This window comes from Pseudorca crassidens, chromosome 16 (assembly GCF_039906515.1).
Source record: "Pseudorca crassidens isolate mPseCra1 chromosome 16, mPseCra1.hap1, whole genome shotgun sequence".
Classification (NCBI taxonomy): Eukaryota; Metazoa; Chordata; class Mammalia; order Artiodactyla; family Delphinidae; genus Pseudorca; species Pseudorca crassidens.
In genome coordinates, this window is record NC_090311.1 from 10,067,990 (window position 1) to 10,210,601 (window position 142,612).

Here is a 142,612-nt window from a genome sequence, read left to right on the forward strand (position 1 = left end):
GCTGACACTGGTGGGGTCATGAGAAAGTACTGGGAATTCAGCAGGCTTGAGCAGAAAAATTGGCTCTGAGAAATGGAGTCAGGTAGAGTAGCAAGGGCTGCCACTGGAAAAATGGCCCAGGTGGGTGGGGACATATTTGTAGCAGAGGTCCTGTCTGCTGCCATCTTGGACCAAAGTTGTGTTTTGCCCATCAACTAACTCCCCGTAGGATGGCAGAGATCAGGTGAGGAAGCACGGTAGCCGAGAGGCCCGTCATCACAGGCCTTGTGACCTGTGGCGAGCTGCAGTGCCCAGGGACTGTCACACACACTTGATGGCAAAACATCATGTCTTCTCCAATAGTGCAGTCAATACCGTAGTTACTACTTCATTCAAGAGGAAGCATGGTTTTATGATAGATTATTATCTTTATCTCCAAATAGCACTCTCAATGCATAAATTAATCAGGTCCAGGATGGGAGGGGAGGCAGTTCCCAATGACCTCTGGAAAGAATGCCCAACTCTCTTGGACTTGCCCCAGTCAGTCAACTTGTGGGAGTGCCTTCTACCCAGTATAGGGTTGCCATATAAAATATAGAACATTCACCACAATCGGAATTTCAGATAAACAATGAATACTTTTTTAATAGAAGTACGTTCCATGCCATATTTGTTCATGCAATATTAGGGAATACTTATACAAAAAAAGTATTCATTGTTTATCTGAAATCCCAATTTAACTGAGTGTCCTGTATTTTTATAAATAGCTAAATTTGGCACCGCTAACCCAGTGGTGTTCTGAAGTGGTGTCTTGTCTTATTTGGAGGCTAACAAATGTCTTGATTCCTGTTTTGAAGCACACAGAGGATTTTTACAAAGAAGTGAATGGGTTCTTTCCTTGTTCCCAGAGGCTGGGACTAAATGATGCCTCAGTTGGATAAAACCAAGAATCGGCTGTTGGTCATGATGAGCCAACACTGGAATGAATTTCTATGTGATACTGAGAAGCCCCTTAGAAGAAAGTGAGCAATAATTTGCCCTAGACAGCTTGAGCTGCTTCTGGAATCAAGGCTATTCGGGGTGAAACTTGAACATGGTGACATCCAATGCTCACCACCTATAAATAAGGACACAGGAGGCTCAGAAAGCCCAAGTAACTTGCCCATGGTAACACAGCAAAGAGAAGTAGCAGGAAACAAAGCCAGGGTTAGGACAGAGCTACAGAGAAGGAGGTCTGAATGCCTCTTCATTCAGACTGGAGATAATAACACCAGCTAACATGTATTGATCATGGTATTAGTGTTACTTCATTTTACAGAGGAGGATGTGGAAAGAAGGTGCAGATGTGAGGCCCACAGCAGGCAGAGCTAGACTGCAGGACCCACGATCCCAGCCACTCCAGGACAGCAGAGGGTGGGTGCAACCTGCAGGCCCACAGGCCAACTGAAAGAGGGGTCAGTCCAAAAATTGACACAACTGTTATAATCTGAATGGGATGGCCAAGCTCTCTGGAAGGATCAGAAGAATCGGCCCCATTGGCCTCCATTTCCATCCACCAGCTGAGGCTGCTGCCCCACCCTGGACCTGATGTGGCCCCCACCGCCTGCTCAGGGAATCCTGGCAGCATAAGGGACAAGCATCTGCCCCAAAGCCAGGCTCCCTACCTCATGACTGTATGACTTCGGCACACTCTCCATGTTTCCACTGCTTGATTTGTAAAACGGGGGTCAGAGTGGTGCCTACCTCACAGGATCCTTGTAAGCAATAGGGGGTCACCCATAAGGCCATGATCACATTTGCTTGGACCAGAGCAAGTGCCTATTAAATGCCAGCCACCAGGCACCCGCTCTGTGATGACAGAGCAGAGGGTCGTGGTTCTAGCAGATGCATGAGCCGCCAGGGCTCTGAGTGGTGAAGGAGCAGGGAGGTGGTCGCCACCTCCGGGTAGAGTGGGTGGCGGAGAGCAGAGGCTGGAGGGAGACGCGGGCCCAGAATCCTAAGGGACTGGGGATCCAGGGCAGCTGCAGTGATGCTAGGAAAACAACAAACCCGAAAGGGGGTCGGGCTGTGCGTGGTTTTCAAAAGACAGCCCAGATCTGGGCACGGACGGGCTTTGGTGGGAGGGGAGCTGGAAATCCCCACCCTGGAGGGTGGCAGTCCGGGTGGGCCCTGGGGCCGGAAGCCCAAACCGGGGGCGGGAGGTAGGAGCTGGTGTAGGGATGAGTGTGCAGACATGGTTCTCAGGCTTGATCCATGTGGAGAGATGTGGCCACACACTGGAAGTGTGGGGGAGAGGCCACGCTGTGGACAGAGGAAGCCGGAGGTAAGGACACGCCAGGCCAGGCCAGGCCCGGTGGAGGCCGGGCCGCCCGCTCCCCTTGCCGCATCCCGAACCCCAGACATCGGGGCAAGACATCCGTCCCAGCAGGATTCCTGCTGCAGACACGCCTCGACGTTAATCGCTCATCACCTGCCCGAACGACTTCCGGGAGAGGCCGGGCGCAGGCGGGATCGTCCCTGCTCCGGGCCGGGCTGCACCCCTCGTTCACCCGGCCCCGCGGAGCCGGGGCGCCACCGGCCCACCCAGCCACCCTCTGCGCGCACGGGACGCGCGCGGCCACACGGGGGCGCTGGCGCCCGCCTCCTGCCTCAGCGCAGAGTCCGGAGAACAAAGGGAGCTCTGGGGACCTCGGCCTCAGTCACCTGGAGCCACCTGCTCCCGGGGCCGCGGGCCGAGCGCCACGCCGGCATCCGGCTCCCGCGAAGGAGTTAATTTTGGTTCAGCGCCGCTCTTAGAAATCTGTGAAAGAAATCGCTCCCCCCTTGATGGTCTTTCTCCCCAGCCTGGGGACAAAATACAAGAGCTCTGGGACTCTAAAAGTGTTACTGGGCTTGTGGTTTACGATTTCTGCTCTGTATTCTCCGTCTCCTTCCCCAATTTTACCAGGATCCTGGCCGCATCATTTTTCTCCCCTTCGGTTTATTAAAGTGAACTTCTTTTCTCGTTTGGACGAAGTAGACACGCACCCTCAGGGAAATAGCAAACCAAACCAAACGCAGACATCAAGAGCAAAGGGGGAGGAAGGCGCTGTGGAAATCGCGTCTTGCGAAGAAGGGAACTTCCACTGCACAGCTAGGTGGGCCTTGCCGTAAAACGGCTTTTATTTTCTAACTTCTAAATATACTTCATGGACTAGCTGCAAAACCCTATGTAAATGTTCCCAGACGCCTTAATTAGGAAGCCCCCAAAGAGGCTAAGTTCAGTCACCATCAATCACCAAGTACCTGCTGAGGGCCCGTAGGCACAAAGGCAGCGCATGAACTGCCCACAACCAGCCAGGCAGTGTGCCAGGCCCTGGACCGCGAGATGGGAGAGGCAGGCTGGGCTTTTTATGCATGTTATGATCTAGTGGTCCCCAATTAACCCTTTTATCCCCAAATTGTTGTCCAAGGTCAAATTCGGCCGGGCTTTCTCCCAGGGCATTGCCATTTTGGTTCAGCCGGCCTTTCTCCCTCTGATTCACGGCCCTGGAATCAGAAGGTGATGCTACAGGCACCTCATCACTTTTATTCAGCCAACGGTAATATTGTATTTGTCCATCAAAGAGTATCCCGGGTCTCTCTGGCACTCTTCCCATTCCGAAGGGTAGAATTCCTATCCCTAAACCCTGCTGGTAGGGACTTCCCTGGTGGTCCACTGGTTAAGAATCCACCTTCCAGTGCAGGGGACGCGGGTTCGATTCCTGGTCCGGGAACTAAGATCCCACATGCCGTGGGGCAACTAAGCCCACGCGCGGCAACTACTGAGCCCGCCACCACAACTAGAGAGAAGCCCGTGCGCCACAATGAAAGATCCCACTTCCTGCAACTAAGACCTGATGCAGCCAAAAATAAAATAAATAGAAATTATAAATAAATAAAAATAAACCCTGCTGGTAGCACAAGACGATGGAGAGCGAGTGGGAGTTGGGGGGAGAAAGTCAGGAGCAGGTCCTGGGGACTCCCCTGGCTAAGGAGGTCCTCTTGGAAGGCAGGGAGCCTCTCCAGGGAAGTCCATCTGATACAGCATTCTGCCATGATGACAATTTCCTCTAACATCTTCACTGTCCAATGTGGTGGCCCTAGCCACATGTGGCTTTCGAGTACTTGAAATGGGCTTAGTGTTAACAAAGACCTGAACTTGAAGTCTTATTTAATTTTAATTAAGTTAACTTAATCACATTGGCTGGTGGCTGCCGTATTGGACAGCACAGCTCCAAGCAGCGACAGTGGGCGCGGATGGGAGGGGGCAGAAGGTGGCAATAGGACACCATGGTTGATCTCGTTCTAATTTGTCCTGCACCAGCTAAAACCACCTGCATGTTTTCTCTCCAGTCCGCTTGGAGGCGTTGTGGTAGAGGTGGTGGTTGAGGGCGGGGTGGGAGTGGAAGGAGAGCACGAGTCTTGCAGCCAAGCAATGACATGCCGTAAATTGCTCTTAAGCAGCAATGGGCCGGGGATTAGAGGACTTTTCCGGCAGATACCGTTACTAGCAGACAGGGGTCAACAGCAGGGTTCCTGGACTATGGTTTCAAAATACTTTAAAGTGGACGTTGACTTCCTGTAACCAGTTCGCTCTTCAGTGATGGGTAAATGACAACCTCTCTGTTTCTCTAGAGGCAAGGAATGCTCTGAGCTGGGAGGGGCTGGAGATCATAGACAAATTTGTCTTTGCAGCTAGAAGGGGGAGACCTCAATTATGCAAAAGTGGGTGATGCCAAGGGTGGTGGGGCGGGCACATTCAATGACTTTGCTGTTAGTCCCTGACAACGTTGGGATGAAAACCCAGGTCTTGGGTGCCCTGGCCTCGTGCTGTTTCTGCTGCACAAGGTTGCCTGTCAAGTGCCCTGTGACTTTGGGCTTCATAGATATCACATCTGGCTGGTTTGGCCAACCGTTGAATCGATCAATCAAATTTCCTTCACGTGTTCAGACTGGCAGACGCCAGGGAGGAACTTGCAGCTTATGGGGGTGACACTAGGGGACAGTGTTGAGACCAGAGTAAAATTTCCCCAGTTATGCCCTCTCCCACTATCTTTTACAGCGATTTTTGCTTTTCTTGAACCAGAACACAGTCAAGGTTCCTGAATTGCCCCTCAATTGCATTTTGAGTAACAGACCCAGTTACCCAGATGCAAATAGCAAATGTGGGGTGGATTTGTAAGCCTTCGTTTTTCAAACGCAAGCCTCAGCGATTCTTCAGAATCTTCCATTTCCATTTGTTTTTATAATATCACTGATAAGAATCATTTTACGAACCAAAAATGTTGGCCTTTAATTCTTCCCGTTTTGAAGACTGTGCAAATTCAGCTAATGAAATTTTAAGTGTGCAAAAGAGATGTCAGACGATCTCATGCACCTGAACTTGAAGGTTCTTTGAAACATAACATAACAGCAACGATAACCCTTACACAGATTCTTCTTGGAACACTTGAAGAAGGAGAAATGGGCTGGACCCATGGGGAGTGGGTAATTTCTCTGGAAATATTAACATTTTGGGAGGCAGTGAATTCTACTCAAAATATCTCAGTTCTATACTGAGCGGAATCGCCTGGCGTAAACAGATGAAAGTGGCTGACTTGCTGTCGTGGCCACTGAAAAGAATCCCAGCCTGACTGGGAGAACAGATTTCTGGGTTTCCCTGCCATCAGCCAGCGTGGTGGCCTAGAGCCCGTCACTTCCCCTTTCTGCACCCTGATTTCCTCCCCTGTAAAATTCGGGAGTCAACAGGATGGTTTAATACACACTTCCTCACCTTGGGCCCAGTCTCCCTAGGAAGACCTACCAATGTCATTCAAGCCATTTGGAAATCTAGCAAACCATCAGAGCAGGGCAGAGTGGCAATTTTTATTCAGATGCTCCTCACGTTTTCAAAGAAGCTCTTTCTTAAGCTGTTCACTGGTGTTAAAAGTGTCTTCTGCCCAGCACCACCCCCTCTATCTTCCTTGCCATTCCCTGGGACTGCTTCTGGGCAGTGGGTACCAATGAGCGTTGTAATGCTTTCCAGTTGGATGGCCATTTGTATGACTTGGCTGCCTTCCAGCCATTTCATCTTAGGGGGGTCTTGGGTAGGCACCTCCAGGCCTTTCAGCTGGGGCAGAGGAGGATTGGGGAATCCAGCAGTGTTGGCTCCAGACTCGCTTTAATTTTTCCAGTAGTCCCAGGAGGTGGGAAAAATACTAACAGCTAATAATAATCATAGCAAACACATTGCATTTCCCATGTGCCCAAGAGTTGCTCTAGAACCATGGGGTATCTGGATAAAAAGGTCTAAATGCTTGTCACACCTTAATTCATTTAATTCTTTGAGTGACTGTATTAAATTACAGCAAACCCCCTACATACGAACGAGTTCCATTCCGAGAGTGCGTTCGTTAAGCCCTATTTGTTCGTAAGTCCAACAAAGTTAGCCTAGGTACCCAACTAACACAATCAGCTATATAGCACTGTGCTGTAATAGGTTCATAAGACGTTTGCATCGTCGAAACTTTGCAACTTGAAGGTTCGGATGTAGGGGACTTACTGTACTACAAGATAGGTACCATTGTTTTCCTAATTTTATAGCTGAGAACATGGAAGACTCAGATAACTTAAGTTTTTCTCCAGGGAAGTCTTGGCTCAGAGATTCAGGCCCTGTTCTAAGTGTAGAATCATTGGTGATGATCAGTGCTGGGATTCATGATGTTGCTTCAGCTAAAATGTCATAAGCTCCCCGAAGATGGGTCCAAGCTCTCCGACCCCCTGCCTCCACTAGCCCATCCTAGGATTAAGGACTGTCACCATAGTCCTTGGACTATTGTAGATTTCTCCTTTCGAAAGCTTCTTTTATGCTACAGACATTCTTGAGATGTAGCTTAAAGAATAAAATTCATAGTTTTGCAGGGCGCTCAGAACCACGTTAAAATGGCTCATTAGCACTTAAATGTCAGTAGCCTTTTTATTCCTCTAACTTTTCTATCGGGTGAACAGCCACCCATTAAAAAACAAATTATTAAAAGAGAAATTCTAAATCTTTAAAGGAGAGAGGCCCATGGCAGCTAGGGTTCCCACCCCCTCCCCTTTTCTCTTCGCAGAACCAATGGGCGAGCAGCAGTTTGTCCCTTGAAGCTTATGGGGCATTGGAGTTCTGGTGTCCTCATTTTCCTTCCTTCCATTGATGTATCATTACTGGAGTGAAAAAAAGAAGGGCGTCTCGAGGGCTTTTGAAAAAAAATGGGTGACTACTCAAGACATTTTGTAAAGGGGGGGGAAATTGTGAGGAAAAGGGGCCTCAGTGGGGGGCGGAGGGGCTGTGAATGGGGCCTTGTCTGGCGGTTCTTCCAGCTGAAACCTGGTGCTGGCGTTCGTGGTTCAGTTCAAACTGTCACCTTTAGTTCTTTCTGGCTTCTCTGCCCTCGGCCCTGAACCTCAACAGATTGGGGCTTATTTACCTATTCACACTCGGCTGTGGAAGCTCATTAATAGGCTTATTAGCTACACCATTCACGGGAGGCCATTGACAAAAGGGGTTCCAGCCACTTGAAGAGGGAAGAGAAAAAAACTGTAAAGAGATTATTTTCTCATTCAGAAGCCTCGCTGGTGTGAAAGCTTTCCTAGACCCTCTGAGGTCACTCGAAGCCTAAATATGATGACAGGATTGGTTTTTTTTTTTTTTAAATTCCAAACATGCTTTTGCTTTTCAAAAAACCAGTTTGCTGTTGTGGGCTTGCGGGCTTCACTCACTTAAAAACGGACACTCTTAAGGGAATAAGGGGCTTTTGATGGATGGGTGTCTTTTCATCCCTTTAAAGAATAAATTCTGCAAACTGCATCTGGACGTTGAAGTAGGTGTTCTTATCTGTCATTTTCAGCGGAAGGCTTCCTTTTTATTTGACGTACATAGAACCATTGATGAATGGGGGATAGGGACGGCAGCTTCCTGCACCACTAATTTATGTGAGAATGTGTTAACAGCATTTTCAATGGCTGATGGATTCCTTGCAGGATGGGAAAGGAATCTGTACTGAGACGCTTGAGTTCCCCATTGGCAGGGAATATAAAGATGTAAGTGCCAGTCTCTGAGCAGGCAGACGCTCAGCCACGTCTCTTTCCGTGACCCCTGATCTGAGATGCTGAAAAGGTACTGATGTGGTCATAACAACTCAGGTGTGGTGGATGGCTGAGGGTCACCTGGCTGAGGTGTCCATGAATTAAAAGGTTCTGGGACTGATCCAGGTTTGAAGACTTGACCAAAACACATAGCCCTCCCCCAATCATATACATGAACTAATTGTTTTACTTGAGAGTCAGACTATTACTTTTGCTGTCACGTTTCCAAAATAGAATTTCATAGCCATTTGCCTGAAGCATTTCAATGGATCTGTTACTCCTGGCTTCTAGGGAATTTTACATAAAAGTTCTCTGAGATGTATTGTGAAGAAAAATGATTTTCTAATGATGTGGCACCTTGAAAAAATATTTCCGTAAATGTTATGAAGTGTGCAGTGTCAATGACCCATGAGCAACTGCATTTCTAAATTCAGGAAAAGTCGATTTCCCAGGTCACTTTGGTACTGCTGCTTCATCCATCTTCAGGACTCAAAAGCACTTCTGGGTTTAATGACCTTTTTCTAAGGAAAAATAATTAAGGTTTTTATCTATATTGTCTTGGACTTAAGGCACCACTGCTTAGAGCTGGATGAGTGAAGAAGAGAAAGTATATTAAAGAATAAATTATCCGGTAGATACAGCCTAGTGGAAAAGGTAAATGGAAAATATGAACTTTAACCAGTTACAGCTTGGCATTTGGTTGAAGAATCTTAAGATTGAGAGAGAGGAATTGATTTGCTCAAGGTCGTACAGCTATTTACAGTGGAGTTGAGTCTTTAGAATCTTCCGAATTTATTGATCCAAATATATATTACCAAACAACACTTTTTTTCCTCCAGTTTTGAACTTTTTCTAAGAGATCCAGATTCAGAGCCAGGCTCAGCTGCTGCCTACTCAGTAACCAGTTGTTTAACCCTGGACAAATAACCTCTCTCATCCTCAGTTTCCTTACCAGGAACTGGGACTATTACTCTGCAGGGTGGCTGTGTCAATTAAAAAGAAGACTATTCCGTGTGTCCCACGCATAGCAGGGCCTCCATAAATATTCGTTTCTTTTCTCATTGCTCTCGTTTTGAAGGACAGAGCAGTGTAGCGTCCAGCAACCATTCCCAAGTTGCTTCTTCTCCTCTCAAAGTTTCAGTTGCATTACGTTTCTCCCCCCAATACCACGCAGACGCATATTAAAGTCTCTTTCGGGGGTAGAGCAGGCATTCTGTCATTTGTTTTGACTTGAAATAAGACAACGTAACGCAACCGCCCGGCAAACCGTCGGTCAGGCCAACTCCCGAAGAAAGGGGGCGGGGGCGGGGGCGCGGGACCCGGCCTGATTCACCGAGGATGCTGATACCCCTCTCCGTCCCGGCGCTGGCCGGGCCCCTCGCCTTCCCGGCCGGGGTCTTCGGGCCGCTCGCAGGCGTCGGGAGCCGCGCGGAGCAGGGGCGGTCGGGGCGCGCGGCGCTGATTGGCAGAGCGGGCGCCGCCGTCCAGGAAACGGCTCGGGTTTCAGCGGGGGCGTGACCCGCCGGGAGGGGGCGGCGGCGGCGGCGGCGGCGCGGGCGGCGGCGGCGGCAGTGGAGAGCGCCGCGGAGAGCTGAGCGGGCGGGCGGCGGGTGAGGAGCGGGCGGGCGAGCGAGCGAGCGAGCGCGGCCGCCACAAAGCTCGGGCGCCGCGGGGTCTGCGCGCGGCGTAGCTGGCCCCGCGCGGCGACTCCTTTCCATGCTGGCTGGGCCCGGCCGCGAGCCCCGGGCGCCCCGAGGCCGCGGCTTTCCTGCGCGCTCCGAGCGTTCGCAAGTTGCGAGCAAAGTTTGCTGGAGGAAACGCCAAGCCTGAGTCCTTTCTTCCTCTCGCTCCCCAAATCCAAGCGCAGCCTGCGGGCGTCATGCCCGCGCGCCTCCGCAACCTGGGGTGCGCTTGAAGCCTTGGCGCCGGCGAGGACCCAAGGACCACTTTTTGGGGGGAGCTCGTCGTTTGCTCCGTCCCGACCCACGCCGGGCGCGGGGACAGAGCCGGTCGCCGGGGATCGTTGCCATTCAAGGTAACCTCCGTGGTGGGCCCCTCGGGGAGCCTCGCGGGACTGGAGAGTGGGCCCACGGGAGAGTGGGCGCCGTGAAAGCCCGGGACGCCGGGTGCACGGTCCCCCGAGCGGAGGGCTGGCACTGTGGAGGCTGCTCCTTGTTCTCCCTCTTTGGCTGCATAGGTGATGGGGGAGCTGGGTGCATGCTGACGGCTGGCGTTAGGGAAGTTCTGCCTCAACCACCCCCATCCAGATGCTGACATCTGCCTCTGGCGCTCACACCCGCCCCCCTGTCAAACTCCGGCCGGCGAGATCCTCCGACCCCAGAGCTGGCGGGCGAGCGGCGGGGCTGCCTCGCTGGTGGCACAGCCGCGCAGGTCCGGAGCTCGGAGGGGCATCTTCGGGGTGCCTCGTTCCGGGGCCCGGGGAGCACCCGTCCCGTTCCATCCAGGCCCCGACGGGGGTGCCCTTCCCCGGGAGGGAGCCGCTGGGGTGGGGCCGGCGACACCTCCGTAGGGTAGGAGGTGCTCGGGGGTGGCACATTTGGGGAGGGGGCTGCTCCGGTTCCCCGATTGTAGTGCCGGGCGCCCCTGGCCCGCAGCCGCCGTCGGCGCTGGAGGGAGCCCGGCGCGCCTGGGGCTAGGGGGCGAACTGGACCGACTTTTTCTAGTTCGCTGCCTGCTCCGCCGGCAGCAGCTCGGAGATGTCGAAAGCGCAGGCGAGTTCTAACTTGCGCGCTCATTCTTTCGGCTGCCGGACCGCGCCGGGGAATCAGCTGGGGGCCGGGCCAGGAGCTGGCTCCGACCCTCGCGGCCAGAGGGCCAGGCGCAGAGGTCCGGCCCGGGGGCGATGAGTCTCCGCCGCTCCCCTCGCCGTCCGCTCCCTTGCAGACTCTTCTCGCGACCTTCCTTCCTCTCGCCCAATTCAATAAAACCTACCCTTAAAGGCAAACCTGCTTTCACCCATTATGTGTTTGGTGTGAAACGCTATCAACATTTAAAACCCCATTGTCCCCGTGGTCCCAAATCCCTGTAAATCTTCCACTGGCCTCGACTCATTTTCATCTGAAAAGACTGTTTAGTTTGAATAGAAAAGAAATCGGGAGTCTCTCTCTCTCTCCCTCCCTCTCTCTCTCTCTCTCTCTCTCTCTCTCTCTCTCTCTCCCCTTGGAATGTCAATTAAAATGCAGATTTCTCTGAGCTCTTTAGCGCCCAGAGAAGGGGGAGAAAATCAGATATTCCAAGCAAACAAATGAAAGAAGTGCTACAATGAAGCCGGGTTGGTGGTGTTCAGTTCTCCCGAAGCGGCGGCAAGTCCTCATTGGCTTGCCAGCGTTAACAGGGAAGAGAAGGTGGTCCCAGGTCAGCCTGTATTTTGCATTTTTTGAGAATTTCAGTATGTTGAGTAATCCCCACACCCACCGCATTTGACCCCTTGAGAGGCCCCTGCCCTGTTAGCTGTGGGGAGAAGGGGAGCTAGGGAGGCTCTGAGCCAGGAGGTGGGTCTGCCCCCGGGGGACCTGGGCGCCCCCGCACCTTGCCTGGCTCTCTTGACTGATGTGAAATATACTGGGAACAAAACACCCAAGTGCTCGTCATGGGCGGGCAGGCAGGCAGACAACCTCTTAGGGGTAGAAACTCAGGTAAGGCGGGCGCTGCATGGGCTGTCTTCTTGGAGCGTGGTGGTGGTGGGGTTGGGAATGTTCTGGTAAACCGAGGAGCCCAGCATCGACCTGCATAGGGACCACTCCCCAGCCAAGCCCACTCGCTTGTCACTTTGCCTGTCTTTGGGGGCGGGCTTGTGCCGAGGTGAAAATGGACCAGGGGGACGGGTGGCCGTGAAGAGCCATCCATCACTGGGAGGGTGACAACTTCTCCCGCGCCCAGGCGGAGAAGAGAGTTCCCTTTCAAGGGGAAAAATAAACACGCTGGGGCTTTCACTGAGGCTCAGACTCCAGGAGGGATTATGGTATTGAAGGCAGGAAGCTGGGATTGTGGCCGCCAGTGGCATGCTGGGCCTGTGTTCCCAACACCGAGCCTGGGGACCTCATTATCCTGCCTAGGAGGTCCCTCCATACTTTTGTCCAGTCCGGTGAGGAGTTGTGCAGACCTGCCGCCCTAGGCCTCCACCTTCCAGAGATTTGGGAAGGGGGTGGCCGCGGGACCTGGACCTGGAAATGGCTAAAAGTCAGTTTCTGATGCAAGCTGTTGGGATGAATGAATGGTTTGGGATTTAGCTGAGGTCACTTACTGTCCACCTTTCCCTGCCTAGAGCAAAGGAAGCTCCTCTAGGCTGGGACAGGTGGGCGAGGCGGCTGGGGAAGCAGCCTGGGGCCCACTCTCCTGCTAGGATTTAAGATTGTTCCTGTGAGGCAGAAAATTCCCATGCATTCTGGAAATGCTTAGTAAGTCAATGAGAATGTTTGTGTGTTTCCCTCCCACGTGTATGTAGAAATAGATATGGAATTATCTTTTGAGGCTCTTAACTTGAAGAGGAAAGAAAAGTTGGCCAAAAAATCCTTCAAGCAGACTGAAAACAGGGTGGGCACACATGCTTTTCTTGCTTGTGCCGTGAATCACACCACTTCACGTGTGCTTTCTTTGAAGCAGAGATTTTCTTTATTCCTCCTCTGGAAGTGGTGCAGCATCCTCTTTTCCCTTACCCACTTTAATCCTTAGTTAAAGCTAAAAGTTTTTTCTGATGTAGCTTTGGGGAGGCTCCAGCAGTATTGAAATCGTAGTCATAATTCGAAATATCAAGTCATGCAGAGAGCGTGGGGTTTAGAAAGTTCTCACCCCTACCCTCAATCCTATAAAATGTGGTTCATGCATGTATAGTTCACAGAATCTGACTGTGTCGATTAAATTCTCTAAAGTTTGTGCATTTCGGTTCTATACTTAATAATTGATACCGAACAAATTTAAAGTTATTTGGAATATCTTAAGTGCGGAAAATTTTCTTTGCCTTTGGATCAAATGAGTGAACAGAATAGCAGGTTGGGCACCCCCTTGTAATTTCTGCTCTGAAATTTTAGCCAGTAGGTTAGCATACTGAAAGTTATTGGCCCAATCACATACCTTGATAATAATTTACATATCAGCAGAAGCAGCATCATTAATAAATGCCTGTGATATTCATCAGAATTTGCATTTGCTCCACTTCTTAACCCACTCTGTCTGAAGACATTCACTAGGCCTGGGTTGCCATTAGTCATAGTGGAACGGGATTCAGCCTTCGAATCTCTTTTTGGATCAGCTGCTTTGAATGTATTGCAGTTCCGTTCATTCTTTGTAAGTGGCTGCTTGGCGAAAGATTGAAATACATTTCTGCATTTGAAAATGAATCTCGACAAGTGTAAACTGGTGGGAATTTTTGGTCGCCTTCCTGGGGTTCTTTTTACTTTGCTTGTCTCCCTTCTTCCTGAGGGCTCCAGCCCCCAGAAGCAGATGCCTCTGAAGCGCAGTTGGCCTGAGAGAAGTTAACGAGAGGCTGGATATGCCAGCCCAAGCATCATTAACTTGCTTTTGTAGTTGCCCTTGAAGCTAAGGTCACGCTGCTTCTGCTTCTTGAGGGCGGTAGAGGTGACAGTGGGTAGGAGAAGAGAGTACACTTTGCCTAACTGAAGTGGCCGCACGTATCTGTGTCCTGTAGCTCCTCTTTTTTTTATCTCTGTTTCTTAAAAGTAGGCTTTCTAAACGATCAGCCTAACACCTTTTGTGGACGGGTCTGGTGGAAACCCCTGGGACTCACGTGCGGATGGAAGGCATTTGCAGATAATGAAAAAGAACTGGGTTGAAATGAATTGGAGTTGGGGAGGATTTCACTGACTTGCCGACTCTCTCCTCTAGAAGCTACAGCAGCAGCAGAAGTGGCTGCAGGGCCAGCAGAGGCTGTCACAGCACCTCGGTTCCCGAGCCCACCGCCGGCTGAAGGCGTTGCTGCAGGCAGTCCATGCTCATAGAGGAAGTGTGCAGATGGGATTAACGTCCACATGGAGATATGGAAGAGGACGGGGGATCGGCACTGTAACCATGGTCAGCTGGGGGCGCCTCGTCGGCCTGGTTGTGGTCACCATGGCAACCTTGTCCCTGGCCCGGCCCTCCTTCAATTTAGTTGAGGATACCACGGTGGAGCCGGAAGGTAAGTTGTTTAATTTCACTTTCAGGGTACCAAGTTTGTTTTGGGATCTGTCCGGGGAAGTGGCACTTAGGTCGAGGCCTGTCTGAGAATCAGCTGCCCCTTACGTTGTAAATGAGTCTTCCAAGAGCAAGGGAGAGTGGGCTGTCTGCTCCCCGCACGCCAGAGATTACGAGAGCAGGTTCCCAGCTGGGACACTGCAGGCAGAGTGGTGTAGTTTGGTGGTTTTTTGGCATGTGCGTTTCTCTGACCTGGCTGAGGGAGACAGCGGGCAGTTTGTCCAGTGCCCAGGAGAGCCGTGGAAGGGGAGCTTGTAGCTGAATGCGATCTAGGGCTTTCTGCAGGAGCATGCTTACCGGAGAAAGTTTTGCTCACAGTGTAAAGAACTGCTGTTTTCTGACAAAAGGAGTCACTAAGGGAGATTGCCGACATCTGAAATGCTTACATTTTATTTTCATTGTCTAAGGAGAAAAAGCAGCCTCTGAAGTTCAGCACGGAGATGCTTGACACATTACATTCTTTTGAGCCATTGTAATTCATAATACTTAAGCAGTACGTCACAAAGCGGTAGATTCTATTTTAAGTCAATTTGAAGTGTACCTGGGCCTTTCCTGAATTTCTGAGAACTTCCAGATCTAACAGGGCGTGCGTTGGTGTTTCAGCTTTGGAAATTGCATGAAGGCAACACATTATGCATTTTGGAAGGTACAGAAAGGCGTGAGGCCAGTTGTGAGCACCGAACAGGGCTGAATTATCCCGCCGGGCAGATTTGGAAACTCTTCCCAGGTCCTTCCAGAGATGTCGGTAGCCAAGCCCTGACTCGGTGCAGCACTGAAATCTGTCATCAGGAGGGAATATCGGTAGCTGAGCTATTTTTCAAGTGGTAATCTGAGAATAAAACGGCAGATCCTAGCACTCATCACCACTTAATGAACCTGTTTGCTGAGAGCCCACCTGGTGCCTGCTGAGCTCGGGGGCCTGAGTGGGCTGGGGTCAGCTCAGCTGTTCTGGAAAGGCACCCAGCACAGAAGAGGACCGCAAGCCCGTCTAGGACCACGCGGGAGGGAGGGCTGTGTCCCCATCCGAGGGGGGCTCCCGCTGAGACCCCGAGTCAGGAAGCATAAAGGCATATCTTTTTCTAAGACGGAGGGACTTCTTACCGGAAGCAGTCCAGCAGTCGTGAGATGAGGCTCATGCGCTTTTTCTTACACAGAGGTACGGAGGCTTTATAATGAACAGGTGCGGTGACATCGCCGAGGTTTCCAGATCTCCGGGAAGGAAATCTTGTAGGAGCTTGTGTCTGTGACTACCTCCTTGTGACATAAGCATGGCTGTAATGTGCAGTGGTGATGATTTTTTTTTTTTTGCGGTACGCGGGCCTCTCACTGCTGTGGCCTCTCCCGTTGCGGAGCACAGGCTCCGGACGCGCAGGCTCAGCGGCCATGGCTCACGGGCCCAGCCGCTCCACGGCATGTGGGATCCTCCCGGACCGGGGCACGAACCTGCGTCCCCTGCATCGGCAGGCGGACTCTCAACCACGGCGCCACCAGGGAAGCCCAGGTGATGCATTTTTAAAGGGTTTAACTTGAGGGAAAAGGGTCCTGGTTTCTGAAAGTCATGCCTGTACTTCTTTAATTTTGCTAATAATTAAAATGGATGTTTCTCTAATTGCCAGTTTTCCGCCGAGTGCGTGGCTCAGCCCACACGGAGGCAGCTGAGCTGGGATTTCCCAGGAATGGCCCAGGTTAGGAGGAAAATGTCATTTTTCATTTAGACTTCCAGGGCAGCATTATTGGGAGTTTATTTCAACATAAAGTGTAAAATGGTCCTGGAGGACTTCTTTTTATCATATTTAATTATTGAAGAGAGTTTAAAATATGTGTGCACATACTGGAAGAAAGAGGTGAGGCAGAGAGGGGGAAAAGCAGTGGACAGGGATGGAGTCCGCACGGTGGTTCTTGGTTAAAAGTGTGCATCCAACAATGTGAGTATTGTTGGAAGCAAGTCTTCCCAACTTGGCATCTGTGCGCTTGCAGGTTGAGGGGAGGTGCCTGAATTCCCTGAAATGGTAGGTCATATTTTGCAGATGTCCTTCTGTGCATATTTCGGGGTTCATAGCTTCTATGAGGTTTGTGTCCAGAGTTGTGAGAGGTTAAAAAAAAAAAAAAGATTTAGTGGACCCCGCAAAAGCCTGCAAAGAGGTGACTTGGGAAAAGCTCACAAACCCCTGGACCTCAGTTTCCTTCCCTTTCTGTCGTCTGAGGGTTGGCTAAGACAGTCTTCAGGGTCTCTTCATTCGTGCTAAATGAATATTTATATCCTCAGAAGCCTTCTGATGACCTGCCTCAAAAGCTTGCTGGGAGATTTAGGTGGGCCTGGACGTGAAGTGCGGTTAGCACAGGGCCTGGCGTCTAATGAGCACCTGGGATGTGTTGTCATCATTGTTCCCAGTGAGCTGGGCACATGCATCTTCCTGGTCCCGTGGGCTGGCTGGGTCAGTTGCCACAGTGTCAGGAAACATCTAGGCTTTTGGAGACAGTTGAGTAGAAAGTTGCTCTCTAATGGAGGAGGCCCTTCGTGTTTCCAGGCAGCTATGTTTGTTTGCTTTCTGTAGGGTCTGTACTTCCCCTTCCAACTGATTTGAGCCCTAAGATGAGTTCTTCCAATGCCGGAGTTTTGCTTTGGTGTCAGAGGTTGTTAGGAAGGTAATCTAATTGTAGATGAGGAAGAGGAGATTTTAGCAACTGGAAGCAGACTAAGTAGGGCAGCTCCAGTTTAGGCTGTGGTACCAACGAATTGGAGAGAGACAGAGAGTCCCCCATCCATGTGTGTCCATCAGTCCCCGTCTGTCCTCCATGGTGAGTTTAACTGTAGCTTTGGTTAAAATAAGTTCAACCTTGACCTTCTAGTGCACAAGGCCTTATCTTATTTTTGTTTTGCTAATTGGGAAGCTCAGTTTAGATAATGTGTATCGGGCTGGACCAGAGGAAAATTTGTGCGGAGAAAAAGGTAACTAAGTTCCAGGAAGGAGCCCTAATGCTAGAGGGTCCTTTTCCAATTGTCCCAGCTTTGTACAGTATCATGTCATCTATCATCACCCTATCCCATCCATCATCATATCATGTATCACATCATCTCATCTACCATGTACCATCATATCATATATCCCATCATCTGTCATATATCATTTGTCTCTGGACACATTCTGAAGTGGTGGCAGTAGGTTTGGGTCTACTCAACTGACCTAAGAAGAAAATAATCTCTAGAAGATTTTAGTTAATATTCCAGACTAAAAATGAATATTTTCAACTGGTCATTCATTTTTGTAGGTGACCAGCTGCGAAGGGTTTAAACTCAGTTGACTCGAAGGGGCCAGTAGTCCTCAATGCCAAGTACTGCTCTGTTGATTAAGATTGTAATTATTTAAAGTATAGTCAAGCTTGATTACCTTGGGGTGGAGGCGACTCTTACTTTCAAGTTCTTCCTGGCATTGTCACCTACTCTGGTTAATTAAGTCATTGTTGACATTAACCACATCTTTGTTTACATCAGCCCAGTAGGAGCTAAAATAAAAGGGCTTTTCCAACCCAAAACCCTTTATTACTTTTCCACCCTCCACAAAGTGTCATTCTGAAAAGCAACAACCTGGGAAGAAAGTAGTATGCCTTTTTTTTTTTTTTAATCAGTTTTTGGGCAAGGTGATCCTGACTGATGTGAGTTGGTCCAAAGTTCAGTAGCAGAGAGATTGAGCATGGGGTCCACACGGAGACCTCCTTACCTCAGATTTTTCCAGTATGGTTTAAGTCGTTTGTTAGAAGTATTGTAAATGCCATGATATCAGCCATACGCATTTAATTGCAAGTTAAAAGAAAAGAAAAAAAGAATATATCCGCATACCAAGAATGAATGATTTAAAATAATCTTCTGTTTTGTATTATCTGCATCTTTGTTCCTCAGTATGTGTTAATATTTAAGAGTTGACTGTAACTTGATAGCTTAGGAACAAGGACTTATTCTTGGTAAATTAAACCAAACGTAGGCTTATGCAGTTCAATACACAACGAAGTACACATTCTTTATTAGTATATAAAGTATTTCACAATTCATAGACAAAGAGCTGTGTTTAATATTACTTCTAGAGCAAAAATTTGGCAAGCCCAGAGAATTGGTATTTGTATACTTTCTGTACTGGCTCGCTCTCATCCAGATTCCGTGTGTGTGTGTGTGTGTGTGTATTTTGCCTTTTTATTTTAACCAGTTAAAACACTGAGTACCTACTAGGTGACTAGTCCTTGCTAGGCCATAACTGAAGACTTGTTGCTCAGCTGAGGGTGAGAATTCAAATAACTAGAGCAATCCAATATGAGATGTTTCCAATATCAGACTTAATGAATAATTACATGGTTATGAAATAACTGGGGTCGTGTTTAAACAGGAAGAGTTTTGTTTAATGTTTGTGTTCTCAGTAAAATGTGTCCAGGAGCCGTCCCATTTGTAGTCTCTTGTTTGGGTATTTACTTATCCAGGGTAATTGTTAAAAGGCTGCCCCCCTCTTTCATCAGAGTCTGGCTTACTTTTACGTTTCCATTAAAAATGCTGTCTAATCTTAGTCTTTAAAGGAAAATGTGGGAAATTGATTTTTGGGTGCCGGCATCTTAGGCTCGGTAGGAAATACAGCTAGTGTGCTCCTTTCCGCTGTGTCGGTTTGACTCTTAGCAGGGTGCTTGCCTTGGTAAGCAGTTCAGAAGTGATTGTTTGGAAGTTTTTCAGGCTGTCCCACAAATGATTCTGATCCAGTGGGGTTTATGAGGCTGTGCAGAAAGGCCCATGGTCTTTATTATTATTTGGTTTTCCTGGAGGGATGACTTTAGCTTTAGGTTTTACATCCTTCTTGTGCTTTTGCTGCATCCAGGTGGGATTTAGAGATGGCTCTGCTTTTCCGGCTTCCCTGGCATTGCAGTGCCTGATACCACACCCTCACCCCACGTCCTTCTCTCTGCCTTACCATCTTAGCAGTAATTTCTTTTAACTGATGGTGACAGTGCTGAAGGCCATATGTGGCTGAATCGTGAACCTAATGTAAGGGCTGAACGTTTGGCCTTAAGCCAAAGAGGTGGGTTTCTGATCATTATATCCAAGATGAACAAACCCCGAAGAATTCAGCTTTGACTCCTTAGAGGCTTAGAGGCTCTTGAACTGGAGTTTTTAAAGCTACGCACAACTCGTGTTCCATTTTGCGGACAGTGTTTATCTTCATGGGAAGCCTTAAGGCTTTCTGGCAGCCCGAGAGTCTGCACAAACTGGCCACTTCCTCCTGCTTACCCAGATAGACCTGGAGTGACCCAGCCAGGTTCAGCTCTGGCTTTCCTGGATCAGGGAATGGGAGGAGGTGGGGAAGGGAGCTGAGGCCGAGTTCTGTGAAGAAGTCTGGTTGAACAAGCTGCTGGCCTTTTCACTATGATGGGCCCCCATGTCTTGGAGATGTCTCCTTTTGAAATTAACAAACGTCACACTTTTCCCAAGTTCTTTTTCCCCCGTGCTCTGATTGTTACTACCCCGGTTTTGGGCATGACAGGAAACCCAAAATGGTAGCCACGTCAGTGGTAGATGGTGGTTGCAGGCTTTCACTGGCCTCTGTTTGTGTAACTTCAAGCTTTTACCGTTTATATAATCATGTAAAAGGATATTTTAAATTATTAGGCTAGACCACTGTTGTCCATGAAGAGTGCAAATCAAGTAGAATAGGCATGCTTTAGAGTTTCAGTAATTTTGGTTTTAGGAAACTTGTACCATGATGGAGTTTTAAGATGTTGGGTGTGAGCTGTTGTCATTTATTCCACTTTGGAATCCCATAAGTAGTTACGTCCCATTCTGGACTTTTGCCATTTCATGTGAATATTAAAAATTTCAACTTCTTTTTGACTGTACTGAGTCAGGGAGCTAAGGTGTGGCCTACTCTTTGCTCTAACCCCTGTCCAACTAAAGCATGGTAAATTCCGAGTCGTGTCTGAATGGAATGCACATATATAGAATGTCGGGTCGTGGTGAACGTGTTTTATGGGGAGGTCAAAAAAATAGCTTATAAGGAAAAGACTGACAGATTCAGATTGAGGTCAAGGGACATATATATTTTATGATTTATATACAGCACTTGACTTGAAAGAAAGAACCCAGTTCTGAGCTCTGACATTGATACGGTAAACTCTGTATATATTGTCATGATTATTTTCTAACACTAGAACTTCTTCTGAGTTACTATGTGTGACCTCTTTTTAAAGGCCAGTTTACTGTTAAGTTTTGCCATACATAACCAGCTGTAATGTTTTAAGAATATCAGGACATCAAAAAGTCCAACTTTGTGTGTTGCAGGGGGCAGGGGGGGTAGGAGGTGGGGGGGGGTGCTATAAAATGTATGGAAAGATCTTTGCAGTGGTGAGTTTAGGGTTTAAACTCTTTGAAAACCCTTACACTTCAGATTGTGAGTAGACAGTGAGTTTGCCCCAAAGGAGTGTGGCTGCCTTCAAGGCACCTCCTTCCTTTGGGAATTCCATGGCGGTCCAGTGGTTAGGACTCTGCGCTTTCACTGCTGAGGGCCCGTGTTCAGTCCTTGGTCGGGGAACTAAGATCCCGAAAGCTGGCTGCACAGGTGGCGGCCACCCCTAACCTCCGCCCAAAAAAAGGCACCTCCTTCCCATCCCACTAAGCCTCCTGGATCTTGACCAAAACTTGTTGCCTTTTTAGCTGACCCAGGCAGGCGCACAATTAACTATACATCCTAGGGTTCAAACAGAAAATCACTCAGATCTCTAAAAGACCAGGAATACTCTATGTTATTATCGTAAATTCTGCATCTGACTTTTTTTTTTTCCGTAGAAATGAATAAAATCATTTAAAATGGTATGTGATGTGCTTTCTGGGGACCGAAACTCACAGAAGGAACTTGGCCTTGGGAGCTAAACAAAGCAGATTTGAATCTTTCCGTTATCTACTGGTGCTGTGACCTTGGATAAGTTAGATAACCTCTCTGAGCCTCTCTTTCTTTATCTAAAAGTGGGTCTGATAACATCTATCTTGAAAGGGGGACCATGAGGATCAAATGCAAGTAAAGCCCGTACAGTAGTTCCTGGCAGATAGTAGGTGCTCAGTAAGTGCTAGTTTCCTCCCTGCCCCACCCCACTTCCTTGTAGAGGTAAAAACCTGAGATAGGATGTCAAACCAATATTTCTGGGATGTTTACCCTACGATATACAATGACAGATATTCTGATGAGAGGCATTTACTTTAATTAAAGTAGAAAGGGAGCCTGTCCAACCCTTTGTATTATCCTGGGCATTTACAAGTGTGGACCCTAGAAATGGGGTCCTCTTGCTGCTTGCAGTCCAAATGGTTCAGGGTTGACATTTTTTTTCCCTGTCGAAAAAAGTCAGTTGCGGCTGTGTAATAACGGCTGGATATGTGCTTCATAAGGAGCAATATATTTTGGCAAGGAGTTCTGTGCTTGGGGCTTCCAAACAAAGGATTGTCAAGAGGCCCTGTGAAGAAGGATGGAGAGGGACTTGCCTGGAGTCCAATGGTTAGGACACTGCACTTCCACTGCAGGGGGCACGGGTTCGATCCCTGGTCAGGGAACTAAGATCCTGCATGCCACGCAGCACAGCCAAAAAAAAAAAAAAAAAAAGAGAAGGATCGAGAGAGGTTTATGGGATTGGTTGGCGGGGAAGGGGGGTGTCACATGCTCTGCTTTTGTCCTGGCCCGTGAGGGGAGCTCCATAGCATGTTATGATAGGCTCTGCCAGGTTGGCCTGTGGTGACTTCCCCCGGGCAGTCTGCTGGGCCTTCCTTAGGTGAACAGGTGGCTGGGCTTCCAGTCTTCGTGGAAGGGAGCTCAAGGAGATTGTTATGGTACCCATGGTACTGGGGGTGTGAGTGGGGGTGGGCAGTGTGGATGGGGTCATATTCTATTAGCCCATTCCTTGAGAGGCTGAGGATGCAGGTGGTGGTAACAGTAATTCTTATTACCATCTATTAAGTGCCTGCTGTGTGTTGGACATTGTGCTAGGTGCCTTGACATGTTATCTCTAATCTCTTTCCCCAGTTTTATTGAGATATAATAGGCAGCACTGTTTAAGATGTATGGCATAACCATTTGAGTTACATATATTGTGAAATGATTACCACAATAAGTTTAGCTAACATCCATCATCTCATACAGACACTAAAAAGAAAAAGAAAAAAATATTTTGGGATTAACTCTCTTAATGACAGTCACATATACCAGCCACAGAGCCGTGTTAGCTCTAGTCATCACGCTGTACATTATACCCCTGGTACTTATTTCCCTTCTAACTGGAATTTCGTACCTTCTGAACCACCTTCCTCCAATACCTCCTCCCGCCGCCACCTCTCAGCTTAGTAATGCAGCTGACCCCAGCTATCCACATTCGCATTTTATGGCTGAGACTCTCGGAGATGAAACGATTCCTCCAAGGCCCCGTAGGTAGTGAGTGCGTGTCCAGGCCTTGGGGTACATTGATTGGTGCAACAAAGATTTCCCAGTGGCCTCCTCTTTCCTGAGCAGGTGGCTCTTCTGTGGAATACTGTGGGGAGCTGCTCATTCTTAAATCTGTCATTTGACTCTTAAACATGTAAGGACAGTGCTGGTTGATGCAGTTTCTTCTCATCTGTCCACATCTATTCCCCTAAAGCTATTTGAGGAAAAGTCGTAGACGATAAAACCATTCCAATAATTACCACTTCGTGATTCTTCTGGAATGGCCTCTGGTGGTATGTCGCTTATTGGTAAGAAGCTAACCCTCTCTGCTGCGCAGGAGACCAGAGGGAGACTGCGTGGAGTCCCAGATAGTGTCATGCGGCAGGAGTCACAGCAGGAAGGGCCGGTCCGCAAGGCAGCAGCACGAGGCCATCCCGTTGTCCTCGTCCCAGGTGCTTCAGGCGGTCTGCCCTGGGACCTACTCAGTGTTCAGTTTTGGTCGTCAGTTTGACATTGCGTCAAGCTTTTCTTCAGCATTTCTGGTTTAAGGTTGGGTCAAGGCCTACCTCTGCAGACTGGTATACCTGGGGCTCCTGCAACCTGTGGTCATGGACAGATACTGAGCCCTCTAATGTCAGAAGCTAGGAAAGCAAAAATAAATAAATAAATAAAAGGTGGGGGAAGGGAAAAATTCCCAGAACGAAAGGGCAGAAGCAGCAACACCTATATACTTCCTGTAGCCTTGGCCAGGAAGGGTGTCCCGAGGGAAAAAAGAGGCCGGGGTGCAGAGCCTGTTTTTAAAGCAAACGAAGTTCAGTTTGGTGGTTTTAAAAAAAAAAAAGAAAGTGAACTCTGAGCGGTTCCAGCCCGACGGGGAGGTGAATCAAGCCTGGTTCAGCCAGTTGCACTCCGCGCCGGCCACCTGCTCGGTGACGCAGAAGACGCAGGCATCCAGAAGGGGGGCTCCGTGTGGGTGAGAGGTTGTAGGATGCTTGGCTGGAAGGTGACACTGCGCGGTTCCCTCTGAGCCTCTCAGCCCTGGTGCGGCCGCAGCTTCCAGAGCCAAGGTCATTACCACGGCACACCTTTCAGATTGCAGCATCGTTGCTGTGACTCCTTTGAGTTTGTCCCCCAATTATGTTGAGACCCTGCTATGTCCTACTGTGTGCTGGGCTCTGTGGGGATAGAATGACAAGCAGAGAAGTCTCAAGTCCTGTTGAATTGGGGGGGACGGGGGGCGGGGAAGGGGACTGGCATTTGTCAAATACTTGCAAAGAACGAAGGGGCACCTTCCAATCTGAGGTGAAGGTAATCCGAAGTAAAAGCATGGTGTGTCTCAGAGGGATTCGGGGAACCCCGAGGAGGCCAGTGTGCTAGAGATGGGGCTGCGGAAGCAGGCCAGGCCGGGCGGGGCTGGAGGCAGCCTACGTGCCACGTTAAGGGTTTTTCTGGGTCTTCCAACCGTGCGCCTTCCTGAGGCTGGTCTTGCAGGCAGTGGGTGCCGCCTTGATTTGCTGGTAAGTTCACCGCGTTGGCCCTAGTCAGCCCCGGCCAGGTGTGCCAGCTAGGTTGCTCTGTGCCCACTTTGGGAATCCTCCTGACCTCTCTGCTGTCCGGTAAGAGGTATCTACCCTTAAAGGTATGGCGAGTCAGGAGGTCACGGGCAGCCCTCAGCCGCCACTTGAGTGGGGCATCTCCTCGCTCCTTGACGGTCTGGAGCTGCAGTTCCTTACCAGACCCGCGTGGATGCGGGTAGACGGCCCCGGGGAGCCAGGGAGACGTAGTGAACACGATTCTGGTCCCCTCTCGGGGGCCTCACCTGGGCACTCAGAGATTCAAACAAGGCCTCCTCCTCTTTCTATGGAGAGGGGTGCACAATCTCAGCTTAAGAAAGGACCTGGTGCGCCCTGTCCACGTCTTGGGAAGCCAAGACGCCGGGGAGCCGTGCACAGCGTTTCCAAGAGCAAATGCTCCCAAGCGCTTTGAAAGGGGCTCTATTAGGAGGTAGGGGCTCTTCAAAGTTTGTTTCCTTGAAGTTTTTACCTCTCTGCAAATAGGCGGCTTAGGGTTGGGGAGAAAGGTTAACCGCGGTGGCGCCTATCTTAATTTGGAATTTCCTGAATGAATGTGGTTTCAATCCTCAGGCACAGGATTCCCCTAGGGAGACGTTTTCTTTTCTCTGCATATCACGGGAGAAAAGTGATCCCTGTGGCTTGTCGTGCCTTTCTGGGTCCTGCCGGGCCCCCGGCTGGGAATGGGCCCTGCCCACCACAGAGGCTCCCCGCCCCCTCTGACTTCAGGGAGACCTCTGCCAGGGGTGATTCTGATCGAGCTGCTCGCTGAAGACCCCTCGGGCTAGGAATCTGTGCCTTCGCCTGCCCGAGCCGGATTTCAGTGCTGGCCGGGCCTGAACTTGCTGAGGCCCGGGCTGCCAGATCAAACCCATTCAAATGAGGAGGCCCATCTGTTTCCCAGCATCCAGCTGCTGTCCCTTCATTTGCAAATGGCTGGGATGCTGCTGGAGGGGGGACCAGTCTCGGGGACACATCTGCAGGCTCCGAACGGGTGTTGGAACTGGGGTCCTGCTGAGAGAAGAAAGGCCGAGCCCTTTAAGTAAACTTGCTGAACAGTACCCCCATAAGGTCCTGAGTTGCAGAACCCGAGGCAGCCTTGCCCTCACGGAGTAACTCTTCACCTCCCTCTCTCCTCGTCAAGCTTCCTGTTTTTTTCCCCTCTCATTTGCAGCTGGGGCCACTTTAAAAGTATTCATGTATTCAGAACGTACTCGCTGAGGGAGGGGCTCGGGAAAATGTCCAGTAGGATTTGGACATTGATCTGACCTTTACGGGACTTAGAGGGCAAATGTATCCCCTGGAGTTGGCACCATTTATGTCAGTAATGGGGCCATGTGAGCCACAGGTAACACTAAGGTGGAAAGGCGACCGCCCCTGAAAACTTGCTTCTGAATGTGGTCAGGCTGCTGGCTTTGCAGCGTGCTCTCTGGAACGCAGGCCAACTACCCCGCTCACTGGAGCCCAGGTCCTCAAGCTAGTGGCCTCTGGGTCTGGCGTTCAGGGGGTTTCATGGCCTGCTGTCGGGGTGCAGTGAGTCATCCCTGAGCCCAGCTGGGATCCTCTTTTCTAGGGAGTTCTTTGGGGGGTTACCATGCCCCCCATACAAATATCAGTTATCTCAAATTTGTTGGATGGATGAATAGTAAATGGTATTTTAATAAGCCACAGGCTTCTTCCCTTACAAAAGTAATCAAACAGGTGTTGTACATAGCCATTGATGACGACGACTCTCACAAGATCCTTGGATGTTTAGTTCCATTTGAGAACATTCCAGAAATCCCCTCTTTGGTAACTTACATATATATGATGTGGCAGATTTGTTCATTTGAAAGAAAACCCCTTTTTAAAATCAGACAAATTCAAATTGAGGTTCCCATGTGATTGGAAAAATGTAATCTGCTGATCAGTTAATATATTACTCAGCCATAAAAAGGAACAAAATTGGGTCATTTGTAGAGATGTGGACGGATCTAGAGACTGTCATACAGAGTGAAGTAAGTCAGAAAGAGAAAAACAAATACCGTATATTAACGCATGTATGTGGAACCTAGAAAAATGGTACAGGTGAACCGGTTTGCAGGGCAGAAATAGAGACACAGAGGTAGAGCACAAATGTATGGACGCCAAGGGGGGAAAGCGGCGGGGGGTGGGGTGTTGGTGGGATGAACTGGGAGAGTGGTATTGACATGTATACACTGATGTGTATAAAATGGATGACTAATAAGGACCTGCTGTATAAAAAAATAAAATAAAATTCAAAAGTTAAAAAGAAAAAGTACCAAGCTACAGCCCACAAGCAGGAGCCTGGCCTGCTCTGGCCAGTGCTGAGGGGTAGGCAGGCAGGGCACCCCTGCCGGGGTGGAGGCTTCTCTTAGGTGTGCCCCCCACTTTACAAAAGCCTTCCCAGGCAGTCTCTGGTTTTGTCCCCGTGGTGACCTTGACCTAGCCTGGAGGTAGCCTCTTCTACAGACCAGGACTCTGAGGCTCAGGGAGGAGAAGGGGCCGCCCAAGTTGACAGGGTTCATCACTGCCGCAGCAGGTCTAAAGCTTGTCCTTAGACACTGGAGCTGAACTTCTCACAAGGCGGCCCTTGGACCAGTAGTATCAGCATTCCCCGGGAACTTGTGGGAAATCCAGAATCTCAGACCCCACCTCAGGCCTCCTGACCTAGAAACGTTGGAAGGGGCGCCCTGGAAGCTGTGTCTGGGTGATCTTTATGCAAAGTAAAGGCTGAGAAGCAGAGCCCCCCTCCTCCACTCCCCCCCCCCCCCGCCCCCAGCTCTCAATTGGAGTGGGTGGGTGGAGGCAGACTGTATTCTGCTGGGAATATACTAGATGGATAAACAAAGACCTGATGAATTGGAGATGGGAACCGTGCAGTCTGTCTTAATGGGAATCAGAGGAGATGATATTTGAGCTGGGCTTTGAAGGCTGAATAGGAGTTTGCCGTGCAGAGTATCGGGACAGGGGATGCAGGTAGAGGGAACAGTGCCCATGTGAACAGACAAGCCTCGGGTGTGAGAGAGAGGGTAGAGCGGGATCTGGGGCCAGGAGCAGCCAGGGCCTTAGTGTGGGTGATGTTCTTTGGGTTTCACCCTGTCGAAGTGTGGAGTGGTCTGTGCCTTTTTTTTTTTTTTTTTAAAGTGGTGGTAAGATTTGCTTTTCAGAAGATTGCTCTAGTGGCTCATGAAGGACACAGGGGGCGGCCCACGGGTGATGGGTTGGGGGGTGTTGCATAGCTCTTTCGGAGAGATGGTAGAGGCCTGGAGTAGTGGGCCCGTGGGACCGAAAGCCGCCCTTGCTTTATCTCCAGAGCTGTTGCAGAGACAGACTGAATAGGGGAGGAGATGTGGGGACTGACGAGGTGGGAGGCGAGAGGGAGCAGAGGTGCTTTCGGGTGGATTTGGAGCTTGCGTTGATGTCACGTGGTGACTCCATTCAGCAAGAGGCCAGAGGAGGAGGTTGAAGGTCATCTGCCTGCTTTAGATAGGACCTCTGTAGACAGCCAGGTAATGTGTTCCCTCGGGCAGGTGGAAATGTGAACCTGCAAGCAGGGGCTTGAGTGGCATTGCCATGTAGGGGTGGGAAAAGCTGCAGAGATGGAGGAGATCAGAATACAGGGAGAAGGACCAGAGGAGCTGGGGGTGGAATTCAGAGCGTATCCACAGGTATGCGGGGCGGGGAGGAGATTCCCAGAAGGGCGGGAAGGTCTCCATGCACGTTCCTGTTCTTGAGAACACATGTGCACACGCGTGTGCGCACACACACACACGCCAGCAGAAAACAGCAAGCCGCTGTAGGTAAATAGGCGCTGAACTGTGTGTCAGGGGCTCTCCCTTTCCTATCATCGCCAGCCTTCCACGCTGAGAAGACCTGGTCAGGGCCGTTTCCTCCGTTCACGGTTAGCCAACTGCAGCCCCGGAACAAGGCTTTCAGCCACAGGTTCTTCCCCACGGCTGGTACTTTTGAGCACTCGCTAAGTGCTGGGCACTGTGCTTAGTGCCTTCCGTGCACTGTCAATTATGGTTGTTCCTGGTTTGCAGGGGAAGAACGACGAAGTGATTAGAAAGCTGAGGGCCCTGTCCTGGGTCACACAATTTCTCAGTGGCAGAGTTGAGACTCAGGCCTGTTCTGAGTCTGGTCTTTTAACATCCCCAGCCTGTCCTTGCCTTTTCTGAAGAGTCACCAGGGAGGGGACAGAAGTGAGGCTAAACGCTAAGGTACCACAGGGAACATCTCCAGGAATTGAAGGAGCATCGGATGAGGAAGGTGGCCTCCCACTCTGTACAGTGAGGAGGGCTGCCTGGGGTCAAGGGCTGCCACGAGGACTTGGGGACAAAACTGTTTTGGGGGGCAGAGGATGGGTTTTTCAGGACCGGAGATGATGATGTCTGTTCATTTTACAGGCGATGCCTCTGCAAGCCCACTTCAGGCAGATCCCGTTCATTCCTTCATTCCTTTACCTCCTCGCGACGCCCTCATCCCCGCTCCCCCCTTTTCCCTTCCTGGTTGTGGTGATACAGGGAGTACAAAACCTTCTGCTGAGAAAAAGAGACAGATTTTCCAGTGGTCTCAGTCAGTCGGCAGGGCCAGCTTTTTGATGATGTGGTTTTTCCTAGAACAGCATGCCCTAGGAAGCCTAGATTTCGAGAAGGGCCAGCCTCCTCCGCCGTGTCTAGCAAGCGTGTTCCCAGAAGGCAGGCTCAGGGCCTGGACGACCAGGGGGCTGAACGCATAGGCTCGCTGTATATCCGACCTGGGGCAGGGGAGCTACTTCGACACAACTCTTAGCGCCAGTTTCTGCTTCCTGGGCACTGGATACCCTGATGGCTTGTCTCTCTGGGAATTGGGTTTTGAACAAAGGGCTCAATTTTGAAGTTCTTCCTCAAGCAAAGCTACCAATATCTAGGGATTTTATGCAGGTGCTTCTGTTCCGTACCCTCCTCCTGGTGGTCCCGTGGGAATTTTGCTCTCCGAACGTGAGTTCGATGCACGCGTTGTGACCGGGGGAAAACCTCTTTTGTGTCCCTCTTGCTTCCTTTTGGAGGACACTATCATTCATAGCCTAAAACCTTGGATCAAAAGAAGATGGGATGCTGACAAAATACGGGGTGAATATTTCCGCATTTGGGGTCCGAATATTGGGCGATAACGGTGGCTCACTCTTAAATGTGTACTTTCTTAGGCACTTTACTATTTCCACATTTTTATTTTCTCTTAGGTAACAACGTCATTTCTTTTCAAACTTGGAGAGCTGTTCACCGGGTTTCTCAAAGACAGACCTAAATTATATGAGGGGTGCGCCTAAATATATAATTTTTAATGGTTACCATATTGGAAGCATTAGCCATTATCCCATCTGATCACCAGGAATGTGAGCCAGGCTAGAGTTTCTGGAACAGTCAGGCTACTGTGGCAGAGACAGCTATGAGTGGTTGTCCTGGCCCCCGTGATACCGCCAAGGAGAGTTTTAAGTCCTGACGTGAGTCTGCAAGACACCCCGACAAAGGGTTGGAAGAGAAAACTGCAGCCTGTTTACTTATCTGTGTTCCAGGGCTTTGAATTCTTTGAGGCCCCCATTTTTATGTTGGCAGTATTTCTTGAGGTAGAGAACTTTCATCTTTGTATTGTGCAGAGTATTTGTCTCTCCCTTCCCCCCTTAAGGAACAAGTAGTACCCAGGCCTTATAAGGCCTCTGTTTGAGGCCCGGATTTTGTCTCCTGCAAGCCCGTTCTCATAAAGGAGAAGCTTCGAGCCTGTCTGAGCTGGAAACAGCCAGCTCTGCTGCTGCCATCTGGGTGTCTGCGGAACCCCCGTGCTAGGGCACGCGAGGGTGGTCATTTCTGACTTGAGTGCAGGGACACCAGGACCTTTCAATCTTTCTACGGCTAAGCTTTGATGCCACCTAGATGGAAACCATGCCATAGAAAAGTGTGGGCTTCGCTCTTCCAAAGCCCCTGTGCTCTAAGACACCATGGATTACGGAAAAGCAATGCGATATAGATGTCTGTCTGTCCAGACTCCCTCCGTTCCGGCTGGTAGAAAGTACTTTGGCAGTGCTGTGTACGTGAGGGATTCTGTATTCTGTTCCTATGGACAGGAACTGGGGGGGTGGCCAGTTGAAACTTCTTGCCGGGACTGGAGTGTGGCCTCTACGGGCCATCGTAAAGACCAGGAGGATGAGTCTGCAACAGACACTTACCTGCTCTGTGCCCTGTGACACTGCAGTGACGTGTGCAGCTGCGTCCTGTGTATTTCTTCTGTCAAGACAGTGGCAGCCCCACAGCAGTGATATTTATTCCTCTCGTGCGAGGTGGCGGAAGGTCGGGAGGGCACCAGGAAACCAGGGCTGTTTTACTACTCTTGCCTCACATGCTGGTGTCGTAGTTCCCGGGGAGGCCTGCCACCCATACGCCCTAGCAGGACACCCCTTTCCCTGTCTCTTCCTCCCCTCCTCTCTTGCTGAGGAATCTGTTTAGGGATTTCTTTCTCCATTTCTTCCCCTTCCTGGAGGAATGTCTTTAGGGCTTGGATGCCCCTGACTTTCTCAGATGGAGGGACCTCAGGGGGGATGCATTCCAGGGGTGACCCCCCTGCATCCTTGAAGCCGGGGCTCCCATTTCTTAGCTGTGATCATCTTGACCTTTGAAAAGACACTGGTCCCTAGGAAACCCCAGAAAAGGCTGAATTTGTGTAGTTAGTTGTCCCCTTGGCATATGCGGCTCTTTTCTTCCTTAACAGTTTAAATCTGTCATCCATTCTCCACGAAATGATTGGACAGGGCAAGACGCGGGTTTCCCATCTGTTCTCTGTTTGCATTTGGGCGCCATTTCAAAAACCACACGGGAAAAGTTTATAGGCAAACATTATAAAAAGTGACAGTCTGAAGTGCTGCTATGGCTGGTACGGCAGCATCAAGTGTTACCTGAAATAGCTCCCTGTTCCAGATTCTCTCCTGTTCCAATTCTCTCCAATTGTCTCAAGACGGCCTCCCGATGACACCAGGGAAGAATTCAGCTGGTCATGTACAGCGAAGTCCCAGAAACCACAGCCTTTTCTGACTTTTACAAGACTTGCCCCTCCCTGGGCTCTGCTCACCCCCAGCAAGGATTGGTTTCGCTGTGTTGATTTCCTGTGAAGTAAAGCTGGTGACATCAGCGTGATGTCACACCTCTGCCCTGATCCACTGCGGGACTTGGGGTGTCAGGCAGCCCTCACGTCCTCAATCTCCTCTCCGCAGTTGGAGGCCCCTCAGTTCTACATTCCAGGAGCTCCCAAAGCATCCTGGCTTCAGAGTTTCTTAGGGGTGGGAAGGAGATGCAGCTCCGAACAGGAATCACACACCAGCCGTGTGCAGTGGCGGCTGTTAGTCACACCATTCACTTTTTGATGAGCTGCAGAGATGCCCATCTCTTATTTTTTAATATCAGATTAGTCCATTCATTGGAAAGCAGCTGTGTGATAAGATGCCACTTGTGCTTCTCAAGTGTTTGAAACTTGTGGGGAGAAAGTTCAGATTGATGCAACCGAAGATCTGCACAGCCGAGCTGCCCCCGCCAGGCGTGTGGCCTCAGCAAGTAGAAACACGTGCCTTTTCGTCCTCCCAGAAAGTAAACTCAGCGCCTTGTTTGTTTAACACTTTTAGGTACAGAGACAAAGAATGTCCAGCACTGGTGTGTGCGCTCCAGCCTTCTTGCTGCTTTGTGGATTGTAATTTATATTATGAAAGAATATTACGAGGAAACATTTTCTGTCCGTGGAAGCCTCTGAAAGAGCAGTTGGTGCATAGCAAAGTGGCTTCTGGAGCCTTCTCCTCGTTGTGTTTTGGTGAGAACAGATGACGGAAGTGTTGGGCTGTGTGTGTGCTCTGCATGGATTTCTCCACTCCTGTCTGTAAGAAAGAGTAAAAAGTATGCTACAGTACCAGAAAAAATAAATGCAGGAGATATTAATATTGCTATAAAAGGTATCGTTTAAATCTCTCAGGGAATACTTTGCCCCGTGTCAACCATCATATTTTATAGAGCAGGCCGTGCAGCTTGGTGGACTCAAGGGGAGGCATGACCTGTGACCCTGGGAGGTGATCACATCACAGTTAGAGGGGTGGGTAGGGTACCGCAGATGCAGCATCACTGATGTCAGAGGGAACCGGCCCGTTGTCTCCATGGAGCAAAGTGAGGTCGGTACCACTGTGGAGGTGTCCACAGAGCACTCGGGAGCACGTGGCAGGGAGTCACCTGGAGGATAGCGGCACAGAAGAGAAACCAAGCCCCAGTGGCCGCGTGGGAGGGGCAGGGACAGAGCTGCCTCCACTGAGCCAGTGGTTTGGGTCTCGGGCTAAGTGTCCGTACCCTCGGATGTCTTCGATGCAGGAACCTACGAGCTGGGCCACGGGAGCTGCTGGGTGGCCTGGGATGGGTGTGTCGTTCTGCCCCTCACCCCCACCATGTGCCCCACTGGTCTTCCCCGACTTTTAATCCCCAACCTCTTCTCCCTTCTTCTCCCCTTTCTATTCACTCTCCCATCCTCCCTAAGTTGCGCTTGAAGTCCTAGATCATGCAGGGGTATTGCTGGGTTCTGCCGGGGTTCCCCAAAGCCGCCACAGACCCCCAGATGAGCCTGTTGTGAAATAATCAGCTGGGAAGGGGGAGCACACACTTGTAGAATCTCCCACTGGTAGTAGTTACTGGTTTCAGACCTTGAAGGTGGATGGCTTAATGTTATGAATGAACATTGTTATCTTATTGATGTATTTTGGGGAATTATTTTACTACCCTTGAAGCTTATCATCTAATTGGAAAACTGGGTGACAGGTTTTTGTTTTTTTTTTTTGCGGTACACGGGCCTCTCACTGCTGTGGCCCCTCCCGTTGCGGAGCACAGGCTCCGGACGCGCAGGCTCAGCGGCCATGGCTCACGGGCCCAGCCGCTCCACGGCATGTGGGATCTTCCCGGCCCGGGGCACGAACCCGTGTCCCCTGCATCGGCAGGCGGACTCTCAACCACTGCGCCACCAGGGATGCCTTGGGTGACAGTTTTTGTTTGTTTTTTTTTTAAAGAAATGAAATCCTTTAATTAATTTATTTATTTTTGCTGTGTTGGGTCTTCGTTTCTGTGCGAGGGCTTTCCCTAGTTGCGGCAAGCGAGGACCACTCTTCATCGCAGTGCACGGGCCTCTCACTATCGCGGCCTCTCCTGTTGCGGAGCACAGGCTCCAGACGCGCAGGCTCAGTAGTTGTGGCTCACAGGCCCAGTCGCTCCGCGGCATGTGGGATCTTCCCGGACTGGGGCACGAACCCGTGTCCCCTGCATCAGCAGGTGGACTCTCAACCACTGCGCCACCAGGGAAGCCCTGGGTGACAGTTTTGACCTGGTTTTCCTGGAAATTAAAACCACTCTTAGTATCTCAAGTCACCTTACCAGTCCTTTTGACCTGGGAGCCAATCATTAGTAGCATCACTCTGTATCCATGGCGATACAAATCCAAGGAGTCTCTCTGATGATCCTCCGAAAAGAGAGCCGCTCGAGATCGTGGTAGTGTCTTCAGCCTTGAAGAATGATGGAGATAGTGACCGTCATGGGCCCAACAAGGTATAGTTGGAAGGTCAGGTTCATATTGAATGGCTTGTTGGATTCTCAAGATAATATCCTGTTTTGGGGGCATTCTTGCTTCTCAGGAGATGAGGAGCTGAGGCCGAGAGCCTCGGTAGGAGCAGAGTGGCCTTGGACCTCAGGGCTTCATCCTTTTCCCAGGCAGGCCGCACGCACTTAACCAGCATCTCCTGTGTGTCCAGCCTGAACAGGACGTGGTCCTTACTGCCCCGTGTTACCTCCTTCTGCAGCAGCAGGTGGTAGTGTCCTTTCGGTGATGTTGGTCCAGCATCTCAGATACTCCTGGTTTCAGCAAGACTTTGTGGTTTACCCATTTCAGATGAAGGAAAGGCTTCTCAGTCAAAATGCTTTCCTTTAAAAATGGAGAAATCATAATTCCACCTTTGTCCGGAGGGAAATTTTTCTGCATCATAACTGCAAGTGTCTTGCTTTTTTTTCTTTTTAAACAAACAAAACAAAACAGAAGCAAAACAGTATTAGAGCTTTCCAGTGCCTCCATGAAATAGGGACATGGCTTCCCCTTATCCGAGGGCCAGGACAGAACAGGTTGGCCCTACGGGTCCTGGGCTCTCCTTTAAGGGAGGAAAGTGTTGCAGCTTCTGACCAGCTGGCTTCTTGCTCAGTCATCTCTTGATGACCAGTTCTGGCTCAGAGGAAAGCAGATTCCACAACATTCTTGGTAACTTGCTGATCATACAATGTGGTTGTAATAAATATCGATTATTTTATGACCCAGGCTAAGCCACTGGCAGCTCATCCTAACATTGTGGGTGCTGTTTCTGTGATCAGTTGTTGGAGACCCAGGACCCAAATGACATCTGATCCTCGCCTTGACCAGCTGTGAAAGGGGTGGGCCAGGTGGTCTTTGGGGGCCCGTCATTTCAGATATTGACTGGCCCTGACTCTAGGAGGTGGGAAGAGGAGATGCTCTGAGATTACGGGCCAAGCTGATTCCTTTGTTCTTCTCCGTTTCCCCTCTTACCCGCTTTTCTGCTCAGGATCCAGAGTTCAAAACATTTTTATTAGTCCCTGAATTCGGCAGCATTATGACTTAGCCTTGGGAGGCCGCATCTGAGGACCTTCCAGCTCAGTTCCCAGCAACATCTTTTAAGCATTGCTTTGCCCTTCACTTCTCTCCAGAGAAGACTTCTCTGACTATTCTATACAACAGGAGTTGGTGAACTTGCCCTAAAGGGCGAGACTGTAACTATTTTAGGTTCTGCAGGCCATTAGGTCTCTGTTTCAACTACTCAGCTCTGCCACTGTCACATCACAGCAGCCCCAGACAATACGTAAGCATGGCCGTGCGCCTATAAAACTTTGTTTACAAAGACAGACGATGGCTGGGTTCGGCCTGGGAGCTGTGGTTAGCCAACTCCTGCTTTGGAGCCCGGAGCCTCCATCTCTGGGTGTGCCGCTAACCTGCTGAATCTTCTCCCTGACACTTAGGACCACCCTGCATGCTTTCTCATTTTGTCGATGTTGTATTTATTGTCTGTCACCCACTGTAATTAATATCCCATAAGTGCAAGGACTGTTTTTGTTTCCTGTTGCTTCTTGAGCATCCGGAATGAAAAGCAGCGTGGCCCGTAGTAGGTGCTCAATAAATAACTGTTGAATGAGAAAAACAAACTTTTGAAATGTAACCTGCTTGTCATTGGGGCTTTCTGCCCTTGCTTTGGGGTGTGTTTTTCCATGTTAAACATGACTTCTATTTTCTCCTCTTTGTGTGGTAACCTCCTTATGTTCCCATCCTGTTCAACGTCTGGGCCCTTCTTGGCGTGGATGCCTCGGTGAGGCTAGGGGTGCCCCTTTGGGGGGCCCTGGCCCTCCATGTTGGCTGGCGGTGGTGGTGGGGAGAAGGATTTTTCTAGAACCAGATGCGTGCGGCTCTTGCTGGTCCTTGGATACAGGGACTGAAACGTGAAGTAACTTTCTTTCAATCTTATGTGGGAGATTGGTCCAGGCCACATTCAGAAGGACAAAACAATTGCCTTGTGATGTTGCCCAGCTTTGGAACCGTCCCAGAGCCGGGAAGCTTTGTGTTTTTCTGGGCCTGGGACTCTGGGTACCATTCATAGTTCTCCCTGTGGAGGATGAAAGCCGATTCACAGACCCTCGTGGGTCCCGGCTGGCAGCTCCGGCTGTTCTTGACGCACGGCTCCTTGTCAGTCCTTTCGCGGAGGCTGGATCCTGCCAGGTCCCATCTTGCCCTGTTCGAAATGATCACCTTCCATGCGTCTGCCTGGGGCAGGGGAGGGGCTCACAAAGAGCCACAAGACCTCAGCCCTCGCTTCAGGATCTTGGCATCTCCTCTGGACAGGACAAGTCCCTCAGGAATGTCGTCCGTCCCCAGGAGCTGGGGAAGAGGGGAGACCCGCTTCCCTCTGGGCCAGGGTGGCTGGTGGCACTCCCTCATCCGGGAGGGCACGAGTGATTTGGGCCTTGAAGGGCGGGTTGGTGTTAGCGTGGAGGCAAGGGAGGAAGGAACAGCCCTAAAGGAGACAAAGGCCGAGGCCTGAGGAGGCTGAAACCCAGGGTGTATGGCAGGGGCTTTTGGGCAGGGAGCGGTCCAGCTTTGCGAACGGAGCGACAGTCCTGCAGCCTTCAGCAGCTTCATTTCAGGATCCATTTACGTGTAATGGGGGCTGGGGACCGCCTCTTGGCTCCCTGGGGGCATTTTTCTCTTTTCTGTTTTGACATTAACGCCTTCAGGCTATTATTATTTTAAGGGAAAGCAGTGTATCCCAGCTCACCCAGCGCCGAAGTAAGACTCCAGACCAGCAATGTTCCGATCTGAGCCTGAGAGTTTGAGGCATTTCTTTTTAAGAAGCTCAGATTTATGACAACAGGCAGAGTCAGCACAAATAAATAGGGGTGTGTGTGTGTGTGTGTGCGTGCGTGCGTGCGTGTGTGTGTACACAGCCATGCAGTCATGTGGAATTAAACCATTTGTAAAACACACGATCTCACAGATTAAAAACGCCACGATGATAGACTTTCCCGGGGGTTACAGTGTAAGCAGGCTTCGGATTGATAATCGACTTTAGAGTTTTCTTGTACAGTGTCTTTCCAAGTTGGGTTTGGGTTTGTGTTTAACGCTCTACAGTTTGTGGAAACTCAGTGGGGCAGCTTTTGCCGGGTGCTTCCTCTGGTTGGTTTTGGATTCTCCTCTTCTCCTTGGTGAGGGCGGCTTCTGGGGGTGCGAGGAGAAGCAGACACCCTGGGGCCATTTGCAAAGCATGAACTGCCTCTCTTGGGAGTCAAGGGGCCTCCACTGACCTTTGTTGGACGTTCTCTCCTTTCCCTCTTTCCCATCTGTCTCCGTCTTCTCTCTCCCACCTTTCTGCAGAGCCATCAACCAAATACCAAATTTCCCAACCAGAAGTTTACGTGGCTGCGCCCCGGGAATCGCTAGAGTTGCGCTGCCTGTTGCGAGATGCCGCCATGATCAGTTGGACTAAGGATGGGGTACACTTGGGGCCCAACAATAGGACAGTGCTAATTGGGGAGTACTTGCAGATAAAAGGTGCCACGCCTAGAGACTCCGGCCTCTATGCTTGTACTGCTGCTAGGAATGTAGACAGTGAGACTGTCTACTTCATGGTCAATGTCACAGGTGAGTTGGCCTGCCAGCTGTCTGCTCTCTCTCTTCTCTGTAGCCATTTTTCTGGGTAAAGTGTTATTGGACAAGTGAAATCATGGTGGGATCTGCTAATTGGATGCCAGGCACAGAACTTCACAGTTTGTGATTGATCTGTTGTTGAAGTTCTTCTACGGGACCTGGTATATCAGAGAGGCTGGTCGTTAAAAATGACGGGATTCTCATGTGCACAGTAACATTTTTCATTTAAGACAGCACACTTTCCTATAAGTAAAAACACATCTTTTTTTTTTTTTTTTTATAACCCCCATACCACCGGCATCCTTGGCATTTAGAACATAGAATTGAAACTTGGATGCTGAAGATTTCTGCTTCCTTTTGTTAAAATTTGAGTTTCTCTCCTTGACTTTTCTTCCATGTGGTGAGGAGGGACTGCACAGGACCCCTTTGCAGCCAAGTTTAAAGTTCCGCTTTCAGAATATTAGTAAATGGTCAGAAGGCCACACGGGGGCTAAGTTTTTCTAGCGACTAATTTGCTTTCTTGAAGTAGACCCCGAGTGCTGAAAGCTTGTGTTGGAAAGAATCTTTGGATATTACACAATCAGTAAGTTCGTTGGGGACTCGAGTACCATTTGAAGCTTAAAATCCAGTTTCAGTATATCCAATTTTATAGCATGTTTAAATAAGGTGAAAGCAAAAAACGTTGAGAATCATAATATAGACGAACTATCATCATGGAGTGAAAATTTAAGCCATTAAAACCATCTTAACTAAACACGGTCTCAGACTTCTTGCCTGGGTTCCTGGGTTGTTGAATCCCCTTTCCAGAAAGACTAAGTTGTAGATGATTGCAACCTTTGGCTCAGCAAAAACACAACCATGGATATGTTCTTTTGAATACAGATGCCATCTCATCCGGAGATGATGAGGACGACACAGATGGCTCGGAGGATTTTGTCAGTGAGAACAGTAACAGCAAGAGTAAGTAATTGCTGTCTCTGAAGGTCCCCGAGAGAGGAGAGCTCAGTGGGAAGGCCTGACTCTAAGCTGTCTCCCTGTCGACTCTTCGGGATGCTGTCGCCCGCGGTCCCCACCTCTCTCTGCTGTGTCTCCTCTCTTGACTTTCAAATCTGAGAATAAACCAGTGTTACTGTACACCCTTCTCTACTGTTTGTTCTTTCTTATTGTGTCAGTAGCCACTTTTCTTTTGAAAGCAGTTATGACTTTTCTTTCCTTGGTTTTCCTTTTTCCTCTGGCTTCTTGCTGTTTGGAGACGTAAAGCCAGCAGAGCCGTGTAACATCCTGGTCTCGTTCATAACCGTCGACGGTGCTTGGCTTGTGCCAGTGGTTTTCCACGGGGGGTGATTCTCCTCCTTCCCCCTCCCCAGGGGGACACTGGGCAATGTTTGGTTGTCTCAGCACAGGAAGTTGGGGGGATGCTAGTGGCTTTGCAGAGGCCAGGGATGCTGCTAATAAACATCTTTACAATGTACAGGGCAGCCCCATAACAAAGAATTATCTGGTCCAAAATGTGGATAGTGCCAAGGTTGAGAAACCATGGCCTTGTGAAACATTAGTGCTTGCTGAGCAGAAATAAGGGAAGTGTGTCTTACGTTGCAGATAGAAAAGGGGGGCAACGAATGCTGTTTGCGCATTTAAAGGCAGTTAAAGCACTGCCGTAACTGACACTAGGAGGCCTTTACATGGTGAGTGAGAATGTGGCCTCTCAGAGCTGGGCAGCCTCGGTTCAAATGCTGCTCCACCACTGCCGAGTTGGGTAACCTTGGGCAAGTAATTTAACTTTTGTGCCTCAGTTTCTTTATCTGTAAAATGGGAATAATCACAATATCTTTGGGGGTTATGAGGATTAGTGAGTCCATATTTGTACATTGCTCAGAAAAATATTTGTGAGTGTTTATTCAATAAAGAAGATCAAATATTTCCAATAACATGGTTGGAATATTTCCAAAGTGATTTTGCATTGGTCAGTGGCATTCTTTGCTCAGATGTTATATGCTACGTTTTCTCAAAAGGATATTACTTTAATAACTTTAAACAAGGCCTAAATAATAAGATAATTCGTTATTAAAATAGACCCAGGGCTTTTTCAAGGAAGAAGAGAAAAATCCATGTTGTCCGGCACCTGGGATAATGTTTTGCTTAAGTGGGGAACTGGATTTGTCTCTTGAGTCTCCTAGCAGCTTAGGCAGAAAGGGAGGTATTTTGGCTCATATAGTTTTCACTCTTTGGCAAGAGAAAGCTTGCGACCACTAGCATCAGCGTCACTTAAGAACTTACTGGGAATGAAAATTCTCGGGGCCCACCCCGGACCCACTGAATTAGAAACTTTGGGAGTGATTCTGATGCACAGGAAGCGTAAGAACCACTGGCTTAGGGATTCACACATGCAGATCTGCTTCCAGAAGGAGTTTATTGTTAGCGATCTCGTTGGTAAAACAGTGGGTAATAAGGCGAGTGAAAGTCTCTTCCGCTGTGCTTTGTACCAGCCTTCTAATGAGGTGGTTGTTATCATTGCGATTTAGTAATAAAACACTGGTACGTTACAACATGCCGCTCACTTCTTATTAGTTCTCTGGCTCCGGCAGGAGAGGCAGTGACCCTGACAGTGATGAAAAGGGTCTGCTCTGGGCCGACTCTGGGCTGGCTGCTGGTTCAGTCAGTGCCCCCAACGACCAGATAAGGTGGAGACAGGAGTTGTTTGTGTTTTATTCATTGGCAATCTGTGATTCAGTGAGCCAATAGCCGAGCCGCAGTTCAGTCAGAGAGGCCTGTTGCATGTCTAATCACAGCGCCCCTCTGCCAATACTCAGGGTGATGACGGGGGTGAAGGGAGGATGCTCGCACAGCTGTTTACAGCCCTCAAGTGGTACCCGTGTGTGGGAGCCATTGCTGGTGACGGGGACATCAGATTCAGCGCAGTTCTGTTGGCATGCCTGGGAACCGTGTTGTTCTGGTGATCAGTCCCCTGCCTAATAACACGTTACCCGGAATATGCAGGAAGTTATCAAATGTAACGGCAGGGTAGGCTGAATGAACTGAATCTCTCTCTGATGACTCTCTTTTCATCCTGAATACTAGTCCTGACTGCTCAGTGCCCAGGTAGGGCCAGGTAGTAGAGTGTTGCATTTAAGGCACGCCAGCCCACGTTGAGTGAATGGCCGTGCCTTCCTTCACCTTGCAACCAGGGTTCTTTGTAATTAGCTCTCGAATGACACCAACTCTGCCCCGAAGTGGGTGCTCTGCAGTGATTAAGGGCTGGTGTTAGCTGTACCAGGCAGATACTGCTGTCGGGAATTGCCTCTGTTTGGTGCCTGTGAAACATTAGATGCGATTTAAAGTGATAGCAGTTCTTAGCTGGCTCCTTGGCCTCTGCCATCTGTTAGTGTGATTAGGCCGGTCTGATTCACAGGTGCAGCCTGGGGCAGCTGAGATTAAGCAGCTGTGGCCCGTGTGGACAGAGGAATGCCATGGCCAGGGTAATTGGCAAGGCGGGGAAGGGGATGTTGCCATTAAGACAATTTTTTGCCACCTCGAGTGTCAAATGCCTGACCTGATTAATAGGGAAAATTGTAGAAGCACTGAATTCTTTGCATTTTCAGCCGCCTGGAAACCACTCATGTGTCCAAATTGATTCCTTCGGTGCCTTCTGATTGCCTGGAGATGCCACTGGGGTGTGTTTGAAAGTTCCCCTTCAGTGAAGTTAACAAATGATGCGCCAGTAACCCTGTGCTGACAGTGATAGCTCTGAGCTTCTCTGAGAAGGGTTTTTCTCTTTTAGGATTGGTCTACGTTAGTTCTCCATCAAGTGACTCCAAAAATAGATTGTAGGTTACTCTCATTGCTGGTATTCTTGTTTATCTAATTTTGTCAGTTAACTCTCAGAAGCCAAGCTTATCTGCCTGGTAGAGTTCTTCTTAGATTCTGTACGGAGTACAAAAAGTATGGGAGTCAAATATAATGGCAAAAAGAACAGTCAAAACTTAAGGCAGGATTGTTGCATTTTGGCCGTGAAACTGGTATCCGTTAACCTCCAGGTCCGATTTGAGTTTTATAGGAACGTACTGCAATGTTCGGGTTGATCTGAACTCTTACCTCATCCTGCGAGACCCAGCTCAAAAGTGGGCTCCTCTGTAGGGGGTTTCCTTGTTTACACTGGGCGATTGAGTGGCTTTGACTGTTGTTCACGGGTTCTGTTGTATCACAGGTAGTGTACCTTGTATCACGTGTAGTATCACGTATCTCAGACCTGCCTTTTCTGGTAGATTGCTTCTGGAGGGCAAGGACTAGCCTGGATGTTGAATGAATATTTTGTGGAACTACCGTCCTCACGTATATCTTTTACAGATCCCATTAAAAACAGAGCAGCGTTCAGGTTTGGTTTGTACATTAAGAGAATAAGCTGATGTTTCTCAAAGAGTATCCCTTGGAACCCTAGTTCGGCGTAATTCTCTGCCAAAAATGACTCGTATTTTGAAATGAATTTGGAAAATACCTCATACCGTGACCTTTCTTGAAGACTTACAGTGTCCATCAGCCTGTTACAAGCTCTGGGAAGTTCTGTAGTAAGACATCTGTTTCTTTTTGTCCTTTCCCTGGGTTTTCCAAACTTACTGACCGTAAGACCCTTTTTAAAATATAGCATCTATTCACATCCTGCTGCACGTGCTTTGAAAATCCCCGCAATGGGCTGATTTGATTGATCTGACTGCCTCCCCTTTAAGGCAAGTTCTTCCATCACAGATGTGAAGGGCATTCTTCGGTCATATTTTAGCAGCTGACTAGCTGATGACCTCACACTTGACCAGTGCTAGACGTTTCCCTGAGTGGAACAATCTTGTGATGTCACTGCGAGCCCGGCTGCCAGGAAATAATGCTGCTACATATGCCCTTTGGTGAAAGAGACTTTCTCCGGACAGAAAGTTGTGATTTCAAATGCTAATTTTTGAAATGCGTCCAGGTTGAGGATTTTGAAAAGGTTCAAGCTTTGTGCTTTAGCTTAAAAAAGCGTAACTTAACTAGTCCTTGCCTTCCCTAGGTACTAGGTATCTTAATGGGTTATCTGGCAGCAAATAGATAGACGTGTCTGTCCGTTTTTTTCGAGGTACTTTTTATCACCTCCGGCTTGTGTTTAAGTGATTCCTGTCTCTGAAGAACTTGAGACTGACTTCTTGGGAAGGGCATGAGTGACAGAAGGTTCAGGTTGGCTGCTTAACTAGAGGGAATTGATAGTAAGACAGTCGTATCAGGTGGAGTGGTTCTTCCTATTGAGTAAAGAGAGAGAAGGTAATTTTCTATTTTGGCTTTATTTTCGTTCAGAACTGCATCTGCCCATCCTCCATATTAGGGAGAAAGGCAATTTTTTTTTTTTTGTTGTTGTTGTTGTTGTAAGCAACTGGGGAAAATGAAGGTTCTTGGCCTGAGATTCTAAACGTTCATTGATAGACCTGCTGATCGTAACAGTTCACCGTCTCCTTGGCTCTAATTGAGATTTTCCTTGGAAGAGATCGTACCTAAGTTGGTAAATCCTGGTTTCTTAGTTGTGTTGAAGTTTCCAGGAACTGAAGAAAACAAATTTTTAGAAAATGTACCAGCTGCCTAAAGTTTTTGAAACACCTTTGCGGTGAAAACCTCATTACAAGTTTGGTTTGGGTGTTTTATCACAAAGGCCGGGAGTGGTGTTCCATCCATTCGGCCAGATTGAGCGTCTTTTCTTTCTCGGCCTCCCCTCTGGTCCAGCAGCATCACCGGCCACTAGCGGGTTCTCTTTTGAAGGCAGAGCCTGGGAACTCCCCCAAGCAACTGGTCTCCCAGTGGACTTAGGCGTTTCACATGTGGGTCGCTTGCCTGGTTTGTTTTAATGTATTTCTTATTGAATGCCTTGTTGGTCAGCAAGCTGTTGTTTTAATGAGATTTCTCCAATAAAGCCCCCCTGAGCCCCACAGTCACACCTTCACTGACATCTCCATATTTTGTTGGATTTGTTTTCTGTTTCTCTGTGCAAAACTGAAGACAGATGAACTGCAGTCTACTGCAAGGATGGGGTAGAGCTCTCAGAGACGTGCCTCCTTCCCTCATCAGGGGTCAAAGCATTGAAATGTCCTGATTAGTGATATTTTTAAAGGCACTAATTATAGACTTAAGACAGAGGCCTTAGTGAGGCTTTAGAGAGTTTGTGAGACTTAATCTAAGAGCTGAAACAGGCTGTTGTTTTTTTTTTTTTACATCAATAAAAATACAGTTGGCAGTCATCAGCGGCCACAGCTCACATAAATCTTGAACTTTTGACTTAATTACCATGGGAGAGTTCAAAGGGCAGCATGGAGTGGTTGAAAGAGCACTGCTCAGGGAGCTGGAGACTTGGGTCTAGCCTCAGCCCAGCCTCTGGCCATGTGACCTTGATCAAATCACTTAACCTTTCTGGATGACATTGATCACACCAGCCGTTGGGCCAGATGGTCACTGAGGTCCCTTTTGGTACAGTGGTAATTTGAGTCCATGTTTTTCCTTTAAACCACCAGGCTGTATTCTCTCTATTTGGTGAGAGAGAGAGAGAGAGAGAGAAGACCATAAACCTTCAGTGTCAGGGTGGGGATACGTAAGAGTTTTTGTGGGAGCTGGCTCAGCAGCCCATGTTTTCTCCTTGGGTTTAGGTTGCAGGGTCAAAATAAATCCTCTGATCCTATCATTTGTTGACAGAATCAATATCTGTGTAGAATATAGATAGATACCTGGAAAGAATGTTAGAACCGGGAGGGGCCTTATCAGAACATTCAGTTCAGCTCCCTCATTTTATAGCTCAGGCTTTTAACAGTCGTCCATCTGGTCCGTCCATCCATCCATCCATCCATCTGTTCAATAAACACTTGAGTGCCTGCTTCACAGTCTGAAGGTGGCTTGAGCTGCACACTCCAGGTGATCTGCCCTTATTGGTCAGCAGACATCGAGGGGAATATATTTCAGTCGAGAAACACTCTGGGCATGGAAACAGACATAAATAACCAGGAAGATGGTGGACCAGAGAAGGAATGATGAATCTTTATTGTGGGTTGAAGGGGGGTTAAGAAAGGCTGTGTTGAGGGAACCTTGAGGGAAGTTTCTGTGGGGTTATGAATCTGCTTAACCAGCCACAAGTTAAGAGACTTCTGTTGTATTAAATTAAAATTCTACTTACTTGGTATTATTACTAACATACAGTATCTGTTTCAGTGTAGAAAATGATAATGAGTCAATACGCTAAACCTTGATGATGGGCTTGTATTTATTGATTTATTTTGGCTAGGTCTTACTGTTCCCTTAACTTGGTCGTTATTAGTATTTAATGACTAAGAGAATGTCGTTCTTTTGCTGCATACTACAGCAGAAGATTTGAGAGTGTCAGAGCAGAAGGGGCCATACCTATCATCTAGGTCAACTTATTTCCTCCTGATTTAAGTATAATTCATGTTTTATGCCATCAGGGGCTTATACCACGATTCCGTCTCTATTAAATAAATCCCTAAGATTATGTCAGGGAAGGCGTACAAAGTGGATGCCGTACACCTCTTTCAAGCAACATGGTGTGGCCTTGGCCATCCGTATTGAGCATCTACTGTGTGCTAGAGTCTTCTCTGCTTTTGTAGATCATTAATTTGTTAAGTGAGTTCCTCCTCCAAATGAAAGTTGTTAATGCTGTTCACAGCCTTGGGATAGAGAGGCCTCATTAGGTAGAGGAGCTTTTTAGGAGCCTGGTCCCTGTTTCTCTCCAGCTGCATTGTAGTTCTTGGGGTGGGCACCCTGGCATTTCCATGTGTCCAGACTGCAAACATAGCAGGAAATATTGAAGACAGGAAGAGTTCGCAGAGGACATAGGACATTGATGATGGAAACACAGCAGAGCCATTCCTACAGTGTAATTATTTTTCTGGACCTTCCAGATTCTTCAAGTTTTCCATAAAACTAGTTTATTTCAGAAAGAGCCGTTGTAAAATAATAAAATAACTCCTCCCCTCCAGCATATGTTCTTAAAAAAATTCGTGAGCTTGACTTCTTAAAGGAAGGCCTCATCGTGAAAGCACATGGTGCCTGTGTGACGTTAGCACCCGGAGTGGTGTTGGACACGGAGTTGGTGGTGACCCATCACTGCCACTCAGGGAACCTCGAGAACTTGGCCTGACGGCCCTTTTTGTTGAGTCAAGCTTTGCCGTTATTCAGAGAAAACGAATGTTGTGAATTCGGGTTTCCAGTGACAGTCATGTAGGTGATTGGCTTCTACTTTGTTGATTAGATTTCACGGCGCCTCACCCACCTGCGATCTCTGAGCCTTTAGATGAGACACACGGTGCCCACAGACTTTATTTAAAAAGATTTTTTTTCTGGTTTTTTCTTTTTTTTTTAACATCTTTATTGGAGTATAATTGCTTTACAATGGTGTGTTAGTTTCTGCTTTATAACAAAGTGAATCAGCTATACGTATACATATATCCCCATATACCCTCCCTCCTGCGTCTCCCTCCCACCCCTCTAGGGGCTCACAAAGCACCGAGCTGATCTCCCCGTGCGATGCAGCTGCTTCCCACTAGCTATCTGTTTTACATTTGGTAGTGTATATATGTCAATGTTACTCTCTCACTTCATCCCAGCCTAACCTTCCCCCTCCATTGGGTCCTCAAGTCCATTCTCTACGTCTGCGTCTTTATTCCTGTCCTGCCCCAGGTTCATCAGAACCTTTTTTTTTTTTTTTTTTTTAGATTCCGTATATATGTGTTAGCATACGGTATTTGTTTTTCTCTTTCTGACTTACTTCACTCTGTAGGACAGACTCTAGGTCCATCCACCTCACTACAAATAACTCAGTTTCATTTCTTTTTATGGCTGAGTAATATTCCATTGTATATATGTGCCACATCTTCTTTATCCATTCATCTGTCGATGGACACTTAGGTTGCTTCCATGTCCTGGCTATTGTAAATAGTGCTGCAGTGAACATTGTGGTACGTGACTCTTTTTGAATTAGCCCATAGACTTGAGATGAGAAGCATGGCTGTGTGTCTGTTTTGCACAAGCAGATTTTATAGGTGCAGGTTTGATGATTGAAATTTCACCCCAGGGAAGTGGCTATCTGCCAGAAATTCCAACAAAATTCTTTCACCCTTGTCCTTAAATAATTCCTCAGGCTCCAGGAAAAAGGTGCTGGTTGCCAGTGTGCTCTTGCCACAGGCCAAGACTGTACAGGCCCATGTGGCCTGGGGATCCCCATGTGGGTTGCAGGCTCACCAGCAGCTTAGCCCAGTGACGGAGGAGCAACGCAGCGTTCCTAGTTGCTAAAGCTGAGTCCTGTTTTTCCACATAGGGAACATGGAAATCGTGCCTCTTGGTACGTAAGCACACGTCTGTTGATTTCTTTTTATATAAAAATGCAAAGACATTCCACGGGATCAGGGCAGCTGTAATTGATGGTATCTGAAAGAGCCACTACATTAATATTTAGCTAATTCGTAGGAATAGGCTATTGTGTTTACTTAAACAGATAACATGAATGCAGACACCTGACAGCATGAGGTATGCTTTTCATTTAGGGCAGATTTGTAAAAGTCTTTGTGTAGCGACAAAGCTCATTATTTATTTTGTGCTCTCACTGCTTTCTTTTTTAGTGGCTGTGGATGGAATTTTTCTAAGTAGGAGCTTTTAAAATGAAAGATGATTGAAATTGTTGCAGTATATGCCAGGCCCTGGGAGACTTATGATAAACAGGAATCGAGTACTCCCTGGGGAACCCTCAAAAGAATAGGTGTGTTTATGGGCATTTGACACCCCAAGTCAAGTGGCTACCAAGTTGCCTACTCATTACAGATGCAACTGGATTCAGAGGAAAGAAGGGCAGCTCTATTTTCTCCCCCAGCTCCCCTCCCGCCCTCCCACTGGCCTTTCTCTCTCTGGTGCACATGACTGACAAGTTTTGCCTCCCTTTGCTCTGCCTTGGCATCGTGTCGATACCCCACCACCTTGACACTTAGATAAGCAGAAGGATAAAGAAGATACAGCATGTCCCCGTTAAGAAGTCCCTGTTTCACCTTTTATAGCAGGTTTCAAGAGCAAGGGTGAGTCAAAGAAGGGTAGGTGTTTTGGATGCAGTCTTTCCACTTTCTGATTCCACCACGACAGCCTGGCTGTTAAGTGAAGGGCATTGTTACCTCGCCAGGAACGAGCTGTGTCATCCGCAGAACAGAGGAGGAAGCTTCTAAGTCTGCATCATAGACAAAGCCCCTTCCTACGCCCGTTTTTGCTTCTGGTTTGTGGAGGGTGTGTGCTGCTGCTCAGTCTAACCCTTGTTAGAAATAAGCACTTATGGATCAGTCTTCAAGAGTTTTAGTGTTCTAGAATGTTCTAGGATGTTAAAGGCCCTGCTGATGGATGCTTTGGGGAGGATACAGGGATTTTGGTTACCTGTTTGCTGAGACAGAATCACGCATGTGAAAAGTTAAATTGCTGTATAAGATTTCATTGGAAATCCTGGGCAGTAATAACGGAGGCAGTGTGCCTTCAGCTGAGGCTGTCCTGGACGCCAGTCCTGCACGTTCAGAGAGGTTAAAGGTATGGATTCCAATGCTTTGGAGAGTAGGTAGGAGACCAACAGTGGGCTCTGCAATCAAACTGCCTCGGATCACATCCTGGTCGCGCTTCTTCCTAGTTTTGTGGCTGTGGGCAGATTACTGCTCCGTGACTCAGTTTCCCCATCCCTAAACAGGGATTATAATTGAATTGTGTCAGGATTAATACAGTAAACACGTGAGAGCTTTGGGGGCTTTGTCTGCAAATAAGAAGCACCCAGTCAGTAGTGGTCATGAGCCATTATTAGCAGGCTTGAAGAATTTATGGCAGTATTCCCGATTGACGCTGTGACTTTAATTTAGAAAAAAATGTCCTTCCTGTGGTAATTGGAAAAGGTGTCTCCTTCTTTGAGTTTAAAAAATCCCTAGTGTTCCTGTCTTTGAGGGCTCCTTAGAGGGCACAACAATGTTTAATTGGCAGCCTCCTATTGAGTTACCTGCTTAGACGTGCTGGTAGAATTATGGCATTCACAACCACCATTCGAGAGGAAAGAAACCTTTTTTCATTTTTCATTTTAAAAATTAAAACATATTTAGTAGCATGGCTTGTTGACTTGTCATATAAAGTGCTGGGAAATTAATGAATCCTCCCTGAACTATTCTACCCTCCTGGGATAAGTTATACTATTGATTACCCTTTGAAGTGCCAATGGATAAATTGATGTGGCTTTTGGGCACAACCTGTTTATGTGTATGTGTGATCCTTTCATAGGTGTGGTGATCTAAAGTGATCTAAAGCTGTTGTTACGGTGTGTGTCGTCCCCGTGTGTCTAAAGTAGCATTTAAAGCATGGTTCATGCATTTATATTCTGGCACTAAGAACAGGGAGAGAAGCTTCCCTGTTAATAGACATAAACTATCAAGCAGCCCACCCCCAGGGGCCTCTGGGAGGCCAGCTGGAGCAGACTTCAGAAAATGTTTCCCTGATGTAAATATTACCCAAAGATTTTGAAAGCGTCGGATCATTCACCTACAAAAGAAAATGATCTTACCTGTTAGGATTTAATGATGGAGATGAAGCTATCCATCTACGTACATTATAATGTCATTTTCCAAAACAGGGGCACCGTATTGGACCAACACAGAAAAGATGGAAAAACGGCTGCACGCCGTCCCAGCAGCCAACACTGTCAAGTTCCGCTGTCCAGCTGGGGGGAATCCAACACCAACGATGAGGTGGCTGAAAAACGGGAAGGAATTTAAGCAGGAACATCGCATTGGAGGCTATAAGGTAGAATGAAGCTTTCAAAATATTCTATTTCTTCAATTTTTATTTCTTTATTTTTTTAAGTAGTCAAAAGTTAACAGGAACTAGAAGGAATATTCTTTTTTTAAAAAATCAATAATTATCATAATTGATCGTTTCCATGTTTGATATTTTAAAAAATTTACCCTGGACTTGCATGTAATTTTAAAGTACAATCCCCATTTGTGTTGTTCTTTATATGAAGAGAGTTTAGTAATAGAAGGGTCGAAAGTTGAGAGTCTGTTTTCTATATGTTTTATGGTCTGTAAAACTAAAACTGAAGCGGAATTTGAGAAGTGTTGTAAGTACAGTTGCCCTATCTGAGCAGGATTGTATGAACAGTGGATGGACTTGGATGAGAGACTGGGGTATGAAATACTACTCATTAAGAGAGAACACTTCCCGGGACTTCCCTGGTGGCGCAGTGGTTAAGAATCCGCCCGCCAATGCAGGGGACACTGGTTTGAACCCTGGTCCGGGAAGATCCCACATGCTGTGGAGCACCTAAGCCCGTACGCCACAACTACTGAGCCTGTGCTCTAGAGCCCACGAGCCACAACTACCGAGCCTGCGTGCCACAGCTACTGAAGCCTGTGTGCCTAGAGCCCGTGCTTCGCAATGAGAGAAGCCACTGCGGTGAGAAGCATGTGCACCACAACGAAGAGTAGCCCCTGCTCACCGCAACTAGAGGAAGTCCGTGCGCAGCAATGAAGACCCAACACAGCCAAATAAATAAAACTAAAAAAAAAAAAAGAACACTTCCAAGATGACAGAGGCAATCTCCCTGTCCTCCATCCTCAAGGATTCTGAAGAGCCCATTACAGAATGTGGTGAAATATAGTCTCATCACTCACTGGGGAGGTTGAAATTGGCAACCATTTCCCTGAAGATGCCTCTTCAGGCGTTTGTCCATCCATTGAGCAAATGTTGATCGAGTGCCCTCGTAGCAGGCACCGTCCTAGGCTCTGGGCAAAGCATGGCCCTAGCTTATCAGGGCTCCTCGTCCAGCAGGAAGGCAGACAGAAGAGCTGGCAATCAAGACACTGATATGGGTGAAGTTAGAAGAGTAGGTTGTGCTGTGGATGTGCAGAGAGGTGATGTTGGCTCCTTGGGAGACTAAGGTAAAGGAGATCAGGAAAGGATTCTAGGCTGAGTTTGAAGGAAGGTTGTCTCAGAAGAGTGATGTGGAATCTCCAGATCATTTAGTGTGGAAGGGGAGAACTCTACGAATTTAGTATATAAGGATGACTTAAGGAACCTTACTGTGAAATTCTTTGGTGCATTTGGAACGTGAATGGGTGTATCAGTTACCCATTGCCTTGTAACAAATTACCCCAAGACCTGGCAGCTTTTATAACAGCATTTATTCTCTCACAGTTTCCATGGGTCAGGAATCCAGGTGTGGCTTAGGTGGCCTTCTGTCTCAGGGCCTCTCACAGGAGGGTAATCGTGGTTTCAGTTAGGGCTGGGGTCTCATCTGAAGGGTCAGTGGGGAAGGATCTGCTTCCAGACTCACTCATGTGGTTGTTGTCAGGATTCACTTCCTCGCAGGCTGTTGGACTGGGGGCCTCAGTTCCTCACTGGCCGTTGGCTGGAAGCCACCCTTTGGCCACATGGGCCTCTCCATAGGGCAGCTGACAGCATGGCAGCTAGCTTCCTGAGGGGGAACAGACAAGACAGAGGAGAGTATGAGGAAGATAGATGTCACAGCCTTTGTAACCTAATCACAGAAGTACCATCCCACCACTTTTGCTGTTTTCTACCATTAAGTAAGTCACCAAGGGAGGTGATTATTGAGGGCACGAGTATCAGGAAACACGGGGATCACTGGAGCATCAGAGGAACCTGCACAGTGGATGAAGCAGGATATGCATCAACTCAGGCCCCAGGTCCTTAAGAACCATGTGGGAGAGGATTTCTTGGTGGCAGCAGTGTGATACCCAGGAGGACTTTCCCTGATGTACCCCTTACCTGTGTTAACACAGCAACATCACTTTAGATGGCACGTGAGTCCCTGTCCCATCCCTGCTGCGCTCAAATGGGGCTTCCCTCCACACAAAGTGCCCCGGAGCCCTTTCCTGAAACACTATACACAGTTACTCATCTTGAAAGGGTTAGTATTTTCGTCTGTAGGAACTTTTGACTTTTGTTTTAACATTGAAAAATTACTTTCTAGAAGCCAAAACCCAGAGGATAATTGGGAAAGCCTATGAGTAAATTTCTAAGCGCACGTGTGGGCAGTTTATGTGTGAAGCAGATGTGAAACACATCTGCTGGAAGGTGGATGCCTTTGAAGCCGTGGAGTAGAAATACTTGGGTTGTCTTCTACGACTCCTGCTCATTGGGGGAAGCAGTAGCAGGAGGACGATTTGTCTCTTTGTTCAGTCCTTAGATTGGTACAATGAGATTGGAGGTTGGCTTTTTTTTTTTTTTTTTTTTTTTAAAGAATGAATAGACAGAGATTTCATTAGGTGATGCTGGTTGTAAAGGAAGAGTTAAACCACTAAAATCGAGGCCCCTGGGATTGTTCTAACCACCAAACGTTCTCTGAAATCATAACTGATGCAGTTCCAATGATTTATTTAAATACAACTTGAGTATAAGAAGGGTGGTCAAAATCTTGGTGGTTAACTCATTTCCTTCCTCAAGAAAGTCTGGGAAATGAGTGCAAAGGGTCAGTGAGCCTCCAGAAACTCCCGGTCTCAAAATAAATAGGACCAACATCATTATTACGGGGAAGGAGCTTTTTGCAAATCTGAATTAGTGGTTACAAACACGCTGGGAGACTGAGGGCGCCGAGTGAGGAAATGCTGCTTGCTTTTCAACAGGTGCAGTTCGGTTTTGATTATTGATGACAACACTCCACTAAATGAAGAGCAGCTAATGTTCTAAAAGTGAAACTGGGAACCTTTAGCCTCATCCCGAGGAGGCACAGACGACCAAAGTATTTTTGTTGTTTGATGTTGGAGTCATTTCTGGAGTGAAAGAGAAATGGAATTTGAGTGTGTGGGGAGAAAAATCTAAACTCTGTTTTTGTTTTCAATGAAAAGGGCAAACAAAAGGGAGAGTATTACACCTTTGGAGCGGGGGTGGGGAGTGCCGGCCGGCAGTGATGCATCTCTTGCCCAGCTGGCCTTTCTCTGTGGGCCTGACTGGCCTGGGGGCTTGCCGCATCATTGCAAGGGTAGTCAACCTGGATTCACAACGGTTGTGGCATCGGTCATTCGTTTTGGGAATACGGGACACCCTTAGAAATTCCATTGAGCCCAATGGGCTTCTGGGACTTGAAAGGAAAAGACAGAGATCTCTTACCTCCTGGGAAAATATAGTTACCTAAAGCCTAAGTCTTGCTAATGACGTGTTAGACCCACCCCAGGTCCCCAGGTTCCTAGGCCATGAAGTCACTAAAGGTCACAGAGGTGGACTCCCACCTGAGGGCCACCCCTGCTGGGCTGAGCTCCAGGGCAGAGGGGGGAGCATGGTCGTGATGGGAGGTTTTCCCTCTGATGTTTCCCTTTGTTACCTACATACACTTGTAAAGAACTGTGTCTCTGAACATGTGACTTGAGGGATCCGTATTGTACAGTTTGTAGTTTCCATTCCTCGGCACTTCCCCCCAAAGCCGAGACCTAATTGTTCACGTGGAGGGCCCGACTGATGTCCAAATGACCCCTCCTCTCACTCCCGTCCTTTTGCTCTTTTATTTAATGAAGAAGCAAAGTGTCAAGTTTTCCAAGATGTATTTTTCCAGAAAGCAAGACCTGAAATTTCCCACAAACAAAATTGTGATTTTTTTGGTGTGCATTTCTGTGATTTTTTTTTTTTTTTCTCCTTCATAAATCTCATTGCATAAACCATGGCTGTGCTCTGATGGCCCAGCTGTCTGTCTAGCTCTTTCTACCTGTTTATGGGCTGGGCACTTGGGCCCTGGTCTACTGTATTATGCATATGTGGCCATTGAAGGGAGAAGGAACACAAAAAAACCAAAACAAAGTCAAAGAGAATTATGAAACAGGACAGAAAGCTCATTTTAATTAAAATGGCCCATAGAGCTCTTTGGTATTCTGTGTTTCAGTCTTACTTATCAAAGAACTCATGCTGAGCCATTCTTAGGTTATTAAGAGTCAAATTACTGTTTTTCTTAGTATGTGGGCAAAGCCTGGTTGGATGTTATATAATGACGAAGCATGACTTGAAGCAAAACCATATCTCCCTAATTGTGCTGATGCCTGGGCTTTTTAACATCAGTTAAAAAGTTGGCTGAGATCTCCGGGCTTCACATCACCTATCCTTAAGATGAGAAGATGGGATAGGAAATCTCTAACGTCTGATCCTTTCCAGCACTAAAACCTGTGATTTAGTAGCCTGACCATAACGCAGCATCAGCCATTTTTCATCTTAAACAGCAGCACAGAGTTTGTTTTTTATAAGGAGGTTGCCTTTAAGGCTAGATGTTTAGTAGGGCTCTGAGCAGTGATTACAATTAAATGTAGAAAAGCAAGAAGATGACTGAGATAATTAATAGACCCGCTCAATTGCCAGCTCATTCCTAGGTAATGATTTAGGCATAGAGGAGAAGAACATTCTTAAAAACCATCTTTCAAGCCACTTACTAACTGCATAAGACCCAAGAGAGATCATGGGATAAAGCTCTCCCTCAACACGGCCATAGAATTGGCACAAGAGCCCACGGCATCCAAGAGGTTAGAATTCCCACGGAGCGGCCTGGCAGAGGAGAGGAAGCATTGTAGAGTATGGACTGTTAGTTTCCAAGTACATTTCAGGTCCAAGAAAAGACAACTACAAAAATTATTTTCTTATCACAACTGAACTGGTTGTTTTGATGGTTAGGTTAGATTTACATTTTCTAGGTTATTAAGTGTAATGCTTAACCCCAAAGTGTGTTTATTTGGAAAAATCAGTACTAATTTGCGTTTTAATGTATTCATATTTGTTGAGCTTTTTTTCAACCAAGACACTTCTGCTTTAATGTCAGATCAGGGAGACTGTGACGAGGGGCAGGTGTATGTTGGTATCTGCTGGCATGTGTTGTCTGCTCACCTGTGTCCTGACTGTTCCAGGTGCCTCCTGTGTACATGGCACCCTGTCCCCTGCACAGCCCAAAGAGGTGGGCACTGTTCTTTTGTCCCCTTTGCACATGGGGCTCCTAGGTGGTAGAGCTGTTATTTGGACCCAGGCAATTTTTGCTCCAAAGTTCATGCCCATATTAAAATATGGTTCCATGTTTTGTTTAAAAAAAACCCCCAAACACTGTTATGATAAACGAAAGACACGTAGGTAGTAATGGCTTCCCAAGAGCATATAACTATCAGTTGATGCAGGGTATACTGTTGAGAGTAAAGTTGGGGGGAGGGGTATGACGCTGTTCTTCTAGCTTCCGTGACCTGTATGAGATTTTTTTTTTTGGTGTGTGGTAAAAGTATAACATAAAATTTGTCATTTATTTCTAAAACTTTTTCATCATCCAAAATAGAAACTCTGTATCCATTAAACATTAATTCCCTCCTACTCCTTTCCCCAGGCCCTGGTAACTTCGAATCTACTTTCTGTCTGTGAATTTGCCTGTCCAGGTATCTCCTATAAGTGGAATCATAGGAAATGTGTCCTTTTGTATCTGGCTGTTTCACTTAATATGTTCAAGGTTCATCCATGTTGTAGCATGTATCAGAACTTCCTTCTTTTAAAAGAGTGGCTGAATCATATTCCATTATATGGATATATCACACTTCGTTTATCCGTTCATCTGTTGATGGGCGCTTGGGTTGTTTCCACCTTGTGGCTACTGTGGATGACGCAGCTATGAACATTGGTGTACTAGTATCTGTTTGAGTCCTTACTTGGAGTTCCTTCGGGTGTATACCTAGGAATGGAATTGCTCGATCATATGGTGATTCTGTGTTTAGCTTTTTAAAGAAGGCCGTGACGTTTTTAAAGAGTTAAGTTCAAAAGGCAGCGGATGCCCTTTTGGCAGTCTGTCCCCAGAGCACCTTTCTGGGCACCGTCAGGGAACAGGCATCGAAGGGAACAGGCATCGAAGGGATCAGCCTTGCATTTTATAATTCACTTCCCACCTCCTCTGGAGAGATCCATTGTTTACTGAGTAGAGGGAAGAGTTTCTGCCATTGGTCCTCAAAGATCAGAGCTCACCCAGCCCTGTTCTCTGGACCCCTCCCGAAAAGCAAACCTCTTGGCGTTTAAGCATTAAACAGGTGTTTGTCTCCAGGTCTGCGTGGTGACAGGAAGCAGCGTGTGCTACAGCCCTTGGCACATGTAAGCTCAGTTTGTATGTATACATCCCAGAGGGATGGTCTGGAGTCCCCCAGGAACCAGCTGAAAATGGGGATCTGCCATGGGCTAGTAAGATTTTAGGCATCCTCATGACACCTGGTTTATGTTGAATTGTAGTTCGTGGGGCACCTTATGAAGGCCAGGGTTAAAAGGGAGTGCTGTCCTTCTCCATAATTTGAGCCCTGATACTGGTGGAAGGAAGTCTTGGGGGTATTTACCATCATGTGGACACATCATTCCTCGATTTGGCACAGAGCAAAACTTTCCATCCAGCTTCTGGGTGTTTATTCTGCTTGTTATCGAACACCTGGGTGTTTGGAAATGTTCAGAGTTTTTTGCAATGTGGAAAGCAAACATCCAGGTGACAGCTGGGTCTTTGACCTTTCACCTTTCACCTAGGTGTTTTGGTGTCCTACCAACTCAATCGACATTCCCAGTTGTCAGCTGAAGGCTAGGGGTTTTAGGTGCAACGTGGAGGCTTTAGGTAACTGAGGAATTCCGAGAAAACCTGTCTGGGCCACCTTTTGTCTTTGCAATGACAGGGTGTAGAATGTTTGTGGATCCCGTTTTTGGATTACAAGTAAGAAGAGAGTTGAGGCCATTAGCTTCAGTCTGCTTGGTTTCAGTATTGAAATGTTATTTTTAGAAGATTTCAGTGAACATAGTTTTGAAACTCCATGCTCTCTCATTTTGTTCCTTGGCAGATGAAAAATACTGATGAATTCCACAAAGATTTAGCCACAGGGAGGAATGAGAAGAAGGGATTGTGCATGGTCAGTTACTGCAGGATTTCTCTTCTCCCTGGCTTTTGTGGTCTGTCCGCCGGAGAGTTACACATGCGGTGGTTCTGCCACAAAACAACTACTACCCTAGGGTTTATTTCACTTTTTCTGTTGTGTGTGTGTGAGATTTATGTTTAAATTTGAAAAGTGAAAATGAGTAAACATTTCTAATCCTACTGCTTAATTATATAAAGTATATCACTAACAGTTGAGTACATTTTCTTTCTGATTTTACCTTGTACACAAGTCATGCTTACAGATTCAGGCCTATTTGTGCCTAGAAGGTTGTGTGTGTGTGTCATGTGTGTGTCTTGTGTGTGTATGTTTTTTACAAAATGGAATCATGAATATACATATTTGCACTCAGGCTACTTGTTTTCATTCATCAGTAACTATCAGTGATATTTTACCGGGACGGAACATAAGAATACCTCATTCTTTTTAATGACTGTATGCTATTCTTTTGGAATAAACTGTTCATGTTGAATGAGTCTCCTGTTGATGGATTCCAGTTTTCTTCTGTTACAAACTGTGCTTGAAGCAACAATTTTATTATGTGCTTTGAAGTAATCCTGCTCTTTTCTGTGTAGGCAAGATTTCTAGAAGTGGAATTAGCTGGGTCCAAAAAAAAAAATGTGTGTTGCTAATTTTAATGGGTACTAGCAAATTATTTTACAGAAAGGTTTTTCTCAACTTATGTTATCAATTTGAGTTTCTATTTCCCTCCACCCTCACCGAGTACTCAATGACATTGATCTTTCTAATTTTTGTTAATCAACTGGTGAATAACAGTGTCTCATCATTGTTTTTCCTTTTTTTTGCGGTACGCGGGCCTCTCACTGCTGTGGCCTCTTCCGTTGCGGAGCACAGGCTCCGGACGCGCAGGCTCAGCGGCCATGGCTCACGGGCCCAGCCGCTCCGCGGCATGTGGGATCCTCCCGGACCGGGGCACGAACCCGCGTCCCCTGTATCGGCAGGCAGACTCTCAGCCAATGCGCCACCAGGGGAGCCCTCATCATTGTTTTAATTTGCAGTTCCCTGCTCCTTAATGAGGTTAAGCATCTTTTCATATGTTTGTTGAGTACTTACATTCCCTCTTCTGTGCAACCAAAGATGGTTTATGTTCATTTGACCTAAGTGGCAGAAACAATGGAGCATTAAAAAGCAAAAAAAAGGAATTGAGAAAAACGTGTCGAAGATGACATCTTACATTTTTGTAGTTTCTTTAGGTGTACCCGGAATCTCGGTATGGAAATGGTGTGTTTAAAAAAGCACAGAAATCTTTGTGCCTCTGTTCCCCATCTTTGTAGACTTACTGTTTGTAGTCTCTTAGCTTGTCATTAAGCAACCAATAATTAATGGTAGGATGTCCCCTACAAAAGTGTCAAATAGTCTCCCTGTTGGAGACTTCCAAGGGCATCCATTGGAAAATGCCACAGCTCATAAAATTTGGGATTGGTGGTATGTCAAGGAATCAAATACTGGAGCCATGGTGTAAGAAAATAAATATTAACAGCACTGTATGGGGCAATATTGATTGAGTACCAAGGTCTCTGGAAGGGCAGAAGCACCCTGTTGGGTAAATGTGTTTCTCATTGTGAAAGCATTTTATAAATGTTAACTTATTAACATTATTGTCGTGCATCTCTAGGAAGTAAATATCCAGGGAGCACATGCCCTTGTAGATCTTACGTGGAATGCCATAGCCCCGACGAAAGACTGGAGCTGACCATAGGCCCTAGGGTTAAAAAAAGGCAGTGGCGTGCGGGGCTGTATATGCCAAGATTTAATGTCTCGGGCAGAGACAGACCATGCCCTGCCTGCACAGTTCAGGTTCAGCTCCATTTGGAATCCACTCTGTGCCAAATCTGGATCCAGGCACAAGAAAGACATTGACAGTTTGGATGGGGTCCAGAGACAGGCACTAGCCATGATTAAGGGCTTATGGGCATGACATTTGAGCAGGGGCTCAAAGAACTGAATATTTACAGCGGGGCTAAATGCTGGATTACGTGGCTTGGTGACATCGGCCCGAGTTACCCTCCATGTGACTGGTTCCTCAGAGGCCAAGAGAGCCCCATTCCTGCTACTGCTGAGCGCTTCTGGAGAGGGAGGGTCTCATTGTGGGCTCATCTGCCTCGAGTTAAGTCAAGGAGCTAGCACCTGCCTTTTCCGTGCTCTGAGCCTACAGCTCCGGGGTAGCCCCCGGGGGGCCAGGATTTCCATAGGGAATGCTTAAACTGGAGATTTTAGTGTCCACATCTTCTCTTCTTCCTGAGCGTCCCTTTTATACATTCTGCAGAGAAGGTGCTTCTCCCAAGAGGAGACACAGCCTCTCGTTTTGGTTCTCCTAAAAGCCTGTGGCCCAGCCAAGAGCAGAAAGTGAGTCTTCTCCGATGTAGAGAATAGACTCTCTCCATTGTAGGTCTGATGACTTCAAGTTCATTGACTGCCAGACATTTCCCCTGGGACAGTGAGACGAACACCCCATCACCAGCTCTAGGACCTTAGACTGAAACAACCTCCATGGTTTACAGGGGGAGTCGTTTTCAGGCAGCAGCTGAAGCAAAGGGACTGCTCGGAATGCAGTCTTAATTCAGGGCTTGTAGTCTGTGAAGAAGAAGAATCCAGCCTTCACCCCCATGATGCTTCCCAAGACTGTTAGTGATGACCAGCAATCTTGTTTTTGGACTCAGCGTCAGTAACTGCACTCTGCCGTGATGGCTTGTGCTGAACTGAACGACTGACATGAAAAGAGTTGTACTATCGCGTGTTCTTCTAACCTCTTACCTCTGTTGGCTCTGCTTTTCCAAATGGACAGCTGCTCTGCCCTCCCCTCTTTATAATGGAGCGTTCACGAGACGATTTTCTTTATTCTCTAATTTAGTTCCTAGAATCTCTCATGTGCTTGTGCAGGCTCTGCTGGCATTACCGGTTTTTTATGTGATTAAGGCAGAAAACACTTGCAGTGCTCAGGGAATCATTCAGAAGGTCAGTTGGAATCCCTGAAATAGGATGAGTAGGCCCTGGCTTTTTATTTTTTCTTTCCATTTCTCCAGAATGCCTTGTCCAAAATGCCTTTAAAGAATGATACGGATTTGGAGAGAAATATTAAAGCCATGAACCTGAAAGATGAAATCCGCATTTTGACCTTGATAAGGAAGAATCCTGCTTGCTTGAAAGCCTGAGTCTATTGAAATACTTTGAAAGCAAGGTGGAAACCTTAGAACCTAGTCTGTTTGCATGTTGACAGAACTAGGGTAAGAATCACAATAACTTCTTTTCTCATGTGCTGCTTATCTTTGAAAAGTCTCAAGGAGTTTGTAAACAGATGGATACACAACTTAAGTTTCCTGAGGATTCATTGCTCCCATATTTGAAATTCCGAGTGTATCTCAGGAACATGTAGCATCTATTCAGCCAGAGATGGGAGGGGCAGACCTATGTTTCCAGCTGAAACTTCTTGAGATGTCCTGACAGCATCTAAGCGCTGTGGGGAAGGATCTAAGAGGACTTCAAACCAGAAGCTTCCAGGAACAATAACAGCACCTACCTTGTGGGCTCCTTGGGAGAGTTAAGGTTAAGTTAGCTGAGGTGGAAAGGAGCGCTCAGCAAAGTGCCTGGTTTACGGTACGTGTTCACTGGCGTTTGCTCTACGTAGTTCCTTGGTGCTGTAGGGTTTGAGGGCTCCCAGTGGAGGAGCAGTCTGAGGCTCACCTGCCCTGGGGCACTGATGCTGTGGGTTAGTGTTAGGTTCCCGGCCACTTGGCAGCTCCTGGAGGACCCCTCAAACCTGTGACAGTGACAGACCTACTGCAAACACTCTTTTGTATCTTAACATGATGATGTCAGCTTGCCAGATGTTCACCATGATGATAATTGTTGTTTTCCTTTGTCAGCAGTCTGAGTATTTATTATGAGGAAAATTTAGAATTCAGGTGATTCTTCTCTGCCTTCCTTGTCTCCCTCAACTTCTTTTTAAATCAAGAAAGCAAAGCGCCTGGTGTTCTGTACTAAGATTGTTCAATAACCACCTTTCCTCTCATCTTTGCAGGTACGAAACCAGCATTGGAGCCTTATCATGGAAAGCGTGGTCCCATCCGACAAAGGAAATTATACCTGTGTGGTGGAGAACGATTACGGGTCCATCAATCACACGTACCACCTTGATGTTGTTGGTGAGTTTGCTTCTCCCCGAGCGGCAGCCATGTGCCAGCCTGCTGCAGCTTTACTCATTTGAAATTGTGAAAGTGAGTCTTGTTTCTCCCCATGCTTTCAGGAGGCTTGGTTTGTTTTCATTCTTTCTAAATACACGCTATCATTTGGGAAGGATTCTTCTGTCATTTGACAATGTTCTGTTTCCTGATTAGCTGAGTTTTATGTGTTTTGCGTGATCCCCTTGGCTCCCAAGCATCATTTTGTGTAATGTGGATGTGGTGTGAGATGTGCTGATGTTCTGGAAGCTGAGATTTCTCTGCAAAATGTTAGTGTCTGCAGGGAAAGGTACAGTTAGACTGTGGGAGAACGTTGTTGCTGAAAGAAGGGCAACTATATAATGCTGGCTGAAGAGTAAAGGAAAAGGTATTATAATGACTGAGATTATAGCTGGTTGGACTAAGGTTAACGTCAAGGGACCCTTCAGTCCCATCAGAAGAAAGTCATTAAACACTACAAGTTCAACATCTATTCCTAGAAGCTATTTCTTCTGTGAAAAGGGAACTGTTTTAATGGGCTTATGAATACTTTTTTAAATCAAAGTGCTTAAATAAACTATTTTAATGAAATATCTTAAGATAACATAACTTGTTGTCCTGGAAACTCAAATTTCTTCCTAAGTCTGGTCTATTATGATGGGTTTAGTTGTAACTGATGAAGAAAGGCTGTTTCTCTGTCTTGTTGGAGGATTGATAAACTTACACCTAGGAGGTGTCTCGTTTCGGGATGGTGGGCTGAGATCTTTCCTTTGTAGAAGCCACCTTTTGTCTTTGCCATCTACCCTGACTCTCGGTGTGGCCACCTGTCCTTGAGTCCTTGCTGTGGGTTACCTAATCGGTTTGCACATCCCCACATGCAGGTTTCTGACTCCTGCTAAAGTCTCAGTCTCACCTTGACTCATTTTGCGTTAGTGTGACCCTCTGTAACCCCACAAACTCATGCCCGCCCCCTGTGCATCCACAAACAAAGGGCTTCCGCCATCATTTCCTGTGCACGTGCCCTTAGTATTATTTCACATGTGGGCATTTCTTCTCCTTCAATAAAATATAAACTCTTTGAGGAGAGAGACCCCATAGATATTTGAGTTGCCCAAAGAGCCATTAAAGAAACTTTGCGACATCTTGATAAACCAAATTACATAGATGTGGTTAATTGAAGTTTTAGGTTAACTGAAAATTAAATAGAAAACCATTTTAATTTTCTATCAGGTTAAATTAAATCCATAAGAAACTCTGCCTTGGAAAGCATGATTCAGTCTTTATCTCCATTTGTAAAGTGTTCAGTGAAAAAAACAGCATTTTGTTATTCAGAAGCCTTAATGTGAAATTTGAAAGGATTTTGTATAATATAGATTCTATAGATATTCATCAAAGCCTGAGTTTTAAGAGCCTTCTTTTCTCACAGAGATATTTGTGGAATGTTTCTTAGCGGGAATCACTACGTACTGATAGTTTACCAAACAAACACAAGGAGAAGTAACACTCACACATGAGAAGAAAATGGTTAACATTTATTTTGGCATTGATGTGTCATAAGTCTATCAATCAAAGAGCACACGACTTGGACTTCCCTGGCGGTCCAGCAGTTAAGACTCCACGCTTCCAATGCAGGGGGCGCAGGCTCAATCCCTGATCGGGGAACCACGATCCCACGTGCCACATGGCGCGGCCCCCCAAAATAAATTAATTTAAAAAAAAAAAAAAAGAGGAGCACACCACTTGGATTTCACTTTGGGCCTCGCATATCCTGAGTTTGACATGAAAGTGTTCCTATTAAAGGAAAGAAAGTTTTGGGGCTAAAAGTTCTAAATAGTTAATTTTGGACAAAAGTCATTTATTGTGGGAATAAAATCATTGTGTTAACAGCAGTCTTTGGGGATCCTGGCTTTGCAGAGATCTACAAATCATTCATTAAGATTGGTTGGGGCCATTCCAGGAATCAGGAGTCATATCTCGGCCACTTGAGCCACGGGCTCTCTCGCTTCTAGCAGGTTTTAGGTTGAGTTGTTATGTAAAATGTTCAAAAGCCCCTCACCCCACCTCCCCTTTCAGCTTGCTGGCAGCTCATCTCTGTGAAGCCCTGAAATCTCTCTTAGAGTTTAGGGTTGGATTTGAATTGTGCTGCTGAATAATGGAATTGTGCTGTCTAATGTTAATCCCCTGGCAATCAGTCTTGTTGAAAAGAGCGTATGATTCAGTGGTGTAATGTGGAGGGAGCGTAGTGTATGGAGTAATGCAGAGAAAGGCCTGATTATGTCACAAAGTTGGGAGATCGCCCAGCTAAACGTGGGCCAATAATGACACAATGCTGGTTGGGAATATCCATTAAAGCTCAACCCCAATAATTTTCCAAGCCTTGAACCTTCTTTATAAATAGAAGCCAAAAGTCAGCGGAGTATAAGACATTTTCAGGAAAGATGGAGGTGTGAAATACTCTCATCTTTGCTCAAAACCCTAGTAATTGCTTTGAGAAGTGGTAATAAAATAAGAATTGAGTCAGCTGAAGCGTCTCAGGCAGACTTACAGGGCTGGCAGACAGTCATCCTGAACATCTCGGCAAGTGGAAACAAAAGGGGTTCAGGCTTGAACTGTGAATTTCTGGTGGCCTGTAGGTCCAAGTTTAATACACGGCTGCGTGGTAGCAGCCTCTCACCTCCATCTTGGTTTGACAGAATATCAGAGACTCTTTCCCAGAGAAAGTGAAGTCCTGACCTAGTTCCCGTTCTCCGAGGTTTTATTTTTGTTGCTATGATACATAGGCTTGTAGTTTGGATATGACGACGCATCAAACTGGGTGAGACCTTTTTATTGAAATTCTTCCCTGGAAAGGCATTCCCATAAGCACTTTAATGTAAAAGCTGTGTAATTTAAGTGACATTCTTGTGTTCTGGAATTAAATAGCGAGCCATTGTTGTGTGTGAGGGAAACGCTTTGGTTTATGGGAGCCTTTTAGGAGCCTTGTTTGATCCTCATTAAAATTGACACCATTACTTTTCAGCCATTTACTTGCAAGGGAAAATTAGTGTGAAGCTCCACATCTCAGTAATTGTGGTGATAATAAAACGGGCTCTCCTTAAAATAGCGAGCTCTGGGAGGTGGCAAGTGCTCGCCCGTAGCTCATCAGTGAGTGAGGCTGGAGCGCAGAATTCTGCCTGGGGCCCGCCACCAAGAAGCAGCAGCCTGGCAGAAGGCCTTTAACTTTTTTTTTTTTTTTTTTAACATCTTTACTGGGGTATAATTGCTTTACATGGTGTGTTAGTTTCTGCTTTATAATGAAGTGAATCAGTTATACATACACATACGTTCCCATATCTCTTCCCTCTTGCGTCTCCCTCCCTCCCACCCTCCCTATCCCACCCCTCTAGGTGGTCACAAAGCACCGAGCTGATCTCCCTGTGCTGTGCGGCTGCTTCCCACTAGCTATCTACCTTATGTTTGGTAGTGTATATATGTCCATGCCACTCTCTCGCTTTGTCCCAGCTTACCCTTCCCCCTCCCCATATCCTCAAGTCCATTCTCTAGTAGGTCTGTGTCCTAATTCCTGTCTTACCCCTAGGTTCTTCATGACATTTTTTTTTTCACTCTCCTCGTGTCTGAAAAGGAAGGCGCTGAGACTCACTAATGTTAGATAAAGGCAGCCCGGTGTTGTGAGCATAGCGGCTCTGTCGGCCCACACACTGGGGACCAAGAGAACTGGGACAAGTGACTAGCTCCTCTGAGCCTCTCTCAGCGATGATGCTTACCTCGTTTCTGTGATGGCTGTATCAGTTTCCTAGGGGCTGCTGTAACACATCATCACAGGCTGGATGGCTTAAAACAATAGGAAATTATTCTCTTGTCAGTTCTGGAAGCCAGAAGTCTGAAGTCAGGCTCTCTGTAGGGTTGGATCCTTTTGGAGATTCCGAGGACGAATCCGTTCATGCCTCTGTCCCAGCTTCTGGTGGCTGTCAGCAGTTCTTGGCTTGTGGACATATCACTCCACCTCCAGCTCTGTCTTCCCGTGGCCTTCCTCTCCGTGGTGTCTCAAATCTCCCTCTGCCTTTCTCTCGTAAGGACACCTGTCGTTGGATTTGGAGCCCATCTTCAATCCAGGATGACCTCATCTTGAGGTCCTTAAACTCCATCACAAAGACCTTATTTCCAAATAGGGTCACGTTCACAGGTGCCAGGGGGTTAGGACATGGACTCATCTTTTCTGGGGCCACAGTTCAACCCACTCTAGTGGTTATGAGAAATCGGTTGGGTAAACAGGTGAAAACACCCAACTGGTACCTAGGTGGCTAGCAACAAATGCTACTTTCCCCCTTTCTAAACTTGGAAACGCCTTTGAGGGTTAGAAGACGTCTTAAATGGCCTTTATGGACTCAACCAGAAGTTTTATTGAACAACCTGGTTGCCGTGTTGGGACCGCCAGAACCGGCCAGTGGCTGACGGTCACTTGTCCTGCTGAGGTTTCCATCTTTGGTTAATGCTGTCGTCAGGGCTTTCCCAGGACTGAGATAGTTGCTTGAACTCACAGAAGAGGGTTGTAGAGTTTGAGAGCTTCAGGTTCATCGAGTTGGTCTCGTCACCTCCACCTCCACCTCCCACCCCATTTTACAGTTGGGGACCTCCAGGTTCCGGGCGGGGAAGTGATGTTTGCCAGGGTCTCGAAGGAACTCCAGAGCTGGGTCCTCTCGAATCCTAGACTCGTGCTGCGCGCACCACACACTGCTGTCTCTGTTTCAGGATTGCTGTGGAGTCAGCAGCTGCCGCAGCCAGACTCAGAGGTGAACCCCATGTGCAGCTCTTTGTTTCCAAAAAACCCCAAAATGTGAGAGAGAGAGATGGAAGTATTCAGAAGACCAGTTGCTCCTTCTGACTCATATAGACCCTTTCTTTGGCTTGGAATTGTGAACTCTGCCCCCTTTCGATGTCCAGTTCTGCATTCCCAGAGACCATCAGATAACTTGTGAGCTTTTCACCTGGCATGGGGTATTCTGGGGGACAGCAGAGCAGCAGAGGTGGATACGGGGCCTCTGGATTTGCAGAGGCCAGCCTTGCCTACTCCTCTACAGTCTACTTTCCAGAAATTTGTCCTCCCGGGGCAAGAGCTATAAGCAGCACACAGTGTCTCGGAGGCTGGTTGGGAGCCGATCGGGGCCAGGAGTCCCTTCTGGCTGGGAGGGGATCACCCAGGCCCCTCCGCCAGCGCTGACTTGTTCGGCGGCAGACAGGGACAGTGCTGTCCACTGGCCCTTGACATCAATCTGCTGTAACCCGGCTTCAGACGTGATGGGACTCAGCCCGAAAGCAAGAAGGAGTCCGTGCCAGTGCTGACTGCCACCCCCCAGGTGTGTGTCGGGGAGGAGTGAAGGCTGTTATTGCGGGCGCTGACCCATAGGCCTGACTAAGGGGCTGACGTTGAGCGCTCGGCAGCCCGTCCAGTGGGAGAGGTGGTGTCAATCGTTTATTGCTTGGGGCAGTCCCGTCCTGGGAAGACAGAGGACCCAGTGTGATCCCTGAGCCCTAGGGAGGGGACTGAGGCAAGTCAGAGCCCCCGAAACCACACTTCTGCAGTGCACCGGACCTTTCTTTCTGGTGGGAGGTGTCAGGTTGGAACAAAGTGGTGTTTCAGTAAATGAAGAAATGGTGGTCTAGTTCATTAATTAACTGGTTGGTTTATTAGGACCGTTCCCAGCCACTTGCTCCTTATGGAAGACCCTTCTCTGTCCTAGTTTCTGTCACATCATGGCTCCCGGACACTGCTTCTGTTTCTCTGAGTGAAGAGGGTGGCTGCAGTGCAGGTGGCATGAAACTACACAATACCGTGTATCTGGAGATTTGAACGCATTGGACACCTGACTCTCACCTTCCAACTTGGAGCCCTTGTGCATTTCCCTGGCACTCGCCAGGCCTCAGCTCCACAGAGCCCCTTGGGATTCTCAACTTGAAGCATCTTGACCTAGAAGCTTCCTGGCCAGACCTCATTTGATTTTCCATATTCATGATTTTGATGCCAATGAATTCTTTTCCATTTCTTGCTCTGAGTTCAAGACTTGGTGTTTATCCTGATACTGGTTCTGCGTGCCAGCTTGACGTTGTGAGATCTAGCTGGAGGAAGGCAGCAAGCCCCTCAGCTGAGAGCGGATGGATGGAGGTGCCATGCCAGGCACGGGCCACGGCGACGCCTTCCTAAGTGGGCTTGTTAAAGTGGGCGTGGAATGGTGGGGCTGTAGCGGCAGTTGTGTAGGAGGCCAAGTCCTGCTGCTTTTGTGGCTCCAGCAGCCAATACTGCCCCCCTTGTCCTACCCGTTGCTCCAGCATCAACCCTCGGGGGGACACCTGAGCACCTCTGCAGGTACTGGTGGGAATTACGTGGGTGAGTGGTTCAAATCCTGTTTCCATCCTTTGCTAGCTTTGTGGCCTGGGAAGTCATGGAACTTCTGAACCTCAGTTTTCTCATCTGTATAATGGGGGATGGCATGCTTTGGTAGGAGGGCGGTGCTTTTAAATAATGGGACCCACTGGTGATGTCTAGTCCTGTCATTAGGGGGTCCCACACCTCCTTTCATAGCTCTCAGCTGAGACATGTACACTCAGCTCAGCCCTGGCTAAAGGAGTGGTTGGTCCTCTCCTTTCCTTCAGGACGCAGATTTCAAAACTTCCTTTGGTAGCTACTGTTTAACGAGCCTTTTGGTTGCTACAGAGTGGCTTTTCATACCTATTTCACAACAGGTATTCCAGGGGCAAAAGCTGGCCAGTGGGTGGCTACATCAGCGCCGAAGGTACTGAGCGGAAAGCGCTTTCCTGCAGGACTGATACCAGCTCAGAGTTACTCCTTCTGGGCATTGAGGGCAGGTGATTCCTGTGGGTGCCAGCTCCTGGGGCTGGAGCAGGCACACGCTGGCCTGGATGGGACCATGCGAGAACTGCCATATCAGCATATTTGGATGTTCTCTGCAAGCCGTCAGTTGCCCTCTGCTCCATAGCTGAGGAAGGAAGCCTTATTGATTGTTTTGGATTCTGGCCGTGGGCCTGACTGCGGTGACTGGGGTGAGGGCTGATACTTGAGCTCTTGTCTGATCTTTGGCATTGAGTCTATGGTGTGGGCAAAGAGGATGTAGAAGTGTTACAGACAAGTGAACGACTTACAGCATTTTGTAAGAGGGTCTCTTCGTCGTAGCTGGAAATAATTCAGGTGGGCGCAGAGGGCAGAGAGAAAGCTTGTTGCTACTAGTCTCTGGGCAAGTAAGCGTGGCGTGAAGATGTAGATTCATCCATGGCAGTCAGAGTGCCCAGCGATTTGAGCTAGAACTTAGCAAGCTTTTGATCAGTATGTGCTGAATTGAAATAGTAGAACAGCCTGAGTTACTTCTATTTGGGGGTATGTGGTTCTTAACATATGGCAAATCCTAATGCAAGGAATCTTCCGAGTTCCTCTCTAAACGTATATATACAGCTTCAATTACTGGTCACCTTTTTTCACAAAAGACCCCAGTTGAGACGTATTATGCCGACTCTCATTAAGATGAGTGTAGAAATGCCAACAAACTCTTCCCCTTTTAAATAATACTTCCACCAGAGTGCTTTTATGGAGTCTCCCTCCCTTAGAACACCCTGCTGTTACATTCAGGTCTTGTGTTTGGTTTATTTTCACCGTCAGGAGAAGGTAGGGCAGAAACGACCTATCGTAACGGGGGTGTGTTCCCAAGTTCAAGAGCAGGTTTGAGTTGGAGAGGCAGCATTTAGAGTTTCACCGTAATGAGGTCAGAGTCGGGTTGGAAGTGGGGAAGAGATGGCTGAGGGGAGGATGTTAGTGTTTCTCTGGGAAAGTTTTTCTGTTTCTCCTTCTGAGAAGAGAGAGATGAGGAGACGAGGACATCAGTGCCTTGGTTTAGAGGGAAAAGATAGAGCAGAGCATTCTACAGGGATTGTCGTTATTGATTGTACTGTAATGGTTAATCCTCTATCTATGGGGCATCTCGTGCTTGGCCTAGAGGGTGTTTGGGACAATTGGTTGAATGAAACACATGCTTTGGCCTCTTGGGGTTCTCAGCTCACAGTGCAAAAGACCCCAAACTGCCGCAGTGAGAAGATGATAAGTAGGGACGGAGATTCCTGGATCTTGATAGAACTTCTCCTTTGACTTTCTTTCTCCTGGAGCCTCCCCCTTAGAGAATTCTCTCAAACAAGGCCTGTAGGAATTCGGTCCCTCCCCAATAAATGCGCACATCACGGGTCAGGTGGCGCCCCAGGCACATTCTTTATCGTCTCAGCCTGAAAGTGCTCTTTTTTGAAGATACGCATTGCATATTACTTGGGAGGAATCTTCTGGAAGTTGTGCTTTTTTTGAAAAAGGAATTCCTCGTTTTATTTGGTTCCGTATACACTCTGGACTGAGACTGAGAAATGAAGGATTTAGTCCTTTAAATTTTACATTTTGGCCAAAAGAAACAAAACCATCTTGTGTGTGAACCATCGCTGAGTGATGGGTGGGCAGTGGGCAGGGTTGCAGGCTGGCCTGAGGCCTCCCATTTGCCTTGGATGGTGAGAAGAGACGTAGAATTCATATTGGAGCCTTTTGTGATCTGGGTGACTATTTTGAAACTTCTCTTTAGATGATGCTTACAGCAAGGAATTATCTAGAATCACTTTTATTTTCAGGGTCTGAGTTTGCCTCTAAGAAAACAAATGAGGTTTTATTGTTCCACTTCTCCTATGGTTCGTTACCAAAGGGAGGCATTTCTTGTTTGCTCAGATGGGCTAAAAGCTTTTGCTTCTGCTTGACACGCCCCAGGAGCAAAGTAAGGCATCTGAGAGATTAACATGATAGATTTTTCTGGACTTCCTCTAGAAGTAAGGTTTTTTAATGGTGAAAGTTGATGAAATTGTCAACATTATTACCGTGGACATCTCTCCATGTCTGTACATATCTCTTTGCTTCATTCTTCCTAGTGGCCTGTGTGCTGTCTGTTGTGAACAGAGTATAATTTATTTAATCATCCCCCTTTTGCTAGGTATTTAACTTGTGTTCATCTTCTAGTTTCCAGTTACCAGAGAGGCTCCGTTGACAAGCTCTGCATACACCTGTTTGTTGGGCACCTGGGTGAATATTTTTCTAGGACCCATTTCTGGATCTTTTTTGATGTCGACATTTTCATCCTAAACAGCTTCATTCTGATCGCTGCTGTCTTTGGGACTCCTCCATGGTTTGGTTTTTAGCTTCTTTGCAGATCATTTGAGAAAAGATATTCTAAATCAGAGTTCTGCCTGTGTAACAAGAGGGTATGTTTAATTCCTGGACTTTTTTTTTTTCTCTCTTCTTTTTTTATTGTTTCTAGCATACTCTTCCCATGAAGGGAACCCAGCTCTGCACACAACAGCTGATAATCTTGCATTCCTGAAAGATGTTGCACCCGCTATGGCAAGTGGCGGGGTGCTGAGGCTCCGTGATGGAGCTCCCCAGCGTGACTGCTCTCAGCTGTGTTTACCCCAGCTCCTCAGGAGGGAGCCTGGGGAGACTGATGTCTGAGTTTCGCATCAGCGTGAAAACCAAGCACAATACGGGGTGGTGGTGGGGGACCTTGTGCAGAGTCTTTGCGTCAGAAGAGAGAAAAGCCTTCATTTAGTCAATGGGACAAGATAAACATGCTAAACTAATTGAGAAGGCAGCTTTTCCGTGATCCTAGGACTATATCTTACTCTGTGATATTGTCACCTTTGCCATGTCTCTCTCTCTCTTTTCTTTTTCAGTTGTGGTAAAATACACATAACATAAAATGTACCATTTTAACCACGTGTAAGTGCGCAGTTCAGGGGCGTTAAGTACAATTGCTGTGTAACCATCACCGCTCTCGCTCCCAGAACTTCTTCATCATCCCAAAGCTATGCGTCCTTTTAACAAAAAGAAGGGCATTTTTGAACCTAAAATTGGCATACCTTTGTGGCTGCCAAAGAGTCTTCAGTTCCAGTTTAACTTTTCGAAGGCACAGAGATCAGGGTATCGTAAACATTTGGGGTGTAAATAGCACACGGCCCTGCTCCTGTAATTTGCCCAAGAAGACCTAAATTGACACCCAGCTGGTAGAAGCCACTCAACTCCCAGCCAAATAATACCGTCTATGACATTAATTAAGGAAGGCACTGCGCCTCCGCCTGCTTTGGGCTTCCCAGGCCCTCCGGCCTCAGCCAGCACTTCACCCTGCGTCTCCACCTCATCGAGCAAACACAAAGGAATTAGTGGTGTTTTGCTTCTAGCATTTCACATGGTGCAGCCTCCATAAGTCACTGAGGAACCTCAGTGCCGGAGGGAGAACACTTTGGCTTTTCCCAAACCAGCTTTTGCTCCCCAGACTTTGCTCTCTCCGCCGAGAAACATGTATGTTTTAGAGGAAGATGGATCCCCAGCCCAGTTCCTCAAGACCTTCCAGAGTCAGATGTCCAAGCAGGAGGAAAACGAGGCGACGTGCAGGTTGGAGAAAGAGCGGCAAACCAGTCACTTTCTACCAAAATGCATTTCCCGCCCCCCCGCTTTGTTTTTTTAAAGTAATTCCAGGTACCCAGCATCCCTAGCCTGTTGTAGAAGGTGACAAGCAAAATACTGGTTACGCATACCTTGATTCTTTCTGAGAAAGAAAGAAATGTGTACTCCTCCCGTGGCGCACCTTCTCATCCTATATCCTAACTGTCCCTTTTCCTCCAGATCACTTTTGGTTCTGACCTTCTTTTGTGCCAGTCTCTAGAGGCTGGAGGAAGCTTAGGGAAAACAAAACTCAGAACCCAGCTAGATGTAGCCTGTCTGGTTTGAGGGCATTTGGCACAGTCTTGACAAGACAATGAACTCATTCTACTAATTGTAATTAGCATGAGGGCTTTAGCAGGTTTTTGGGCTCCTCAAACTTCAGAGGCCTTTGATCGGCTCCCCTAATAACCATGCCTCATGCTAACTGGTTTAGTGCGGTTTTTTTATGCAACAAAAGCCACCACCGCCTCCTCTTGAGAAAAAAGGGAGGCTGGGCTTTAGAAACAAGAATTCTCAGTTGTTTTCACTTGTTCTCTAAATCGCAGAATGTTCTTTCCTTATTCAGCCCCTTGGAGTTGCTAAGAAACTGCCGTTTTAGAGGAAAGGTAATTAAATTTTGATTTTAATTTAAAGACAGGGAAGGCAGGGTTCTTCACGTTCCTTAAATGAAGGGGCGCCCCGAGAGGAGACTTTCTGTTTCCAGATCAGTCCTGGGCAAGCGGTGTGATTGGAGTCTTTTGGTGTTTTGCTGCCAGAGAGCGGGGTTTTGAAATGGTTCTTTGCTGCAAGCGCTGCTGAACTTTGGGGAGGGATGCTTACAAGACCAGTGTGTGCTGGGAAACCAGTGACTCCGGGCTTGATTAATTTATAGGGTGTGATTTAAGAAGCTGGTTCTCCTTCTGATCCCCGGGATGCGTATTTACTGAGTCCGTACAGGAGGCCCCTCTGCCCGGTGGACATTTTTTATGGCCTTTGCTATGTCAGAGCAAAAGTTGTAGATCTCTTATGAGCAAACGTATTATTATGTCCAGGAGAGGATGGGCATGTTATAAAGTTTCAAATGGTCAATTAACAAAGATTTATTCTTTGTCACTCAGGTATTTTCTCTCTCTTTCTCAATAATTAGCCCTTGGAATGAAGCAGGCTGTGTTCTTCCTGCTTTCCTGGTCGTAGCTTCAGAGCAGGATTTTGAGACAGGCCGTCCGACGTTTAGACTCTTAGCAGCTGGGCCTTCGGGTTCGGTAAAGTGGACTCATTTGGAGCACTTGACAAAAGGGAGTGAGGGAGAATGCGGGGGAGAGAATGTGTTTTTAAAGCACTCTGGGCTGTGTTTACTACACATATATTTGGTAGAACCTCATTCCAGCAGGGCAGCCAACTGTCCATTGGCTGCAGCCCCGCCCTTTGGACTGCCTTCCATTCTGTCTTAATTTGGAGCTCACGCAGGGACCTTAGAATCTCTATTGTTAAGAGTTCTCATCCTCTTTTGGGCCCATGAACTGGCCCCTGCGACCTGCTGAACCCAGAATATGTATTTTTAAACATTTCAGTAAAAACACAGGTGAGGTGCTCATCAGCTTTTCTGTATATGTATTTCACTCCCCCGGTAAAGAGAAAAATCTATTTGCTATAATATCTGAGAGTTGAACATGCTGTAAGAGACCCTTGCCTAAAACGAAATCCTTCCTGGCAGAGAAGATGTGACTTTCGTTATCGCAGAAGGACAAGAGATGGGCCAGCTCTGGGTTTTATTCTCTCATCCAGAGATGATCCACTCAGTAATTCTTCTTTTTCTATCAGCTTGCTGCCCAAAAGAGTTGCAGACCCAAGGGCTTTGGTGTGGCCCAGAGCCGAGGAGCACACATTCGCTGTTGGAGGGTCTTCGTGCCCACCGTCACTGCCCTGTCCCCGGGGTGCTTCCCAAGTGCCCGCTGGGCCGGGCCTCGGAGGGGCTGCCCGCTTCCTGGGGGCTGCCACCCAGCCTGTCCTCCTAGCTGCCATCTGCACCCTGCTTTCACCCCAGCTTTTCGGAAGTTAGAACGGGAGTCCAATCGCTGTCATCCCCTCACTAATGATTCCTGTTCTTAAGGGTCTGATGGACACAAGGAAGAGTGATCACTGAAGGATCTGGGAAAGGGGAATGCCGTGCTCGGCAGATGCTGGCACCCAGGGACCTTTTCCAAGATGTTTCAGGCCTCATTCTCCGACTCGTTTAAGGGCAGAGAATAAGGTTGCAAAGAAAATCAAAGCCTGATGTGGAGAAACGAAACATGAGGCCTACTGACTTTTTAAAAACATTTTAAATAACATTCTCTAAGGTTTCATTTTATACTGAAGGCAGCTGTAATAAGTTTTGGAAGGCGGTGTAAGGTTTCGGTTACAGAGCGATCCAGCTTGCAGTTTTTGTACCCAAAGTGAGAAAGGGCTGAGGGGGAGTTGGGGTGGCTAAGAGGTTATTTTGAATAAGGTGAGAAAACTTGAAAGGATGAATTCAAGACTATAAGCGGTAACATTTGGTACGCTGTAATTTGCAAATGCAATAACATGAAACCATTGCAAAGGTGGTGGGTTTTTTTTTTTTTTTTTTTTTGGTGAACATAGTCCGGATAGCAATGGAATAACTTAATAACCAGAGCACAGCAGCATGCTGACCACAAGTAAAGCAAGACTGCAGCTCCGTCGTGGGCCCTGCCAGTGTTGCCCCAGTGACGACGTTCTCCGCTGAAGGCTGGCGCAGGCTGGAGCTGTCGTGCCGTATGAAAGACCTCATTGTTCATGGGCATCGTTATTTGGTATTACATGCACAGTGTTTGCTTGTGAAACGATTTATGAGAAACAAGCATGTTTAAGAAAGAGGACTTGGTTTGAAATTCAGTTGATCTGGCTTATGACATTTAAGATTTTATAGTACCTTTGTTTCTGAGAATAAATATTTAGGTTCACTGTAAATATTTATCTCTGAACATGCAAACACATGCACGCAAAACTGGAAAACTGAGCCAGAGAATGAACCGATACCTGACATTCATTTCTCTGTGGAAAGGCATAAACTACCTCAATATTTGATAGGTGCAAAGGTGCCTGTTTTGTGAACTTGGCTGGCCGTGTCCAGCCCGGAGGGCAGTGCACCTTGGGCTTAAATCTCTTGGGAGGAGGCCTGGTGGGGAGAGTGTGTGTGGACTTAATTCTGTTCTTCTCACGTGGATGGGGCGAGCCGGGGGTGAACCAGAGCTCTGTCCCTGCCAGCTGCTGGCGGGTCCCTGTAGCATCCAGCTGGCCGCCCGGCTGGACCAGGAGACTCGCAGTGGCCCATCGCTAGGATGGTGTCTCAGGCAAGCAGTGAGTGTTTCTAGTGATGCTTGAAAGGATCCCGGCTTTGACATTTTCTGCCCACAGAAACTAGGAGACTTGACTTCTGGGCTCTTTGCTTAGCCTGTGCGGGTGATACTGTGAAAAATGAATGACTTCTTTGGGGATCTGAAATCTTTATCTTTTTAATGTAAAAATATAGGTGTCTGTGAAGTGATGGGAGATTCTGGAATGAAATGTGCTCAGAGTAATTGCCAGCACTTTTTCTTTTTTCGATTTTCCCTCCCTCCCTCCCTCCCTCCCCCCTCCCTCCCTCCCTCCCCCTCCCTCCCTCCCTCCCCCTCCCTCCCCCCTCCCTCCCTCCCTCCCCCCTCCCCCTCCCTCCCTCCCTCCCTCCCTCCCCCTCCCCTCTCCCCTCCCCCTCCCCCTCCCTCCCTCCCTTCCTTCCTTTTTTTTTTTTTTTTAAAGTTTTTACAACCAGCAACAGGCTTATTGCAGTAAAATCAATTTGCGCATGGTCTGGCTCTTGTCCAACACATTCCACTAAATGACATTTTAATCTGAAAGCCCAGATATAGAAAGGCTTAGGTAGCCATCGTGCTGATGGGCTGTTTCCCGCCCAGTGCGCGGGGATACTTAGGTGCAGCATAGAGACATCCTTGCTGTATTGGGCCTGTTGGCCTGTCCTCATTTTCCTTGGTGGTGTTTTAGGCTGGAGGGTGAAGGCAATGGTACCCACAGTGCGGAGAGGGAAGTGGGCGGTGGCCCGTGCATACAGGTAGGTGGGGATGGGGTGATATTTGTGAATGGACGGATGATTGGGTGTGTGACTCTTGACCGAGCTGCTGTGTAGGAAGGTTCCAGTCCAGTTGTGATTCTGGTGCCTCTGTGGACAGGATCACACACAGGCTGGTCTGTTACCTGATTCTTGAGGAGCCTGGTGTGTGTTTGCTCCTGTACCTTGGTGTGGGTGCCTCTCCAGGGTTTCTGCAGAGACCGCTTCTGAACCGGAGAGTTTCCCTAGAGACTGAGGCAGATGAGGGAGGGTGGGAAGTCATTGCTGGCTTCTTCTCTATGGGGCCTCCTTTAAGACAGCCTGAGACATGGCCAGGGTTTGGGAACCGGTGTCGCTTTTTGTTCTTTCGGTGCCACGTCTGAATAAGCTGAGGAATGTCTGTCTGTGCATCTAGCATGGGACGCACAGTGACACTTAACTACTTATGGAGGAGGTGAATGGGGGCATGGGACAAAGAATGACCGAATGGAGTGAATGCCACAGCAAAGAAACGAAACCATTTGTTCATAGCTTTGGGCCTTAGCTTTTAGTTTATTTTCTTTTTGAAACAATGGATGGGAGTCTTCTCAGAGCATCTTAGAAATGCACGGGGAGACACTGCCTATAGGCACCATTTTGGAATTCAGGGCGACCTTAAAGTTAGTCTTGTCGCTTCCCTGGGATTTGGTAAGCTGACGACCAAGGTGAGCTTCTGATGGTGTCCCCAGTGGGATGAGAGAAGAGGCGCTCTTTCCCCGCCATTTGTCTTTTAGATTGTCAGAATAAAATCTCATCCCTTGTTCGTCAGGTGGCCACGGACGTCCAGTGACTCATGATGTAGTAAGTTCTTCTCTCAGTTTTCTAAATAAGTACTCCTTTCACAAGGGTCGCGCTCCAGCCGTCTCCTTTGAAGTCGTTTTTGTTCTGTGTCGGGCTGTGGTGTTATTTCAAAGGAGTCAGCCAGCAGGCTCGAGGCCTTTTTGGCTTGAGTTCACGGTCAGCCTTCTGGACAACACAACTTATTTGTTCGTCTCTCCCCCCCCGTCCTGGCCCTGCTCCCCCTTCCACCCCTCTCTCCCCCAGAGCGATCGCCACACCGGCCCATCCTCCAGGCCGGACTACCAGCAAACGCCTCCGCCGTGGTCGGAGGCGACGTGGAGTTTGTCTGCAAAGTGTACAGCGACGCCCAGCCCCACATCCAGTGGATCAAACACGTGGAGAAGAATGGCAGTAAATACGGGCCCGATGGGCTGCCCTACCTCAAGGTTCTGAAGGTGAGCACGTTCTGAATCCAAAGACGCCCACGGCCGGGGTCTCCCTGATGGGTTTGGCCACAGGTTCTTTGGCTTCCCGTTGGATTTGAGAGAAGAGGACTCTCTTACGTGTTCAGCACAGCATGTGTTTAAGAATTAGCAGATCCTTAGGCTTGCTGATAACGCCTCAGAAGGGAGCCAGGGGGTAGCGGGAGGACTGCCAAAGCTGGAGTCAGAATAGTTGAGCTCTTTATCGGCCCTGAGGTCTTAGATGGGACATTTAGGCTTAGCTGCACATCTATAGAAGTGGTAATATCTCCCCTACAGGGCGTTACGCGGAGTTAATGGGATGAAGTAGCTGGAAAGAGCTTTGTAAACTCAAGGCGTTGTACCAACGTTTATTGTTACACTGATGTTGTCTTCTCTTAATATCCCTTAATACTACGTTAGGATCACATTTTAGTAGCCACCTTTTAGAAACAATTTAGATTTTCCTTTTAAGAGAGACCCCTTAACCTTTGAAATTCATTCACAAGTGGTTTAGTGATAAGCTTGAGAAGGTATTCCTGCACTCATGTAATGCTGAACAAGGAAACTTTCTTTCCCCTTGTAGTCCTTATTTGGTTCCTTGCAAGACCTTGTTTTAATAGCACCAGCCTCTTTATTTCGTAGATCTGTCTTGCTCTTCAGGATGGTGATAGCAAGCAGCAGTTAAGTCTGTACAGATGCTCTGAGTGCACTGCCTGCCACGTCTCCCACGTTGAGCTGCTCATAGAGAATGTCCTTTAAAAGAACAGTCTCCCAGGGCTTCCCTGGTGGCGCAGTGGTTGAGAGTCCACCTGCCGATGCAGGGGACACGGGTTCGTGCCCCGGTCCGGGAAGATCCCACATGCCGCGGAGCAGCTGGGCCCATGAGCCATGGCCTCTGAGCCTGCGCATCCGGAGCCTGTGCTCCGCAACAGGAGAGGCCACGGCAGTGAGAGCCCCGCGTACCCCCCCCCCCCAAAAAAAAGAACAGTCTTCTAGTAGGACCATAGGAAGCTCAACTCAGAACATTAAACCAGTGAAGTGTTCTCTCCAGCTGAGAACACCAAGGATCCAAAAAGCTGGAAAGAGATGACCAGCCTGGGGAGCTGTGGACCCGTTCTGCAAGGGGATTGATCACACCCTTCCTCCCCTCTCCACTGGGTCACTTCTGCTGTCCACTAGTTGACTTGTTTTCTTCCTTCTAAACCCACAGCCCCTTGATGTTGCTGTTTAGATGAGATGGAGGTTGTTTTTCTGTGGTGTGTTGGTGGTGGGCCCCTAGGTAGTGTGAAGTCCTTCCTGGCTGGCCATTATATTGTTCTCCTATGTCTGTTCCAGCACTCGGGGATAAATAGTTCCAATGCAGAAGTGCTGGCTCTGTTCAATGTGACTGAGGCGGATGCTGGGGAGTATATTTGTAAGGTCTCCAATTATATAGGGCAGGCCAACCAGTCTGCCTGGCTCACTGTCCTGCCAAAACAGCAAGGTAACAACGTTTTGTTTTTGTTTTTGTTTTTGTTTTAAAGAAGGCTGGATATAGAAGCTGAAAAGACTTGGTGCTTTGGGAGACTGCAGGCAGCTTATAGGATAACTCTGTGGTCTTGGTATATTCATCATAATCTTTCTTTGGTGATGCAGCTGGTATGATACCAGCAGCCATGGAAAAATGCCCACAATATTCAAAGTGCTTGCTCTAACTTCTTCTAAAGATTACCTTCCACCCCCACCCAGTTTTTAAGTTGTCCCTTCTGGTTTATCTCGTTCAGGCTGCACGTCTCCCATCATTACTGCACACCAGCACCATTGTAAGCGCACACCGGCATGCCTACTGAATCTGTGGCATTTGCATAGTAGCAGAATTCATACCTCCTCTGCCCCGCAGTTGGAAAGAAATACTGGCATGATATAACCGGTTCAACAGAGCATCATTTTCTTGATTGTGTAACTGATGCTTAAGGAATGCTGTCCTTGACTTTGTTTTCCCAGTTCAAGGATATTCCATCTGAATGAGTAGCTGCACTGCTGGCCACTGTTGAAGACAGCAGTTTGCCTTTCTCGATTTGTCATGACTCACGTTCAAATGTTTGTATTAAGAAAAGAAAAAACAGAGTCCGGTTTCTTCGCTACCAAGATCGTGCCTTCTTCCATTTTCTTTCAATGCAATGTATGTCAGGATGGTTACGCAGGAGTAAACGTAAGCAGAGCCTGCTGACCAGCACAAACTCCCTTCACCCTGGTGGTTCCCACAGGCCTGGAAGGAGGTGCCAGGTGTCCACTTGGGCTTATCTGTGGTGTGCGGTCTTACGACACGACAGTTGAGGCAGAACCATCCTTTTTTCGAGGTGGGAGTCTGCAGCCAACAGGACCAGAACCCAACTTGGACTTTTGGGGGCCATACTTTTGGACAATCACCCCTATATCCAAAGCAAAGCAAAGGCCAAGAGAATGGATCTCTGTGGGTTGATTTTTCCATGCCTCTGATTGCATGCATGTATGTCTAGGTGGTGAAGCCAGTGTGGTGACGGGCCTGTGGAGGTGAGCTGCTCCGTGTCGCTCAGTCTCTCTTGGTTGTGGGCTTTGTGGATGGGCTGCAAATCGGAATCTTCCGGTGGCCGGTACCCTCCGGAGCCCCCGGCGCGACGCCTCATGGTTCCATGGCCCCCTCCACAATCATTCCTGTGTCGTCTAGCCTTTTCTCTTGCTTTCCTTGTTTTCTAGGCCGCCGGTGTTAATACCACGGACAAAGAAATTGAGGTTCTCTATATTCGGAATGTAACTTTTGAGGATGCTGGGGAATATACGTGCTTGGCGGGTAATTCTATTGGGATATCCTTTCACTCTGCATGGTTGACAGTTCTGCCAGGTATATACTGCTCTTTCTCTCCATGGTTTTTTCCCTCTTCTGGGTTGATTGCTATAAAATTAACACAGCTTCTGTTCTCAGAAATGGCCCCTTTTCCCCTTTGCATAAAGAGTTTTTTAAATGTTTAAAAATTATCCCCCAGGGATAAGAAAGTTGCCTTGGAAATTCACTCACAATGAGATCCCACCCTCACATTTATGATCAAGTGAAATTTCACCCTTCAAACCCGAAGGGATCTTATATTTTTAGTGAGTCAGTGGGTCAATGTATAGATTTACCCATCCCCCTTTCTTTTAAGGAAGAAGTTGAAATTACTTTATAAAATCCAAAGTAATTTTTTCTCGTGTCAAATTCCATTTTGCTAAAATCCCATAAGTACTTTTATTACTTTTGTTCTGCTTTCTATTTTTAACAAGATGTAAATAGATGGGTGTGTGTTGAGGTGGCCGGGGAGAAGCACCCCCGTGCGTAGGGCGTACAGAAGCAGTGTGTTACCTACCTTGGGGATCGGTGGCTTGCTGCATGGTGGAATGCAACGGACTCTCAGTTTGCTTTTACTGCAAAGCATGCTCTTGCCATCTTGGGTTTGATGTTATTTCTACCCTACAGAGAAATCAACATCGCTGAAGCCCTGTTGCCTAAACATTGCTGCTGTCTGAATCTTTAACCGATATCTCTATCCTAGTCAAGCTTTTTTGATAATTACTGTCTCCTTAATGCATCTGTCTCTTCGTCATTTCCTTTGTGAAACTGCATAGACTATGGTTTGCTAGCTCATAATGTGCTACTCCAGTTATTAATTCCTTATTTTTAAAGTGTGGTGCCTACCTGCATGCTTATTTTATATCCAGTAAAAATAAATGGAGCATTTCATTTTGTGCTGTGCTGCTAAGAGTTTTGACTATCTTGCAAATAGTTTTCTGTTTCAAATGTATAAGCTTTAAATAATGCCATTGCATTCGTGTTTCCTTTTGTTGTGAATCTGCTCTGTGAACATTTGCTCTGAGACAATGAGATGCCTCTTGTATTGAGCTTGCTTTTACTCGCAGTACTGCATTCTGCAAGTGCCTGATCGGCACTTCGTAACCAATTTGCCTGACAGCACAAGCACATTAACTAAGAATGCAGTTTGAGAAAAACACTACTTGGAAATACACTGCTTGTCGATTGACCGTTAAGCACTAAGGAGGAAGCAGACATTATTGGAACTTGGTATAAGAATGTGCTAACTTAAGTCATGATATGTATCCTCACATGCGACATTATCTCTATTTTCCCTTGAAGGGAAAAGTTGCAGTGACATCAGTATAACAAGATACACAAAAATTTAAATGGTTATTGATGAAGGAATGTTACAAGCTTTTTATCGTATGGACGTAATGATTCTATATTATAAGCAATTCAGTCTTTATATTAAATGCATTTGTTTGTTTAGTTGAATAACCTACTGGACTATATAAAGAAATTTGAACCTTTTCCAGTCCGGCCTACTAGATGAATATTTATCTCATGTCCTATGGAACTGTGTTCATCTGGGTCAATGACTTTGTCGCATCTTCCTTTGGAAGAGCTTTACCCAAATAAGACTGAGGCCATTCCTTTAGAAATAAAAGTGGGCATCGTTCCTATTTAAGAATCTTTAAATGGTTTGCCTCAGAGACCATCAAGGAAGACGACTATCCTTTTGTTGAGGTTGTGGTTGGCTGCTTTACTCTGCCCAAATGCCTAACAGACTGTGACCTCGTAACCTGCCCCTTGTAACTTGGTGGCAGTCAATCCACCACAATCGCAAGATTGTAGAGGCCCGTTGAGGATAGAGATAGTGACCACCCGGGCCCCGGTGGTCAAGTGAGGAGCCCTTGGCTATTCACCTTCGTTTGGAAGAGGTGCACGGCTGGCCCGGAGCCCATGCCCTCGTGCAGCACTGAGTTATCGGGAAGCCCGTCTTGCCTTGGGAACGGTCGTCGCCTTTTGATTCCTGTAGTTCTGCCAGGATGCATCCGTCCAGTGTCCTAACTCTGTGGCCTGCTTATCTGTTCCTCTCGTGTGATCTGCAATCTAGCTCCAGTAAGAGAAAAGGAGATCACAGCTTCCCCAGAGTATCTGGAGATAGCCATTTACTGCATAGGGGTCTTCTTGATCGCCTGTATGGTGGTGGGGGTCATCGTGTGCCGGATGAAGAACACGACCAAGAAGCCGGACTTCAGCAGCCAGCCGGCTGTGCACAAGCTGACCAAGCGCATCCCTCTGAGGAGACAGGTAACAGAAAGTAGATAAAGAGTTTGAAGAACCTTACCCCTCCCCCACACCCAGCCAGCTCTTGGGTCTCCTCCTCTGCCTCATGCCATCTTCTACTTCTGGGAGTGTCCCTGTGCCAGTGGTTCCCGTGGGCCTCCCAGTGGCCATCTGATGAGTGTCTGGAGCTTGGAGGGTCAAGTCCTGGTGCATCAGTGGGGTCCACCGAGTCTAGTTCTAAGGGCAGGAAAGCCCAATGGTGCAAGACTCTGAGCTCCTCCGCATGACTGGAAATAACCCAGGAGGCAGTGCCCTGGTGCGTTCGGTGGGACTCCAGTGCAGTGGTCTCTTCAGAGCGTAAGCCCCTTTTGTTCCTGTGATCTAACGCTGTTTTTAGAGACAGGCTCATGCCACTAGTTGGAAAGCAAGGGACTCTAGTTCTCTTAGACTTATGTTTTCTTAAGTCAAGTTCAGAAATCTGTCCCTGGAGGTGACTGAACTACTGCCCCATGAGGAGGTGACTGAACTACTGCCCCATGAGCTCTGTCTTAACTGAACTTTGGCGCCACCTCTTTGATTCTTAAAATAGAATCGTATGCCTGTAGTGTATTGTTTGCACTAACGTTGTGACTGTGGATTCGGTGGCAGAATGATTTTTTTTTTTTTTTTTTTTTTGCGGTACGCGGGCCTCTCACTGCTGTGGCCTCTCCCGTTGCGGAGCACAGGCTCCGGACGCGCAGGCTCAGCGGCCATGGCTCACGGGCCCAGCCGCTCCGCGGCATGTGGGATCCTCCCGGACCGGGGCACGAACCCGCGTCCCCTGCATCGGCAGGCGGACTCTCAACCAGTGCGTCACCAGGGAAGCCCCCAGAATGATTTTTATAATGAATAGGGAACAGATTGTTGTTAGCCCCGCACTTGGTCTTTGGTGGTTACTTTTTCCTTGTGTGTTCCTCCTGATTGGTTTACTCTTGCTTTGGGCAGACAGGGCAAGGTGCAGCCTACACCTCTGCTTTCAGCCGAAACCCTGCAGAGCTGACAGAGCAGGCAGTGCTCTGATTCTCTCTCATGCTCACGAAGATGGAAAGGGGAAACGGGTGTGAAGGCAGTGTTTCCAGAAGTACTTGGAACTTGGTTCCGATAAAGTCATGTTTTTTGAAACAGCAAAGAGGATGGCTACCTCATGGGCCCTAACTCAGTGTGTACTTCAGTTGAATTTACAGGGCGCTTGTTAAAACTGTAGACTCCTTGGTCTCAGCCCCCGAGATTCTGGTTGAGTAGGTCTTGGATAGGACCAGGAACCTGCATTTCAAGCAAGTCCTCCAGTGATTCTGAAATGCACTCTGAGCAACTCTGGGTTAATCCCAGCCCTGTCCCTCCTGGGACTTCAGGTGGCGATGACATCTTCTGGACAAGGCCCTGGCAAGGATCAGGGACCATTCGGTCAGCAGCGGTTTTTTTAGCACAGATCCGGCTGTTCTCAGCCCACCTCCGAACTCCAGGCTGAACGGGTCCTTGCTGACTTCTTTGAAGCCACGTTTCAAGCAGGTCTTTCTAAATGGAGACTGAGGGTAGCATCTGGAGTATGTGTCATGTGCAGGCAAGTGCTCAAATGGGGTTAAGAGTTGGGGGGGAGAAGGGTGCCCATCGGTCCCCCTGCCTCCAAGAATGCTGTTGTTATTAAAGGTACCACTGTCATTCTTGGGGCCAGGGCAGCGATGATGAGACCACTTGCCTGATTCTGGGAGAGTCCAGTCCTAAGGTGACTCTTACAAGCTGGTACCCTTGGTGACCTTCAGGTGATGTGGCCACCCCTCCCCAACCCTTGCTCCTTACCAGTTACCTCTGGGCCATCCTTACAGCCACCATCCTGAGAGCCTGGCTCCAGGGAGCTGAAAGAGGGAGTGGTGTTCCCACCTCTATTATTATTTTTTTTCCTAATAGGGAAAAATGCTGCCTTCTAGAGGAAACCTGTAATTTGGTGTAGCTAGACCATTGTCCTGTAATTATTTCATCATCTTTTTTCTGCAGCTGTTTACAATGCGCTTCTCTTTATTTAATATAAACGAGGCAGATGCCTTTAGAATCCCCTCGACTCAACTCTGTTCATTGTGTTTTTATTTCTCTCTGGCTGACTGGCCTTTCTTCATTGTCATCTCCACCTAAGTTGGCCATTTCTCCTCTGCCCCCCTGTGTAACTAAAGGGAACATCCGAACTCTTCCTCCTTTTTTATCCCTCCCTCCTTCCTTCCTTCCTTCATAATTTTCTGAGTGCTTAGTCTAACCCAGGTTCCATATAAGACGTGGCCCGTCGCCTGCGCCAGTGGCTCCAAGGTCATTTGGGGGCCTTCATTTGAGATGCAATTGCCTTGTGTTTCAGTAAGGTCGAGTACTGTAAGAGAAGCAGAGCAAAGTGGGCAAACACAGTTCCCTGGAAAATTAAGTCTCTGGGAGTTTATTTGTGGAAATGTTGACACATCTCAGCTGCTCATGTGGGAGGCACTGATTCTTCCCAAAGAGCGATTCGTCCATAATAAGCACAGCCCCTTTGGTGGAGGAGACGCTTAGCAGGTAGCTGGATAAAAGGGGGTTATTGGACTGTAGCTGGAATGAAGAGCCCCGGAAAGGCTGGCAGATATGTTGATGACGGAGTGCATACCACAGGGATGCCACGCATGCCTTTACCTGGCGACAGGTGAGCCTGTAATCAGATGTCTTAGGGGCTGGGTTTTTCCTAGGCATTTGCTAGGCGCCTGTCATGCTGCATGTGCCCGGCCCTCTTTATTACACGGTAGCATTCTGCGTCTTTGTGGTGAGTCCGAATTTCATCTTCTTGGCCCTGACCCTCGCCCCTCCCGCGAGGTGCAGAAACCGCATCTCACTCAATCAATCATTGCTCCCTTTTTAGAACAAGAGAAGGTTAAAGAAAGTTTTTTATCCTACTGTGAATTTTTTTTTTTCATTGACATTTACTAATCTGTACTGGACTTACCAGTGTAAGACAGACATTTGAGTTTATTTGTTTCTGAGACAAAAATACTTTTTCTCCAGTACCTAGGAAGAAATTCCTTGTGATCATTTCCCAGTAACCATGAATTTTTTTGAGACTCTTCATGCGTTTTGATGTTTGGGGAAAGAGAAACAACTTTTAGGTGGGGGGGAGGCGGGTAGCACGGGGCATCTCCTGGTTCCCCTTGACGGGGGTCCTCCCACATTCTGAGCTGGGGCTCAGGCAAGGGGACCAGCAAGAGCCAGTCCAGAGAGGGGCGTCTGCGTGAGCCTGTCAGCCCTTGTACACGTTTCCAGGGCTGCTGGTGGACGGCGTGGCCATTGTGAAGCCTTCCTTGCACATCCGTGAATTACAGAGAGGGCTACCCTTCCCGCGTTTTGCACAGATTGGTTGGGTGGGGGCAGGGAAGGGTGTGAAGGGAATTGAGGACGTCTGTTCAGGAGGCGAGCAGCCTCGCTGCGTTTGTTGCATTGGTTTTTCAGGGAGCACGTCAGCCTCTTTCTCTGGAGCCAGGCACTTCCATAGGGCATGATGGAGATTCATAAACAGATAAACACAGTCCTGGGTGGGGACATACACGTGGGTATAGCTCATGCTGTCTCACCACCACCAGCATCTCAGAAGGGGCTGCAGGTTTGTTTGTTTGTTCTTTTTTCAGACTTCAGTTTCACCCTCTTGGCTGCCAATACAGATAGGTTGAAAGCCAGAGAAAAGTCAGGGGCTGCCAAGGTCATGCTTTGTAACAATGTCTTTGAGGCAGATAGCACGTTCCCAGGGGCGCCATGAACAGGGCAAAGATGGCGTGTGTGATTCAGGAGCCAGTTCTTGGGGCTGGGTATGAATGGCTATGAAACATACCGAACTCCGTGAAGGGCAGTCCCACTTCTAGAAGCTCATTTACGACCTAGCAGCTAAACAGCGTGATCTCGGAACATTCTCTGTATTTTGGTCAATCAAGTGGTCTAATGAAACCTCGCCAGTTCCAGAAAGCATGTGGGTAATTAGATGGTCATGGATGGTTTAACTGGAATTTGCCCTTTTGTGTGGGCGCCTGGCCCTCCCAGCCCCCATTTGGCCATTCTCTCCTCTCTGCTTCCAGAAGACACAACAGTTTGGCTAAGCTCGGGCCTGGGTGCGATCTTCTAGGAAGACCAGCCGGTTGGGGTTTGATAGGTTTACTCTGGAGAGTCCTGGGGGGAGGTCTGGGGAGACGGAGACTTGCTAAGGGAGAAAAGTGCGTGCCAGATCGACTACCCTGCCTCTTTACCTAAAATTTGTTACGGAAGGAAAATAAATCCCGTCCCCGCACCCCTTGGACCTTTATTTCAGCTTGGGCTGGTGAAGGCATTTTGCCTGCCGTCGGGGAGTGATGGGCAGGGCTTATAGCAAACCTGTGTCGACTCCAGGACCTTGTGCTTTGGTCTGGGAATGCGGACCCGTGGACTGAGAGTCAGAGGGTTTCTCTGGCCGGTTGGGGTCCGTTTGTGAGTCCTCAGAATAAGCAGGCGCACGGTTATTCATACCTCCTCCCTGTGGCATCTGTGCCTCTGTCTGCTCTGTTCTCTGTGGGCCCCCCTCTCACTGTTGAATTGAATCTAGTATTAAAAGATAACATAGTTTCTCGGTGGCCCTTTAAAAAGAAAAGAAAAAAGCCCGGCTTCCTTGCTTCATCTCCTTTATGTACTGTGGAAATAGACAAAAAGCACATTTAGTTAAAGGCTTGATTTATGGCATGAGGAATTTATGGTAAAGAGATTCTGGAAAGTGAGGAAGCTGAATGGAGACTGAAAAAACATGCTAAAAACGTGGCTGCCAGGGTTTGGGAGTGGGGAAAAAAGGGCTTGTTTTAGACTGTTCATGTTTATTGTTGTACATAACTAAATGATCTCTATCGATGGACTATTTTAAAATTAGATAAAAAGGAAACCCAGAATTGAAGAAGCATATCTGACAGGGAGGATTATGATTTTGTGCCAAAGAAAAATAGCGATCATCTAACATTGCTGCAGAAGCAGGATTCAGAGGTGGACAGTGGATTTCCTTAAGGAGTGTGGTCCAAAGGAGAGAAGCTCCAGAAACACAGTGTTCCACGGAGGAATTGCCTGCAAGGGGTCAGGCCAGCCCTGCAGACACGTTAGCACGCGGAGGGAAACGGAGTGAAGAGAAAGCCAGTCCTATTTTACAGTCCCAGAGGGGATTTTAAAAGCATAGTAAAAATGCACGGGGGTAAAATGAAGATATACGTCCACAGACAGAGTGATTGAATTCTGTCGTTTCTTACACTTGGGGCATTTTCTTCCCTTTTTTCTCTTTGTGTGTTTTACAAAAGTATTTTCCAGATCTGTACATGGAATCTAAACCTCTGCACTTAATGTGAGCAAAATTTCCATAACTTTAATCATAGTGACAGCAACTAAGTTTGGAAAGGTTTTCCATGTTCAAAGCTCTCACCTTAAAACCTTGTTGGAGACAATCTGTTTGTGGGGGAAGATGTATATGGGTGTGAACTTTCGTCACGGTCTGTGGGCCAAGATTCCTTTGGGTCACAGGTTAGCCGCAGAGCAGTTAACTTCTGACTGGTTGTTTCGTTTTTCTTTCTGAAGCGGCCTCTAAGCCCTGTTTGTCATGAGGACTTTCTTGCTCTCTAGCTTTCCTCTTGCCCTGGGACCGTGCCCTGACTCCTGGGTCCTTAATTTCTGGGGTTTGCTTTTTTGCTCACTGGAGCCCCGGCGCATCCTGGCTGTGAGCAGAGGATCTAGTCTTTCACACCATTAAGGCAAGTCCTGCCCTTAACGCCGCCGGTGGGGTTTCTCTCTCCCCCGTTGCACACCATGTCACAGGAGCTCACACACAGAACAGCCTTGGGCTCCAAGTCCTCGGGCTTCCCCCGGGGAGGGGCCCTCTGAGCTCCCTTGGATCTGAGCAGCAAATGACTCTAAAAAGATGCTAAGAGAAACCCTTGTGGGGTTGGTAGCGAAAGTTGACTGAGCTCCCAGCAAGCACCAGGCCCGGCACCAAACACTTTATGGGTGTGACGTCATTTTACCATCACGGTCATTCTGTGATGTGGGAACTGTTCCGGTCTCCCTTTAACAGGTGAGGAAACCGGAGCCGAGGAGCGTCAAGTGACTTGCCGAAGCTCTCACAGTAACTGTTGGAACAGGGATCCCACAGCCCGCGGTGGTCAGGGTGCCGCCACCGGCTCACGGCCCCACATTATAAACAGTTTGCAGGCGAAGGGCACCAGCTAGGGGTGGCTGCTTGGCTAGGGGAGGTCACTGGGTACCCACACGGGAGGACGCAGAGACGCCCCCGCACCCAGCCTCTAGCCCAGGGAAGGGGCGACAGCAGTGATCTCGTCATTTTAACTCATTTTAGAAGTCAGTGTATTTTAAGCATTTGCCCTGTTTTCCGCCCCCGCCCAGTGCCATGCCTCAGTCCAGATTCTCTTTATTCTTAAAAATATTTTTGTCATTAAAGAAAAGTGCTTTGTTTTCGTAGAATGTAAAAGAGATACATATGCATGGAAATGAAATTCAGATGGTTTAGGAAGTTCTGAAATAAGACATAGTCTACCCCGTCCCTCGGCGTCCTATAATCTCTCTCCCCAAAGGTGACCACGGCTAAGGCTCTTATATGTCCTTCCTGAGGCTTGTTTTCAGTGCCCGTGTCCTCACACCTTGCCATGGGAAGGCTACTCCTCTGCGTTGTGTCCTGAAGCCTCAACCGTGTGTGATGTGCGGGGACGTGGCAGGGAAGGCCAGACGGGCCTCTTCACCCAGAGCTGCACCCCCCATCACCGCCCCAGGGGTTTCTCCCTCACCACGATCCCAGCACACCATGCGTAGCAGTTCTGGCCACCCTGCGGTCCAGCAAGGAGGGCTACGCTGCTGGCCTTGGAGGGGGTGTTCGTCTGTGAAATCTGCCAGCCCTCGTCTGGTTGGGGCTTGTAACTGTCTCATTGCCAGGCTGACTTTGACTGCTGTTCCGAATCTTCTTGGCTGTCATCTTCAAGCCCGGTTCCCACTGCAATGAGTGGTGATTTTTGCTTCTTCACGTGGGAGACCTTTTTGTCTCTGAGAACACCAGTCTCCTTTTGCATCCATAGCTCAAAACCGACGCAGGGCGTTAGGATTTGGGGAATTATTTTTCGCCCAACTTATTCCTTGAATCTTTCTGAACCCTTCTCTGCAGTTGGAGCTCAAGACATATATATGTGGTCAGTGAAGGCTGTCGAGGTCTTGAGGACGTTCCTGGTGGGCCCTGCAGCTGAGGTCAGCGCACTGCGGAGGTCGTTTCCACGGGCTTTTCGTCTTTTTCTTTTTGCTTCTGCTGTTTTGCCTCTGTGGCCCAGACACTTGGGTGTGAAGCCTCAGCCTCTTAGAACCATATCTATTCATGAGGCCCCTCTCAGCTCCAAAATTAATGATTGTTCAGTTCCTTAAAAAAAAAAATTATTTACTGTGCTCACGGTGAATAAACATTGATCATACTGTCTGCATAATAAAATTTAGGAATAACAACCTTTGACAAAAGACTGCTCAAAAGGCTCAGAAATGTTTTCATGGACATTTAAAAAGATAATAGAAATTCTGTGTTAAAAATTGCCTACTTCTTGATATTAATACGAAAACCAACTTCCTGTTCCTAAAATGATTCCCTCCGAATCCATTCTTCGACATCTTCTCAGGTCTCCTACCTGCTTTTTAAGGGCAGTCTGGGTTTAAAAAGGAGAGAATCAACATTTTTTAAGTAGGACGTTCCCAGGAAAGTACAGTCTTCTGGTTCCCTGTGGGAATGGTCCAGGCTCCACCTTGAAAGTTCATCTCCATTAAATATGTTCATCTTTACTTGGTCCTTGCCACCTCGATTTAAAAAGTGTTTGTAAGCAGAGCTGGGAAGATGGGTTGATGTGGGCAGTCATGCAGGGGACAGAACCACGTTTGAGGGGTCACGTCAAACCCCCGATTCCAGCTCTCTCGGGCCAGAGTGTTGTTCACGGTTTGGAATAAGGTGATGGTCAGGCAGCCCGCGATGGTGTTTTCCTTTACAGAAACCAGCACGGGGAAGATGATATAGTTAAGAAATAACCATTTTATCAAATGCAGACTATAATGGATTAGAGTAAATGAGAAAACTTGGTGAAACCCTGCAGGCTTCCCCGGGGGAGAGGAGCTTTCCCACGAGATTGTGAATAAAGAGGTACTTTTCTTTCCCTTGACTCTTCCACTAGTTTCTGAAACTGAAGTTGACAAGAGGCAGTTGATTTTCTTCAAATGGCCTGGGCATCAACCAGTTCCCAGAAGGACTAGGGAGAAGCAGATAGTGGTCCCCAGTGCCTGGGTCTCTGGTTACCTTGAGTCAAGGCACGTGGAGCTACTGGAATGCTTTTCACATTCAAATCCTAGAGCTAGTTCCTTGAGGTATTCTGCTTACGTTTCAAAAGATAGAGCTGATTGAAGAGCCGATTTTCCAGAAGTTTTTGTGGAATCTCACAAGCACAGCACTGATTCACCATCCCTGCTGGTCTACGGGCAGGAGATTGATAATCCGGGGCTCCAGTACAGGCACAGGGAAGAAGGCAAGAATGAAGCCCATGGGGTCTGCCTGTATGTCCTCAAGTGATTATCTTGAGGAATTAGGACAGAAAGAAGACATTTTTTATCAGGCACTCTCTAAAACTGTTGTTTGGAAACCTGGCCTTAGGCCCGTGTAATTTGGATGCAATCTAGCACATACTGCATGGATGGGAAGAAAGAGGAGTTGGAATCCAGGGTTTTGGTCCTCATTCACGACTTTGGCCAACCCTCACCTTCCCACCTTTCTAAGAGCTGACTGGCTGGCAGGGCTCTGGCCGGCTTCCAGCCTTCGCAGGTAGAGCCAGGATTACATCTGTGTCTTTGTATTTTGTATCCAGGTTTCTGCTGAGTCCAGCTCCTCCATGAACTCCAATACCCCACTGGTGAGGATTACAACTCGCCTCTCCTCAACAGCAGACACCCCCATGCTGGCGGGGGTCTCCGAGTACGAGCTACCAGAAGATCCAAAATGGGAGTTTCCAAGAGATAAGTGAGTACTTCTGTGGGGCGCATCGCTGGTGGGGGCTGAAATATAAAATGGGGGTATTGGGCTGACACAAAGAACTAATTCTCTCTCTCTCTCTTTTTTAATAGTTCTTTTAAAACAGAGCTACTAAGCCATGGCTGATCCCCAAACAAAATGGTACCTTGGTAGCATTTTTTTTTTAGCTTCTAGATAATTCAAACCCAGTCAAATGGAATCAAAGTGGGATTATCCCATTTATAAAACAGAGTTGACATTCCAACTTCTGGTTCCTAGAACGTGTCTGTCCTACAGTTCATTTCCTTAGAGAAATTAGGTCTAGCATATAAACTGCCTTAAGAATCTTCACCCAGTGTTGCTGTTTTTAATAGTTATTAATATAATATTGGGCTAGAAATCTTCAAATACGGTACCTGACATCGAATTTCTTGTGGTCCCTAGTATTTTCCTTATCGGATGATATGGGTGTGTTCCAGTCAGATGTTCAGTCAAAGTGTGGCCACCTGGGCTCTGCTGAAGGCATTGTTGGGAGCTGTGTGTCTCTTGGTCTGACTTCAAGTTCAGGGACTTTGGATTCTATTGGGCTGGATTGGAATCCTGGCTCTGCCAGCCAGTGGCTGGGCAACCTTGTGTGAGTTCCCTGATTCTCTTTGAACTTCATTTCTATGAAATGAAGGTCATGGTACAGACCTCCAAGGACTGAGCACAGTTCTTGGCTCATGTGAATTTCCCTTCCTTCCATTTCCCTTCATAACCTGAGAGATCTGAACTGCAAATCTCAGCAAGATGGCAGAGCTGGGCATCGAGTCAGTGGACAGATCTTGGAGTACCAGCCCTCCATCTTCTAGCTAGGGACCAGCCCCCAGACTCGCCTTCTGAAATGAATACGATGGTCATTGAAGGGCTGTCAGCTCATTTCCAGGGTCTCTCTTGTAGTAATCAGAGTCCAAACAGCTTGAGAATAATGGAAGGTAGAAATCGCTGACTATACATCTGCATCAAATCAGCTGGAATAAGCTTTTGACTTGCTCATGTACAGCAACCCTATTGGTCTTGACATTTGCACTATCTCCGTGAGATTATGTCGGAGAAGTGTCTAATTACTGGAGAAGGAACTCATACACAAATTTGGAAATACAAAGATAAGCTCTTCCAGGGTCTGGATATCATGTGCTCCCTTTGGAAGGAGAGAGAGCTTCCATGGCACTTGTAATTTCGATTCACACAGCTCCAACCAGCTTTGTTTTCTAATGGCTCGTTACTTTAAACAATAAAAAGCTCATTTATTAATGTGCAGCATACATTAGAACCAAATTACTGTACCGATATCATTCTGTTAGAGTGTTAATGGAAATGATTTCCAGTTTGTGTACTGTTCATTCATTCAGTACTTGTTTACTGAACACTTACCAGTGAGGTACCAGAAAAAACAAAGAATGATTTCTTTACCTGTAGAATGTGGAAAGGGGGTGTTTCTCGTGAGCCCCCTCAGCTCCCTGGTTTGATCAAACAAGTAGGTGGGTTAATGTGCACATTCCTATGGATATAGGACTGAGTTTGGGAGCTGTGATCATACTTTAAGAAACTGCAGTGCTCAGGTTCAATCAGTGGTTTTTGCCACCTGTGACACCACTGGCAACAGTGGGAGTCTGTCTGTTAGCTCCCACCCGGGGTACCCGGAGTGTGGAAAATCTGAGTGCAAAGCATTTCAAAATAGTGTTTAGCACAACCGTAGGTGGAGCAGATTTCCAATGAATGAAGGCCATTTAGAAGCAGTTTATTAGATCAGAGGCAGACGTTATACAAAGAAGGGATTGTTATGCTTGTAGCAGCAGGGCAATAGGACATAAATTAGTCATTTTTCCAATGCAAATGTTTATTTTCTGCCAAGATATTAAATTTAATTTTAGCTCAGGATAGAAAGGGAATGACCTCAGCATAGCACACACTGCCCTCGGTCTTTGCTGTGACTTTTGCAAACCATTGCGTACTTACCAAAAATACTGCTTACTAGTGGCAGCTTGGTACTTTGCTGTGTTATGCTTAGATGAAAAAACCACATTCATAAGTGTTCCAAAGTCTCTTCCATTCAGTTGGTTTCTGGAACGCCCAAGGGGTCTATATGGCTATTAGTATGATGTATGTAGAGCTTCTGAGCTTAGAAATTAAGTTTGTTGTGATCACTTTGGATTTCTTCATTATTAATTTTGGGTAGTCATAAGGATTTCTAAACTATTATGTCAAAAAAAAAATTGCCCCAATTTCTAGCATTTCCTTTTTCCTTTAATGAAAAAATAGAGATTCCTTGAAATGCGTTTAAGATTCATATCTTGTAACTTGGCCCAGAATGTGACCGTAAAATCCATTGGTATTCAAATAATAGCGATTTTTAAAGACATCACAGAGACAAAAAATAACAGCTTTAATGGTTTTCTTTGAGATATTCTAAATGATGAAAATTCGATAGGGTCAAGATCAAAAGCTCCTCGTTTTTAGCACTTAGGAAGGCTGACCACCTCACTTGCAACGATACCGTCCATAAAGAAAATAAATCGAGAATACAAATGTGAAATTCAATAGCTGTTCCAGCAGTAATTGACATTCTCCAAAACGTCACTAAGAAAATACTCAAGCGCATGTGTACCCCAAGTCTCATTAGTTCCATATGATAAATGCTCCATGCTTTTGTAAGCCGCTGAAAGATTTTTATATTGAGTTCAGGAATTTCCCTCGCTACACCAGATGCTGTTTGCTAATCCTCTCTTTACACATTTAGGCTGACGCTGGGCAAACCCCTGGGAGAAGGTTGCTTTGGGCAAGTGGTCATGGCTGAAGCAGTGGGAATTGACAAAGAGAAGCCCAAGGAAGCAGTCACTGTGGCCGTGAAGATGTTGAAAGGTGAGTGGGGCGGAGGTGGGGAGGGTGGGGGAAGGGAGGGGTGAGGGCACCTTATCAAGAATGTTCCTTTTGTGGCATGTGAACTCTATCATGGCAGGGGGTTAGAGAGCACATAGTTGACCTAGGGGTTGAGAAGTTTTCAGTATAAATCAGCATCTTGGACAGACTATTTATCTTGAGCTGTGTGCACTTATAAAAAAGAAAAGCCAGTTGTATTGGAAACTGGCAGCCTAATTCCCTTTATATTTGTACGTGCTTAGAAAGTATCGATTCACGTAGAATTGATTAATTTAGATGAGTATTGGTATGTCAGATTCAGGACGCAAACCTTAATTTACAAATGAAGGAAAATTGGCCGTTTTAGAGGGAGAAAGGAGGCTCAGGGAGAGGAGGACACACTTACTCCTTTGCAGGAGGAACAAAGCAGGAATGACGTTGTCTGTGGGAGTCGCTTGGGAAGCTGAAAGGGGACTCACCGGATTGGTGCTGGTCTAGAGCTTTCTGGGACGTGTGAGCCGTTACCCAGGGATGTAAATGTCGAGTGGCGTTCGTGGGAGCCTGAATGTCTCTGCATTAACCTTCCAACCCTGCTTCATGCCTGCGTCCAAGGAGCTTAAAGAACTTTTAACCATTAACTTCATCCTCCCACAGTGTTCTTTCATGAGAGGAGTTATAGGGAATGGTTGCCTTATAATTCCCATTGTAGGCATCTCAGAAAGGACACCCCAAGCTGAGTTTTTCCCACGTGTCCCGGAGGAGAGAGGTCTGTTCTCAGGACATGGGGGGGGCCTCACGCATTGTGGATGCCCCGGGGGCGTGGCTTTTTCTTTCTTTCATGGGTTTTTGTGGGATAGTCACAACGTCTCTCCCTGAGGGGAGGGAGCAAGGTGGAAATAGTCAGAAAGGTGTTGGGTGTTTTCTTTCTGTTTGTTTTTTTAGCTATGGATCTGAATGGCTCCCAAGGCATACTAGGGTGTTTTGAGCTGCTCCCCACTTCGGGGTGCGATGCCTGGGAGGACTATGTTCTCCCACCCTGCATGTCTCAGCTCCACCGACAGAGGCAGCCAGCCCTCTGCCTGCATCCTGCATGGCCTGGGCCTGCCTCCTGTGCCTTTGCCTTGCCGAGTGGCAGGTGCAGAGAGCTGTGGGCTCCCACCGGCCGCCCCGACAGCCCCTGGCCGTGTACCAGGGCCGAGTATATGGAAGGCCCAGGCTCCCGGTCTCTGTGGACAGAGCTTCTGATTCGGTTTACGGAGCTCAGGGGGAGGAGTTCTGGGAGTTTTCTTTCTCCGGTTATTTCAAGGCTGGCCTTCCCTTAGGATGGAGAAGGACCTTAGCCACAGAGCCCTTATGACGTGGCCATGTTTACAGCCAGTGGGTGGCTCAGAGCTTAGAGGAGACCCCACAGTGTCACCGCAGTGGAGCCTCTTCATCCAAGGGGCAGGCGCTCAGTCCTCCACATGAGTCTGCGTGGACTTTACACTCCAGGCAATTGTGTTGCTCTTCCTTTTGTGAAGCTAAAAAGCTTTATGCAGCATGGCTTCTATCCATGCCCTTACCTCATTTTTTACAGTAAGCCCAGATTTCCCCATATTGAATTAGCTCAAAGGGGGATACCTGGAGAAGAATCTTGCCACTTTTTGGAAGCTAACTGTGAGCCTGTGTATGCAGAACCTAAGCCATTCTTGCTGAAACTATGGAGCAGAGGTTTTTAAAACCTTAATTTTTTAGGAGGGGAATCCCAGCCCCTTTGGAAGCCCGTAGAAGGCATGGACCTTTGCCCCCTCAAGATGCGCGTGCACACACGCACTTTTGTCCTCAGTACAGGGTGTCCTCTGAATCCAGCTGTGAATGCTCTGTGGGCTGCGAGGGCTCAGCTTAGCAGCACGTGGTGCAGAGAAAGTCTGAAGTGATGTGAAATGCTCCCAAACTCCTCTCCCTCTTCCTTCCCGGAAGTCCTCACAGTTGCTTTCAGGCCCCATGAATTTTGATGTGATTTTCTCAGGTACCTTAGGTCTGCCAGAGGATGGAATTATTTCACGATAGAGAAAAGTGCCCCCTCATTTGTGAGGTTTGCTGGAAAAGATTTGGCCTTGGCATCTAAGGCCTATATATTTGTTCTGACTTTTGACCCTATTGACCCCAAATTAGCTATTCGACACGGAGCAGGGCAGTGCTGGGCCCTTCCCGCTTCACCAGTAAGATGATTTGGAAAGTTTTTCTGGTTCTAAAATTGACTTTCATACTGCTTCAACCAAATTTTCATCAGCTAACGGTGGCAACCGACGGGTTAGAGGAAACTGATCTGTAATTTACCTAATGTTCCTAGATGATGCCACAGAGAAGGACCTTTCTGATCTGGTGTCAGAGATGGAGATGATGAAGATGATTGGGAAACACAAAAATATCATAAATCTCCTCGGAGCCTGTACTCAGGATGGTGAGTAGGAGGAGAAAGAGCTTTTATCCACATAACCCAGGGTTCAATGTCAGCGTCGTTTTAAAAATGGATGGACTCTTAGATCCTGCTCCTAGGGCCTCTCAAGTGCATGTTTAAAGTTTTCCTTAAAAACCCCCTCAGGGGGAATTCCCTGGTGGTCCAGTGGTTAAGACGCTGAACTCTCACTGCCTAGGGCCTGGGTTCAATCCCTGGTCAGGGAACTAAGATCCCACAAGCTGGGACTTCCCTGCTGGCACAGTGGTTAAGAATCCACCTGCCAAGAATCCACCAGCCCTGGTCCGGGAAGATCCCACATGCCGCGCGGAGCAACTAAGCCTGTGTGCCACAACTACTGAGCCTGCGCTCTAGAGCCCATGAGCCACAACTACTGAGCCCACGTGCCACAACTACTGAAGTCCACGCGCCTAGAGCCTGTGCTCCGCAACAACAGAAGCTACCGTGAGGAGAAGCCCACACACCGCAATGAAGAGCAGCCCCTGCTCACCACAACTAGATAAAGCCCGCGCACAGCAACGAAGACACAACACAGCCAAAAATAAATAAATGAAAGTAAATAAGTAAAAAAATTAGTAAAATCCCACAAGCTATGTGGTGTGGCCAAAAAAACCCAAAAAAACAAAACCCGTCAGGAAGTGTTCCTGGCCACGAACACAAAGAAGACGTTATGACTGTGCCTGGGTTCTGGGGGCGGGAAGGTGGGCATTGGGCGACTCTGGATGGGAAGGCCTAAAGCGTCCTCCTGTTTTTAGGGTATAACCTGGACGGTTTTTGGAAAAGGCAGCCTCCTTATGTTTTCGTTTTGTAAGTGCTAAGAGAGATTTCTCCAAATAAGATCCTGCATTTTGGTTGACAAGTTCTTCCCTTAAAGTGGGGATTGAGGAACCCATGTCTTGTTATGGGTACCAGGTGGCTGAGCTCCCACGAGTGGCCTGAAAGAGGGGAGACAGATAGGAAGGGGCACATTATCTTCCTCAGGGGAGCGAGACCCCTGACTTCTCTCGTGGATGATCTGTGGCACTTTGCGAATCAGTTTGATGATCATTAATAAACTTGAAAATGCCTGTCTTTGCCTCAGCAATTTCCCTTTGAGGTCTATACCAGGAGTCGGGAGACTTTTTCTGTAAAGGGTGATGATAAATATTTTCGAATTTGTGACAACTACCCACCTCTGCTGCCGCAGTGAGAAAGCTGCCACAGACAATACAGAAGTGAATGGGCCACGTTGTGTGCCGGTAACATTTACACTCAAAAACAGGCTCGTCTATACCATGGGGAAATTATTGCATATATACAGAGACGTGCATAGCAGTGCTCACTGCACACTGTTTGCAATGGCCCAAACCCGGAAACAACCCATAGGGGGATGGAGAAATAAATGTGGTGTATTTATATGATAGAATCTATGTAACTGTTAAAAGGAATGATCTAGGTCTATTTTTATCAGCCTGACTGGCTTCCAGAAAGGTAATATGTGGGGGGAAAAATGGTGCAAAGCTATGTCTTTATTACTCATTCATGTGATTAAAAATAATACATTGTTTATTGATAACATAGGTATCTGTAAAATAGTTAAAATGCACTACAAGGACCCAATTTATGGTAGCTGTTGCTTTCCAGGAGGGTGCAGGTGAGAGGCTGGGCGAAACAGGGAAAGGGCACTCACTGTAGTGTCGCTGTTTTATTTCTCAAAGACTGTTGAGTCTATCTCGACCAGGGGTCGGTTGTCATTGGGGGAGATTAGAATGCAGGTGTTCTGTGTGTGCTTTCTGTATGTTTCAATTTTTTTAAAAAAATGATAAAGCACTGGGTTGTAATAAGTAAAACTCCTTTGCTGAGCTGCCCCAGGGCAGATCCGGGCTCCCCTGCCTCTCCAACTTGTGTTCTCGTCCACAGGGCCGCTCTATGTCATAGTTGAATACGCCTCAAAGGGCAACCTCCGGGAATACCTCCGAGCCCGGAGGCCGCCCGGGATGGAGTACTCCTATGACATCACCCGCGTTCCCGAGGAGCAGATGACCTTCAAGGACTTGGTGTCATGCACCTACCAGCTGGCCCGGGGCATGGAGTACTTGGCTTCCCAAAAAGTGAGTCCTTCCCATTCTCCTTGGTTGGGTGGATTCCAGTGAAAAATGTCTTTGAAGAAAACAGACCACTGGGACGTGCTCATTTGCTGAATCAAACCCTCGCCTGTCTTGTACGACCTGGAGACCATGTCTTGCGTTATCCACATTGGGGTTTAATGAACTCTTTAAAAGCCAAAGCCTCGTAAACCAGCAGTGACACCACAGAGATGAGCAGAAGGGAAGTCTCTTTTCGCAGGCACGGCTGGCTGTGGTCTGCCGGGGAGTCGGCTCTCCGGGTGGACGGCAGTTGGGTTGGGGGGGCGCTGCCTTTAATTCTGAGGAATTTTTGGCTTTATTTGTTTCGTGGTTATTGAGTCTTTGGACGTGGACTTCGGGTGTTGTCTTCATGGTTTTGAGTTTGAAATGACGTTAAATAGTCTAAGAACAAAGATCAAATGAAGGGATATTTCGGTAACATCGAGTGCTGGGTATCCGCTGGATTTATTTTGTCTCGTTGGCGGGGTGACCCTCTGCGGTTAGAAGCTGGCCAGGTCCCCTGAGGTGAATCGCCTGTATTCCGATCATGCCACACGCAGTGGACTTGAAACATCTGAGTTATTGTGAAAGCAGTTAGACAGGTGCCCAGATATCCCCTGGGGTATTTTGGACGGCCCAAGACACCCTTCCCTGGCCCACGCCTGGGGGGAAGTACAGACCTACCTTCTGGGGCAGAGGTGGGTCAGCTCCTAACCGCGCTGAAGCTTAATGCAGCATTAGGGATTCCTCTGGTCCCCAAAGAAGTAAGAGCCTCTGGTGGGCGTGGACCGTCTGTCCCCTTGTGGCCTGGGCTGGGTCCTGGCCATGCCAGTCACATGAGTGAGTGAGGCAGCCCCTGTCACATCACACCGAGTAGGGATTTGGGGACCGGTGGCTGCACCTCAGCCCCTGCTGTCTGTAGCCATGTGGGAACACGGCCAGAGCCACCACATGTTCTGTTTTTTGTTTTTTTATTTTCAAGAGAGTCCAGAGTTGAAGATTTTTCAGAGCTTTTTTCTTCCTGTAAGATGTCCCAAAGTATAGATTTTAGGAAACCGAAACAGGGTTGTGCGACTGTGTACACGTGCGTGTGCACAGCGGACTTTGCCAGCTGACAAGTCTTTGGCAGGAAAAAACAGTCAGATCTAGAATGTGGGACATTTGACGAGACATTGCTTCAAAATGTCAGTGTCCCAAAAGACAAAAAATGCTGGGGCGATGGTTCCAGATTAAAGGAGGCTTAAGAGACGTGACAACTGAATGTACGTGTGTGATCCCGGAAGGGATCGTGTTCTGGATGGGAGGTGGGGCTGCCGCTTTTATAAAGGACATTTATGAACAATTGAAATGTGAAATTGATAGGATAGTAGATAATGTGACTGTTTCAATGTTAAATTTGGGGGTGGTGATAGAGGTCTTGTGTAAGGTGGGAGGTATGTGCTAATGAGGTCTGCAGCTCACTTTTAAGTGGTTCAGCCATAAAACGTGTGTGTGTGTGTGTGTGTGTGTGTGCGCGCGTGTGTGTGTGTGTACAGGGAGACTGGGTATAGAGAGAAAGAGGGAGCAAGGAGGCGTAACAAGTGAATCTGGCAAACCCGGATAGCTGTTCTCTTTCGCCTTTTCTGTAGCTTGGAACTATTGCTAAATAAAACCCTGCGGAGGCAGCCTGTCCGCAGGCTGCCTGTCCTGAGCCTCTGTTCCTGGTCGCCCTCTGTCCTCCTGGTGTGGGAGAGGGAGGAAGGATTTTTTGGACTCAGCAGGGCACTGCTACTAATCCAAAGTGGTGGGAGACTGGCCTGGTCATTTTATTAATCCTTCAACGAATATTCCTGAGCGTTCCTGATTCGGGTGCCTGGTATCCTGGGTCAGGTGACCAGGATGGACACAGTCCTTGGCCTCTTGGAGCAGGAACTATGGGGGGCAGCAGGTGAAATCAACAATAAATGTGGGCATAAAATAAGTGTGTGAAAGGCTGAGAACCGTGCTGTGGAGGAAACCGACGGTGTGAGGTCAGGAGCAGGGGGGACTTGGGAGGTTGCAGGGGAGGTGAAGGGCAAGCCCTCCCGCAGAGGGACGGGCTGTGTGGAGCCTCTAGGGCATCTGACTCTGCCCTGTGCTCTGGGCTCTGGGGAAGCCACCGAGGGGGAGTGATTTTGATCAGGTTTGAGCTGTAAAGCTGGCTCCTGGGACCATGGTTTGGGCTGAGGTTTATTGGCCCCGATAGACACGAGGGAGGTAGGTTGCTTTGGGATATATTTTGCTATCAGGACAGCTAAGGGATTGAGTAGCTATAGGAGGGAGAAGAGGAGGGATCAAGGCTGACTCCTGGGTTTCCAGCTTGGGAAACTGGATGGTGGTGCAGCTTCATCGGGATGAGGAAGATGGGGGCATGGGGCGGTGGCAGGAATAGGTTCTGGCGGGAAATCCAAGGTACATTTTGAACATGTCTGAGGGTCACTCGAGGGCAGGTGTCGACCGGGAAGCTGCGGGCTGAGGCTCAGCTCTGAAAGCTGGGCTAGACGCCGGAGCCAGTGAAGGAAGGGTAGTTTCAAGCCATGGGAATGGATGGGTTCTCCTTGGGTGGGGAGGTTGGGGAGAGACAGAGAAGAGGGGGAACAGAAGCCTGGAGTCAAACCCTGAGAAAACTCTCAAATCTAGAGATGGGCTGAAAGCACAGGAAAAGACGGAGGAGACATGGTCAGAGAGGGTCAGAGAGGGAGGAGGGAACCCAGAATGTGGTTCACAGAGGCCCCGGGAGGAGTCTCAGGAAGGTGGAATAGGAGAAAGGAGCTGGTGGAGTCTGGCTTGTGGAGCAGTGGTGGGTCCCCCCCATACCGCCGAGGACGAGATCCTTCCTGCCTTGAAGCTGCTTGGTGTGGTGGAGAGAGAACCAAGAATCAGGTGAACTTGGCAAAATGGGGAAAAGGATACATTTTAGAATGACAAACTGAAAATGCCCTTATTAATAGTATTGTAATAATAATAATCATTATTACTAATCACTACCACTTTGTGAGAGCTTAATGCCTGCCAGGCATGGAGCAAAAGCATTTTACATACAGTACCGTCCATAACCCCAGAACAACACAGAAACAGGTGTGTTTAAATCCCCATCTTATGGATGAGGATGCAGGGGAGTGTTTGGAAGTGCCAGGAAAGCTTTGAGCCCAGGTATGAGGGAGTCACCGTCCTAATTTCTGAGTTGGGGACTCGTCAGCCTGGAGAGTAAAGTGGCTGGTCCCAGACCTGGCCTTTTTGTTCTCTACCCACCTATCCTGCTCTCAGGTATTCCCTGCCTCCCTGGACCGAGAAGAGGACCATTGAGATGCCCTGTGTTGGGGCTTTGTTTGCTAACCCATGGTGGGGTAGAGGGGACAGAGTCCTGTTTCCTAAGGCTTTGTAGTTGTGTTTCCAAAGCTCTTTGCTGAAGGCAACCGGCAATTAAGGACCTAGAACAGGTTTGAAGCAGGTTCTAGACCAAGATCTTAAGAACGGTCCCCTGAGTGGAACATGCTTCCAAAAATGGAGGGCTTATTCCTGACAGTGGAAAATGAAGAAGCAGGGGACAGGTCAGCCCCGTCACACCCATTCCCTCCCAGTGGATGGCGATAAGTTTGTTAGAGACCCGCCTGAGGAACTGTTGGGTGAGACATCTGGTTCATTGCTGATGGAGTGTAATTAGGAATTCAGCTCAATGGACGTTTACTGGGTCAGGTTCTGTGCTGGGAATGTAGAGATGAACCTGCAGTCCTGCCCTCGACCTGGGGACGCTGGGGGTCGACAAGTTAAGAAACTCCATGATGTGTACAGTAATACAATTAGGTGATGTGGGATTTGAGCCTTCTATCAGTTATGGAAGCCTTTCTATTTTCAGTGCAAAGTACACTAATTTTTCTTTTTTTACAAAATCCTAAGGCCAGTTAAACCTCCCAGGTGTTAAACTTGAGCAGCTGTTTTTGTTTTTGTTTGTTTGGCTTTTCTTTTTTTAGGAAACTCTAACTTCCCCATCTGTAAAATGGCTATAATAATACCCATCTCATAGGTTGCTATGGGAATTTAATGTGATCAGCTGTGCAGAGGCACCCAGCACACTGTCAGGGTCATAGAGGTGTTAGTTTTCCCTCCCTTAGCGACCCGTTGACCTTTGTTTATTGAAGAAATGGAACACCAAACAGTCCGAGAGCCCTAGTTATGTAAAATGGTCAGCTCTTTGCACTGGAGAATAACTCAGATTTCTGCAGATGATGGGAATTTGGCTTGACTTTGATTATTTTCTTTTTCTTGGTATTGGTTCCAAGTCTCTTCTTGTTCAGCCCAGAGGGTGGGCTTTGGTGTTTCCTAGCACCCTGGGATGCGGGAAGTTTGGTGCTGAGTTCTGGCTCTCATGGAGAAAATGGGGGTCGCCGTCGTAGTGACTCTTGAGTTGAGCCCTTATGTGTGGTCAGAGCCCCACGCACAGGGAGTCAGATTCTTCTGACCACACAGCTTGCCAGACTCACAGAGTTGTGTCGGCGGGGAGCACACCACTGGGAGAGTTTGGCCCAGGGCTTGGAAGTTCAATTTGAAGAGGCCTCCAAAACCAGGAACACAGCTCCCGCCCCAGCTGGATCCCTGGGCAGCTTCTGGGAGCTCTCACATTTCCTGCTTCCATTCTGGCCGGGCACAGGCATGCCTGTGGGGCTCTCCTGCCGTCCCTTCAATGATCTTGGCCCATCCAGGGGGCCACAGAAGCAGATTAAAAACAAGGAATAGTTGGAGGGTGGGCAGAAAAAAATGATCCCGCATTTATTCTTCAGAGAGAGTTTGGTCTGCTCCTTTCTCAATGGGCCATGTTGCGGAGTATCAATGTCAAATCAGCCCCATTTCACCCGTGTCAGATCGGTTGGTAAGACTCTCTCCTTAATATAATAGTTAGCCTTTGCCTAGAACCTGTGTAAAAATGTTTGTTAGGGATGTTTGTTCACTTCTTTATACCTTACCATTTCCAAAACTAGGAGGTGATGATTTGGGACCCTAATTACCATGTATCCTGGTAAAATCTTGGTGTATTAAAGTGCAGCTAAAACACTTTTAACAGCTTACAAAAACGTATCATTTGTAGAAAGGGAACATAGAAGTTATAATGACTAGAGCTTTCTGAGACCAAAGAGTTAGTATCGGAACCATAAATCAGCTGCCCTGTAGCGAGCATCTCAGCATCTGGCCCCCGTGTTTGTGGCAGACACAGGTTGGGCCCCGTGTGGGGACCAGGTGTTGGGTGAGAACTGGACAGAGAATATGAATAGACAGGCATTGGCCTTCATATAAGCCTGGAACAGATGTGATCAGCTCCTTGAGAAACATAATTTGAGGGAAGCAGAGAAGATGCAATAGTGCTGAGTTTGAACACGGAGACCTGTTGGAAGGGTGATGAGACCCTGAACTAAGGGCTTAGCAGTGGGAACGGAGCCGGGTGGACAAATTGGAGAGGCATTTGGGGGTTGAAATCAAAAGAACTTGGGAGGAGTGTGTAAAGAATTCTGCTGTATATATCTCAGGTGTATACGAAAAAGACCAAGAAAATGAGAATAGAGTAGAGACCTTGAATTTAAAGGTGCCAAAGGGATGTCAATGTGGAAATGTCCTATTGAAAATGAGAATCTGGATCCCAGGAGAGAGGTCAGGTTAGAGATAGGGATTTGCAGATCTTCTGTATGTATCTAAGAATGGAAGCCATGTGGATATGTGGAAATATACAAAAGTAATGGGACAGGTCCTCTATTTTGAGGGAGAGAGAAGCTAAAGCCAAGGAATCTGAGGGATCGGGGAGAGAGAAAGAGTGAGCTAAGAGAAGGGATGGGTTTAGAACTCAGCGGGGGGACAATTTCAAAAATGAGCAAGAAAGCAGAAGTGTCCAGAACTGCAGAGGGGGAATAATTGTGGCATTAAAAGAGGTCATTTAGGGCTTCCCTGGTGGCGCAGTGGTTGAGAGTCCGCCTGCCGATGCAGGGGGCGCGGGTTCGTGCCCCGGTCCGGGAAGATCCCACATGCCGTGGAGCGGCTGGGCCCGTGAGCCATGGCCGCTGAGCCTGCGCGTCCGGAGCCTGTGCTCCGCAACGGGAGAGGCCACAGCAGTGAGAGGCCCACGTACCGCAAAAAAAAGAAAAAAAAAAAAAAAGAGGTCATTTAGCTGTTCATAATACGAAGGATACCAGTCAGCTGCAGATAAAAGGGCATGTGTTTCCTTATCTACCTTTGCTCTTTGAAATAGTTGGGGCCTTGTTCTTTTATTTTAATTAGAAAAGAAATACCAATTTTTGATGTAAGATGTATTTTCTCTCTGCATTATAAGAAGCACGTATGTTACCTTTTTATTCTTGTAGCATTTTGAAATGCGTTCTTTGTCGATTTCAGTGCATTCATCGAGATTTAGCTGCCAGAAATGTTTTGGTAACAGAAAACAATGTGATGAAAATAGCTGACTTCGGACTGGCCAGAGATATCAACAATATAGACTACTACAAAAAGACCACAAACGTAAGTTGTGGCAGTGATGAAGTGGGAAGGGGTGGAGAGGTGGCGCGGGATGTTCCAGGTGAGAGATGTTGCTCAGAGCTAGAAGGACCAATGCCTTTTTACTCCTGTTCTTCTGCCTTACTCTTTATGAACTTCTCAGTAAGCAAGTTTAGACTACAGTTAAGATACTCTTGGTAAATGTGAACCAGTCTTATATACGGAGTAGTCAGCAGCAAGAACCTTCGTAAGGCTCCTTGTCAAGACCTTTCCTAGCAAAGGTTAGAGCCTGGGAGTTTCTGGGTTAATTTTCACCTAGGAGTTGGTCAGGGCCTGCTAGGGAGATAGATGATGATGAGAACCCAAGGACACGACATTTTATTCACGCGTCCAAATCTGTGCATCTCTCACGCTCTGTGTAGTCCCAGTTGGAGCTTATTTCTGCGCTAATGACTGTCCAGCAAAAACCATTAGAGTGTCAGCTCTTAAGATAAACAGGGCACAGCCCGGTTGAACCTGCTAAAATGAATCGGTTTTAATATATTGGTTTTTACATTTCTTCTACACTTGCAGGGCCGACTTCCAGTCAAGTGGATGGCTCCCGAAGCCCTTTTCGATAGAGTGTACACCCATCAGAGTGATGTGTAAGTAATTCCCTTGTCTCTGCCTTTTCCCTCGGGCTGAGCTGTAAAAACCTCGTACATTCTTTGCCTTCCTTCATTCTTTGGTCCCTGCTGCATTTCACACATGCAGAGAAAGTGCAGGAGCTGGCCTTAGAAAGGATGGATTTTATGGTAGGCTGGTAACCAATGCTCTGTTACTAATCTGCCCGGCTTCAAAGCGCACAGGAGGTGGAACCGCTAACCTGCTCCTGCCAGAGCGGAAGTTCTCCCCCTTGAACTAATTCACGGATGTGCAAGTACAAAGCTGCTATCTAATTTGCCAAGCTGTTGGCATGTTCTTCGCGCCCTTAAACTTTTCCTACTTGAGAGTAGTTTGTCATGTTTTCCCCGTCCTAGGTTTGTCCTCATAGGGGAAAGCTGGTTGGGACACGGTCCACTAGGATGATCTCGACAGGGCCCGCTCCCTGTTTATCCTTTGAAAAAATTCTGATCTCGTCGTAGCATCCTTGATAATGTTACAGAAATAGAGTGCAAACTATACAGTATTTCTATTGTGATACACTTAAAGCTATTATTAGGGCCAGGCTCCAACTGGTATTTTCGAATTCCAGCTTTGGAAATGTGGTCGAAAGATGTTACCATTGTGAGAAACTGGGTGAAAGGTACAGAGGATCTCTCTCTGTTCTATTTTTTGCAAGTTCCTATGAATTAAAAAATCAGTTGAGCTATTCTTGTTTGTGTGGGTGGGAAGATTTCTGGGGCAGGCATGGATCCCATGCTATAGCCACTGGTCCTCTTCAGCAGTCCTAGAAGGAAAGTGTTACGATTCCCAGTTCTGCAGTGAGCACACTGCCTGGATTGTGCTGCTCTTCTCGCTCTGCACAAAACCAAAGGCGGTTTCATTTCTGAAACTCAACAGAATCAGTGAGGGTGTATTTCCAGTGACATAGATAGATGCAGGATTCTCGGCCTGATCAGCTCAGGAACTGTGAGTCTCTTGAACAAGGCTCCGGATCCAACTGTGTGTCTCTGCACGGTCAGGTATAAATTGTGCCCCGTGAGATGTTTTCACTTTCTTTCGTATGAAGTTTGTCTGGGGCACAGGGCTCCTCCATCCTAATCCCAGCCCGGCGCTAACTCCCTTCATGACCTTAGTAAGTCGGAAAACTTCTGTGCCCTCAGATGGTCCACTGGCCACCTTGGGCAGCTGTTACCTCTCAGAATTAGCATGCTGGCCTTATTCTGTCAACTGCTCATACTGTAGGTCACAGCCCTACAGGCACATAGGCCGGCGGCAGAGCTGGACAGGAGCATAAAGGGCTTTGCAGTTTCGAAGTTCATGTTTATAACACTTGCCTTAAGACAGAGTTTTATTTGAGAATGATGGAAGGAGGAAAAAAAACCCCAATCTCCACCTTCCCCTCTGCCCCCCAAAAGAGTGGTGGTTTACGTATCACTTGTCTGTTGATGGAAAATTCCATCAGAATAGCCTCTCGTTGTCGTCCGGGGATGCTCTTTGGGGGCAGGAAGGGGCAAGTTGGATGAACTGTAGGAGGGCCCCGGTCAGTTGTCTTTGAATGTAAGAAGTAAGTGGGCGTTTATCTTCTTAACTGGGCGTGATTAGGTTTCTGTGATTCAGACGGATTACTAATGCCGCTTTCTCCCTTCTTTGCAGCTGGTCCTTCGGGGTGTTAATGTGGGAGATCTTCACTTTAGGGGGCTCGCCCTACCCAGGGATTCCCGTGGAGGAACTTTTTAAGCTGCTTAAGGAAGGGCACAGGATGGATAAGCCGGCAAACTGCACCAATGAACTGTAAGGGCCGTCGTCTCTCCCGATGCCCCAGGAGCCCCTGCCCGCCAGTGATGCTTCTCCTGGATGCTTTGGTTTTCTAAGGCCCCTGGTTTTTTAAACATGTCCTAAGAAGAAGAATTGCTGAAACTTTCTGGGCCCAATCCTGGAACTGAGATAGAGAGCTCCATGGACAGCCCTGACTGTCCAAAAGAAAGAGCATCCTTCTGAGGTGTATGGAACGAGCTTTAAACCACAGAGGGTGTCGGGCTGCCCGGCCGAGGGCTCCTGACTTCACACAGCGAGCCCGGTGATCTTCCTGGGCCACTGTACTGTGCCTTGCTGTTGTCAGAGTGACAGGAAGGTACATCAGGCTTCCCACATACACAAGCTCAAAAGCCCTGGGGCCGCCCCCTTTCCTCATGGGCTGTGCCTGGCCCCTGCACGGCGAGTAGTGGAGAATGGGTGCTTCTGCAGCCTCTTTGTGACCATTGAAAATTGCTATTATAGATGGACCTCAACCACATTCCTCAGGGCGAATGAACTAGCATCTGGTTACCTCTATTTTACCCATATTTTAGTGCAGAGAATTAAAAACTTGTCCAGGTGCCATCCTTAGAGTACCCGATCTGACTCTAAAACCATGAGCTGGTTTCTAGCAAAACCTACCCCGCACTTTAAGTGGAATTACACTGTGTTGGTGACGTGGGTCTTGCACAGTAACGTCAGTGCTTTATAAAGGAGTCTCTCCTTCCAACCCTCAGAATTGACTAAGAAGAGGGATTGTCCCAGAGACCGCGGTCTCTTGGGTATCGTTTCACGGGATTTTATATCAGTCATCCCATGAGTGCTTTTCGGTGTACAGTGGACATCTGATGAATGGCCACATTTTATAGTATGTTATATAAAGGCATTTATTTATTTATTTATTTATTTTAACATCTTTATTGGAGTATAATTGCTTTACAATGGTGTGTTAGTTTCTGCTTTATAACAGAGTGAATCAGCTATACATAAACATATATCCCCATATCCCCTCCCTCTTGCGTTTTATTGTGTTCCTTGTCATTCCTGGTGCTTTTGCTGCCTTAGAGGGTCTGTCGGAACCCATCCTCAAGATAAGGCCTGGGAACCTAGGCCTGTCCAAGAGTTAATCAGGAAGTGAAGGCACAGCCCAGTGACAGCAGATTAATTCATAAGAACCTTGCCTTAAAGTTGTAGTTTTCAAACTTCAGTTTTTTAAAACTGAGGAACCTTTGTTCAGAGTGTCAGGCAGATAACAGTAGAGCAGCTTTGGTCCAGGCAGGGGTGTGTGGGGAGGGAAGACCGGATTCCCGCCTGCTCCTCTAGGGCTCTTCCCACAGTGTGCAAAAGTGCCGTGGAAATGTGATACCCTATTATAAGTCACTGCCACAGGGATACCAGAAGTCAGCCGTGAAAACTCATGGAAGTGTCTCTTTTGATGGCACATATACCTTCCTAAAACGTTTTGGTGAACGTGATGTTTTTGTAAATCCAAGTGCCTTTCAGAGGAATCAAGCAGTGCCTCTTTTGGCAAAGTGGATCCCACCCCCTAATTTAGCTGCTAGGGAACTTCTGACACATTTTCGTAATTGAGGACATCTCTCCATATTGACTATTAAGACTGGCTTATAGCCATGCCCCCTAGTATTTAGGGATTTAATTCACCAAGGAAACCCATCTCTTCCAGGTATATGATGATGAGAGACTGTTGGCATGCGGTGCCCTCACAGAGACCCACCTTCAAGCAGTTGGTAGAAGACTTGGATCGAATTCTCACACTCACAACCAACGAGGTAAGAACCTCCTTCCAGAAGCCCAGGGTCCTTGCTTGGGAGACCAGCACAGTTTTTGAAATGTAGCCTTCCCTGTTGGACTCTGGGGTATAGTTTATCCTTGTTCCACAGGGGTCAGACAGAGTGAACCTAAGTGTTCCTCCCAAATCCTGACTTTTCTCAGAACTACATCTTGAGAGTTCTGTCTCACAAAACCAGAGACAGAGGACCCCACCTGAGGCTGCCCCTCACTGTGGCATGTGGGTGGTGGGTCCAGGGTGCGTATATGTAGGGGGATGGGGAGAGGAAAGAAATGGCCGACTGCAGTGTTTGGGTTTGCGTGGGAAGGAGCTGGGGTTTCTGTGCTGGTTGGATTCCTTGCCCTGGTCATTAGGGTGAGGGCTGCTGATGGTCCATTACTGATGAGCTTGATGGGATGCATTGAAGTTGTGCCATTCCAGCTTCTACATGACACGTTCCAGCTTCTGTATAATGATGTGACCCTGCCTGGTCACAGCGTAAATGTACACAGAGTTTCCTTTAATGAGTGACTTACAGGATCTTTAAGTGAAAATTCATACCTTTTGTTAAAATATTTATTTTCTAGAAAATATTTATAATCTATACCAACAAAAGAAACCCTTTTTTCTCACTCATTGTCCAAACTCGGCCATGTCAGTGGCTGCTTCACCATAAGGAGAGAGTCATCTCTGGTTGTGGGAACAAAGTGGTCTGAGCAGGAAAGATGATAAACCCATCAAGGCCAGAAAAACCCCACGATAGGGAGAACTTATTAGTGAATGAATTAGAGATATTTAATGAGGATGTAGAATAGTGTTCCTCCAAACAGTGGGGGGGGGGGGAGAAAAACCCTACAATTGTCTTAATAACAGCAAAAAAAGGTTAAAATTGCCTAAATATTTTAGAAGGAAAAGAATACCTTTATTTTAAAATAATGCACTTAATAGTTTCAGACTGATTTTTTAAAAAAATAATCAAATATTGTGATTTGAAGCCTCAAGCCAGCAATATTATCTGTGCGTCTGACTGTAGCTGATAGAGGGAGAGATTGCATTTAAATGAATACAGCTGACCTTCAGAAGTTGAAAGGAACAGTTCAAGGGGGAAAAAAAAAAAAACACCAACTTTCTTCTCCTGCCAAAATTGTTGTTTCTAGTATAAGTTCCTTTAACCCTAGACTTGGAATCCACTGATACCCGTAGTTTTTTTTCTTTTTTTCCCTATCAGATCTGAACGTTTATGGCTTCAGTTAGAAACTGGGAAAGCACTAAAGTTCCATTTTAATGATCCTGTGTCCGTGCTCTATGCTGTTTATTTATATATTTACATTAAAAGTGGGCCCATTTTCACCCTGAAATTTACATCTAGCATCCTAAAATTAAAAAGCAGAATGCCATATTGTCTAACGGATATAAAAATCGAAGTTTCTTTCCTTCTGAAAATCATTACCATATGCTGGAGAAAATTGGTTCCATTTAGGACAAAATTTCATTTTTATCATTGTAAGCAAAAAAGTTCTCTTTTGATGTGGTGGGCGTGTTTGTTTCCAGTTGTGCAGTTCCTCCTGATGTTGTTGGAACTGACACATCCCCCATTCCTGGATGGGGACTCTTTTTCTTGCCAAACCTGGTGATGAATTACAGGGGTGGTTTGGGTTTTGTTGTTTTTTTTTTTTTTTTTTTGTCTTTTAAAATGTATAGTCGCCAACATTCTGTGGGCTCTTTTCTGATAACACTGAGGCTGGTTGTGCTGTGGTCTGCACTTTTTGCCCCCCTTCAGCAAAACCATGTGTCATAGTATTCTCCTTGGCTTTTGGGGGTGTGAGCAGAAGCACCCCAACATGCTAGCCCAGTTGAGGCAGTGATGCCCAGAAGCTCCCCAGTTTAGAAATCTTTTCATACTTTGCAGACCTTTGCTGTCAAGGGCCAGACAGTCAACTTTCAGCTTTATGGGTTTCTTTGTGGGTTTCTGTAGCAACCACTCAACTCTGCCATTGTAGCAGGAAAGCAGCCACGGACGATGTGTAAATGAATATGTCTGTGCTTAGATAAAACTGGATGGACCCTAAAATTTAAATTTAATGTGAATTTTGTTATTTTACATAGTTTTAATACAATGAGATGTTATTCTTCTTTTGATTTTTTTCCCAACCATTTCAAAATGTTAAAAAACCGTTCTTAGCTCACGGGCCACACAAGAGCAGGCAGTAAGCTCTCTCCTTGTCTCAAGTCGGAAGCAATGTTATCTGGGGGCCATCGGGTGGGCTTTCTGACAGCAACACCGATGGATACTTCGGGGAGCAGAAGAGCCCTTTTTGAATTTCAAACCTTCAAAACGTTAAAACGCAACCTGCATTTTCCTAAACTGTTCTCCAGCAGTCCATTGTGGGTGTAACAAACACAAGTATATCCAAGCCTTTTTTGAACCTGTTTACATTTTCAACTCAGAGAGCTTCTGAGAGTAATGAATTGCATCTGTGAAATTACCTGCTGAATGAAGACATATTCCCCTTAAATTATCCTGGAAACTACAATAGTAAAATGTAATTCGTGAAATAAATATTCATGGTCTCGGCTATGGAAAGGGGTCCCGGGCATCCACAACATCTTCTGTTTTTTCCATTTTGCTGGGTGCGGATTTGAACCGTGTGGTCTAACAAGCAGGTCCTTGGGTCTGTGCCCGTCGAGGTGACTGCTCAGCTGGGTGTTAACATTCCCTACTTGCCGATAGTTCATTTGAGATGGCTTGAGAAGAAAAGTGAAGGGCAGCCTAGAGGAGATAAAGTTGGGGTCTCAAGGTGGTCTTTGTGGAAGCCGGGGTGGGCAGGTCTCAACCTGCTGGGGGTGCCCCCATGTTGTCCCAACTCCCATATCAACGTCTCAAGAGCCTGCGTTTGAAATAAAAGTCTTCTCTTCGCTTCTTTCAGGAATACTTGGACCTCAGTCAGCCTCTCGAACCGTATTCACCTTGTTATCCTGACCCGAGATGAAATAAAACGTCTCTCTTCCCTTCTTTCAGGAATACTTGGACCTCAGTCAGCCTCTTGAACAGTATTCACCTAGTTACCCTGACACAAGGAGTTCTTGCTCTTCGGGAGATGATTCTGTTTTCTCTCCGGACCCCATGCCTTACGAACCCTGTCTTCCTCAGTATCCACATAGAAACGGCAGTGTTAAAACATGAATGGGCTTGTCCCCCGTCCGCAAACAGGGCGGCACCAGGAACCTAGCTGTACTGAGCAGGGAGGCCCTGCCTCTGGGAGCCTGTTGTCTTGGCTTGTGTGTGTATATGCATCAGAGGAGTAAATAATTGGAAAAGTAATCAGCACACGTGTAAAGAATTTGTAATCTTCACCAGGAGAAGAAGAATGTTTCTGGGGCAGTGGACTGCCATGGGCCATAACGTTCTGATGACCCACTGTGGGTACTGGCTGTGGACCAGCCAGACTCAAGGCAAACATGCATTCTGCATTTCTTGTGAATTTTGTAATAAATGGAGAAAATATATGTCAGCACATACTTATAGAGCACAATTGCAGTATATAGGTGCTGGCTGTATGTAAATATATTCAAATTATGTATAAATATATATTATATATTTACAAGGAATTATTTTTTGTATTGATTTTAAATGGATGTCCCAATGCACCTAGAGAATTGGTCTCTCTCTTTTTTTTTTAAATAGCTATTTGCTAAATGCTGTTCTTACACAGAATTTCTTAATTTTCACCGAGCAGAGGTGGAAAAGTACTTTTGCTTTCAGGGAAAATGGTGTAACATTAATTTATTAATGAATTGGTAATATACAAAACAATTGTTTATAGTTTTTTTGGCTTTTTTTGGTAATTTAAGTGACATTTCTATGCCGGCAGCGCATCAGACTAGCTAACCTTTTGCTTGGACTTAACTAGTTATTAGATCCTTTGAAAAGAAATATTCACAAACTAGGACTGATTTGGGGAAAATGAAGTTTTGATTTATTTGTGTTTCAACTCTGCTGTCAGATGATTGTTCTTAAACCACCTAAATGCCCATGTTAAAAAGAACTCGTTAATAAGAAGGCGTTTTGTTTTGGTGCAGCTCTGTCTTTGGGCCCATAAACGTTTAACTGGGCTCGCCAAGACAAATGGTACCACCGTTCTCTTAAAAAGATGCCTTAGTCCATTCCTCAAGGAGGGACCTTCGTCGAGATGCTAGCAGAGTGTTCTGCTCTCCGGCAGCTGGCCTTCTGCCCCTGAGTTGCACGTTGATCAGATTAGCCTGTATTCTTCGGCGAATCTTCATAATGGCTTCCAGATTCATTGGCGACAGAGAAGCCTTTTAGAATCTTCATGTCCCATCGAAGAAAATGGAAACACCGAGTTGTTCTGCTGATAGTTTGGGGGATCCTTCCACCTTTTTAAGGAATTGCTTCCGCCTAGCAGGACCTCACCAAAAGAATCCCACGTAATGCCAACGTCAGAATACTGCCACGCTGTCCATTCTATATGAAAGTGCTGTGTTTTGCTTTCGAAACACCTACTCACTCTGCTGTAGCCATGCAGCATGAATGGAGATGACACTGATTTTTAACGTGCTATGAAATTGGAGAAAGTATTTAATAAAGCCTGTTAATTTTTATACTGACAATAAAAATGTTTCTACAGATATTAATGTTAACAAGACAAAATAAATGTCACGCAGCTTATTTTTTTAATACTTGTGTCTTACCAAATGGTTTCCCGTGTTCGGAGGTGCCGACGCATGCTGTGTGGTGCGATTGTGCGGAAAGAAGACAGAGCTGGGGAGGTCTGTTCTTTGCTACAAACGGTGTCTTGTCAGAGGGGTTGTCGCCACCAGCAGTACCTGCAACAGGTGGGTCCAATGGAAAATCAGAAGAGGCTGGTTCAAGTCCTGGCTCAGTTGCTCCCTGGGACCCCAGGGGAGTCCATGTTCCTTTCTGGGCCCCATCCGCTCCCAGAGGAGCACATGAATGGCATCAGAGGGAGCTCTGCAAACGGGCAGCTGTTCTAAGGCTGGGAGGTATTGAGAGGGGAGATAGTCAGAAGGTCTGGATACTGGGCACCTTGAAATCTTTTAGGCTGCCTTCCTCATGATGTAGAATTTGCTTCAAAATCTCAAAAAGACAACTTGAACAAACTTTCAAAATAATTTTACTTATTTCCATGCCACCCAGAATCTGAAGAGGGAAAGGGCTTTTTTGGCCTCTTAACAAATGTGAATCTGTGACTGTTACGGCTTCATTATATTTGCTTGCCAGCCTCAACACCAGGAAAAGGAGACAAAAACAATCCGGCTTCTGAACTTCAGCCACGCTCTCAGAACCTTCTGGGGCTGTTGGTGGTTAAAAAGTGCCGTCCTTGGCCAGAACTCAACTTTTCAGTTCAGAATAAAATAAATATTTCTCGGGCTTCCCTGGTGGCCCAGTGGTTGAGAGTCCGCCTGCCGATGCAGGGGACACGGGTTTGTGCCTCGGTCCGGGAAGATCCCACATGCCCCGGAGCGGCTGGGCCCGTGAGCCATGGCCGCTGAGCCTGCGGGTCCGGAGCCTGTGCTCCGCAGCGGGAGAGGCCACAACAGTGAGAGGCCAGCATACCGCAAATAAATAAATAAATAAAATAATAAATAAATATTTCTCCTGGGGGGAAAAAAAGAGAAGGTGGCATCTTTGTTCTGTTTGAGGCCATTAGTGGTAGAGTGAGGGTCTCACCAGCCAACTGAAGCGTGGCCTCAGCCCTAGTTGTGCATTTGCCAATCTCCTGTGCTATTTATTATCAGGACAGGGTTATAATCCCACCCAAAAGAATGGGATTTAAAAAATAAGATAACACGGGAATTCCCTGGTGGTCCAGTGCTTAGGACTCGGCACTTTCGCTGCCTTGACCCGGGTTCAATCCCTGGACGGGGAACCAACCCACAAGCTGCGTGGCACAGCCAAAAAAAAAAAAGATAACATCGTAAATCAAGTATACTTCAATAAAAAAATTAAAATTAAAAAAGGGAAAGCAGCCTTTAGTCACATGTGTTCAGGAAGATTATTCTGCAGCCCTCTGGCCATCTACACCAATGGGCTCCCCTTGGCCAGGCTGCGGGAAGGACTTGCTGGTTCTCCACATCCATGCAAATCCACGGTCCATCTTCTATACTTGTGAGACTGAAGGAGCAGCTTACGGCTTTTTACAATGTAAGCTATCTTGTAAATAGACAAGGTAGATTATACTCCTAGCTGTTGGCCATTTTAGTTTTAGAATTAGATTTGTCATCAAGGGAACGAAGGTAATGTGGTCCATGAGAAGGATGGGAGCTACTTCTTTTTTGATACCTACCCCAAATAAACCGACACGGGCAAGGCTTGGTAAGAATCCTGGAGCATAAGGCTTCCCCCTGCCCCGCTTAGCTTAGCCCACCTCCCACCCTGAGACTTAAGGAAACAATGGGAATGAGTAGAAACACAGTGTGATTGTCATCGAGACATGAAGAACCAAAAGTCGCAGGCATCTTGGTGAGGAAGGAGGGGTTCCTGACGCTGCTGTCTCCGGCCCGGAAGCGGGGTGATTCGAGAGGCTGCTCAAGGTCTAGCTGGTGGCGAACTTGGAAAGGATGCGTGGATGGAGAAGCACGGTGGAGAAGTCAGGCCTTCAGGGGCGTTGGGTGGATTCCCTGAGAACCGGGTACCCTTTTCTCCTCTCAGCTTCTCCATCCCTTGTTACCTCAGGGAGCTCGCCTCCACCAGATGTTTTGGGAAGTTCCTTGATGCCACGCATAGGAAACTAAAACGTGCAGTTACAGTAAACAATCTGACAGACTTGAACAGCTGAGGATTGAGGACCCAGGCCCCATTCTGGAAACAAGATGTTGGTCTGCTAGCTTGTACTGTATAATTGAGGCTCTAGGAGGGCTAGGTACAGAGACCACTATTACAGATCAGGAATTTGAGGGTCTGCTTGAGGTTCCTAAGGGTCACATGGCTGGGAAATGGTCTAAGTAAACAAGGCTGCAGCCTTATGCCGTCCAGGAGGAAGACGATGGATGGTGGATTGGGAGGGAACTGGATTGGTTTATTTCTTATAGCTGGGTGATGTCGGGCAAGTCCTGGATTCTTTCTGGACCTTCGTTTCCTCAGCTGTAAAACTGGTTATCACCAGTGTCATGGTCTTACCATGAGGGCTGCCCGTAGGAGCTTAGCTCAGCTCTGGCAGGTGGTACTCTATTAATAAACAGTTTTCTCTTCCTGAGAACCTGTTTTTGTATATTTGTGGTTTTTTAGTATATATTCACAAGATGGTGCAACCATTACCACCGTCCAGAACATTTTCCTCACTCCAAAAAGAAGGCCTGTCCCAGTTAGCAGTCACTCCCCACTGCCCCCTTCTCCCAGCCCTGGCAACCACCCATCTGCTATTTGCCTGCTCGAGCCATTTCACATAAATGGAATCATATATGGCCTTTTGTGTCTAGCTTCTTTCACTTACCATAATGTTTTCAAGGTTCGTTCATGTTGTAGCGTATATCAGTACTTCATTCCTTTTTTGTTGGCAAATCATATTCCATTGTGTGGATAGGTACACATTGTGCTTATCCATTCATCAGTTGATGGGTATTTGGCTTGTTTCCACTTTTTGGCTGTTACGAACAGTGCTGCTCTTAACATTTGTGTACAAGCTTTGCGTAGTCGTATGTTTTCGTTTTTCTTGGTTGTCTACCTAGCAGTGGAATTGCTGGATCATATGGTCACTCTGTGTTTAACCTTTGAGGAACTGCCAGACTCTTTTCCAAAATGGTTGCACTGTTTCGCATTCCCATCAGTGTATGAGAGTTCCATTTTCTCTATGTTCTTGCCAATACTTGTTATTGTTCATACTTTTTATTATAGCCATCCTAGTGGGTGTAAAAGGTCTTCCTAAGATTTCAGTAGCTGAGGAAATAAGACTTAGATCATGGATCAAGGTACATAATAGCTACTGGGTTTTCTAAAACAAGATGTTTCAGTGAATTGGCTGGCTTTTGCACCTATAAACTGGCCAAGAGAGCTAAGAGGGCTCAGTGGAGCTTCACGGAGTAGAGGGCCTGAGAAATTGATCAATTCCATGTCTTTCCTCTTGACTGAGAAAGGAAGGAAGCACTAACGCGTGATGCAGAGGGACAGAGATTCTTTCTGGCTGGAATCCTTGAGTGCCTCTCTGCCCCATGTCCCCAGTTTTATAGCAAATAAAGTCTAGTGAGCTTGAGCAATCCCCTGGGACCGATTAATGCACCATTACTTATGTATGCACATTGGAGTCGTCCTTATCCAGCCTGCATTTTGATGTTATTTATTTTTTGATGTTTTTGAAGATGAAAGCGAAGTTTATCTTCTCTCACGTTTCATTCCTTGGAAGCCTTGAAATGACTTGGCTGGGCAAGGACTGCAGAAGCCTTCCACGTCTTAAGTGACATTCTGGAATGGGGCCCCTCTGTGTCCTCTTTTCCTCAGGGTTTCCGGGGGTTTTGATGAAGCTGCCAAACACTGTTCCAGTGTTGGCCACTGAAGCAGCCACACCAACTGTGGCAGCCCCAGCACCAATAAACTTGGCCGCTGCGTCGGTGTCCCAGGGGCTTCAAAATTGCCTCCAAGGCCTGTCTCACAGGTCACATGAGGTGCTACAGAAGACAGTGGATATGAGGACAGTCAGTGCCGATCATCTGGAAACTCCAGCAGCCCTTGCCATCCTCCTGGGACCTTTGAAATAAAAGGCAGTGGATTTCTTTTATTTGCAAAGTTGAATTCTAGGGTATGTAGTTTAGTGACGGAATTAGGCTTAAAATACATTTGCAGGTAAGTAATCTGTCTCTCTTCCTGTGACTCAGGATACTGCCTTCTGTTGGGTTGGTGTGTTCTTGAGTCTCTTTTTCCCTCTAATTCTTTAGTTGACGGCACTTAACTGAATCTTGCCTGCATCGCTTACAAGTCAAAATCCTCAGCATAATGTACTTGGAAAGGGACAGATTTATGGATTTATAAATTAAGAATAAAGGAGGAAATGTTTTCTTGGTCTGTAAATGGCGTGACAAATGATCCCTTTCTCAAGTGAGAGTTGAATTCAGTGAGATTTTACTAAACACAGTGCCTGCTACGTAGCACTCAAATATTAGCTGTTCTTTTATTTATCTATCGATCGAGCAATCTAGATGTAGACAGACATAGATGTAGAGACAGATATAAAGAAAAATATATGTACATGTGTGTGTTTATAATTGTCATTTTTACCGAAGAAACTTATTCATGAAATTGCTAGTTAATTGTGAATTTCACTAGGACCATGTCTCCCCCACTTTTGTAAACAAACAAACCAAAAAAATAAGTTTTAAGTCAGTGAAAATAATGATCAAAATTTTTTTAAATCATGAAATTATGTTTACAACAGTGAACCTGTTATGTTCCCCTTTTATTTTTTTTATTGAAGAATAGTTGATGTACAATGTTAATTCTATTCCCCTTTTAAAACAAGCATTTGCTCATAAATACTGCCAGGCAATGCCCTGGATGAGCTTTAAGGGACGATTCGATGCTTTCAGGACTGCACCAGCCAAGCTGGTGAAGGGTTTAAGTACCACAGTTAAAAAAAAAAAAAAAAAAAGCAGACCAGACCAAAAATGTAAAAGTTTGGAAGGGTTTTTTGCAAGGGAAGCTCCTCTCTGGCTCTGTATGTGATGTCGTTATAAGCAAATCAAAACTGGTACCGTGACAAATGGAAATATCACATGGAAAAAATAGAGGAGGCCTGAAGCAGTGCTGTCCAAGGATTATGATTGTAAATTGTTCAGGGGCGGTCCCAATGAATCTTCGAGAGTTGTGAAGTTAGCGTAAGTTCCCACACAGGGTTGGAAATGTTGAAATAAGCTCTCTCCGTTCTGTGGGGAAGTTCATCAGGGAATCTGGCCGACTACAGGCATCTCTCATTGCTGCTAATCGTACTGTAGAAGTTTAAATGGGACAAGATGGCCAGAGCCTTATTCAGATAGGAGCTGCCTTTTTACATTGTTTTGTGAGTTGACTTGCTGCCTCTTCTGGAAAAAGGCTAACTGTATCTGTGCATATACTAACACAGCAGGAGAGGAAATCAGAAACCTAGACTCCTTCCTGGCCTGGTCTTTATTCCCCATGAGACTAGCCCTTTGGTTGCTTCTAAGTGGATTTAGATTTAACCAAAATACAGAAGTTCCTGGTTCATTTTGGCCATCTCCCCGTAGTAGCCAGAGCCGGGAATGAAAAAGGCAAAGACAAAACGTTAAACCAGAAACTGGCAGTGAAATGACTGGGGCTAGGGGTGTGGCTAGTGGGGGAGCTTGTCTCGCTCTCGTGCAGCACAGGGGTGGACAAGCTATGGCCCACAGGCCAAATCTGGCAGCCCACCTGCTGTTTTGTACTGCTTGCAAGCTAACCATTTTTAAATAGTTGAAAGAAAATAATAAAGATGTATCTTGTGACGTGAAAATTACATAACCCTCAAATTTCAATGCCTATAAATAAAGTTTTATTGGCACACAGCCATGCTTATTCATTTATCTATTGTATATGGCCACTTCAGTGCATATTATATCGGAGAGCTGAGTAGTTTCAACAGAGACCAAATGGCCCACAAGTAAGGATATCTACTGTCTGTTACCCTTTAGAAAAAAGTTGATGGACCCCTGGTTTAGATGATGATGTACCAGGTGGATGCCAGGCCCATGCAAGTGGCTTATGGTCAAGGATAGTAGCAAATAACAAGGTTCTGAAATTGGGGGTTGCTTTCAGGATCAGGGTCCACTTGAAAGGCCTGGGCAGGTGGGGATGAAAGTCATGAAAAATACCCTTTGGCCAAGCGGGATGTTTTGAGATCCTTTGGAGACAGCGGCCAATGTGATGTGTCAAGACAAGCCTTCCTGGCGCCGTTTCTCCCCTGGAGTGCCATGTACCAGCATGCCCGGTACTCTTCCAAACAAGGTTGCCACAGACAGCCCCAAACCAAAGCCTAAATAAATAACGTGGTTCTTTCAGAAGCGGGGAAGGAGAGCGGTTGACATTCGGATTTGAATGATGCTTGTTTGGCAGGAAGTAAATCTGATCTCTCCCAGCGAAAGAGCACCTTTGGACCGTCACACTCTGTATTCCTCTGCAGGGCTGGGACACTGTGGTCAGGGGGCAGGGTGGCCCTCCTTACGGTCTTGTTGGCTGGACCTTATTTTCCATCACTCCGGTGTTCTCGCGTGCATTAAGATTTTCATGGATGAGATGGTAGGCACACATTCTGGTCCAAGCTTCTCCCTGAACACAAAGGCCATCAGAGGACAGATCACGTTGGTGCTGCCTGAGTTCACCTGGACCCATCACTGAGCGTGACTTCTGTTTGCTTCCCTAAATCTGGAGTTAAAGTTATCTCTAAAGGTCAGATTGCTGAAGGCTTGAAATGACAGAGCCCCTTATCCCATAAATCAACAAGCGACTCTCCCACGTACACAGATCCAGAAAAAAAAAAAAAACAAAAAACCTACATATGCAATAAATGTATGTATGCAGGTAATAAAAATGCTTGGATCTGGTCTCAGCTTTTTCCTTGTCTTCTAAATGAGGTTTAAAGCAAATCAAGCACTAAGCCCTTATTTTTCTGACCTGAAAGCAGGTGAGTTTAGTCAAGTGCAGGATATATGACATGAAGGGGACCCCTGGGAAAGGAAGCCGGGGCGTGTGTAGCTGCTCTGGGGAAGCTGAGCCTTTGGCAGCTCCCCAGAGTGAAAGCCGGGGCGGGTGCGAGGGAGAAGGCGAGGATGTAAGTGGTTATCCCTTGAAAGGTACACATTGTTGGCCTGACCTGATTTACATGGCACCTGTAGACCCAAAGAGAACCTGAGAAGGGGCCCCTGGGCAGCGGCCGGGTGGGGATTTGTGGTTGCCTGTGTGTGTGCACACGCACCATTGTAGATGAGGTTTTTAGAGCTTTTCAGAAAAATAAAAACATTCCGAATTCCTCTGGTCGCCCCACGACATAGGGCCTCCTGGTTTTTTAAGATCTCATGGGACCCAAGCACACCGTAGGAGAGTTCAGATCCGTTCCACATCTACAGAGGAGCACACTGGCTATTAAGAAGGAAAGAGGTGGGAGGGCAGAGGTGGTTCCAGAATCTCTTCACAGAACTGGTGGAGGGTCTGCAATCGGTGTGGAAGGTGGTTTGAGGATTTAGGGAGTTGGTCTGGGGCTGCTTTTCCATTGCAAGCGTTCTGCTTTTATGTAAATCAAATGGTTTGGTTGTTGATGTTGCTGCATTTCAGGGCTTGGAGATTGGACAGGGGGCATTGAAAGGTCCCTAACCCCCCTCCCCCCACTGCCCACCTCTTCTGAGAGGTCTAATTAGCCTGAGCAGTTTCATTTCTCAGGCCTTCTCCCCAGAAGTCCCTCAGACCAAGTTTCTAACCACTCCTGCCCACCCCTGCTCCCCAGCCATAGCAGGCAGCGAGGAGCACAGAGCATCCTTTCTTGCCCCTTAAGAAGTCGTGCATGACTCCAGCTGGTGCGGGGCCCCGCTCCACGGGATGAACGCGGGGCAGTGTCTGTCCTGCACAGCAGAAACGTTGTCAGAGTTTGTGCAAAGGGAGGCTCCGGTGGAGTGTTTCACTTAGCTCCCATGAGGCAGAACCAAGGGTCACGGTGCAGTCTAGAAATGTGTGGCCACACCCTGTTTCCAGGGGAGGAGAGGCTATTTGGGTAGAGTTGACATTGGGTGAGGAGAATGGGGGATGGTACCTGCAGAGATGGCCCTTTAAGACTGTCCCAAAGGACATTTGTGAAGTTGCTTTGTCAGGGGACAACTTCTGAGATGACGTAGATGTTCATTCTAGCACTCTCCACCAAGCCAGCCAGTCATGAACTATGTGCTGTGGGCCCAGCACTGCACCAGGGATGGAGGGTGTATTAGCCATTATTCATTGTTGAATAGTCCTATAGTTCCCTCTTGCTGCTGTAAGAAGTTACCACAAACTTGGTGGCTTAACACAAGCAGAATTTATTCTGCCACCATTCGAGACCCAAATCAAGATATCAACAGGGATGTGCTCCTCCTAAAGGCTCCAGGGGAGAATGTGTCTTTGCTTCCTCCAGCTTCTGGCAGCTCCAGGCATTCCTTGGCTTGTGGCTGCATCACTGCCATCTCTGTCTCTGTCTTCGCATGGCTTCTCCTCTTCTCCTTATGATCGCTACTCCTTTGTGCGTCTCAGATAAGGACACTTGTCACTGGATCTAGGGACCACCTTCATGGTCCAGGTTGATCACATCTTGAAAGTCTTAATTTAATGATATCTGCAAAGACTTTGTTTCCCAAAAAGTTCGCATTCACAGGTTCCAGGGGTTAGGACATGGACATATTTGGGGGTTGGGGGGGGCACTATTCAACCTGTTACGGAGGAGGAGGGTGGGATATTTGAGACTTGGTGGCCTCTCAAATAATTTTACAATCAGGTTGGTGGATCTGGGGGCTCCCATTTTATCCGAGGGCCTTCTGGTGTCCTGACTGGCCAGAGCAGTAAACCCGTTCCCCGCCTGACCCTGGCGAGAAGGGGACTCAGCGGGGGTGGGTCTTCCTAGCATCTCCTTTCATGTTCGCACCGCTCTCCCGAGACAGGTGCAGGGAGTTGAGGCAATGTAGTCACAGTTCCACAGCTGCCACGTGGGAGACTGGGATCCAAACCCGAGCTGGCCTGTTTCTAGATTTGGGAGACCTTCCTCAATATGCATACTTCCAGCAACTGCCCAGCAGTTAGTCCCTCCCTGGTGGATGAGCTTTGCATGAGGTGGTGACCCATACTTGACCTTCTTGGAGGATAGAACAGGCTGAGGAGGAATGCACGTGACCCAGGTCAGAGGAAACCTTGAGGGTCATTCCCTGGTGGACAACGGAGTCAACAGTGAGAAAATCTGTCCATGTGAAGGGGAGTTTTTAAGGAAAGAATGGTTACCTGGGCTGACTGGGGTAGATCTCAGCCCAGGTCTCTGTGGAATAGGCCTCCTGGAGATGGAAGAGATTTGGGTCTGGGGGAGGGTGTCAGGCATGGGAACTGAGGGGTGAGGGTGGCGTGACGCACCCTGGGTGGTGGCTGGCCACAGCGAGGTTGCTCTTTCTCCCTCTTCTTTGAGTCTGTGCTCGTCTTAGTCTGCTTGGGCAGCCATAAAAAATACCACAGACTGAGGAGCTTAAACAACAGACATCCACTTCTCACAGCTCTGGAGGCTTGAAGTCCAGGACATGGCTTCAGGCAATTTGGTTTGGGGAAGAGCTCTCTCCTTGGCTTGCAGATGGCCACCTTCCCACTGTGTCCTTACATAGCCTCTCCTCAATGCCTGTGGGGACAGAGACAGGACAGGGAGGGAGAGAGGACTCTGCTCCTCTTGGTTTAAGGCCACCAATCATATTGGATTAGGGCCTCACCCTTATAACATCACTCATCTTTAATTACATCCCTAAAGGCCCTATCTCCAAATGCAGTCACATTAGGGAACAGAGGCTTCCACGTGAGTTGAGGAGGGACACAATTCAGTCCATAGCTGTCCTTTTGCCTCTCTTCCTCCTCTCCTTTCCTTCCTGGTCTCATGTCCAGCCCTCAGACCTTGTCCCCCCGGGATACAGGCTGCATTTCTCCACAGACCTCAGCCAGGGGCTGTAGACACGACACCTGTCTCTCCAAGCCAGTGGGGTAGCTTCTGAGTAGCCATGGGCTTCAAAGCCAGGGCTGGCATCTCCTGCCCGCCCTCACTGGATGGACCGCAGGGAGCCCTCTCGGCCTTCACGTGGGGGTGAGAGGGGGGCAGAGTGAGGCAGGCCGCCCAGCCCAGTGGAGGTCAGGAGCTGGGCTTGAAACCCAGCTCAGCCCTCACCAGCCAGATGGCCCTGGGCAAGCCATTTAGTCCCTTGAGCCTCAGGTTTCTCATCTATAATGTAGGGGCAGTTATCATCTCTGGCCCCACCCCCCAACACAGCTGTTGTCCAGTAACTTTGGGAAAAGCCCTGGAAAGAGGCAAAACAGAAACAGGTCTAAAGGGCAACTGCAAGCGTGATTGTAAATAAAAACCTTAAGGTCTCGGTCACGAAGAAGATAACCTCTGCCCAGACCCCCAAGTTCACAGGGGAGCTTCGGGCATGACGGAATGAGTCTTGGGTCCCGTGGGGGGGTGACCCTCTGCTGCGGACAAGGCGGTGTGGACTCTCTGGTTCTTTCTGGCTGCTCGAGGCACATGGTTCCAGAGAAAGAGAGACCCAGTTCTCCCAGGGCACAGGGGAACGTCATTTCTCTGGAGAAAAAGGCATACTTGCTATGTGTCCTCTGATGTCAGGATACCCCCCAGGATGAGGGTGGCCCGGCAGTCCTGGCCCCTGCACTTGTCAGATAAACACAGATAAATATCCTGTCCTTTGCCACATCCGGGGTTCTGAAAGAAAATACCATCAAAGAGAAAGGAGAAAAAGCGATTTTCTTTCCAGGTAACGAATCTGTGTTTTGTTTTGTTTTGTTTTGTTTTTTAAACTGAGTTATCTAGAAAGAGGGTGGGCTACTTGGTTGATCTTTCAAAACAACAGAAATGTGGTCCCAGAAGGAGTTGTTAAGTTGGACCTAAGGCAGAGCTACCCACGGCTGTCTCTATGTGGCCAGGAAAGTTGTAGGAGGGGCAGAGTGTGCAAAGATGCTGAAAGTGGCCCATTTTTAACTGAGACACTCTCTCTTCTTACAGTATTTGGGATTTTATTGCCTAGAAATGGGTGGGCCAGCCTTTCCTGATAGAGACCACCCTCAGTTTACTGTGACCTTCTCTTGGCCTTCTCCTTGCTGTGTGACCTTGGGTAAGATGATAAACACTTCTGAGCCTCCATTGCCTCATCTTCAAAATGCAGGCAAAGAAATGGACAAGGGTACCTACCTTCCAGGCTTATTGTAAGGCTGAGGCGTGATGAGATTGCCTAGAGTCTCAATGCCTCAGCAAATCCCTGTGGAGCACACAGGGGTGGGAAAACAGGAGCCATATCACAGGAGCCTCACTGAGACTTCAGCTTATCATCTCTTTTTCCTTCTGGAGGTTAGGGAGATTCCTCATGAGAAATCACCTGAAAACCAAGAGGGGAGTACAGAGGGCTGCACCCACCTGAATTCCTGAACCATTAACTCAGGGTCACCTCTGATTCCCAGAAAACACCTCTTACGCGTTGAATGGTTTCCATCAGCTGAGGGCATAGCATCCCAGGCTGTAGGTGGCCAAGTGCTTGGAATTCACCTCATCCTAGCCCCTCCTTTCACAGGCCCGGAGAAGGGGGAGCTGGCAGCTGGCCCAGCGACATACCGAGGAGTTAGTCAAAGAGCTGGGACAGGAACCCAAGTCTCCCGGCTTCTAGTATCAAGATAGTGCCTAACAAACGAGTCCTCTCTTTTCTTTCCTTCTCTTGACATGTTGAAATTCTGCCTCAGTCCTGATTAGCACGGGACAGAAGAGACCTCAGATGGTGCCGGCAAGCTGGGCTGTGTTTGGCCCATGTTGTGTTTCAGTTTTTTTGGACTTGGTTCTCAGTGTTAAAATTCAGAAGATTTCACATAAACATGCATCTCTCAAGCTCCCCCTGGAAATTCAGGTGTTGGTGACACTGGCATCACGTGGCCACAGTGGCCAGAGCAGATTAGCCTTTGTTCCCTCGTGACCAGGCACATGAGCTCCACCTGTCAGCCCCTACCTGGCCAGCCTCGCTTCTCAATGCACCTGCCTGGGCTCGGTGGGCCTGAGCCTGTGGCACCTGAGTAGAACTTGCTTACCTAGGAAGGGTCTGTCTTCCCAGCCCGTCAGACAGCACTTCTGAACAACAGGTGGTTCCTGTTTTTCTGCCACTTTGTTTTCTCAACCAGTTAACCTGGCTTCAGGTAAAAGAGAAAGCAATAAGGCATCCCATTCCATAAGGAAGTTATTTTTCTAACGTCCCATTTGAAAACTGTGAACTTTCCAGAAGAAACTCTTGTTTTCTTTCCACGTTGACCTAGTTGCAAAGGAAAATCTCATTTTCTTAAAGAGCCTCGATCTTGCTGGTGTGGTGTGTGGACAGACCGGTCAGCCTTTCCATTAGGAACACTTTCCTGGGCTTTAAAAACCCAGCCATAAAGATGTGTTTTGGACCGAAATTGGTCCTCCCCCAGGGGAACCTGGGAATCTTTATTTCAAGGACTCTTTCAAAACATCTTTCACTCTTGAAGTGCAAATGTGTGTGGTTTGCGGCATCCTCAACCACGATTGGGGTTTGGGATTTTGCTGCATGACGTTTTTCCAACATTTAATTTTAAAGCCATCATCTTCTCTATTTATTTCCGTGGTTAAAATTGTTTTTTTCTTTTTCTATTGGGAGAGGATTGCATGAAAGGGGACTTTGTCCATCATTCCCAGTTGGGGTACACACGGACATGGGGCCTTGGTAGAGTCCCTAGCGTGGATGTCTCTCAAGTGTGTTAATTTATATCACCCGACAAGAGTCAGTGGACGTGATTCAATTACGAGTTAAGAAGAGGTTGCCTTCCCAGTACTGCTTTGCGTATTATTCTTGTTTTGATCCTTGCCTGCCCTTTGCAGGTATTTTTGATGATCTTGTTGGTTTTAATGATCAGGAGATAGAGTTCCAGGCTTGAGATGATTGTTCTGGGGGGAAATCTACTCTGTATCACTTAGTCATTTGTATTTTTCAAGAATTACTTGCCATGTGAAGTATGAAGAGGTGGCCTACAGAAAATGGCCCAACACGTGTCCATTTGCTCCATTCATGCCAAGCTACTCAAGTCTTCTCCTCTTCCTCACTCCCTAACTTGGTCAAGACCGTTCATCAGCCTCCCAAAACGGAGACTCTGGATGTGGCCTTGACTCCTCCCTCTTGTCCTCTCCCACATCCAGTAGCCACCACTTCCTGTCCATTGTCCTGTCCTGGCTCTGTCCCTCTCATTCCCATCTCCATAACCATGGCCTTCCCTCTGTCCTCCCATCTCTTTGCCTCCTGACTAGCCCGGCTGTCTCCATCTCTCCCTGGCCAGGCCACCCTCCACCCTCTACCAGTTTTAGTCCTAAAAATGTCACGTCTCATCCCATTCCATTCTCTTGCTTAAAAAAACTTGTTGGCCCCTGCCGCCTCAGGATAAAATCCAAACTCTGCAGCATGACGTACTAACCAACTTTCCAGGCTTGTCATTCACCACTCCCCGCTGAGACCTTATGTTCCCGTCACTCTGAACCCATCATTCCATGGACAACCTCTCCACTAATCAACGTTCTGTTCTCTATATCTAGAATGGCTTTCCCCAGACGCCTTTCTTTGGCAAACTGTTTCAAGGCCCAGGTCAAACATCACAGCCCTTGGAAGTCTTTCCTGGTCTCTTGCACGTGGAGTTAGAATTTTATCCAAAGCTCAGCAATGGTGTTTGTCATGAACTGTGGTTTCTCTTTCTTTGGGTCTTATCTTCCCCTAGACTACGAATACTTTGAAGATATTATTATTCCAGATTCCTTGGGTAGGAAGGCTGATAAATGGCTGGCTCACTTTTGGGAACAGATCATCTAAAACCTGAAATCCTGATCTGAACAGATACCTCCTAGGGAGTATCAAACCTCAGGGACAAAGGCAGAGACACACTGGTCCCTTCATTATCACCTTCATCACCACCCTTGTCCTTTGGGAGTGTCTCTGAGGTCAGCAAATAGACACTGTGCAAGTCTGCAAGCCCAAGTGTGATTGAGAGTTTTCTGTCTGTTTGTCCAGGACACAGGTTTATACACGAATGCCCCAGCGTGACTCCTGCGTGTGGCTGAAGTCTCCCTGGGGGACACCTGTCAGGAGAGCCAAGGTAATTACCTCCTTCCTGGAAGGATGTGGATGGGTTCATCTGTCTGGTATGTTTAGGTACAGTCTTCCCTGGAGGTGGGGTCCTGAACCAGGACTCCTCCCAGATCTAGTCCACTTTGGAGGCAGGTGGGCTGGAAAGAACAGAGGCTGAAGACTGTGCCTCACTGGGGTTCCAGTGCCAGCTCTGACACCAAGGGAGGTGTTTGCTGCTTCTCTCTCCAGCATCATTCCTTCTTTTGGCCCTTCCCAATTATCGGCAATCTCTGTTTTGCTGATCTGAGTGGTTTGGGGGAATGGATTCACATGCTGCCTCCAGGGATGGAGCCGTGAGAAGGCCAGTCCAATCAGAGGACCTTTGCTGGGCATCCAGGGCAAGGAGACTTTGTTTTTCCCCTGAATATGCCTGAGCAATTCTGTAATCCTGGGGGCTTGTTAGAAATGCAAATTCTTAGGTCCTACCCCAGACCTATTGAGTCAGAATCTCTGAGCCCGAGCCCAGGAAACAAGCCCTCCAGGTAATTCTGATGAGCACTCCAGTTTGAGAAGCACTTCTCTCAATTTATAGATGATTAAACATATATATATATATATATATATATATATATATATACAGGCACAAAAAGCAAGGCAATTTGCCCATAGTCACACAGCTAGTGAGGAGCTAAGCCAGGTCTAAAAGTCAGCTGTGCTTCCACCCACGCCATTTAAAGGCATCTCTTTTTGTTTGTCTATTTGTTTTTGTTTTTTTTAAACTTTTTATTTTATACTGGAGTATAGTGGATTAACAATGTTGTGTTAGTTTCAGGTATGCAGCAAAGTGATTCAGTTATACATGAACAGGTATCTATTCTTAAAGAAAAAAAGAAGAGGCATCTCTGTGTTTTCGTTAAACTGTAAAACCATCAGAAATCACTTCTCGCCTTTGAAGGTCCTCCCCTACCCGGTCTTTTTCTCCAGGGATGAAGATAAATTTCACTTGCTCTGAGGTTATGTGGAGTGAAGCCTCACTATTACTCACTATTACATGTTTATGTCCCTATCACAGACTTGATCAATGTCGGCTGCCCTCAGGAGACCTTGGAGTCAGTGAGGACCACGTCCTGCCTGAAGAGACAGGTCCACCTTTGGCCCAAGCCCCAGGGCATGCTGGGAGAAAGGTGGGTGCCACCCTTTCTGGGGTCAAGGTCCTGGTCTCTTGGCTGGCTCCTCCCAAGTTGATCTGGGCTCCCAGCTTTGGTTCGCCACCCAAGGCTCTGCTCCATGTGTATGTGAGGGTAGGTGGGGCTGGAGGGGTACGGCTGGGTCCTGGCCAGAGTCGTGGCTCCAGTCTGGAAGTCCAGGCATACCTAAGTCGTCTCTCGTGGCTCCCCAATGCCATATTAGGCTGCCCCCTCTGAAGGGTGGAATCTCTGACTCATCCACCCCCTCCCCCCACACCCTCACACTCCTGCCAGTTTTGGCCAAGATTAGAATTCACTCAAATCTGTGGGTTCTAAGGTTTCTGCGCTATTTCAGTTTGGCAAATGGCTCCTTGTTTCAAGTTAGAAAAAGAAGTCCTTTCCCGAAAGAGGCTTGGGAAGGCTTTTCTTGGTGACCCAATGGTTTGGGCAACTGAAAAGGTGATGATTTCAGTGCATGTTAAACAGAAAGAAGCTGACTCTGTTTCTCAAATACATCTGGGGTTAACAGATGAGAAGCAATGAGACTTTCTCATCAGAATGACAATCTAATCTACCCTCCCGGAAAGTCCTGTAGATTTTCAGCCCTGTGCTAGGTCCTGTCTGGGCATTTTATTAAGCCACACCCCAGTCCCAACAGGTAGGCAAACTTTCCCATTTTAGAGATGAGAAAACTGAGGTTCCAAGTCAAGTCCAAAGCCTGAGGCCATACAGCTGAGAGGTGGCATCGGGACAGGAGCTCTGGTCTCACCTGTGGTTTTGCCACACTGATGGTCCTGATTCTTGGGAAGAGGCAGGGGTCTCGCTCTGCTACCCCAAGATGACCAGCTGTGCAGTCTCTATGCCTCTGCCTTTGGATTTGAAAGGTGAATCAGATAGGGCTTTGGGGATGTGGGCAACAGAACAGGCAATTGAGAATGAGGGACAGAATCAGGGGAAAGTAGACCAGCCAGGGCCGAAGGATCGGAACGCGGCTGCCCTGAGAGTCTTGGCAGAAGCAGATGGAAGGTCTCTCTGTGGTGGTGCCACTGGAACAAGGCCACCAACCATTTCCTGCCTTTTGTCCCTCTGCTCAGGATTCAGATTCCAAGGAAAACCTGCGTAGTGGGCTCTGTCGGGCTCAGGTGCCATCTCTTGTCTTGGGGAGGGCGAGGCATCTTGAATGACGGTCTCATCAGACAGCTTGCAAGTTTCCAAAAGGAAATCAGGATGCCGTTACTGAGAGAGAAAGTGAGGAGAGTGGGTGTTGGATTGGGTGCCAGAAAGCCAGAAACACAACACTGGGTGTTGATGGGGAGCCCAGACGGCCCCTGGTCCTCTGGCTGTGGGATGAGTCTTTTTTCCTCCTCTCATTAACACCTCTGAGGCCTGGATGCGTTTTTAAGTCTGGTAGACCTGAAGACATTTTTGGGTCCAGGCTGACCCGTCATCCTGAAATGTGGCTTCGAGAGATGGCCCAGTTGTGATAATGGGGCTGGGAGATGCCAGCCTCACGCAGCTCAGGCCCCTGCTTCAGAGCACAGCCCCCTACCGGCTAAGCAACGCCCAAGGGGTGTGCGGTAGGGGGGCGGGTCATGCATGCCAGCTATGAGAACTCCCTGTTGTTCTGCAAACTTTGAAGCTCTGGGGCAAAAAGGGCCAGGAGATAATGAGTGGGGGCTGAACAAAACTACTCCTCTGCCTGCCTGCCAAGAAATGCTCCTGGGATGGAGAGAGAGGAAGACAGTCCAAGGGGTCTTAGAGATGACCCACGCCAACCCTTTTGACTCTAAGAGGGAGACTGAGGCTGGAGAGGGGAAGGCAGCGGCCCAGGTGGTACCACTGATGACTCAGGTTCCAGCCTCTGCTCTGGCCATGCCCCTCCCATTCAGTCTCCCAGCCACCACGGATCAAGCACCAGCTGTGGGCTGCTCGGTGGGCACACTGGGTCTCATGAACCTACTCTTCACCCCCAGGGAGTTTATAGCCAAGAGGGAGGAAACAAGGAAATGAAAAACCACAACAAGAAGCTGGAGCTGAAGGGTTTTACCTCAGGGACTCAGGGGGGCACCTTTTTGGCCTCTGTTGACCCCCAAAGCTTGTACATTTGTCATGAGAAACCTTGGGGGCTCTTGTCCAGAAGCTCAGTTTCCTTCCTCTATGCCTGTTCTACCTTCATCGTGGTCTTCTAAGTCCTAGCTCGAAGGCCTGCCCACACCTCTCCCTCGGGGGAGACGCCTTTTCTGCATCCCAGTCCCGGGAGCCCTCTCTCTGCAGATCCCAAGTGAAGTGCCCAGGGCCCGCTTGTGGTTGGCTCTTCAGTAGGGCCACCTGCATACAGTGAGGATAAATGATGAATTGCACCCTCTCTCGGCTGGACCCCCGGTGTTTGCCCACCCGCTTGCCCTTTCTAGGCTCACTCCCAAATAGCACTTGCCCAGAAATGCTTTATACACTTGCTGAATAAACATCTTGGTTCCATTCTGGGGCCACAAAAGCATCAAAAGTGAAAATTATGCTTCACTGAAGTGGAATTTGGCAAGCATGCAGTGGCCATGGCCTCATGGTAGGTTTAAACTAGAAGTTCAAGCTCCAGCTCTCCCACTTAAAGGCCATGTGACATTGGGCCAGCTTCTGAACTTCACTAAGCCTTAGTTTACTGATCTGTAAAATGGACAGAATTCTGATGCCTATCTCACTGGAAGTACGTGAGAATCAAATCAAAGAGTATAAATATAAAAGTGCTAGGTAAACCTCAAAGTACTGAGCAAATACTAGGTATCATGGTTACATGGCCCCTTGATATGGTCCATTTGAGAAAACATAGGATAATTCAAATCTTAGTGCCTGGACCTAATCTTTATGATAAAAAGGAAAAAGAAAAAGAAAGAAATTTAGTAACCTGTGGTGCTTGGCTGTTTTCTCTTAAAAATGAAGTTAAAATCCAACAAGAAAGGCCTGGGAAACTAGAACTGATTAGATAATTCTCCGAGGGCGTCCCCAATCCTTTTCCAGGAGGGCAGGCGAACATTATCACAGGGCTCAAACAAAACATGTGTTGACTTTTCAAAGTGGGTATTCCCCCACCCACAGAAAAACCTGGCCCGGAGGGGTGGCCTGGCAGATGTTATCTTCAGGGAGTGCCTGGTACAAAGGAAAGAAGTGGGGACATGATGGCAACCAGAACAACAGAGGCAGCCACGGGGAGGAGGCCAGGCTGGGAAATGCCGGGAACTTTGCCTTTCTTTAAAGAAACTCACTCGTTCCAGGAGCAGGATGGGGCATTGAAAACATTGTTCTTATCTGATTCTTATCCAGAGAACGATGTGGTAACGCTTTCCAGTATGTGACAGGGGAATGCCACAAGGAACAGGGTTACTCCAGTTGCCCCTGGCCTCAGGATGGGGAGACCGAGGGCTCAGTGCTGTGAAGAAGTCGTAAGCTGAGCTGTCCCCAGAGACAGAGGTGTTGACACAGAGGCTGTAAGGCCCCAGGGAAGAGGAGGGGGTGATGCAGAGAGAATCCGCATTAAATGGGATGAAGATGGGATAGAGGGTCGTTTCAACTCGGGTTCTTCGGTTTTTCCCAGCTTTGAGATTTGGGGTTAAAATCCTAACAGGCACCTTCTAAAGATGAAATCCGGCAGAATGCATGGTCCTCTGCACTGCAGATCCACCAGTGAAAAGACATGGATCTCCACTGGGTCCTCAATCCCTCCCATACAGGCCCTGCACAAATAATTGTTAGTTGGATAATCAATAAATGATCAGAGTCTGGTGGTTGAGTGTGTTGGACTGCTTGGATTCAACCATGGCCCTATTTCCTGCTACCTGTGTGACCTTAGCAAATTATTTAACCTCTCTGTGCCTTGCAGCCCTCGTTGGTGAAGTGGGGCTATAAGTACACTCGGCCTCGTAGGTGGTTGTGGAGTTCAAACAGGATGATACGTGCAAACTGCTTATCACAGTGCCTGGCACGTAGTAAGAGCCCAAGGGGGTTAGCACGGAGGTCGTTAGGACACAGCATGGGGAGGACGCTACTTCCCACCCCCATGAACTTGGGTGGGGCCGTAGCACTTGCTCTGGCCAATAAAATACGTGTAAAGTGATGTGTGGGACTTGCGGGTGAGAACTCTTTACTACATTCCCTTCCCCTCCCACAGCCACTGTGGAAGCACATGCTGAGATGGACCCCTGGGTCCCCCAGTGACTACAATGAGCAGAGCCCCCTGCCTCCCTGCACCAGACAGTGATGGGAGCCAGAAATGAACTTCTGGGTGGTTAAGCCTCTCAGATATGTGGTATGTTTGTTATTGCATCATAGCCTAAATTCTCCTGACTAATACAATCCCTTATTTCAGTTTCAGGATGCAGGTACCCATGGAGAATTCTCCTCACACACTTCATTTTCTGGAAAGAAGCAGCATGATAGGATGGCCAGAGCTCAAGCTCTTGTGTGGTAGACCTGGGTTTGAATCCTGCCTGGTTGCTGTCTAGCTCTCTCTTTTCAGGCAGGTTCTTTAACTCCTCAGAGCCTCAGTGCCCACATATAACCAGCCCTGCTGTGTTGGGTTGTAGGGGCTCCAGGTGCTGGAGGAGTGCGTGGCACAGGCCGGCAAGCCTCCCGTGTTTAGCACTGATGGGCTGTGGCCAGGGCTGCTCATGAGAACTTCTAGTGTGGCCGCACATCACCTCCTCCTGGGCTAGGGAGACACATTAGATAATTCTCCGAGGGCGTCCCCAGTCCTTTTCCAGGAGGGCAGGCGAACACTATCACAGGGCTCAAACCAAACATATGTTGACTTTTCAAAGTGGGTATTCCCACTTTGAAATTGTGTGTAGTAATTGCTCAGAATCCTTCTCTGGCCATCTGAGCTGGGCTGACATCTTCACTTTGCCCCTGTGGAACCACTCTCTACTCTCCCCACCTTCTCTGCCTCAGAGGCTGACACATATAGACACACAAGCAGGCCACTGGCCTCCACTGGGTTTGGGATATTTATTCCTTCCATATCTTCCCCCGCTACCTCCTGTGAAGCCACCTCAGGCTGGCATTGCCACTTGACTCCAGGGCCCTGCTTCTCTCAAGCTTCTCACCATACAAGGTTCCCTGGGGGTATGGTAACTATACCTGAAGGTGGTAAGGGCTGTGCTGTTGCCCTGTTTCCGCACTGTGGGCTTCCTCTCACTCCACTTTCTAGAATGATCCTATCTTCAGTGTGCCACCCAGTTCCTGCCAAGGCCCTGACGATGTCTCAGTCCTCAGTCCTCTCTCCCTCTCTCACCTCCTGTGATCTCTCTTGACGGTCTTGCTTCCCCTGGACAGAGCCTTCTCTTCTCGTAGCAGACTGGCTTAGCCCCTTCTCTATACCTCATCTTTCCAGTTACGTTACTGGCACGCTCTTTAAAGGCAGAACCTCTCAGGCCCTTCTTGGGCACCTGCCCAGACTGGACTGGAGGACTCTCCTCTCGCTGCACATGTGGAGCGTGTATAAAAATACAGATGCCTGGGTTCTACCCAGACCTATTGCATCCAGATCTCTGGATGGGGCCTGGGATTTGGATAAGCAGACAAGGGTTGAAAAGCAACAGAGGATGAGAATTCCCTGGTGGCCTAGTGGTTAGGATTCTGGGCTTTCACTGCCACAGCCTGGGTTCAATCCCTGCTGGGGGAACTGAGATCCCACAAGCTGCGTGGTGCGGTCAAAAAAAAAAAAGTGGGCTTCCCTGGTGGCGCAGTGGTTGAGAGTCCGCCTGCCGATGCAGGGGACACGGGTTCGTGCCCCAGTTCGGGAGGATCCCACATGCCGCAGAGCGGCTGGGCCCGTGAGCCATGGCCGCTGAGCCTGCGCGTCCTGAGCCTGTGCTCCGCAGCGGGAGAGGCCACAACAGTGAGAGGCCCGCGTACCGCAAAAAAACAAAAAAAAAGCAACAGAGGAGATGGTTGGTAACTGTGATACACCAAGGCCCTGTTAATTATATTATGATTGTGCAAGAAGCTTGATTATGCGTACTCATTCCACGTGCCTGGTGTGTGAGTGTACGTAGGGGCAGGCTGGCTAGTCTGCTCGATGTCCCACAGAAAGGCTCTGCCCGCTGCTCCCCCTGAGCCTTCATTCCTTCTACTTTCCTGTAAGAACAGCAGAGAAATACCCTTCCTTCTGCTCATGGAAATTCCCCCATCTTTCAAGGACCACCAGCTTCGGCCGGCCATTGCTTGCAGCACACAGTGAGGGAGAAGGTCCCCTTTGATATTTACTGTGGTTTCATGCCCAGTTGTATTGATACATGAATGATCTCATGCTGTATATTCATTTGGAGAATGGGAACTCAGTTTTAAACTTTCTTTTTCCTCCTTCTCCTCTGCACTGTTTATTGACTGCCTCGTCTATGCCAGCGACCATAGGTGCTTTTTTTTTTTTTTGCGGTATGCGGGCCTCTCACTGCTGTGGCCTCTCCTGTTGCAGAGCACAGGCTCCGGACGCCAGGCTCAGCGGCCACGGCTCACGGGCCCAGCCGCTCTGCGACATGTGGGATCTTCCCGGACCGGGGCACGAACCCGTGTCCCCTGCATCAGCAGGCGGACTCTCAACCACTGCGCCACCAGGGAAGCCCCATAGGTGCTTTTTTTATATGTCAGGTCATTAATTGTTGCAACCATCCCATGAAGTAAACATTATTATCATCATTTGACAGATAAAGAAGCCAAGGTTCTGGGTGGGTGGGTGGACAGGTTGGGGGTAAATGACTCGTCAAATAACTCGTCCAAGTGTCAGAATTGGGTTTTCATCCCAGGTCTGTCTGGCTCCAAGTCATTTGCTATAAATCAGACCAAGCTCTTTGGTCTCAGGACTGCTTTACATTCTTAAAAATTATTGAAGATTCCAAAAAAAACTTTGTTAACCTGGGCTATATCTATCCATCTACCATATTAGAAAATAAAACCAGAAAAAACACAAGTATTTACTTCACATAAATCAACAATAATAATCCCATTATATATTATACGTATAACTTTTTCAATGAAAATTAACGATATTTTCCAAAGGAAATAAGAGCGAAAAGTGGCATTATTTTACATTTTGCAAAACTATTGCCTGCCTTAATGGAAGACATCTGGATTCTTGTACTGGCTTGTGCAGTCAGTCTATTGTGATACAAATCATGTAGTCCCTGGGAAACTCCACTGTTCACTTTGGAGACAATGAGAGTGAAAAGGGCAGACAATTTTTGGTCTCGTTACGGAAATCATTTTGAACGCATGTAACCCCGAGAAGGTTGTGGGGACCCCTGGGGATGCCTGAGCAGTACTTTGAGAATCACAGCTCTAAGCTGATGAGCTCTGCCTGCTCTTTGCATTCTCACCATTTCTGGGTACTCGTCTATCTACAGCACGGTCTGGACTTCACGCATACCCAACCATCACTGGGTAACGTGAAGGTAGGAAGAGGATGACTAGGCAGTCCGCATCCATCCTTTACCAGCAGAAAAGGGCACCCATTGAGTTTGGCTCTGACCCTGGGCTCCTGGAGAGAGGCTGCTATGGTCCAGTGAGCGGCCCAGGTTCTCCAGGCTGTACAGGGCACACGGGAGGTACGGTGTGTTCTTGACCAGGTTTCCTGAGAGTTTGCAAGCTCAGCTTGGTGATGAGCCTGTGACCTGAATGAATCACCACCGTTTATTTTCAAGGGAAAAAAGAGAAAAAGATACAAATGTCTCTAGCACAGTGGGGATCAAAATACATTCCTGTCGGTTTTAGGGGGAGGGAGGGATAGGTGGGGTCCAGGGGATTTTTAGGGCAGTAAAATTATTCTGTATGATTCTATGATGGTGGATACGGGTCATTATACATTTGCCAAAACCCATAAGGTGTACAACACCAAGAGTGAGTCCTAACGTGAACTATGATTTTAGTTAATAATAATGTATCAATATCGGTGCATCAGTTTTAATAAATGAACTACGCTAATGCAAGACGTTCATAATATGTGGGAATGAGGAGAGAGTGAGAGGTTATATGGGAACTCTCTGTACTTTCCCATCACTTTTCTGTAACCGTAAAACTGCTCTTAACAAAATAAATCAAAACAAAACATCCCTGCCAGTCTGGGTCTTAGCAGAGGGTCTTTGTGGTTTGGGGGCTGGAATGGCCCAGAGGAAAGCCCTGAACTGCTGTCTTGACTGTGCCACCACCCTGGGAAACTGTACCCACTCACACATCATGACCCCAGACGAGACGTTCTCTTGGGATCTTTCTCCCATCGTCTGCGTCTGTAGCTCCCAAAAGTCTAAGGTAGCATCAGCTAGGATTTGGAAGGTATAATTCTGGTGGTGAGACTAGTAATTAGAGGATTGTTTAAAGACTCCTGGGGTTGTTTAATTACTTGAGAACTGTCAGCCCATCATCACTGGGGTAATAGCCCCACTGAAGCACAATGAAGCCAGAACACTGTGCATCTGTGGCTGGGGAATCTCCTGTACTGTGATCTGGGAGGGAGCCCCAGCTCTTCTGCCCAGGCTGCTTGGGACTCGAGCCAGGAATTCGACAGGAAGATGTTTGGTGACTTGGGGAGGAATCAGAAGATGTGGCTGGCTGAGGTGTACGCACTGTGAGTTGATCACCAGCTCGGGCAGCCATGCTTTGGCTTACGATAAGAAACACCCCTCCTGCCCGCCACTAAGTCTTCTTTTAAACAAGCCGAGTTGGGAGAACGGAACCTGTATGGCCATCCTTGGGGGTGTGTGGACCATAGGGTTGGGATGGAGAAGGCAAGGGAGGCACCTAGGGCACCAGTTTTTAGGAGGTACAGTAAGTGCAGACTTGGCACCCGAGAGCCTTTATGCATCCCAGGCGCCTGGCTCTCAGTTCCCTAGGCCCTGTCCTAAGTGTGCCTTACCTCGATAGCTGGTTGAATCTTCAGAAGCATTACCGTCTTCGCCACACCTGAGTCCTATGCACTATAAATAGCTCTCAGTGTGGGCTCCCCAACTTCTTTCTCCAGTGTGCATCTCCTTCCCCAGCTCCTTCAGGGCTGGCGGTCCCAGGAAATGAGCTAGACTCTGGAAGGTTTGTTCCACAGTCCAATGAACACACAGGCTCTCAGATAAAAATATGCTTAGGAGACAATAAGTGGTTGTTTTGAGATTGAAAGCGGAGACCCTAGTGACAAGGCACGGGGGAGGCTTTCCTGAGACTTTCTACTTTCAGGGTGAGGAGTGATGGGGGGGATTGTTTGTGAGGACAGGTATGGAGGTGACCCCTCAAGGAATTTGTTTGGGGTTTTTTTTTTTTTTTGGTTCTCTATTTGCTCAAACTTAATTAGTAATATTATAACTTTCCATTTAATCATTGACCTAAATGAGTTGTATTTTTATCTCAGCAGGAGTCTGGCTGGGGCTGAAAGAAGCAGCTGTGGCAGCTGAGTGAGAGGCAAACTCTTACTAGAATATTTGGGCTGGCAAGTGACACCACTTCTGCTCCAAGATAAGATGGAGACTCTTCCAAGCTATGTTTTAAAATCATAAAAAACAGAGTCTCCTGCTGGAGATAAGATGTGTGTTGGTTTGGGGCATCTGGGAGCTGTGAAAGGGGAGGGTTATCCCAGCATTACTGAGATTATTGCTGAAACCAAGATTATAAGTAATTAAGGTTTTGAAAGTTTTCTCCAGGTACACAATAGACTTACTCAGTATCTTGGATTCTTGAGCTGGGGTCAGGTTAACTATTAAAAGAGGAAAAAAAAGTATTTCTAACAAACCTGAAGTTTATTTAAAGCCTACGCCATTCCTGTTGCTTTAGCAGATCTCGCTTTAAGCTGTAGCTCTTTTCCTGGCTCTCAGGACATCTAATGTTGATTCACTTGCATGCCTAGATTCATGGTGTTTAAACTCATTGCCAAGTTCAATTAGCCTCATTTTTACCTTCACCACACTGTCCCCTGGGATCCAACAGACTCACAGCCCTGGAGAAATGAGGACCAACAATCATTGCATTTCTTCTCCAACTTTAACTCCCTTTGCTAGAACCAAATGCTGGGCTTGCACGGGACACTCTTGCTCTCAGAAGGAACAGATTGCATTTTTCATTGCAGAAGCACATGAGCCCTAACTTTCATGTGCCTAGAATGTTCTTTTATAGGCATCCTTTTTCAGTATCTTTGATCTGCAGGATGTAATCACATTTTCCTTGAAGATATAAATCATCTAGAAAAACATAGAAGAGGAGAAAATTCCCTTAAATAACTTCTCAAACTGAATTAAAAACATAAGTTAATTATTTTGAATTATTTCATAATTCTCCCATCTGTATCTCCTGTTCTCATCTTGTCTTAGCATCATCTGTGCTGGCCACCCTGGGTCTTAGACGAGACACTTCATTCACAAAGGGAAACTTTTAATTTGCTTAAATTGGCATGGAACGACTTTCGCAGGATCAGAGGATTTAACTTTGTTTTTTAAATGTCCGTGTTTAATCTTTAAATGTTTTTTATTTTTTTAATGCCCACTGATAAATGGATAAAGAAATTGTGATACATATCTACATAACAGAATGTTATTCAGCCTTAAAAAGAAAAAGGAAATTTCGCCATTTGTGACAACACAGATGAATCTGAAGGAGGTTATACTAAGTGAAATAAGCCAGCCACAGAAAGACAAATGCTGCCTGACCTCAGTCATATGTGGAATCTAAAATAGTCCAACACTTAGAAGCACTGAGTAGGGTGGTGGCTGCCAGGAGCCGGGGGTGGAGGAAACGGGGAGATGTTGGTCAAACGGTATAAACTTTCAGTTATGCAAGATGAGCAAGTGCTGAAAATCTAACATACAGCATGCTGACCGTAGTGAACAATACTTTATTGTATATTTGTGTTTGCTAACACGGTAGATCTTAAGTGTTCTCACTACACACACACACACACACACACACACACACACGTAATTATATGAGGTCACGGGTATGCTGATTAGCTTGACTGTGGTGATCATTTCACGATGCATACACAAATCATACATCAAGTTGTACATCTTAAATATATACAACGTTCATTTGTCTATTACACCTCACAATCACCAAAGCTAAAATTTTTTTTTAAAAAAACAAGAAATTAAAACAAAAACAAGGGCTTCCCTGGTGGCGCAGTGGTAGAGAGTCCGCCTGCCGATGCAGGGGACGCGGGTTCGTGCCCCGGTCCGGGAAGATCCCACATGCCGCGGAGCGGCTGGGCCCGTGAGCCATGGCCGCTGAGCCTGCGCGTCCGGAGCCTGTGCTCCGCAACGGGAGAGGCCACAGCAGTGAGAGGCCCGCGTACCGCAAAAACAAAACAAAACAAAACAAGAACTTTTAGCAAGCATTTAACCAAAACTGTGCCATAGTGTTCAGGACTTTGTGTTGCAGACACCAGAAACCTGCTCAAGAAATAGAGAGACACTATGCAAAAGATAGAGGGGTAACTCTCAGGGCGGAAGTGGGCCCCAGGGCCAGTCAGCTCCAGGGTCTCAGGAGCAGGTACTGGGCCCCTCCGGGCAATTGCAGAAGCTTCTCCGCCCTGGATGACCTGTGCTGCCCATACCTTGGGGGTTGCATCTTTGGGGCTTGGTGCCAAAAAAAGGAGGATGTTTCCAGTCTGTAGAGTTAAAAAAAAATATCCAAGAGAAGGGCTCAATTTTGCTGAACTTGGGTCATGTGCTCACGTCCACCAGCCACAGCACTCTTACAGGGGAGACATTCCAGGTTCCAAAAAGGAGCCTTGAACTTGGGTCATGTGCTCACGTACACCAGAGGACTGTCTGATTGTCCCTCAGAGGAGTTGCAGAGCTGCACCAGGAGATACACTTGCCCCACCACACAGGGTGACTTCATACCCTACACGCCAAAATGCTACCCCCCAGCCATTCTTTCTATGAGGAAAAAATGAGCAAAGAGTAAAGTACAGTGTTGCCGTGACCAACCGGAACCTTTGATTAACCAGAAATTGGTTTTTCATTCAACTTTAGGGGAAAATAGAAGAAAGTCTTGGGGGCTTACTTCACAATCTCACTCTTAGGGTATGTTCCAGGGGGCTCTCATTCTTCCAGGTATCTTTTGCATGCTTTTTAAATTGTGATAAAATCCACATAACCTAAAATTTACCATTTTAAGTGTACAGTTCAATAACATTAGGTACATTCACAATGTTGTGTAATGATCACCACAGAGTCCGTTTCACCATCCTACACAGAAACTCTGTGCCCATTAAATAATAACCTCCCCTGCCCCCTGCCCCAGCCCCTGGTAACCTCTAGTCTACTTTCTGTCTCTATGAATTTGCCTATTCTAGATACCTCATAGAGGTGGAATCATGTAATATTTGTACTTTTGTGTCTGACTCTTTCACTTAGCATAACGTTTTCAAGGTTGGTTCACCCATGTTGTTGCATGTGTCAGAATTTTATTCCTTTTAATGGCTGAATTTTATATATATATATAGGTATGTTTATATATATATTCCATTCATCTGCTGATGGACATTGGGTTATTTCCACATTTTGGTTATTGGGAATAATGCAGCTATGAACATTAGTGTACATTAAATGTCTTTTGGCAGTGCTGAAAAAGTATTTACTTTCATTAAAATGATGCTTCAGTGTCTTCAATTACAACAACAAAAAACTGTTTCCCATCAAAATGGAGGCTCTGTGGGCTCATGGAGAAAGGATGGGCTCCAGAATCCCACAGACTCATCTTTAATGCTGGGTTTATGATTTCCCAGCCTGTGACACAGAGCAAATTATTTCATCTCTCTGAGCCTTTTTTATCCCCCTCATCCAACAAATGATGGACAAAAATGTCTGAAATGGACATTTCTGGGTTGCTTTGAGAATTTAATGCTTCCCCAAATCACTCAGTAACCACAAGAGTGCCTGGTAGCACTTTTGAAAAACACAGATTCCTGAGCCCCACCCCAAAACTACTGACTTAGAAGACCTCGGAGTGAGGTCAGGATGTCTGCATCTTGACCAAAATCTTCAGATGAGGTTGATGAAGCCAGATTTAAAACTCATCACTGAAATCAAACCTGTGAAGCCAAGCCCTACCTCAGGACTTGATACAAAGGAGGAGTTCAATAAATGCAGATCTTCCCTCTTCCCCCTTTCACTTCTGTATGCTGTACCTATGAATACAGAACGATTGCATTTTAAGGGACATTTGCAACAATGACCATTCCACTTAACAACAACAGAAATTCTAATGATGGGTTGTTTTCTAGTTTGAATGACTAACCAGTCACCTCCGACTATAAGTGATGTTGGCAGTTCAGGCTGTGAAGCCATTCCCTTTATTCATTTACATCTTTGTTGATGCATTTGGGTACCATTGCACTGTGTGCAATTCAAATTGGCTAATGAGGGTGCTGGGGTGAAGGGAAGCTGGAGGAATGTACCAAGTCATGTTATGTGGAAGAGAGGACTCCTTAGAGATAGTCATGCAAACCCGAGGCTCCAATGCAGAGAGAGAACCCATGAATTTCTATCAGACAAGCCAGATTGATGTTATTATTTATTTATTTGGGGGTGCCCTTCAAATTATAAAAGGAGTGGACAGAGGGAATGTAGTAGACGTAATCTGTTCCAGGTTCCAAAAAAGCATATTTGTGTCTTATGAAATTTTACAAGAAAAATGTAATTCAAATTGGCTTAGAG

The 142,612-nt window shown here is 47.4% G+C and overlaps 1 protein-coding gene and 1 long non-coding RNA gene across 15 annotated transcripts; both read left to right on the plus strand.

Moving 5' to 3' along the window:
- The first annotated feature begins 9,706 nt into the window (after positions 1 to 9,706).
- Positions 9,707 to 113,608, plus strand: FGFR2 (fibroblast growth factor receptor 2). Of its 14 annotated transcripts, none has more exons than XM_067709203.1 (18): positions 9,707 to 10,141; positions 13,969 to 14,260; positions 37,286 to 37,552; positions 38,441 to 38,518; positions 49,206 to 49,375; positions 60,536 to 60,659; positions 76,367 to 76,557; positions 77,902 to 78,049; positions 81,489 to 81,691; positions 90,589 to 90,740; positions 93,511 to 93,632; positions 95,962 to 96,072; positions 97,987 to 98,177; positions 104,586 to 104,708; positions 105,258 to 105,328; positions 106,983 to 107,120; positions 108,808 to 108,913; positions 111,932 to 113,608. In XM_067709203.1, exons 2-18 carry the CDS (start codon positions 14,095 to 14,097, stop codon positions 112,094 to 112,096), a joined length of 2,526 nt encoding a protein of 841 aa, XP_067565304.1. In that variant the 5' UTR covers positions 9,707 to 10,141; positions 13,969 to 14,094; the 3' UTR covers positions 112,097 to 113,608. The 14 variants fall into 14 exon arrangements, with proteins under 14 accessions (XP_067565304.1, XP_067565306.1, XP_067565305.1 ...); XM_067709205.1 differs by having other exon boundaries at positions 81,489 to 81,685; XM_067709204.1 differs by lacking the exon at positions 77,902 to 78,049 and adding an exon at positions 79,282 to 79,426.
- Positions 113,609 to 127,690: 14,082 nt separating this feature from the next.
- Positions 127,691 to 138,443, plus strand: LOC137208729 (uncharacterized). The gene is made up of 3 exons (XR_010935733.1): positions 127,691 to 127,777; positions 128,822 to 128,933; positions 138,316 to 138,443. It is a non-coding gene; the product is annotated as an uncharacterized lncRNA (long non-coding RNA).
- Positions 138,444 to 142,612: the final 4,169 nt, after the last annotated feature.

Bases quoted from the DNA above. Each gene is read 5' to 3' on its own strand.
- FGFR2 (XM_067709203.1), top strand. From the start codon at position 14,095: ATGGGATTAACGTCCACATGGAGATATGGAAGAGGACGGGGGATCGGC. The intron at 14,261-37,285 runs GTAAGTTGTTTA...ACCTTTCTGCAG, and splicing joins TACCACGGTGGAGCCGGAAG to AGCCATCAACCAAATACCAA. The intron at 81,692-90,588 runs GAAAGTAGATAA...TTTTGTATCCAG, and splicing joins CTCTGAGGAGACAGGTAACA to GTTTCTGCTGAGTCCAGCTC.